This window comes from Centroberyx affinis, unplaced genomic scaffold, assembly GCF_046629955.1.
Source record: "Centroberyx affinis isolate AG114_WGS23_722 - 3 ecotype Tasmania unplaced genomic scaffold, CSIRO-AGI_Caff_v1 ptg000819l_1, whole genome shotgun sequence".
NCBI classification, from domain to species: Eukaryota; Metazoa; Chordata; class Actinopteri; order Beryciformes; family Berycidae; genus Centroberyx; species Centroberyx affinis.
The window spans coordinates 1-122,302 of NW_027279421.1; the positions used below are offsets into that span (position 1 = coordinate 1).

A 122,302-nucleotide genomic window follows, 5' to 3' on the forward strand; every position below is an offset into this window, starting at 1 on the left:
TGTGTGTGTCTATGTGTGTGTGTTGTGTGTGTGTGTGTGTGTGTGAGTATTTCTGTCCCCATTTTCTCTCTCTCAGACATACACTGCAGATCACTGCTGACAGCTCACATTTCTCTACTTCTCCCTGTGAGCCAGTGACAGAGAGGGGAACGACACACCTGGGATCCTTCAGATAATCAGTACTGTCTCTCTCTCTCTCTGTCTCTCTCTCCATCTATCTGTCTCTCTCTCTTTCTATCTCTGTCTCTCCTGGAAACACATCTAAACACATTAAAGGATATGCAAACAAAAAGCTTATCCAAGGTCGTGCAGTAGACTTAATACTGAGACACACACACACACACACACACACACACACACACACACACACACACATACACAGTACCATGGCTCCTGAAGTCCTCTTCAAAGTAGTCTCTGTTGAGTGCAAACTCTGGTTCCTCTGTGTAACTGTAGAGCTCTGTGGACAGACAGAGGAGTGTTAGAGTAGAATAGAATAGAATAGAATAGAATAGAATAGAATAGAATGAGGAGGGAGGATTTTATTTAATTATAATTTTGCAATCAGAAAAACACGAAGAGCAGCTAAACTGTGCCTTTGCACTCTGCCCTACATAGTCAGACAGCAGTAACTACTTTTGTGTTTATTTTAGGGGTCAAAGGTCATGACGACTACTTTAGATTTGACATCAACAAAAATTCTAGCTGTGAATGCAACAAAACAACACACTGTCAACATTTATTTATAAATACATTTATTATAATTTCTTTGTTTCACAGAGTTACTGCTTGGTGTTTCTGAATACAATGCTTTACAGTACAAACTAGCCGATGTGGTTCTTTCAGTTCCTGTTTCATCAGCCTCTAGTAGATCTCATCTGTTTCGGGATTTGTCACATGACCACAGGATTCCTCAGCATCTCCTCCTAGTCTGGGTTTTTGTGTGTGTGTGTGTGTGTGTGTGTGTGTGTGAGCCGATGTGACCGACAGTCTTGGCAAACAAGCCGCTGCTTGCCATCCACCAGTCAATCGTCTTGACTTGAAATCAATGCCGTTATTCAGCGTCCCTCGCTGTGTATCTGCTGGCTCTAAGAAAAGTTGGTGGTGTCGAATGGGGAATTATGTAAAGTACACAAGGAGGAGAACCGGTAACAGATTTTTGTTTCCAGTAATCGTAATTCCAGTCAAACGAAAACATTTCTGTTCCAGCAGCAAATCTACTCGAACTTCACTTGAGCTATCAGTTGTGTTTTGATTAGATGTATTTTCTGAATTGGTAACTAACGCTGGTTTTGAGGTGAAATCTCTCTTTTTTTCTTAAATCAAAATCTTTGGCTTTGTACTTCCTACCACCACAGTTAGAAAAAAATCTAAAGGAAACACTGAACACTGATATAAGACAATAGTCTAGCTGTATTTTGCACATCTGTCTTTCATGCATCTTTTGGCATTCGTCAACCTAGCTGTACTTTACACATCGTCTGCTACCAGCTCTGCCAATGCTGCAACACTGGAGCAGTTCTTCAGCTCTGAATGTATATTTATAGTGTGTTTAAGATTAGTCTACTGTCATACAGTGTTTCCTGTCTGCACTGCATGTGAGGTCCTGTTACACTTTGTCCTGCACCTACAGTACGGGTCAATCCTCTAGGAGAATACAAACCATTCTGATTCTGATAAACCAACAGTAAGTACAGTGAATGCAGCAACTATTGTATGAGAGGATTTTGCTGCAGTCACCAGGGATTGGCGTTTATTTTTATTTTTTTACTGCAAAAGCAAAAGTCTGAAGTAGTTGTGAGTTTAGAGGTTGGTTAGTCTTACCTGAAAGCTCAGCGGTCAGGCTGTCCGTGTCCCCATACTCAAACTCCAGGTTGGGAGACTCCATGGAGCTCTGGGAATAAAACAAAAACACACAACAACACAACACTGAAACCAGAGAAATGAGCGTAGCGTGACAGAAAACACGCACTCGGTTGTTCACAGGCTTCTTGGCTTCCAAAACAACACCCACACATAAACAGATATTCAAACATAGGCTATTCACATTTTGCGAGACCTGCCTTCCGCCACTCTGTGCTCGATTTGCAGTCACAAACACACACACACACACACACACAAACACACACACACTTCAGCTCCACACATCACCCACACATACTTCAGGCTCTTTCACAGTTTTTCCATAGCCTGTTTGTTTGCTCTTGGAGTTTCTGATTGGCTGCTGGATAGCGTATCTCCAAGCAGCCTTGATAAGTCGTTTACATTTTTTACAGGTAGCTTGTGCTCTTATCCAGAGCCGCTCGCCATGACGGCTGCTCAAGGGCACTGAGGCAGGACACACGGCTGTTGATGGACACTACACTGAATGTGCAAAATAGGGACATCTTCCTGATTCCCCTGGGTTCCTGACTGTGTTGCTTCTTTTGCACAATCCACATCTCAGTTGCCTCAAAACTTAAAAATCCTTCTTTAGCTCGTCTGCTTCTCTTTATCTACATCTCCTCCTTTGTGATTGGTCTAGATTTAATAAGGGAAATGAATAAGGGATGATGGCTTTTACCTGGCTTCACCTCTTCAGTGTAATTCATGAAAAGAGTCAGTCTCCTTAATATTTTGTGTATGTGGCTATCCCGTTATTCACAAGGGTTGACTCTCTGACCTTTCGGTAACATCTCTCTAACCACTAGTCCAGGTCAAACAGTAAACTACGGTGCTGCAGACAGAGTGGAAGGAGGGAAGAGGAGGAGGAGGAGGAGGAGGAGGAAGAGGAGGACGAAGGCACAGGAGTCAACACGGCCTCCATTTCAGAGCGGATTAGCGGCTGGATCCAGTCGAGGGTCTCTCACGGCTCGGACATGAGTCTCACCCCATGATTAGCACGTGCGCTCCAGACGGCCCGCACACACACACTGAACACACTCACATCGCTCCGTGCATTCGCACCAACGCACATATCGGCGCTGTCGGGTGGAAACCTCAGATCTCCAAAATGAAAATTTCAGGAACAAAGAAAAAAACAGCCTTGATTTTGGCTTGATGACAATGCATGTTGCATCAAGTGAAACCATGAAAATCAACAGACGCACACACACACACACACACACACACACACACACACACACACACACACACATATTTGGTGCATAACCCCAATGTGAGACAGACAGACACAGACAGAGGCTAGCATTCTTCTTCTCTCCAGTGTGCAGAAGCAGACAGTTTACAGTATGCATGATCACACCATTGCTACCAAGACGACTCTAAACAGCAGGATAAGCCTAGAACTGTAGGACTGGATCATGACATTGAGAGTTTTGCCAGTGAAACCTGAGCACGATCTCTGTCTGGGACAAAGGGAGCCTCGTGGTTAGAGAATTCGGCTGGTGACAGGAAGATTACTGGTTTTAATTCCTGTACCTTTTGGGCAGGGGAAGTGAATTTCCCAGATTTCCCCACAGGGATTATTAAAGTTTCATTTTATGCTAATGAAGAACACTCCCGCCTTTGCTGCAGCGGTACTGAGTGTTTGAAGTGTCTAACGCTGCCACTACTCCCCTTACTGTAAATAAGGATGTGTTCTTAGTCAGCTATCCTGGTTAAATAACTCTGTGTGCTGTCATGTAACTGTCATCTATAAATACCCACTGTAACCAAGTCATCATGTACTGTAATAGTGGAAAACAGGTCCACTGGCAGTTTGTACTCTGGATTGTTTACAGCACCGAGCCAAACTAATTTGATTTTATCTCATCACTTGCACTTGTAAGCCAGGAAATGAGATCCTCTTGGGAGCGCAGATGATTCAACAGATTTACCTACAGGTCTGAGTCCGGATGGAGGGAGCCTGACCAGGTGCTGCCTCCCTCTCTGTCAGAGTCACAAAAACCACAACAAGCTCTGAGAGTCATTCAGAGCCACTAGAATCAATCAAAGAACAGTTTTTTTTTTGTTTTTGGAGGTGTCCAGCTCTCCAGGGATTTCTTTTTGTACACTCCACTTCTGCTCTTCTGCCCCATGGAAAACAGACAGTAGAGGCAGGGTGACCTGGTGGTTAGAGAGGTCTCTTTACGTCACCTAAAGGTCACAGGTGGATCACAGCAGCGGCCAGTGTGTCCATCAACAGCTAAATATTTTCTGTTGAAGTGTCCTTGAATGAGACACTGAGCCCCTACCTGCTTGGCCTTGGATAAATTCCCATTTAGACTACTTGCTGGAGGCCGTTTGTCTACAGTTGTCTGATTTTTGTAATCTTCGGTACCCTTAGACATCTAAGCTACAGCTGTCTAAACTACAAGTAAATGTGACAATGCATATCACTTACTTTTTGGTATAGATCTTACTGGCCAATACTGATCCAGCTGAGAGAAGCCAGAAGGGACGGCGGATAGTTTCTATACCAGTCGTAAAACAACAGGCCTACTTTTTTGATACCCTTCATTTTTGAATGAAAGCACATTTCATTATCCGATAAAGTAAATTGTTTTCCGTCTACCATTTGCACATGCCGTCTGCTCTTCTATTCACAGTTAATCCTCCTGGCTCACTTGATTTACTCAGGACAAATGCCCAAAAACAACTGTAGGAATGCAACATTTTGAAAAATGTCCAATACCTTTTGCCTCTTTTTGATGCCTTAAAATCAATATCAGTCAAAGTCAGTAGGGTAGCTTTTCAACAAGCAGCTCTAACAGCGGCACACAATATATCAGTCGGGCTCTATACTGTGCGCCGCCTGCCTATAAGAACCCACAACCACCTGAGACATATTATGGTCCGGTTGACTTCATGTTGTAGCTGTAGGGCAGCTGCTCCAGCTGCACAGCGCCACAACGCTCATCCCCCGCTGCCTGCCGACCGCACAACCCCTTTCCATTTAGCTCAGCGTTTGATGGTTCAATTTGTTAGAAAACAAGCAGCCTGGTGGAGAGGCCACACTAACCCCAGAGGACGGGGAGGTGGCGTGTCACTGCTGCTGCTGCTGCTGTGAAACTGAGGTGACCGTGCTTTCCAAAACAAACCTGAGAGGTGAGAGAGAGGCAAAGCATCTGATGTCTCTCCTGCTCTAAATCCCTGTAGGCATCGGCAGCACAGCCTTGCCTCTCCGCTCGCTCCATCTCTGTCCCTCTGTCCTCCAGTCTCTCTTCTTTATTTTCTCATCCAAATCTCTCCCTCCGGTCTTCCCTCTTTCCCCCCCTCCAACTGACAATGAAAGCTCGTCTTCCCTTTCCAAACTGGCACAGCCTCGGCTCGCACACTCTGTGCCACATCAGTGTACAAACACTGGGCACAGTGTCAAGGTGGACCACCCCCCACTCCTGCCAGCATATGCCACATAGACAGCAGATGACCACTCTACCCAATACAAATGCATGACACACAGTGAACGCCCACCTCCCAAAAACAGAAAAGCTGGAGTGATTATCTCTCATTTTTTTGTTTACACGCTCACTGACAGACTGGTGCTTTTGTGTGAATTTACATACATGAATGAAAACAGATTTGAGTATATGGTATAGTGACTGGTTTGACTGGTTGGAGGGGAAAGGAGCGTCAACGCATGGCTTTGGCGTTAAGTGCTTTAGTCCATGCCCATCATTCAAAATCCAAACCCCCCGTCCTAGAAACTGCCGGCTGCGGGGGGAATATGCTCTAATTCCCTCAAAACCATTTAATGTGTTCATACAAAACACACTAGTGGAGGATATTATTGACTGGGTCTTGTCCCAGACTGCAGCCTTGACTGTTCACCAGCCTGGATGTATCTGGGTTGAACAACCCAGGAATGAAAATGCATCTTCTTCTTCTTCTTCTCATTATTTCATGAGGGAGTGAATTATTACTTCATGCCACTGGAAGAGCTGTTATCAAACTGAGCCATGTTGACTTCATACTCAAGAGACTAGAACTTATTGGTGGCCCATATTTCAGTAGGCACAGCCCAATAAGCCTTATCAAAACAGTCTATTCATCTCAACATGAAATCAATTGGAAAATTGGATTGTGGGAATTGTGGGACTGTGGGAATGTTTCCCCCAGCCTCTTCAATTAGATCTGTGGCAATATTGCCTCATGAATTAACCGTTTAACAGACATCATAAGTCAAAATATGAACAATCATGGTCAATAGCTCAACCTTGTATTCAAAGAGGCTTCAAGAAGCAAATAATGGATTTATAAAAAAGAACTAAGGTGTGATCTTATAGCAAATTTAAGGATATTCAAATCCAAATATCACAGCAAAACTATAAGTCCCTACAGGAATATTATAAGAATATTTAAGGAATATTATGCTGATACAATAAAAGATCAAGACAATACCATAAGGTCACTATAAAATCTATTGAGTACCACATATATACCACAAGTCCCTATAGGAATATGGTATATTGTGGTTGTTTTTCGTTGTGGTGGTCTGGTCCTGACAGCAGCAGCAGCCACATTTCACCACCTGCATTTTCCACGTTGAGAATCACTGTAGGATTACTGCTGGGGTTATTTATAGGAGCCGGTCGCCAAAATAACACCTCGGTGTCTGCCTGCCTGGCTGCCTGCATGCTTTCCAGCCAAGGCAGGCTCTCTCTCTCACTGCATGGAAAAGGACATTGAGCTGAATTGAAAGCTCCCCAGTAACAGCAACCACACACACACATACACAGAAACACACAGGAACACACACACACACACACACCCCTCCGGGTCGTTCCTATAGGTGCTGTAGTGACCGACTGTACACAAACGCCTCTCGGATTTACCTCCGACTCCTTCTGCTGCTCCTTGAACACATCTTTCCCTTTCGGTCTCTGTCTGTCGCCGTTACCGTTAATGTTATTAATGATAGGTACCTCCATTTCCTCCGCCTGCATCTTTCACGGTCGCTCGGCTCACTTTCCCCTCCGTGGATAGTGCATACCGGTCCGGTGAAGAGCTGAGAGACTGCACCGCACCGACTCCACTGTCCAAGTTGAGGATCTCCTCCTCCTCCTCCTCCTCCTCCCCGGGTCTGTTTGTTACGCTGTCTGTGCGCGTCCCGGGAGGGGCGGGGTTAGAGTGGAAGCTGCAGGGCGCAGTGGTCAGCAAAGATCACATGCAAGTGAAGCGATGTAGTGTTACACAGGGTCAATAAACTAACGTTAAAGGGGCTGATGGTTGGTAATGTTGTAATATATAATTAATACCACAATAAGACCAGTATTATACGCTGGGAAAACCTCCTAACTCCAATTCTGGTGGTTTGGTGGCTTTCATGTTCTCACTTCAGCTGCAGGATTACATGGTTCCTGTATGAGTTGAGGAAATTCTCCGACCTCTTGGCCTTATGAAACCCGTTCAACCCTTTAGTTCCTGAAAAGCTGTTATTTTGGAGATATGAGGTTTCCGCCCAACAGTGAAGTGTTCTCTATTCCAGTGGTTCTCAAAGTGGGGTCCTGGGACCCCCAGGGGTCCTTGAGGGGGTTCCAGGGGGTCCCCAGCAAAAAGGGGAATAATTTATTTTCACTATAATTCCATCCGTAAGTAACACAATGACAGAATGTATGACTATTTTGGTCATGGGTTTCATACACTTTCTGTAATAAAACATCTAAAAGCAAAAATTTTATCAGATGGGGGACCCTGGGACAAAATCTTATCAAATGGGGGTCCGTGGTCTAATTTGTGTCAGTTTAGGGGTCCTTGATGTGAAGAAGTTTGAGAACCACTGCTCTAGTCTGTAAAGCAGTTTGTGGTTATCCCATAATAGAGTATAGGAAGATGCTATACAAATAATGCAGCAAACGTATAAGTATTATGACAGTGATCATACATATAAAAAAATACCATGAAGTGCGTTAAAATCACTATAATTTCACTACTGAGTCCCTGCAGGAATATTATAGTGATTTGTACTCGGGTGTAGACAAGGTCAGTAAATGAATGTTGATGGTAATGGCTGCAAACATGGCAGGAAATCATTCAACAATGAGAGCAGCATTACATTAGTGCTCTTTGTAAAGCACATTGGGGTGAACTTGTTTGATAAAAAGCGTTTTATAAATTATTCCGACCTGGTTTGACACTGAAATTAACTGTCTAAACAGGAAGAAAAAATATTGCTAAGTGCAAGTCTCCATAATTCAGTCAGCTGTGTGAAAACTCGAAGAGTGACTAATGTGAACCAGGCTTTTGGAAAGTGCAGATGATTTGTAAATCAGACTTTACATGTTTCCACTGTGTCCACTGTCTGGCTCAAGGGTGTTGATGACCACAGTTGACTGTTGCAGATATCAAACCTGTGACCTTTCAGTTACAGGCCGGTCTGTCTAACCACCAGCCCACTTTATGGCCACATCACGTCTGGTTAGACTCTCATAAGGGTAATATTGTCCAAACAGCTTGTAGTCTCTCATTCTCAAACACTCATGATGTGCAGAGACTGGTGAACCGGCCACACAAGCCCGTTTGTTCCTGAAGTTGGCAGCTTCTCCCTCTGTATTTTTAGACCAAGGTTATTATAATGAAATCAAACTAACATGAGGTGTTAAAAACATTGTCATAAACTGAAATATAAATAAAAACAAGCCTGGGGAAAAAAAAACTACAATTGAACTAAAATCATTTTGTCTACTTGTGAAATTAATTGTGAAATGTTTTTAGTTTTTGTCTTTTTGTTTATATGCAGGGTAAAAAAAAAAGAGAATAATGAAATATTTTTTAAAATGATTTATTGTTTGTATTACACATTACCCATTGCAAGCATATACAAAATATACCTGTTCATTATACCTTTAAAAATACCATCCCTACCAAAAATACTAAAACTACAACTAAAACTAAATAAAACTAAACTAAAACTACCAACCCCACACTGAAAAATAACTAAAACTACACTGAAATTGGAATAAAAATGAATTAAAATGATAAAAAAAAAAAATAATGAAAAATGCCAAACTATAATAAATTAGAATAGACTAAGCTCTAGTATTTGGATACCTGTCAAAGTGGCTGCTAGGCAAACAGCAACCGCCAAAATTTACCATCTTTGGCTGGCGATTGGTGTTGATTTCCCACTCTGGTGACAAATTAGATAAATATGAGACAAACTGACCCCCTCCACCAAAAAATGTCAGTAGTATAATCTGCTGTCAAGGTGTCAGAACGTCCTGCCTGGCCTTCATCTGTCTGTCTGATGGAGTTTAAAGGTCGGGTGGAGCTGGAGGTTTATCGCTCTCCTCCTCTTTCATCCCCCCTTCAGTGGAGCAACTGAATTATTGATCAGTAGAAGTGGGGGTACAGGAGGGGAGCGGGGGGGGGGGGGGGGGTTGATCTACGCTGGTGTGGTTCTCTCCTCCCTACCAATACACACACACACACACACACATTACTCGGGAAAAGCACTTAAGATGACATGATTGGATTGAACAGTTTAATGAAGGCATGAGCCGAGGTCACATCGCTCTGCTGTGTGAACGTGACCACATGGACAGTCTGTGTGTGTGTGTGTGTGTGTGTGTGATTCCTTCGTGATGAAATTACTCATTGGTGGTTGAATTGATTTGGACTCATTCTGATAATCGAAGCAATAGATCCAGCAAAATGTGATAACCCATAAAGATGAATGAAGCCTATATGATTCATCACTAATAAGAGCTTGACCACTATGAAGCTGCTGTCGCTCCTCAAAAAGCTGCTTTAAGTGTCTTATAGCTTAATTAATGGAGCGAGAGAGGCGGTTTAAAATCCCACTCTGGCTGGGGAAAGTGAATCACTCGGCTGCCCTTGAGCAAGGCATTCAGTCCTCAGTTCCAACAGAGCTGATCAGCGGTCGAAGGCAGAAGACTGCAGCTGGTCTTCTACCTTCAGCTGTGAATGGGTTGAAACAAGGAAGTGCTGAAAAAGCTCAGCGAAACCATTTCCTGGCCAAATAAAGGTTTAAAATCTATTGTATGATGAAGATCAGCTTGTAAAGCATCTGTAACAGCATTCTCTACACGTGCAAAAACATTTTCTCTATAAGCCAGAATGTGAACATCTACATTTTGATATCGCCTTGATATCACCTTGTAGATGGAAAATTTGTTTTTTGGAAAGCTTTTTTTTTTTTTTTTTTTAACTCACACAGTTTGACTCAGCTAAGTACTAGAAATGTAGCCTACGTGAACTTTCTAAAGCCTCAAAATACATTTAAAATTCATGACAAGCTGTCACACACTGCCACTCTTTGGAAATACATTTTGGATTGAGTTTCTTAAGAATAGACACAAAGAGTGACAGAGCATTTGTAAATCTTTCAAATTAGATACCTTGCCTTACTGTAAATGACTTAAGAGCTTTTCACACTATACATGCCTCGACTTAACTGTCCCTTTAACCCTGAGAGAGAAAGAGAGAGAGAGATTTATGCGGCAACAATAAATAAAGCTTGGCTTGTAGCCAGCTGAAGTGTGTGTGTGTGTGGGTGTGTGTGTGTGTGTCAGAGACGTCCCTGTGTGAACACTGTCCTGGCTGCAGGGCATGTGGTGTGTGGGAGGACTGGGATTAGGTCATTATGGCTGTGACAAACCCAGGCAGCTGCACACAAGTGGACTCTTCACTCACACACACACACTCTAACACACATCTCAAAAATCTAAATATCTAATGACATAGTAAGTGAAGAAAAGAAAGTAAAGTGTTCAATGTGTGTTTGGGTTTTTTGTTGAAAGAATGGATGATTTTTTTGGGAAAAGGACATCTGAAATTGACAGGAAAAAGAGTTTCTTTTTTTTTTTTTTTTTAATCTTCAATTTATAACATTTCAAAAAAAGAATACAAAATCTGACATGAAGAATCCAAAAGAAATGCTCAATTCTTGTTTCTGTTTGATGGGCAAAAACAAAATGAGACGCACCAAGACGGTTACAATTTTTTACATCTTTATTCATTCAGATTACAGAATTTTTTAATTATTGCTCATCATCTACCATTATCACTTGCAATATTTAAACATAGGGTCTTTTTTTTTTTTTTTTTTTAGACAACTTAAAACATGTTTGAGAATTTTGCCAGTTCTGCACTGCATGAGGATTTACAACAATAAATACAGGAGTTGATTCTGCTTTTCGTTCCTATACTTTTAGAGGTTGTCATATCTGTATATATATATGTATATACATATACGATGCTGGTGTCGTCCCCCTCCCACCCATGTGTGGGTCAGCTCACGGCTGACAAAAAATGGTTTCTCCCCCTAACGCACAGGCTAGGATCCTGAGGCAGCTGTTAACGAAGCAGCCATATCCTACAAAAAAACAGGAGACTAATGTGCACAAACACACAGAGAGATAGACACACACACACACACACACACACACACACACACACACTCCTTTTATCACCCCCACTTTTCTCTCAGGCAATCATATACCCATTAACACACATTCACACACACAAAAGGAAAAAATATAAGACTTAAGACAATGGGTATAACAACTATATCGACAACAGATCATCATAAACTACTTTAAGAGGTTATTCAACGGCACAAGGAGACAGAAGTGGTATGGATGTGGGTGGCAGACAGAAATGCACTAACAGTGGCTGGGAATAATGTGATTATTGATGCTGTATGGGTGGTGACACAGTATATAGGCCCTTGTAATTACATGGCGGCATATGGGCGTACAGTAGGTCTATGTGCGGCATTCCTATACGCTCTCGAAATCACATACTTTTTCCACACTTTCATTTCTTTTCACTGAATTTGGAGATTTTGGTTGGTGTGTGCTGATGGTATCATTCTGCAGCTTTACAATATATATTACAGGAAGTGTGTACGCATGTGTGTACTTGGACTGAGGATTTTGTTTTTTTTGTTTTTTGTTACCATAGGTCTACAGAGCTTTTTTGTGCAATTTTTTACTTTTAAAAGACCTGGAAAATGATCAAATTACACTACCAGTCAAAAGTTTGGACACACATTTTTCTGTATTTTGTACTATTTTTCAGATTTTAGAATAATAGTAAAAACTATGAAATAACACAAATGGAATTGTGCAGTGACCAAAGAAAGTGTTAAACAAATCAAAACTATCTTATATTTTAGATTCTTTAAAGTAGTCGCCCTTTGCCTTGATGGAAAAGCAAAGGCTTTGGAAAGAAATTCATACATAGGATCAACTTCACGATTTATATTTTTTGTCTAAGAAACTAATTTCAAGCATTTAAGAATAAGCCTTTAGATCAAAATGGCTTTAAGATAATGAAAAACATAGTACATTCAATCAGGTGTGTCCAAACTTTTGACTGGTAGTGTAAGTTTCCAGACTTTGCCAGACTTGTGTGAGGAGCTCTGTATGTGTTCAAAGCCTTTGGGTCCAGTCTGAGTGAACAGAGCTGGCAGTATCTCCCAGCAGGCCAGCGGAGAATCTGATTGGTTCAGGTGCAGAGCCGGTAGCGGCAGGACGCACTGCGCTGTCAGGACGCACTGCGCTGTCAGGTGAAATAACTGTCAAGACTCTGTAATTTCCACCGCCAGGTCAGCCGGAGACGAACCACCGGGGACAAGGACTGCGCCGCTCGTCACACCAGAAGACTTCAAACTCTCTTAGACAGACAGGGAGAAACTTAAAAACTTCGCCGGGAGTTAACTCGGCAAGTTTGGATATCTTTAAAAAAAAAAAAAAAAAAGGTGGAAATTCCCTTTTACAGCAAACATTTGCAGAGATTGTAAATGTGCGTGGTTTTTGGAGGAGTGAAATGTGGTGAAATTTGAGTCCCAGATTACGTACAAATTGCACCTGTATGATTCTGTTGTCAATTCTTCCCTGGCAGTCTTCAACATTTAAGCCGAACCCCTTCTCCAAAGCTGTGGGTACCAAAGAGTTGTGGTTTGTATAGCAAGTACAGTATATTTTAACAGCACCATACTTTTCAAAGAGGACCTGGTTGAAGGAAACTACTTAAGTACCGGACTGGCAGCAACTTACTGTACATTTGGTATCTCTTTCTGTAAATATTCTCTGTCACAGTATTCAAAATGAGGGTTTCAGTACATTTATTACACTTAGTATTATCATAGAACATTTAAATTGCTTATCTTTATAATGACATAAGTTGATTTTCTCCAAAGGTAATGATATTAGATGGCGCAGGAAAAAAAACAAAAGATAGAAAAATCTTAATTTCTATATAAATATCTAAATATATACCCCTTGTAATGATCTGACAACCTGCCATGCTTCTAATACAGTATAGTAATTCTTGATAAAGGAAAGACGAACAAAAAAAGGATAAGGTTAGCTCTCACTGGCTGAAAATACTTTTCATTACTTCAACACTGGCGTTGTGTGAGCAGCTGGAAGCCGAGAAAGAAGTTAAATAGCCAATGAGATGGTTTCACTGTAATTTTGAGTGACAGGTGAGAGGGAGGGGTCTCCGTCCAATCAAAGACGAAGGCTGCCGCCCATTTTACCTGCCACCGTCCAGTCATACTACAAAAGGAACTGATAAACTACCATCTGATTTGAGGGAACAGAGCGCATAAAAAAAGGTTTAAAAACAGACAAAAAACGGTAAATCTCAATGAAACGATCAAATAAAAGACAGATATGATTGGACCCTGAGATCCCGCCTAACCCCTCCCACTAGGTCTAGCCCCGCCCCTCTCAGTATCACAGAAGAAAAAAACAAAAACAATCACGAGTAGAAAAGAAAAGACAAACAAAAAAAGGGACAGGAAAAGTGTCCATGACTAAATCTTCAAAAGGTCATCTTCATTCACACAGATTTTTTTTTTTAAATCAAGTTTTTTTTTGTTTTTTTTTTATATATCTCTTTTTAGCGTCAATAATTTCATCTTTAGTAGTTAAACAATAAAACATGGCAATGGGGGGAGGGAAGGATGGAGGATTTACGTACAACTCGACACACAAAAGAGACGATGGCGATGAAATGATGGAGGGGGGGGCGAGGAAATAATAATAATAAAAAAACAAAAACATCTTCCGGAAGAAGACGTTGCTTAATGGGGCGCTAGCTAGCGGCGAATGGCAGGAGCAGCTCCACAAAGTTAGAGTTAATGTTATTGTTATCGTCGTCTAGCGTGAATAAATAACGACTGCCAAAAGCGCAGGGAAAGCCACGCCCCTCCCTCCCCCTCCCCTCTGTCAGAGCTCCTCCCCCCGCCCCCCCCCGCCCGTATATAAAGCAGGTGTGTTGACTATTCTGTCCTTCCTTCCTCTCCTCCTCTTCCTCCCCCTCTTCTTCTCCGGGTCTGTGTGCGATTTATGGAGTATTGGTATTTCTTCAGTCCAACCTCGACACTGGTTTAATACCTTGAATAAAAAAAAACAAAGGGAGAAGACAAATAAGTCAGGAGGAAAGTTGTTACAAATGCTGATAAGAAGCTGAGGCAGCGACAAGAGACTGAACTCATTGTGACTTTTTGGAATAGAAAGAGCGAAGAAAAAGCGAGAGAAAAAGCAAAGAAGCTCATTGGTTTAGGGTAAGCAAGCCTGCTGCTCATTGGCTGGCTGTATACCACTAAAGTTCTATATGTAATCGACACATCAATGATAAATTCGCACATATAGCATGAAACGTCACAAGTGGACAAGTGGATTTTTTTTTTTTAAATACCCGTAAGAACTACATGTTCAACTAAACATTTTTCTTGTAAACCAGTTAGTTGATATTAACTAACAGCAGTTAACAGGGATTAAGGGAAGGCAAGTACATTTTTGTTTGTGGCTGGAACGTATCAATTTTACTCATCAATTTGGCAGGCAGCCAGCTACTTTTCAGTCTTTTCTAAGCTAAACACTACTTTGGAAGCTATAAAGAAGTTTAATTGGTTGGTAAAAATACTTAAAATAGTATGTATTCAGACCTGGAGCTGCCCAGTAAAACCACATCAGAGCAACTGAGAGTTTAGTGCCATGCTTTAGTGCCTGGGAGCGCTAAGGCGTGGCCTAGTCTCCTGATGTAGATACAGATATACATCTCCCGGCATAGCAATCATAAAGTTAAATATTAGGTATTTAGCTGACGCTCTTATCCAGAGAGACTGACAATGAGTCAGTCACTCTGGATAGTTGGGATTCAGTGTCTTGCTCAAGGACACTTCAAGGCCAAGTCAACTTTTCCGCTACTGGATCATCTCTTTAACCACTTAAAGGCCTTAAGTGGGCTGATGAGGTTAATACCTGTAGTAGTTTGGCTTGAAGGGCCCGTTCTTGTTCAAGCCCAGATACTTGGCCTGCTCATCACTCAGCTCTGTGAGATGGGCGTCAAATGTAGGGAGATGTAGGCTGGCCACATACTCGTCTGGAAGGAAAGAGAGAGGAAGAGTTATTGAGATGGAAAGACAGACAAACACACAGAGAGAGATAGAGAGAGAGAGAGAGAGAGAGAGAGAGAGAGAGCGAGAGAGAGAGAGAGAGAGCATGTTAGGATTCACCAGGCGTCTGTAGTTGATTAGTCATTCAACTGTGAGGAGGAAGGGGAGTAGCACAGGGAGACTGGGATTAGCTGTCTCTCTTCTTCCATCACCCTCTCTTCTTTCCTCTGCACCAACTACCCTCTTTCTATTCTACCTTCCTCTTTCCCTCCATTTACTTTCCTCTCCTCTTGGTTTCTACACCTCCCTTCTTTCCCCCACTCAGTCCTTCCTCAATCCATGTCTCTCCCCTTTCCCTCTCCATCATCTCTCTGTCAGTGGGTGCTGTAAGCAGCAGCAGCCGTCATTGACAGGGTGACCTACATTTGCCTCCCTCTCTCTCTCTCTGTGTATCTCTCTCTCTCCAGCAGATCCAAAGGCAAGAACTGCAATAGGCAACACTGCGGCCAAGCTGCTGGCTGTATACACACACACACACACACAGAAGATGTGAATTCTACTGTAAATTATGTGCTATCTGGGGAGACGGCTCTGCACTGAACAGTTGAGACTGGATGCATTGTCTATAGAAACAGACTTAATCTTGAGACGCTTCTCGCAACACACATGCATGCGCAAATGCACGCGCAGTAAGTCTGCAGGCTGTTTATTTGGGCAAAAACAACCTCTCCGTCTACCCAAATACTTTACTCCATCTTCACTTCTTGTCCATCTCCTTGCTAGCTGATTACCTGCACAGTTACTGTTCATCTCCATCTTTGTTTAGTAAGTGTTGGGAAAAATTAAAGAGCTGCTTCCACAAGAACCTAAAATCTCTCTCTCTGGACTAATATCTTGGAGTGTGTTTATGTTATACTGTCAGCATTTACTACCACTAATTTTGATTCTTTTTCTTGCCTGAAGGTATTTGGCAATACTGTTCTTCTAACATTCATTCCAGTAAGCATATTGAACTAAACTGAAGCATATCTATCCTTGCAGCCAGTCCAACTCCCCCTCTCTCTGCCTCTCTGTATATCCTCCAGTCGAGTGGTGTTGCCAGGGGCTGAGTGTGTTTATTGTGGTTCAGAGGAGTGTTTTGAGGACAGCGCTGGGCAGCTCCTCTTCTAAAGGGGGGGCACGCAGGGGACAGAGGAAGATTAGGAGAGGGACAAACACCACCGGTGCCAGCTGAGGGCCGAAGGAGAGCGAGAGAGATAGATACACAGACGATGGCTAGATAAGACGGAGAGATAGAGAGACACTCAAGTGGTGTGGGGCGGTGTGGAGAGAGGGGGAGATATGAGAGAGGGGGAGGGAGAGAAGACAAGGGCGATCGCCGAGTGCAACATGCAAGAAAGACATGAGGGTCGATCAGTCGTATCATATCTATACGATAGGAGGTAGATGCTACAGTAGACAGTAGTTGGTCAGTTGGTTCAGCTTGGGGAGGAACAGTGTGTGTGTGTGTGTGTGTGTGTGAGTGTGTGGTGGGGGTGGGAGTGTTGTGTGTGGGGGGGTGTCTCTTACCCATCTTCTTGGGCAGCAGGTAAACGTCCTGCTTGTAGCGTCCCTCTGGCGCGTTGTACAGCTCTATCAGAGCCAGGGCCTGGGCGCACACACACACACACATTCACATGTTATTCGCACACGCAACTCCTTCCGATTTCAATTTCTTTATCTCTTGAACAGGAACAATACTGGCGATAAAAGCAGTATACAAAATGTAAAATTCAAAAAACAAACCAACCACGTAAAACAATGTACATGAGCAAAAAATGAATTCATAAATAGACAGAAATGGATCTAGTGGTTTACCTGGGTGGTGGCGGTGATGGAGAGCACAAACGTGGGCACAGTGGAACAGCTGAGGTTCAGCAGACGACCCTGGAGAAGAAAAAAACAACAAAAAACAAGGCTTTACTACAAAAGGAAAAAACACCCACGGGTTCTTAGCTCTTCAGAACACAAAGTGTCAGTATATGCTCAGACCAACACAAAAACTCAGAGGGGAAAAAAAATATATACATAAGGGTGAGAAAAGAGAAATCTCTATTAGGGATGGTGTGTCAAAAAAGCAAGTGGAACCAATTAATCAGAAAAAGTTCTGTTCCTAAGTTCTTGAGAGTGACTATACGGTATACAATAAAATTGAGAAAAAAACAGTCTGCATCAATAGCACATAAGCCCCTTGTTTTTTTTGGTTTTGTTTTTAAATCTCACCTGTACCAATTTAATTTCTCCCCTCATCGTTATGTTACCACTACCTTTAATCACTTCACATCTGTGTCTAAGCACTGTGCATCTCAAACTAAGACTCAGAGGGATTATGGTGAACATTGATTTGTCCCCCCCCTGCTGAACTGTTGTTGCTGTCAATACATTCTGAGATGCTGCATTGCAGTAAGTGGATTTGGGAGAGCCCAAATGTTGCAGAAAATGAGGTAGTTAGTATGTAAAACTGGAACTCTCTGCAGATAGGAGAGGGAACAGCGAAAGGTTGTGTTGCTGTCACATGAAAAAAGCAGAATGCATACTGTTTAGACTTCTTAATCTCCAGCACACACACAGAACATCACACATTCCCCATTATACACTCTCAAACACACACACACACACACACTCTCTCTCTCTCACTGTCGCACACCTGCAGAACCCTGAAATGCCTCTCATACTGAGATAACAGAGAAGAAACATCAGCAAGAAGTCAAAGAAGTAAAAATAGAGAAAATCGAAATGAAGGCTGCACACATCCAAACCCCGCTCCAGGTGCTACACTGACAACAAGCGAGAAAGAATAGGCTCACAGATCTATCCTCGCTAGTGAGAAATACGTAGATTCAAAAGTATGACAATTCAGCTCTGCTTGAAGAACAATTGACACAATTGACAAAGCCTTATTATTAAAATCAGAAGCCTATTGCAGCCAAAACATGTTGGTTTATAATAGTAAAAATCTTTGTCAATTGTTCTCGAAGAGGAGCTGAAGTTTTTCATTCCTTTGGTTCTTTTCATTCATGTACCTTGGAGGACTTGCAAAGTGAGGTTAGGGTATGGAATACTTCTTAGTGAAGAGTACAGAAAGGGGTGGAACAAACAATGAGAGAAAAAGAAATGAAAGTTTCTTCCACCATAAAAAAAGCACTGAAGGGACAAATTTGAACACATTATAGCCCTTTTTTTTTTTTACTTTAAAGGAAAGCAGCTGTCTTAAGACCTTGGCTGCCAAAATTCTGACAGACTGGATCCATTTAATTTTAGAGATACTAAATGATGATCTTTGGATAATGATATTTCTTAAATATATTGTGTATTTGCAATAGAACTCTTTGAATAGAGATATAGAGGCAGAGGAGGATGGTAAAGTCTGTCTACTCATGTGGTTAAAACCAGCGGGAGATGAAACAGCAGCAGAGACACAGGGCCAGACTGACTGGCAGACTGTCTGTCTGCTCCGCTCACACTGCTCTCATTCTGTCACACCTTGCAACACACACACACACACACACACACACACACACACGCCCAGTCTGAAACAGGAATGATGGTGTGTATTGTGTAAACTAACTAACCAAATTCCCCTATGGAACATGTGTGTATGTTTGTGTCTGCATGTTCCATCTCACAACGCTATACTTTTTTCCAAACCATACTTTCTTAACTGGATTTGAACACTTTTGTTGGTGTTCAATAAGACGTATATTAATAGAGACTGGGAGGCATGACTGGACTAGGTCACTACAATATTTGGCTGAAAAGTATTCTTCATAACAACAGTATCACAATGTGTTTAAATGACAGTGAATCTACAACGACATGCATTGTGTTGTCATATCTGTGTAACAACAGTTTCTTCCTCATACTTAATCACACTTTTTGAGCAAAGACCTGGAAATGATCAAATGTATTTTCCATATATTTCAAGACTGTCCAGCTCTATTTAGGAACCCTGTGTGTGTGTGTGTGTGTGTGTGTGTGTGTGGTTTTAGTCCAGACAGTGTGTATGTTTGTGTGTACAATGTGTTACATCTGTTGTCAGGCTGCTGTGGCCTTGACCCTTGCAACTTCTTACCATTGGTTGTTTGCACAGTCCATGATCTAGGATTTTAAAGTTTTTTTTTTTACTATTGCACTCTTTCAAAGTCATCTGGATAAATGTCTGTGCGTCTTTGTGTGTGTGTGTGTGTGTGTGTGTGTGTGTGTGTGTGTGTGTGTGTGTGTGTGTGTGTGTGTGTGTGTACCTCAGCCAGCAGGACTATCCTCTTGCCGTCGGGCCAGATGACATGGTCCACTTGAGAGCGCACTCTCTCCCAGGTCAGCTCAGGGGTCCGCAGGCTCGCCTGTGGGACCACAACATCAGCATCATCAACAACATTATCAACATTTATTTTTTTTTGCTTCCCCAGCTTGTTATTCCTGTTTTGTACCGGTCTCCTGCTTGTTAAGTTCAGATGTCCTTGTTATCCAATTCACTTGTGTCTCTGTCATCTTGATTTTTCTTTCTGTTGATGGAACTGTACAGAAGGTATTCTCCTCTCTTTTTCAGTGTCTTCGTTTGCTAAACTAAATTGAGGACAGGTCACCCATCTTCCACCATTTTACTCTGATTACCCTCTTTAAAAAGAAAAAGTAGAAAAAACCTTTAGCTCTTACTCGTTTATCCCAGAATTCCTAGCATTAATTTTTTGCTTACATTATCATTCTCTGGCCACAAGGATATTATCAGAGCACAAAGGCCCTGACCTTTGCACTCCTTTATTATTGGTTGCTTGTAATTGTGATGACTTAACCTTAGTGCACCATTAGCGCACTCATTGTAAAATCGCTCTGTGTAAGAGAATCAGCTAAATGCCTAAAATGAAAATGTGATTCAGAACCACTGCCTCTCTGTTTGTGTTTACTTCAAAAGAAAGGTGAGTTAAGATTAGAGTAGGAAATCAGCACCCTACCAGCCACGTTGACAGGTAGGGTGCTACTTTCCTATTTTGTCTGAAAGATCTAGCTGGTTGGTAAAACATTTCAATAATTAAAATTGGCAGCAGCGACTGTGGCAAGGGGATAAAAACATGTTTCCTGCTCTGGTTGAATAAAGCTATGCTGCAACTCAAGCCTGATCTTACAACTTTTCTGAGTTGCTTTGACACTCGGGCTTTGAAGACAGGAAACAGGAAGACTGGAAGACTGTCAATCATGATGTCAGGAATGGTCATGGCAACACACGCACACAGGTTATTAATTTGTGTGGTAACTGACCTGACCACATCGATCTCAGTGTTGGAGTGTCCCATGTTGCAGACAATGCAGCCGTTCTTCATGCGGTCCAAGTACTCTCTCACCACCACGTTCTTATTACCTGAGGAGAAACAGAGGAGACGAGATGTCAAGGGTGGGAAGAGAGAGGGAGGGAGGAAAGACAGACAGAGAGAAAGGAAGAAAGAGACAAAGGCAAATGAAGACAGAGAGAGAAAAAGAGACAGCAAAATATAGAAAGACAGAGACAGAAAGAACGCAAGAAAGAAAGCAAGCAAGAAAAGCATATCAATCTAAGACAGTAGTATCAATCATTTAGTATAGTCAATATTTCAAAGAATTCCTGTGTATTGAAGAAGACAGGGAAAGTTTTTGTCCACCTTTGCTGGCTTGCGCTTTATTTGTCAATAGATTCTGGCAGGCAGACGGCAGCCCCAGTGAAGTTCACAAAACCATTTTGATTAGATTAGATTACTTTTTTATTGTCTGTTTGCATAAAAGTGCCATTGTGCATTAGAATACACATTTCAGGAGGTCTGCCAATATTTTACCAATCGTTACTGGCTTGTATACAAATAGATTCCCCAACTCTGTCTGTTTCTGTACAACTAAGAGTCTCCTTACTGGACTTGATTTAATCACTACTCATCTCCAAGCACCACTTAAGCATCTGACAATTCATAGTGCGTTGCAATGCTAAACGGAAATGGCGTTTTGTACAAGTCAGTGCATCTCACCTGCATATGTCTCTCTGAATGTGTACATGTCTCCAATCTCACTTTGTAATTAAGGGTTTCCATCTGATCTCGTGATCAAAACTGGGGGATTTATATAACAAAGCCTTGCAAACAGATCTTTACATACAGCTCGAGTTCGACTTTTTTAAGTGGAATTTTTTTTTAAATTGTTAGAGATTACATCCGTTATGCTTCATGGGATGTGAAAAATTTCATGCTCTATCTCAACACTGCTCGCAGATAAAACTTAACGACTCCACCATCATGTCATTTATTTTTATCTGGGAGCAGTAACATGATTATATTACATTATTACATTACAGTAATGATTATTGCTGTCTGTCTTGTTTTTAAGACACAGCAGAATTCTTTTAAAAAAAAAAAAAAATGTACATTTAACCGCTAAGTTATTTTGCCCTCATTATGCTACAGCAGTGTTATTAATTCATTGGGAGTCCAATAAGGTTTTTTTTTAATTTTGCTGCATGGGCTTTAATGAGCTGTGGGCATTAAACATGACTTCCCTTTATTACAGCTAATGATAGTCTTGCTTCATTTATTTTACAGCACTTTGTAACTTTATTAAGAGAAGTCTTATACAAATAGTATTTATCTCCTTATTATCTTCTTATTAGGTTTCCCGTTCAATTACCATTTGCCACTGCTTCGGGACTGCCTAGCAACATCAGGTAATGAAGCAGGGAGACAACTGAGTCTCGGCTCCAATTAACTGTTCAGGACAAGTCCCAGGCTGCTGAGCTGGAGAACTGGATAAATAACTGCTACAGGCTGACGACAACCACTGGAATATCTGTCTAGTCACCCTGAACGCACATAGTGACAGAATGATAGGTATAGTCTGCTGTCTATTGTGTGTCCTGCACCTTCCCAATGATTGTGAGGCTCTGTTCTATGTATTTGTTAGATTATTAATCGTGGATTATGTCCCTGCACCAAAGTCTCCAAGACAAATTCCTGTACAGCTATTGTAAGGTGATTACTTGAGAGGTGATTATACTGCAGAATCACTTATAAATTTCAGCTTCACCAGCCAGAGAAGTGAGTACGAGTGAGAGAGACCAAGATGTCTGTCGCTTTCTTTCGACGTTTGAATTGAGACAGAGGGAGAAATAAACAGCGAGTCGTCTTCTACCTGTGCAGGTGATGACAATGTCCACTTGTCTGATGACTTCGTTCAGCTTCACCAGCCTGAAGCCGTCCATGCTGACATTGGGACAAGGGTAAAAGAAGAGCATTAGACTGGCCCACAACACCAGCATCAAATCCACAGGCGCTCGACAAGCTGCTTATCTGCATGCGGTCGCTGCGACTGTCTGTCTTACCAGGCCTGCAGGGCACAGATTGGGTCGATCTCTGTGACGTAGACGATGGAGCCCATGGCTTTCAGGGCGGCACAGCAGCCCTTCCCCACCTGACGATATAAACATACATCAGTGACTGTAGATAGCGCATGTAGGTTTAGGAGACTACATGATGTCAGGTTCACATGACGACCATGTCAACATCCTGTGGAGCTCAGTGGGTAGAGAATGGCCGGGTTAGGGGTTCGCTTCCCACTGGAGCAGCCCACACTAAAAATGTATACGGTTATCGCACTATGGCATATACCATAACAATACAAATTCAAATACAAACAGGTGTAGGGTTAGTGTATGGGATGCATGGGATCAAAAGTATGGTACACAATCAATCAATTTTTCTCAAAAGCTGGCGACTGCAGTTAGCCTTTGCTACAGTCATAATGCTTTTCTACGTGCACAAAGCTCTCTAGTGGCCATTCTATGTTAATACAGCAGCGAGCATATAAAATTTTAGGACTACCTACCAAATATTGAATAGCATCACCTTCAGCAAAATCCCTGTCTCAACTGCCTTGACGCCTAATAAACATGCTTCAACCATTCTCCTCACTTTCACCTAAATCTCTCCTTTGTTAAAGTGGATTTACTAGGTGAAATTAATACAGGATCACAGCTTTCACCTGAATTCCCCTGGTCAGTGTATTTCATGGAAAGAGGAGATGGTTTTAATTTTGCACACAGTGAACAGGCAACGTCTATGTGTTGTGAGTGTGTCTGCCTCACCTCTCCGTATCCGCACACCACCACCTGTTTGCCTCCAAACATGACGTCAGTGGTCCTCTTCAGGCTAAGGTGAGAAACGACAAACAGTTTAGAGCAATTCCTGTGGACCGCCCCGTAACAGAAACGCTGCAGGTTCAATCCCCGCAACATGTGCCCATCAGAGTCCTTCAAAAGACCCTGAACCCCTTCCAGCTCACTCCCTGTAACTTACTCTGTCTGGGTACGAATCTATATGCTAAGGTAAAGTTAAACAATTTTAATAATAACAGCTACTTTCTGCTACTCTCATTGCTTGTTAAAACAAGTTAGTTAAACCTGGACCCTGATGCATTAGCACAATTTACAGCGGTACAAGATCCAAACCTAATCTAAATGTTGTACTGAATGATTACTGATTTATCGGACTAATCCAATCTAATTTTTAGACTGAAAATAGTTCTTGTAAAAGGACCTATTCATGGCCCTTGGGACAGAACTGAAATGGACAAAATGTTTGTTGACACAAGGGTAAAACTCGCTGTTATAAAATGATTATCCATCTTGAACCAATTACTTAAAAACAGGAACATTTTAAACATATAATGATCTGTGTTGATCTGTTAAATATAGAGTAATGGTCAACAGGAACATCAGTTTTCCAAAATGGATATATCACATTTTGGGGTTGTGGTGTTTCACATGACAACAGCCACAATTTGAGTTAATGTTAAGTGGAGTGGGAGACTTGGGGTTAGGTAAAAGGTGAATGAGACTTATGATAAGGTCAAGCTAAATAGAAGACTTGGGGTGGAGTGGAGCCGCGTACCCATCCAAGATGGACTCCCTGCAGCAGTAGAGGTTGTCAAACTTCTGCTTGGTCACTGAGTCGTTGACGTTCATGGCTGGAACACACAGCTTCCCTGCCTTGGACAGCTGGTACAACCTACACACACACACACACACACAGAAACACACACAAGGTGAGTCATGCTGTGTGACTGAGAATTAAATAACAGAATGAAACTTAATTTGTCCGGCAAAGTGCTGACTAAGAAGTTTGGAAGCACCAATGTAGTGTAATGTGATATGTAATTGATCCCCATAGAGAAAACGGTCATTTTTTGCAATTTTCAGAAAAGATTAATTTTATGTTAATCCTTTGATGATATACAAATATTCCACATGATTAACACAAAGTCTAATTTAGCAGTATATGATAATGTAGTATGCTAAAGCAGTGCTGTAATTCTGCAATCACAGTCACTATTGACCGACTCCTTGCTAGTAAACATTTCCACCACTAGATGGTGACATTACCATATCAGAGAGAGAGAGAGAGAGAGAGAGAGAGAGAGAGAGAGAGAGAGAGAGAGAGAGAGAGAGAGAGAGAGAGAGAGAGAGAGAGAGAGAGAGAGAGAGAGAGAGAGAGAGAGAGAGCGAGAGAGAGAGAGAGAGAGAGAGAGAGAGAGAAAGAGAGAGAGAGAAAGAGAGAGAGACAGACAGAGAGAGAGACAGACAGAGAGAGAGAGCTTTGACAGTACTTGCACATTCAGTGATCTCCAATAGTGAGAACTTGTTTCATCTATTGGAAGTGTAATATTTCAGACCTTTACCAGAAACAGCTTGAAGAACTACCAGGGAAAGTACGGTAAGTGAGTGTATGTGTGTGTGTGTGTGTGTGTGTGTGCGTGTGTGTGTGTTCCCACCTGTGCACACCGGTAACACTCTCCTCTACGATGCCCTTGATCTTCTTGAACATGTTGGGGTATTTCTTATAGATCCAGTGAGTCAGGTCTCCACCATCATCCAAGATCTGACAGACAGGAAGAGACGGAGACAAATGGAGAGGACAGAGAGACAGAAAGACAGAGAGAGAGAAATAAAGGAGGAGGGGGAAGAGAAAGAGAGAAAGGGTGAGAGAATGACAGAAAAGACAGAAACAGAACCCGTTTAGTACTTGAAATTGAATATCATACTTGTAGATTGGTTCCAGGGTGGGACAACACATTTTCCATTCAGTCAACACAGGAAGTGTTTGTTCTTCAAAATTCAAAAGAAGGAAATCCTTTTCCCACAAAAAAACATTTTCACATCCATTCGATAATGAGAATTAAATGTTGTATTTCTATGTAGCAATCCTTCTTCTCTGACTAACAGTTGTTTTTGGTAAAACATACAAGAACATTTTATTTTTAGTGCTGCTATCTGAAAGCTTAATCTAAATTTCTGAAGGTTGCTATACAATACATACTTCACTGTGGCTGATAAGTTTGCCTACTCCTCTAACCTACTACCCACTCTACCATTTTGGCAGGTAACCAACCCATCATTTAAAAATAGATGTTCCATTTTATTCCCAGAAAATCTATTTGTCTGGTAAAATACTGAAAATGGCTGATGCATCAGTTCCGGTATGTAGCAGCCGCTGCGGCCGTAGGATGACGACAGTTTGTTCCCCGCCCTTCAGTAAGCTTTATTTGGAATGTAGATGTACTACCATGTTGGGCTGCCAGCCCTCCAGGTTGACACAGCGATCGATGCACCACCAGAAGTCATCCTCTGACTCACCCTTCCATGCAAACACACTGAAACCTGGAGAGAGACAGGAAGCATTAGATATATAGAGAGAGAAATAAACAGAGCACGGAGTGATGGTGAGTCAGACAGGAGCAGAGAATGAGCAAAAGAGAGACATTAACATTTGAAGGGGTGAAGAGAAAGGCAGCTGTCACACTGAACTCCACACACACACACACACACATAAAGTGTCTCACCTCCCTCTGCCAAGGCAGCTGCCACTTCGTTCTGAGTGGAGTAGATGTTACAGGCTGCCCATCTGCACTGAGCCCCCAACGCTGACAGAGTCTCCATCAGCACCTGAGAGGAGAGAGGAGAGGAGAGGAGAGGAGAGGAGAGACGAGACGAGATGAGAGGAGAGAATAATGAGGAAAAAAGTACTGAGAAAGTCAAGTTTGATTCCTGCTGTAGATGTTAGAAGTAACACTGTAGTCAGTGGAGTGTGTATGGACAGTGAATCTGTGTGTTGCGTGGTGTGTGGTGTGTGTGTGCGGTCCAACTCACAGCGGTCTGGGCAGTGATGTGGGTGCAGCCCACCACCTTGGCACCAGCGAGGGGCTTCTCCCCCTGGGCTCGCTTCCTCAAAGCCATCAGGGCTGGCATCTCTGCAGAGGGGAAACACACACACACACACACACACAGACAGAGAAAACTGGTTTTAGAAGTGTTTTACAAAAGGATGGCTAGGGGAATTACCATCATTTATTCCTTCAAATACTTAATTACTAATTCATCCATTCACCCAGCTGCAGGAGTTGCTAATGCTAAGGACAAAGTACTCTGTGTGTGTGTGTGTGTGTGTGTGTGTGTGTGTGTGTGTGTGTGTGTGTGTGTATGGCCTGCAGGGTTCAGCTGAGGCTGGGGCGGCTGTCTGTATGTTTTGTGGAGCAATTAGGCAATGGTTCATAATGTGTGTGTGTTTCTGTGTTGGGTTATAATACTGCTGTCACTGTCAGTGGCAGGGGACATATGGCCACGCAGCAGTGTGGAGGAGCAGGCAGGGGGCATGTCAGCGCCACACACACACACACAACTCTTTTATTCACATGGAAACAGTAACTTGCTGAGGATATAATAGAACAATGCCTGGCCGCCTAGCGATATCACACATCAAGAAAACTTGATCGTCGTGATTAGGCACACAGTCCACAGAAGTTTCCAAAGCGTGGTTCTGCAGTCCCAACATGAACAACTGTTCTTATAATGGATGTGTGAGTTAAGATCTTGCAAATCTATTGGCAGCCTAACAGCCCTTTCACCGACTATCTTCGGTTATAATGTATTATATTCTTTGTGTGCATGTTTGTCCACTGAGGGTAATGAGTTCAGTCTAAAACATTCTGCAACACATTCATTTGCAATCTTCAGTCAAAAGGAATTATAAATGAATGATAAAATGTTCTGAATGCAACTGTAGCCAATGTCCTCACTTTGAAGAATTTTCCTAATTTTTCTACCTCGTTAGGAGACAGGTCACCTGCGAATGGAAACACAACAACGATCGCACACAACCCCACACACCTTGCTCGGCAATCTCAATCTCTCTGCGTCCGAAGTCGGCCTGTTTGATGTTTTTGATGCAGAAGTCTCCGTTGCCCTTGGAGTTCTTCTGCTGTTTGTCCCGAGGAGATGTCTCATCGTCAGAGCTGTCCGTGTATGATGCCGCTGCAAACATAAACACAGATACAGGCACTGTCAGTATACGTTAGAGCTTTACACACTCACACACACACACACATATAAAGGCTGTACAATACCGAAAAAACCCCCATCTTCTACAGGATTTCGTTTTCAGGGATTAAAGGTTTGAATGTGCAGGATAGACACAATGAGATGCCAGTATTCGGAGGTTTGGAGAGTTTGAAATGTGATTTTCGTATGCTATGGATTCTGCACAGCACCGAATTTACTTGTTTAGAAACCTGTCTACAAAACTTTTCCCTCCAAGAGAAAAACTGCAGCCTCCTTCCATTTAGAGATTGCAGTACAGAGTAAATTCAGTATATACTGTAAGTATACATAACTGCACCATGTGATAACGCATGCTGCACACAGTCGCACACAGAAAGCAAACATTTCATAGGGACGTATCAGTGCACAATACCTCTGAAAGACGTAAACAATGTTATCGGTAACACATGCACGCACACACACCAAGGATCTACAGCCACAAGACACCGCTCTTCCTACCCAGTCAGATAGAATATTATTGGTGAACTCAATCCTGAAATGAACTTTTTCCATGGCACCAGCACTGTGTTACAGCATTAGCACGCTTTGGCTCTTCACTTGAATACAAAGGGCAGGTATGCAATGCAGATATCCCTTCCAGCACCTTTTCAAACTGAACAGTGACCAGTACCAGATGTGTTTGGATGCCTTACCAGGATCCTTCTAGTGTAACCATACTGAAAAAAACCCAACTGAACATCCTGTACTGTGCCGGTACGGGAAAGGCATGGCTTAGGCTATGTAGTCAAAAACGGTAATAATCCATGATTCTATCTACTGTTAGGAGGGAAAAAAAGCTCCCTTTGAAGTTTCCCCTCCGTAATGAGAGGAAGAAAGAAAGGAGAGAGGGAGGGAGAGAGAGAGGGAGGGAAGGCATGTGAGAAGAGGAGGTCTCGGGGGTCATGAGGGTGGATGTACCGATGCTTGTATTGGATATTGGAACAATGCCAGACAATGATAGTATGCTGGTAGAGGAAAAGCCTCCTAACACTAAAATCCCACGTGTAACGTCAGAAATCAAAGCAAAGACTTAATTTTCTGTCCTTTTCAAAACACAGAAGGATTTTAGATCTCTCTAACAGATAAAAAAGTATTTGGGTATTGGCTGATACCTTAAAGAGGGCACCTACAGATTCTCCATTTTAAACTTCCATACTTTTTCCAGGCTCAAATTTCTTGACTGGATTTGAATATTTTAGTCAGCTTTCAGTATGCCAACAGTGGCTTGGCAATGTGACAACTTGGCCATATCACTCCATAGCTAAAGATAACTCTTCACAGCTATGAATTTAACAATATGTGAAATGACAGTCGGTGTATGAAATGTTGAGTAATGCATAGGGGCTGAACGTCAATATTTTTCATATTTTCCCAGGAAACTGAGCAATTGCCAGGTTTATCACCAGGAGATTAATAAATTACACTGCTGTATTTTTACATAGTTCCACCACCTGCTTAAGAAGAACCCTGCTAAAAAAGTTTAGTACCAAAAGTGGTGTTGGAAAAAGTGTTATCGGTGTGTCCAGTGAGTGTCCTCTGGTCTGTGGGAACCATCAGAGAAATCAGAACCACTTTACTGAGGGGATTACGGGAGAAGACAGGGAATCAGGAGAGATGGAGGAGAAAGGAGGAGGGCAGGAGATGGAGGGCTGAAAGGGGGAGTAGGGCTGCATAAGTTTCTATCTAGTACTGAAACATTTCATTATCAATGCCTGCTGTTGATGATAGTCAAGATGTTAATATGAGATGCGAATAGTGCAGAAAAATAATACTGCTTATCAAATCACTGAGAGAAATAAATGTAGACTAATAACTGTAACCGTCGTGATCACCAAAACTAGCAAAATAATTTTGGATTCAGCATTTTAGCCATAATCAGACAGCTGAAAGCGGGAGAGAAGGGTTCTTGGGAGGGAGAGTGAGTGAGGAGTCTTGAGCCGGTTGAGAGAGTGAGGTGAAAAAGAAGAGGATGAAGCAGAAAAATAGCAAGGGAGAAAAAAGGAGAACACACACAATTTATGTGACGGAGAACTAGAAACTAACTCAACTCTCATCTAAGCAGGACATTTTTCTTGTTCAGACTGGCCTATAACGAGTGAGCAGGTAGGAATTCAGTGTTTTAATTAAGGATGCTTCAACATGATGCCTGCTGTTGTGTGAACTGAACCTGTGACAATTCTGGTTAAGGGACGGACTCTTTAAACTGTGGAATATCTGCTCTTTCCATCCAATGACCTAATGAATGAATGAATGAGGTTAAAGTCATTGTTCCCTTGTTGATTGCACCTATCACATCAAATCCAACTGTAACTGCTGATGTTAATGAAGGGGAACGGGGGCCTTTTAAGTCTTGAAGCAAGTGACACATGACTCAATATCAGCAACGTGTTCAGAATATTTTGCTTAAAGTCTTCTGCAAAAGACCAACGGCTACACATAGAGATGAAGACAACATGGAATAGAAAAGACATTTTTGTGTTGCTCAACTTTAGAGTACATTAATGTTTTAGGAATTAGGTGACGCCCTTTTTCCAAGAAACTTACAATAAGCCAGCAGGTTAGGGTCAGGTGTCTTGCTCAAAGACACTTAGCTAGCAGACTTCTGAAAATGATTCTCCAAATGAAATCCTGCCTCACTCACCCTTGATCCCACAAAATGTTTCCTTTCCTAAGAGAGAGAAACACTAGCTCCTTTGCACAACGGACTGATTGGTGACACGTGCCCAGGAGAACACGAGTTGGCCTACTAAATGTGCCTGTGGAAAGTCACAAGATCAAAATGTTTCATCTTTTTCTCTCAATAAAATGTTTCATTTTCAAGTGAGAGTGTAATAGCGTGACTTCCTTCGCACTCCTGTCCTGAGGGACACCAATGCGACCGTCCACTAAACAGCGACCGAATGTCCATCTGTTCATCTGCCATCCATCTGTCTGTCCATCATGTCCGCTGAGTATCAACCACTAACAGCAATGCTGTCCAAGCAGCAGCAAATACAGATTAATTCATCAAGTTAATGGGGTCACTGGCAGAGCCATGGCTTGTGTCTGACCCTGACACATAGCATGAACTCTAAAGAGCATCCAAAGTTGAAGCAGCTTATAAACATTTCTGAAATCTCTGCTTTTGGAGCGGTGATGATAGGAGAGGAGGGGAGGCAAAAGGATGAGAGGAGGCAAGGACAGAATATGAGAACAGGATTATCCATATCACAGTGGGATCCCTAATCTTGATGCTCTCCTTGCTACCTCAAAAAACTAACGTCGAAGTTTTCCTCTGATCTTTGCTTCATGCGGGGGTGGCAGTAGCCTATAGGTGACCTTGAGCAAGGCACTTCACCCCCAAAACGGCTCCAGTGGAAGTGGAACTCTTTCCTGGATAAATAAAGATTGAAAAATGAGTTTGTAGGCATGGGCACAGGGTGCTATCATGCCAAGTCACCAAAAAACATTGAGGAGGGAACCTGTTCATGTACTGTGTACATGTACCCATGACAGGCTATCACATTTTTCTCTCCTAACCTTCCTGTCTATCACCTCTGCAGTCATGAATGGGACTGGAGCGATGCAGAAAAAAAAAAGAAACCAGTGTGCATGTGTGTGTGTGTGGGATAGGCCTTTCACTCCCTATGCTTTCCAATGTACCACAAACACCTCCCACCTCTCTCACACCGCCTCCAACAGACCACCAGCCTCTAATCCTCTAACACCGAGCCCACAGAGAGAGAGAGAGAGAGAGAGAGAGAGAGAGAGAGAGAGAGAGAGAGAGAGAGAGAGAGAGAGAGAGAGAGAGAGAGAGAGAGAGAGAGAGAGAGAGAGAGAGAGAGAGAGAGAGAGAGAGAGAGAGAGAGAGAGAGAGAGAGAGAGAGACAGTTGAGTGAGTTTGACAGAAAGTGTAATTGAGCAAGAGAGACAAAGAGAGACAGATGAAGGGCAGAGCGAAGCAACTTTTCATCTAATTTTATCTTAATAAAAGCACTCCTTCCAGGTGGAATACTTTCTAGATTTCACAACACAACCAAGAGGAAAAAAATATCATCTTTGGACTCCTAATACCTTTGTAATGGAAGCATGTTGTATCCAGTGGCATGGCTGATAAGTAGAGGGCTAAATGAGTGTGTGTGTGTGTGTGGTGTGTGTGTGTGTGTGTGTGTGTGTGTGTGTGTGTGTGTGTGTGTGTGTGTGTGTGTGTGTGTGTGTGTGTGTACCTGAACTGTAGCTGTCTGTGGAGGACTGGGAGATGGAGCGGGACAGTGAGCGCCGGCCGATCTTGGTGGGACGCTTGTTGAACTCCTGCTTCTGGTCCGCAAACTGGATCTGTTGGGAAAGAGAGGAGGAGAGAGATCAGAACTCAGCATGTACACACACACACACACAGTATTTACCTCCAGTGTATTACAGGCTGAGTGGGCGACCCGAGTTAATTTGTGGTCCTGTGTAGCTGAATGTGTAGAGCGTGGCACACTTTGTATTCCCGCAGTTTCAGAGTGGTCATATCTTGGATAGCCTGGTTTATGCTCGAATAACCAACCGTTAAAAGAGAGCTTGTCCTCTGCCTCTTTAATGACAGTGTTTCTTTTCATGTCAGGCTTACAGAGCGCTTTCAGCAAACAGATTCCTCACAAAGTGCTTTACAGAATACAAAAGAACACAAAAACAGATAAAGAGGGGTAATAAAAACACAAGGTAGAACAAGGACATCACAGTCTCCAAGACAGGAGGCCAGCTTTGAGTTCAGCCTGACTTTAAAAGATAACAAAGACAATGAGGCTATTATCAACCCGCATCAAGGCCATGCAGCTGACACAAGGTACACCAGTTCATCCCAGTTCTTGAGAATGGGGGAGGGTTTCAGATTAGGCCATTCACTGTTGGGCTATCCAGACCACAAACTGACAAACCAAGCAAGCTGCTCTATCACTCTGATTATCTCTCCACTACTGTTTCGGTATCAATAGCCTGCTAGCTGCTAGAGCCTCCCTCATAATTCATGTAGTGCTGATATTAAGTATCTGAGCATTAACGGCTGACTTATTCCTACCATAAAACCAGGCAACAAGGACAAATATCACAGACAAACATGTTAATGGGGGGGTGGGGGGGATGTACCGTGAGCGATGACGCATGATAAAACATCTGTACATGAAAAAATTTTGTTGTGTTTTTTTTTAATCTCCGGCTAAGAGGGAGAGAAATGTGTTGGTTTTTTAGCACTTGCATAACAACCACAAATCAGAGCAAATCACTGTTGAAATACACATTTGGGAAGGAAGAGATTTCACCGATGTGACGGCCTTCTGACGGAGGCGCTCAAAAGCATTCAAGATTTGAAAAAAAGAGAGGAACGAACGTCATTCGCTTTCCTTCTCTATCGTTCCCTTGTGAAAAAAAGACTGTCCTTGAGTGACAAACAAGTTTGTCAAGGCAAATACATACAGCTTTTTATTGAAATAAATACGATTCCAAGCATAAAGAGAGTGAACCTGGATAAAATACTGCATGTTGTGAAACACAGCAGAAACATCCTGTATGCAATGCATATGTGAGTGTGTGTGTGTGTGTGTGTGTGTGTGTGTGTGTGTGTGTGTGTGTGTGTGTGTGTGTGTGTGTGTGTGTGTGTGTGTGTGTGTGTGTGTGTGTGTGTGTGTGTGTATGTATGTGTATGTGTGTGTGATAAGCTGATACCAGGCAGGAAGCTGTACAGGGTACAGGTGAATGAATGCCTTGGCATTCCTGTAGTCTTCCGTCTCTCATTCATTCTCATAGTATGCACACACACACACACCCACAAACACACAATCACACCGAGCCATTGACCAATCAGAGTCTTGACAGGTCTAACAAAAACTCTTTCCTCTTTTCTCTCTCTTGCTCTCTCTCTCAATTCAGTGACTTGCCATCTCTCAAGTAGCACTGCATAGCAACAGTACAGTGAGAAGGCAACTGGAGCGTTGACACATTTCCAAATAGGCTTGGAAAGGCGAAAGTCCAGACTGAACCACAAAGCTCAAACATTACAGCGCCCAAACAAAGAGCAGGACAACAGTGAACCATCACAGAGAGGCAAGCAAGGAAACACTTTCCTGATATCAAAACTGTAAAAACACAAAGCAAACAAATTTATTGTCTTTACTGATATTCACTATTTGCTTATCTTTACTTTCAACACCGGCCACCAGGCAAATGCTGGTGAATTTTGGCTATTAGCTGGTGGGTTTTTCCAGCTGGTATTTAACACCATCCAGTTATTGATATTCTCAGCCTCCACATATTGTGGCTGAGGAATAAAAGATTTCCCCACCTTACATCTTGTCATAACCTTCCTACATCCCTGTGTAAAGCCAGAAATGTCCATTCCCTTCTCCTCCCTTTCGCTTCTGTCCTTCCTCCTTACCTTTTTCACACAGGGCTCACTGCTCTCGCCATTTTTCTTCTTCTTCAGCATGGCCACAGGTGTGTGGGGAGGTGCTATAAAGCAGCAAGTATGGCACGTCTTATTGAAGGCCTAGAAGGGAGTGTGTGTATTGAGGGGATCTAGCGTTTCAAGGTCTGATCATTTTATAGGCTACCTCTTCTCCCTCTGCCTCTTTTTGGCCTCTACTTTACTCCAATCCAGCCCAAACTGGTCCGACCATGCGCCAGCAGACACAATGCAATGAATTGTTTCCCTTCCTTTCATTTTTTCCTCCCTCTCTCCTCCCTCTGTTTTCTTGTTTAATTGTTGATTGTTCCACAGATTGGGCTCCTGGGTCGTTGGTATCACAACCAAAGCTAAGCTTTGCCCCTGCTGACCCAAGATGGCTGTGGCGTGGAGCCCACTTAGTGAGTGCATTAGGGCTGGGTATTGAAAACCTGATTAAAAGGTATCAAAAAGGTATCGAAAAACTTTCTATGTGTTCTTACAATAAGAACACAAATTCTCTTATAGTTAACTTATTTTTTCCAATCATATTCACATGAAATGTGCTTCCACTTAACAAAGAAAGGTATCTAAGAAACCACTGTTTTAGAATCTGTTAAACTTTGAGTATTAGACTAAAAAATGAACATTTAAATGATCCAACCCTCGAGAGGATGGACTGAGTGTGAGTCCTGAATCTAAGTTATGTTTTTCAAAAACTGGGGTAGGACTCAAGGGCAGTCCATAGAATGATGAAAATGGATCCCAAATTATTATGTAAAAAACAAAACAAAAGAACAACTGGTATCCAAAGTGACTTCCTATGTCCCTGCAATGCTGAAGAACATGCAGACAGGCTCACAGAAAGACAGCATAAAAACAGGATCCGTTTTGCTTGATTAACATTAGCCCAAAAGCTCAAGTTTCTTGAAAATGATGCTCCCTGGAGAAGCCGTTTCCAAACCAACGCAAGACAAAATTAATGATAAGCAGTAAGTTATTTAAGGAGGCCAGTTGATGGCATAAATGATTATAGTTTATATTTATAGTTTGGACATTTCACTGACACTCTTATCCAGAGCAACTTACAATGAGTGCAGGTATGGGTTCAGTGTCTTCACCTGCCTGATGGACACAGAGGATTAAACCTGCAGTACTCATGGCAGCTGGACTTGGTAGGGGCTTGACCAAATAAACCAACTTAGATTTACATTTTAGGCATTTAGCTGCATTAAGCCACCTTACCAAAAGAGGCATACAACAAGTGACACGTGTTATCGATGGATGCACGTTGGCGGTTTGCAGTGGGGATCAAACCTGCCACTTAAAGATCATCTGAAATTGATATTAATTTAGCAGCTACGGAGGATTCAGTGTCATGTCCCATAAATGTAAATGCAAAGTCTTTTTTGTCTCATTTTTATGTTGAAGAAAGTCCTGTTTGATAATCGCCTGAATTGAAAAGGAATGGACCCCAACCCTATAATAGGCTACAACAGCCCTGTTTTAGGTACAGTATGGGGCCATTAGTCTTTTCAGATTTGTCGGATGGAGGTTTGATGAAGGGCTTTTAAGAGCTCAGAGTTGGACTGAAGGATTGAGGGTCATTTTGGGAGCTCGGGACGAGGGAATGGAAGGGCTTATATGCCATTTTGGGGACAAGATTACCACAGGTTAGTTCAGGCCTCAGGACAAGGGGTACTGCCAGAGAGAATGACACACTGGACTGACACACACACACACACACACACAATAGCCGCTTTGTTACACACACTGGTATAATTACAATCCCTGTGTGAGTGAGAGCAAGTGAGCTAATAAGAGAGAGAGAGAAAGAGAATGACAGCCAGATAAAGAAGGCCGTTTGAAAGAAAGGTGAAATCCTGTATCCTTCTCACTCTCCAAGCCCATCTCAAACTACCACCCTACTACTACTACTACTAACTACTAATCTATATGCACTCATGACAACATGAGAAAAGCATCTACCAAATAGTACATTAGTATGAAGGTCAGAATATGGTACCGATAATAATGTAATAATGTAATTTTGGTTTCTCAACATGAAGTCAAATTCATTTGCACTTGGTATCCTCTAGGGCAGGGGTATCGAATGCCATGGAGGCCCAGGAGTCTGCAGGTTTTCGTTCCAACCAAAGACTACTCCAGCTGATTTAGACTACGCTAGCTGATATAATGTTGCGTTCCCACCAAACGCGAAGCAAATTTTTTGCGCAGGGCGATTACATACAAAGTCAATGCAAAGACGTGAACAGACGCAATTTCGTGCTGGGCGACGCGCATGACGCGAAATTCGCCTCAGACGCGTATTTGGGCGATTTGAAATTTTTCAACTTGACCGGAAAATTCGCGTGGCGCTGTGTCGCGAAAGCCTATCAGCGTTGAGATTCTCCCAATGTCACTGACATCCTGACGTTGAATCACAAAATGGAGGATAAGCTAATAGTAGCCGTCTGTGGGCTCCATGGATGTATTAAACTACCGGTGGGCTCCTGGAGCTGTACGACACAAGTCTCCTGGCATACAGAGACCGTAACAAAAAGGAGGGGGCTATTGGTTGTACTTTACTATGAACCAAGTTAGCACAAGCATTAGTCCCAGTTAGCACAACCGTTAGCACAGCTGGCTTTCCCGGCAGCTGGCTTTTGCTTCGCATTTGGTCTGTGCCTCCTGCCAGGCTTGAAATAAAATTCTAGGGGAAGCCCTGAACACTACATACATAAAAGAACATACACACAGGTATAGACAGACACACATCTAGAGCTGTGATTATTAGGGAATTCCAAGTCCCTCTTGGTTTAATCAAATAGCCAAATGAGTAATGGTAGGGTCACTGTGGGGCAAAGACAGGAAACACAGGCCGAGCGTGAATTAATATGAGTCTCTTTGCCTTGGAGGCCTGTGTAATTCAGCTAAATTTATGACATGTTGAATATCAAAAGAACACTTCATTGAAGATAAAATCCCCTTTTCATTTTTAACAGGCCAAACAATCTTGATTTTATGCCAGTTCCCTTGGCAAATGAACCGTCAAAAAACAGATGCTCATCTCAGTAAAACTGTTTTTTAACTAGACCACCATGGGCAATTCCACTTACATTTTAGGTAATGAGCTGACGCTCTTATCCACAGCAACTTCCAATGACCCACCAGCCAAATGCTGGTCAGCTGTTACAGCAGCTGGTCTGCTCTACCAGCCACTTTAGCAAGTATCTAACCATTGTTTAGGGGTTCCTTTCATTTCAAAATTCAACTCGGTTGCTAAAATAGTTTAAGTTGCCACCAGCTATTGGGGTGCAAAAAAGTATTAGCTTCCTGTCCTGGACTGTATTGTACATTGGTCTATATTCATGAATGAAGTGAGAGGTATGCTGACTGGTCATATGGTCATACTCTAGCAAGCTAAGAATAAAGCTGATGACTAGACATGAATGAACCAGTTCTCAACTGGAGTGGACAAGCCTAAGTTTCTGAGAGGGTGGGGCGCTCCATATGTTTATCTGAGCAAATCAGGCACAAACATCACACTCTTGACTGCATAGTGGCCTGAGAGAGAGAGAGAGAGAGAGAGAGAGAGAGAGAGAGAGAGAGAGAGAGAGAGAGAGAGAGAGAGAGAGAGAGAGAGAGAGAGAGAGAGAGAGAGAGAGAGAGAGAGAGAGAGAGAGAGAGAGAGAGAGAGAGAGAGAGAGAGAGAGAGAGAGAGAGCGTGAGAGAGAGAGCGAGAGAGCGAGAGAGCGAGAGAATATGAGGCATTGGGTCTTATGTAAGAAAGGCACTGCGGGCTACTACACTCAGCCCCTGCAATAGTACATTAGTCTACTACTAAACCTAGGAACAGGCCTACGTCCATGACTCAACAAGGCTTAAAGACCTCATTTCCCAAACACCGCCATTTTGGAAAAGAATCATTACCTGAAGTTTATCATTCAATATATCGTAACTGTCCTTCAAAAATACTGTAAGTGGTTTTAATTTGTTGCCACCTCTTATTTTGCAGTAGATCTCACTTTATAGCAAACGATGGGTATTTCACTTTGAAATGTGATTTTGCTTAGTCTGGTTTATTTCACTGGACACTAAAACATATAAGCAAATGGACATAAATAATATAGATTAAGATGACAAACACTGAGGCAAATGCTGTGGAAGACAATAAGGGTTAATGAGCCTTGTCGCTGGCCACAACTGTGTGTGTTCAAGAAGTTAGCGAGAAAATACAGGCCAGTTCTACATCAAGGTGTCAAACCAACTATGCCTCCGCCTTCTCTCTGTCTCTCTAACCTTGAGGTGCACTCCTCTACATTATGGATGGTGACTGATTGGGAGGCTAATGACGTGTGAATTATGCATGCTAACTCAACACAGCTCACCCAAGACTGCTACCTTCCACTCATTCTCTGTGTGTGTCCCACCCCTAAATAGGATTACAGGGCAACAGTCAATTCAGCGCTAGGTACGGCACATTAAGTGCTAGATATGTGCTGAGATCGCCATGCTGTTGGGGACATGCACCAGCTCAGTCTTACCATTGAAAATGACAAAAAGAAGTCAGCATTAGAAAGAGAGGTTCTCATCCCTATGCAGCCTGTGTGTGTGTGTGGGGGGGGGTCCTCAGAGGTCCCAGATGTTTAAAACTCGGGTCGGGAAGGGAGCTCAGCTTAATTAGTAAAAACTTGTGCTGAATGCGTTCACACCGTCATGCTACCAATGTTTAAGTGTGCTTGATGTCTGCGTTCAAATTTGTCACAGTCTAACCTCATCAACCTCTGTATAACAGCATTTACATCACATAGTCAAGATGTAAGATGCAAGCTTCCTACTTGAAGATACTGTTCATGTCAGCTGTCAGAGGGTAAATACTACTTTTCAGTCATTTAATTTCAAAAAGGTAATGACCAAAAGGTACATAAGTCATCTTCTGATAATAGGCCTAACTCTTAAAATGCCACAGGACACAGCTAGGTTATATATAACTACTTGCTGTATTTTTTCGTTTGTGGTTGACACTGAAATGTTTGTTTTGGTGTAAAACATAACCTCAAATGTACCACTCACTAAGTTAAAAAAAAAAAGCTGTAAAAAATAATGGTGTTAGACTGCTTGAAATGTGTTTGAATGCATGAACACTTCCAAGTCTTTGTTTGGAGCAAAGTTGTTTCAATGATTATTCCCATATGACGCAAATGGACTGTAACATAAAACAACATCACCATCTTTTGATGTAATGGTTCAAAGGTTCTCAGAAAGCTATAAGTGAAATTGCTAAAGCTGTAGACCGCACTAGGGCCTAGTATTGCTGGATTTTTCAAAAACAGATACAGATAACATATCTAAAGTTATGCTTTTGTCACATTTAATTGTGTAATAGAGTAAAATATTTTCTGTGCATGTCATATGCTTTTCTACAACTGCTCAGATGACTTTTCATAAAAAGGCTTTTAGCCTGGTAAAAAGCAAAGTCCATTCATCAATTAAACCAATGTGCTTATTTGTTATAATAACGTTACCAAGCTGTTTTGAGGTTAGTTGACAGAGAAATATGGAAATGCTTTTTCCATCATAGCTGGATTGGGGTGGGGTAGGGGTGCAGCCCATCCGATATCCCTTTAACCCCAACTGGAAGTGCCAAAGCTGTGCAAAGCACCCATGCTGCAACAGATGTGTATCCGACTTCAGAGGTCACACACACACTGGCCCAAATTTAAGTTCCATCTGCTACATCAACTACATGTTGCTATACAGTGATACCCTAATCGTCATGAATACCAAGAAATCTAAATCCTGGCCCCTGCCAAAACCGGCATGGGATCTGCTGCGTCCCGGGAGGGCATGCTGTGTTCAAGCTCTGGGGTAAGCCGTTTTGTTTTGGGACAGGGCAGAGGCTCAACTGGTGTCAATCTGGTCAAATACAGTCAACAAGCTAGCTGCAACACAGGGCAGGGGCAACATCAGGGCCTGGCTGAGGAAAAAAAAATAGGAAACCCCTCTGGGCAAGAGAGAAAGGGAAAACAAACATGCACAGATGTAGCAGCAAATGTCATGAGATATGATACTGTACGTGCTTGCTGTGTTTTACTCGAGCATGTGGAGTGAGTGGGATGGAGCAAAGTTTCAAGACAGAAAAAAACAGACAGACATGGTAGAGGAGGAAGAACAGGATGAAGAGAAGGAGGAGGATGAGGAGGAGGAAGAATACACTACTAAGTCACATGAGACTCTCCCCAAGCCTTGAGAGGAATCATACAGGCTGATGGGAATGCAGGGAGAGTATATTCAAATGGGTTTGCTTGTCTGTGAAATAAAAGCAATAAAAAACAGGACTGGCAACATTTCATACAGATTACTGAGAGGAGAGGGGGAGTGGTGATGACTTGGCATTACAGCCAGGAGGCCATACTAGTGATATGACAACATATCAGCTTGAATCAGACAGACCAAGCTCTACTCACTAAGCCTGTAGCAAATGGAAAGGACAATACTACCATGGTATCCAAAGTCACAATTTCCCAAAATTGTGTTGGCACCATGATATTAAGTTCTGTTGTAAGATACTAACACACAAGTGTGGTAGAATTTCCTTGGCTACTAAAGTTTTCAACAGGCCCAAAGTTCAGACTCCACAGCTAATCAGTCATGCTGCAGCAAAGTCATGATACGGTCTTTGACAAACCATGTCACTAATATGGTAAAATGACACTCACCACTAGCCAAATGCTAGCAGGTTTTGGCCAAGGCTGGTATGTTTGTCTCCTCTGCCAATAACTTTGGCAGGTAACCAACCATGATTTAGAGATGGCATTCTATTCTACAAATCTAGTTGCCTGTAAAGCAATCAAAGTGGCTGGTGAATTCTAGGATGTACCAGTCACTGCAACTGGTAGACCAAATAAAAAGTTTCCTGCCTTGTATATAATGATAATTTCACTGATGTCCTATTCCCAGAGGGATTATCAGGCTAAACCGAGCTGTGCTATCAAGCTAATCAAGGTAGTTGTTCTGCTGATGTCACAGTCCTCTTTATACTTTGTCCCGATACCGGAATTTGTAAGATAAAACCAGGTAAGCCTACTTAGTCAGAAGCAGGGTGGGAAGCTCACACCAGTCAAATGCTGCAGCTGGTAAGCTTATCTACCCCACCAGCCATTTTGCCAAGTAACCCACCTTCATTGGGACCTCCCAATCTATTATAGGTCATATTCTAAAAACACAGTCGCCTGGTAAAATAGTACATTTTCATTTTGGGGGATGAATCAGCCACTGTGGCCGGTGGACAAAACGTTAGTGTCCTGCCATGTCAGAAAGAATACCTTAGTAAACCAAAACAATCTCTTAATCAACTTGAAGACAATGGATTGATGCAGACTGCTAGATTTTAATAACCAGCTTTAAGCCAGGTTTTGTTGTCTCAAACAACATGTAGATCAGGAGAACATCCCAGTTCATAGTTGGGAATAGTCAGAGGCTTTCTCTAAGACCTCAGATGCTGAAAAATCTTTGGTAGGATGGCCACTTTGATTTGGTTGGTTCAAGACACTGTAGCTTGTATACACTTTTATAGCACTACAGCACAGTGAACGAGCCCAGACAAAAAATGGGTCTTCCTAAGGCAATGATGAAATGAAAGACCCATTTCACTCAAGAGAGACAGGCAAATCAGACAAATTGATGAAAAGACGGTTTTCTTCCCTCTGGGACAGCTATCGAAGATGAACAGATGTTCCCTGGGGAAAACACGGCAGAGATGGAGAGAAATGAGACAAGGAAAGAAACAGATAAAAGGAGACTGAGAAATTGAAAGACTGAGATAGAGAGACACTATAGGGGCAGAAGGACTGAATGAAAGAATGCCAAACTAGAAGCAATAAAGACAATTTTTCATCATTTCAGAGTATGGCTAAATTTCAAAAGTCTTCATGACTCCCTGGATAGGACTTCTTCAATTCCATATCCTTTCTGCTCTCTTCTGATGTCTCTCATCTCATCCTGTCCTCCCCTGCCTTCTGAGCAGGAAATAAAGCAGGACATAAAGGGACAAAAAGGGCAAGATGACAAGAGACAGGACACAAGGAATGAAAGAAGCGCTGCTGAGAATCAGGCAAGAACTAAGCAATCCAACAGTAGATGAATAGGATGCTAATCACTACCTAGGTAGACTTGCCTAGAGGGCAATGTACATTGTTTATTTGAAGCAATATGCGTCTGCGTGCCGTTTTTAATGTATTTTTGAAAACTGGAGCCTATGACTACAGGGCAAACTGGAGTAGAGCAGACAGTACTCACCTTCTGACATTGGTGGGTTTAGACTTTTCATGGGCATCAACAGCGATAGGAAAAAAAAATTTAAACTGATATTATCCTTTAACGTTTATTTAACCCCCCTATGATGTTTGGCAGGTAGCATCATAAGGGGATCCTATTTTGAAAATCTTGTTGAGTGGTTAGGTTTAAGATGCACCAGCCACTGTGGCCAATGACATTAAAGGCAGCAACTACAGCCAAATGCCTAGGTAGATAGATGCAAGCGATAGCCTTGAAAGCAAAACTTTTACAAACAGATTGAGGGTTGACGATGCCCATGGTTATGGATTTAGGATTAGCTAACCAAGAGCTCCCATGTAATGAAAGTCAAACAGAGATGTTCCCAATATGTGTATCATGTGTATCCTATCTGAATAGGATACACAAGATCACAAACTCAACTGGTGTTCAAACCTAGCCTAGGGGCAGTCACAGATTTAAGAATGGCTAACTAAGCATTCCACTGGATCACAACTCAAGTCTGTTTCTATGTTCCAAAATAGCTTATCATCAGTGAAGATATCCTCTGATGTGACCAAGCTTTTAAAGACTGTGTAAACGCTTTTTTCAGCCAGTCACCACCTAGTACACAATTTTGAAAGATGCAAAAGTGAGGTGAGGAGTGACATCGAATAAGGGTGTGTGTGTCTGTGATAATGGATCACCCATCTCTACATGGGGGGCGGTAACAATTTTCCGATCGCAAAGCATTTGATGCTGCCAAAGGCAAAATTCCTGCCTTGACATCACTGAGTTGTGGCCAGAAGTGCAACACAGTTGAAAATTTCAACCCATAGAAAGCAGTGCAACATCGACTTTCTGCCTCTAGAAGCGGATGCAAAACTTAATTTGAAAAATGTTGAAATTAAGTGCAGGATTATTGCTATTCACTAGAAGCCATATAATCATCTTTAAACCTCAAAAAAGTGTGTGATTTAGTGCTGATTTACTCTTAAATAATTTATTCAGTCTGAAGATCTTTTTGTTCCCTTAAAACAAGTTAAGAATTCTGCCAATCAGGTGAGATAATTCCACTGGTTTCCAATGCAGTTTCACTTGTTTCAGGAATTTTCTAGTGTCATGATTTTGAAACCAGGCAGAAAGACAGATCACTCCACTAGTATAAAAAAAAAAAATGATGATAGGCGTACCTGATTCAAGAACATTATTGAAACAAGTTGATTTGCTTTGAGTGAAATTATCTCACACCATTGACAGATTTTGCTTAAGAAAAATTACATTTGGAGGTCCTGTTCTATTCTAAAAAAACTAGCCCACCACCATGAATCCTCGTCCCCACCTGCGTGTCTGCGAAGTGCTTAGATTCCCTCCTCCTCTCCCTGGTCCTCTTGAGACCCACCAGGCCATACACTCTCCTCATGCCGTTTCCTTTTCAGTCCAATTCAATCAACTCCCCCCAATTCAGCATTCACAGGTTCAGTCCCACTTCCAAATGTCCAAACACACGTTTAAATCAGAAACACTCGAAATTCAGTCTGCTTTTACAGACCGCCCCCAAAATATTAACTACAGACGCAGCAGCAACCGCAATGCGAAGGAGGTGGATTTGGTTGCAGCTATGATTGTGTTTGTGTGTGTAACATGAATCTCCAATGGCACAGAGGTGGCACGCAGTCTTTTGTATTAAAATGACCTTAGATCTAACTGAAACTGAGGGTGGAGTGGGAAATAAAAACAAACACACCCAAACAACTAGATGGGAAATCAACAACAGCCACCACCTGCAAGCCGAATGCTGGTAAAATCTCAGTTGTGGCCGATGAGTTTCTCAGTTCCACCAGACACTTTGGCAGGTAAAACAACAGTCCCTTTCAATTCTACAAAGCAATTTGACTACTAAACTAATCAAAGTGGCTTTTGAATTTTGGATCTCCAGATTATTCTGAATAAATTGGTTGTTTAATCAAGATCTTTCCAAGTTTCTGCCAGATAGGCTAAATGAAATACTGTAAACTCATACATTGTCTAAGAATATGGAAAATTTGCAGGGTTGTTGTTCCACTTTACATAGCAAAATCTGCTAAACATTTTGCGCAAAAAACCCACAACAGTATACAGCACTTCCTGCTTCAATAAATCTCTCCATGTTTATTGTCAAACATAAACAGTGAAGGATTCTTCCACATGATCATTTAAACGGTCAATGACTACACCAATAGCTTGACCTTTCAGATAATGAATGCACCAGAGCTGAACTTTGGTGTGTGTGTTTGTGTGTCAGTGTGTGTGTTAGGGAAAAAAATAACAGAGCACTCCTCAGTGAAGTCATTGATGGATGAGCCAACAGGAACACTCACTCCAACACAAACACATTTGTAACCGGGAGAGTGTAGGCCCTATGTCACATGCGTTTTCTTGGTTTACGTTTACTTAACCAGGGAAGGTTGACTGAGCATGCCTGTTTTTTTCCCCAGCAACACTCTGCTTCACACCCACACGGTTACACAAATTAACACCTGGGAACTGACCCATACAACTACAGTCTTCTGATGTTGACCCATGAGCAGCTCCACTAAAACTGTTGGGGAGCAGAGTGCCTTGCTCGAGAGCACCTCCCTCGACAGTAACCATCTTACTCTTCTACATACACACACACCACCACACACACACACACACCACCACACGTACACACCATTTGTAAACAGAGTAGTGATGGGCAGGTTCCAAAGGGCAGCAGTAGAAAGTCAATGAGAGGACAGGGAATTGGCTGCCTAACAGAATAAATTGAAGAGCTAGGCTCGACAGGGACGCAGGCTCCGGACAAAATATAACTACGGGGCAGGGGATTGGTGGAAATGTTTCAGTGTCTATGCTGGTTCTGATAACTTCACATTTGATGCAGGATATTTCAAATGATACCTCTCAGGTATCAGGTATATCATGTTTTTTGTTGAATAAAAGTAGATTTCACTGTGCAAAAGGGTAAATTACTTTCAGTCTAAAATTTATGTTGCATGCAAACCACACAATTAATCAATTCGCTCAGTACAAACGCCCATATACAAGAAGAACAGTAAGTTCTCATTAGAAACAATTGGAAGTTGTCAAAATTAAGAATGGTATACTGTTTGAAACCCAAATCAGTGGTGACTTTGCTTTTCATCTCTCTCATCTACTCGATGTCATTTGCAATCCATCCCGTACTTCTTTCTGTATTTTATCGTTGTGTTTTACATGGTTAATCAAAACTTAAAATCACCTCCCTAAAAACCCCATTGTATCTAAGCCCATGCTAAATGGAGCAGCAAATCAGCCAACCATCTAACCATCGATTGCAAAACTCCAAGGATGACACTCTTCCTCTCAGTGATGAGGCACGCTCACAGTCACTTAGCACTCCCATTTCGGTTATCTAGTTCAGTGTCTTTGCTGGTCATCTTGATTTCCTTTTACTTATTTTTACCTCTTTCTTTATTTTTTGTAAGCAATACCCTTGGAATTTATTATCTCACCTGAAAAAATATGTATTTTTTCTTTCCGCTCTTCTTTGTTTTGTTTTCCACCACTTAGCAGCGCAAATACACTAAACTGCCTGATTAAACATTGTGTCTGCTAAGTGTGTGTGTGTGTGTGCTAAGTGTGTGTGTGTGTGTGAGAGAGTGTGAGTGTGAGTGTGTGAGTGCGTACACCAGGAAGGAATTATATCAGCCAGTGAGTATGAGTGATATTTTAATCTTGTATGCAAATCATGGAGACTCCATCAGGACACTGTGCTCTGTTTTATGACGCCACAGCCTGTGTGTGTGCATGCGTGTGTACTCAGCTGTAGGGTACAAGCTGGTCTAGTCTGCCAAAGACACATATGGAGATAACAGTACAAACATACTTTATCATCCATATAGCCTTGCTGTCTTCAGTCTACCCTACAGGGTTCCTACATATTTTTCATTAGAAAATTCTCTACTTTCAAGACCCTGATTTCTTCACTGGATCTGAAGAATTTGGTCAATAATCAAGATGATGTATTCTGAATGATAATGGTTTGGCAATATGCCTGTCAACTAGGCCAGATCAATCTATAGTTGAGGATTGTGCTTTACAACAAATCGTATAAAAATGTGACATGACAGCAGGTCTACAACAATACAAAATGTGTAGTCATTTCCATGTATGAGTATTTAAATCCCCCCTCCCCCCATACTTTTACATGCCCCCCGTTATTCAAGACTGGAAAAATGTATTTTCTATACGTTTCCAGCGCAGTGCACAGACCCTGATACTAACCAAACACACTGGGTCGTGGGACGAGGCAGAGGCCATTGCAGCAACACAACCCCGGGCCTCTTCAGCTGCCAGCTGGGACCGAGGTCCTCTCTCCAGCCCCACACATGGAAACGTGTCATCAACAGGGAGCTTAAGCCTCATGAGAAGCTCTTTTCAACACTCCTAGTCAATTTTTGTGTGATAACCTTGCACCGCAATAAGATAAACACCATCCTTGCTTGCAGAAGTTTATTTTTTATGCTGATGAGGCATATAATCTCAAAGAGAAATCCCTAGTCATGCTGTTCAACTATCCATCTGTGTAGCTTATGGCAATCAGAAAAGAAAAAAATACAGGAAATAGGCCACCATGGCAGATGTATTCACAGGCCAATTTCACTATTTTACCAGAGCCAACTATGACATTTATATTAGAACACAACCTCCAGATGATGGTTGGTTACTTGACAAAAGCAGCTTGTAAATTAGACAAATTTGCCAGCTGTATCCAAAATTTACCAGCATGTAACTGGTGGCTGGGGTTCATTTCCCATCCTGCTGCCTATATTACTAAGATAAATGAATATTCTACAGGACTAGAGCCTATGGACCGTGCCTATATGGCTCATTCACAGATTGCCATGTTTACTGAGTGGAGAAACCCTGAGGGAGAGACAGAGAGGCACATAGGGGTGAGAGAATCACCCAGAGAAAGTTGTTGTTGACACGCTCACTTACTCCCCGGCGCAGCAGGAATGAGGGAAGAAAGTCTCATGTGAACTGAGGACAATAAAGGAACAGGAACAAGTCCCATCTCTCATTAAATCGTTTTTAAACACTCCCACAAAAACGTCTCATTTCTCATCGCCTCAGCCTGTGACCATCATGGGCTACCAGTTTAATCCAACACCTTCATCCATAATGTATACCCTGACTTGACAAAATGCTAGCCAAACATTCATCCGTTAACCCCTAGACAGTTATCTACTGTTTCTACCCCTCCTCAAAGAGCTGCCACAGACCGGTGTGGGCCAGGCCATTCATAACCTCTTCACCCCCACAACGCTGAACCAAAGAACCATTGTCCACAGGGAGGAAACTGGGTGTGAGAAACTATTTGTTTGTGTTTGTGCCAGAGATACTGAGACGCATGTACAGTGAAATGAAGCCTACTCTAAATTACGTCTGACTGTGTGTGTATGTGTGTGTGTGTGTGTGCGTGTCCCTGAATGAGGCAACTCTGCTTACAGACGTGGGTTCTGATGCATTCCTCTTTATGAGTAAGGCTTTTTCTATTGAACCCGGTTTGAACAAGCAGGAAGCTGGGACATTCAACATGACACACACACTGCTTTTCCACTTCAGAGCATTGTGCTGTAGCTACCACACTTAAATCACTACAGGTGACGCAAGTTGTGATTGCTGATATTCACAGCACAATAAATCATAAGCCCCTTTCACACATGAAACCCGTCAAAGTGCCAGATTGAGTGTGGTGGTAATGGTAGCAGTTTGTGTTGTTCCCACAAGTCATGCTGTTCCACCTTTGTAACGTAACGCTGCCATTCACACAGCACTGGCCATACTGTTACATTCTGCTGTTGTCATCTCCCGGAAATTACGTTTAACCGCCGGAGTCTCTGCAGTTTAATCTTTGATCTCTCTGATTTCACCATCTGTCCAATTCCATATTTTCCTTAAAAAAAGTAAAGCTCTAGCCTGTTTGTATTCCCCTCCTAACGGTGTGCTTGTTCGGTCTGTGTATTTTTTCACATTGTCACGCACCGTCACATTGATGGAACAGGCTGCGTGTATGAAAGGGGCTATAGTAAAAGATACACTTTTGTAGAGCTAATTTAGCACAGAACTAAATTATGACTGTCCATTTTTAAAGTCGTTAACATTTTACATCAATGAGGGAGTACAGGACCTGGGGAAGCACACTATACTACAGATTTATGACATGAATTACCGGGTAGAACATATCTGGCTATCTGACTATTTGTGTTTGTCTGTATCTTTTTATGAAGACCAATTTAGCCAGCTAGTTGAGACCTGACCTAACACTTCATGTCGTCGGCCTAAAGATATCCGTCTACAGCTCTCCGCCAGCCTGTCGGTCTGTCTCTCTGCCTGTCTATCTAAATCTATGAAGAGAGATAAGCTGGAGGCAAACTAGGCTAGGCCAGCAGAGACCTGACCCAAGGGCCTCGCAAAGAGACCCAGAGAGAGAAATAAGGAACTAAAGCAGGAAGTGTTCTCCATCGGGGCCGTCGGCTGGCTCGTTGTTTACCCCCCTCACTGCTGCTCCCCTCTGGGGGAACCCATCTACTGTCTCTGGCAACGCACCTGAGCTCCAGCCAGGGAACACACACATCACACACCACCTGGGTGTGTGTGCCAAGCCGGGGTATTGAAAAGCAACATCTATCTGTATCATTCTGTTTTTGGTATGAAAATTCATTTTAATTTAACAGACACTAATGTTTCTAGTTACGGTTGCTTATGACCACAGAGCAGACAGTAGAAGAGACCGACTGATATATAGCCTAGATGTTCCTAAAAGAGACGTTTTTTGATTTTAAAGCAACAAATGGTATCGAAGAGCTTCAAAAGTTTCAAGTCTTTTTCTCATTTATAGACATTTTTACTGAGGACATCAGTTCAGCATGGTCCAACTCTATTTAGAACAGCAGAAGGCGTGTATAAATGATAACGAGAAAACAATTTATTCTATTGCTTAATGAAATTAGTTTTCAATTTCAATTTACCGCATGGTGTTAATGTGTTGGAAAAGAGACGAGACCCCTCTCTGTATGCTGAATCAGACGGCAAAACCAAACGGCACACAGCCTGAAATCTCAGTCAGCTGCGTTGGACCAAAAACAAAGACAACATGACAGTGACCCATCTGAATGTCATATCCTGTTGACTGCAAACATGAGTGGATACTACAGCATTTACAGTGTTGTGTCAACACCTGCCTGAGTTACTCCCTCCGTTCTGGGAAGATAGCACCAGCCGGGAAATCTCAAATTACCAGACAGACACAAAGTCTATATCAGTAAGGAGGGGGATGATTGCGTTGGCACCGAGCAACCCGGTTAGACTCGTGATACGCTTTCTATCCAGACAGACGTTATACAATATAGCAGTGGGGGTGGAAGGCTGGCCTGATGGTTAGAGAGACTGTCCTGTAACCAGCAAGTCGCAGGTTAGATCCCCCTAGAGCAAGGCAGTGAACCCCTATCTGCTCACGTCCATCCTGCCTGTCCCCATTCTCCGGCCCTTCTGGTGAAATACGTGCATGTTTGTGTCTCAGAGGGAGATGCAAAGGAAAAAAAAATCCTACTGAAATGAATAACAATGCGATACTTTAAGCCCAATAGGGAAATTCTGTTTTCAGTTGCTTCTCTCCAGGGAACGGTCAGAGCACAGGGTCATCTACAGAGCAGCATCCCTCGAGCTGCGAGGGATTCATTGTTTTGTTCAAGGACACTTCAGTAGTTTCAAATTAGGTCCTGCGGTCGAAGGACAGTCTCTCTAACCACTAGGTCACCCTGCCTGCTGCTGCATATATAATATGGCAATTAAAGTAGGCTAATCCTGGTACCTGAGCTGGGCTGGTTATCTCACACAGATATCACTAAGTTTCTGGTATTAATGCAGTAAATGCAATAAATCGTATTAATATAAGCTGTTCTGTACAAGGTGGTCGCCAAGACAAACAAACAATTTCTAGTCCTGAGAGGGAATAGATTGGGAAATGCTGCACTACAGGATTCTCAATCATTTTATCAGCCTTGTAAGTGATTTTGAAGATCCCAGTGAAATCCTAAAACAGCAAAGAAAAATCCGTCTTGGGACCAAAAGAGATGAAGCTTTGAAACCATGTAGCTGTGTGTACTCCTAGGTGAAAGATTTTCAAACTGCCACAGTGCCTGGTGCATCCATTATTATACCAGTCAACAAGATTTTCAGAAAGGAAAATTACCACCACATGATGGCTAGTTACCTGCCAAAGTGGCTGGTACAGTACACAAACCTGCTAGCCACAGCCAAAATTTACCAACATGTCGTCAGCGGCTGGCCTCAATTCCCCACCTATTTATCAAAGTGCGTGACTGGGTATCAGGCCAAGTTTTTTATGCAATGATAAACAGCAGCATAATGGCTGATGATGACTAACAAAGCTATATAAATGGAGGGGACACAGGCAGAGAAGATCAGACGGGTTGAGTGCAAGGATGAGCACTCTCAAATCAAAGGGCCGATGGGCTTTTAATAGCTCTATGTGTGTATGGTGTATGTCTGAAAAAGTGAGTGATGGCGGTGATGAAAAGATTCAGTACAGAGAGAGGGGAGAGGCACACGTCCTGTTAACGGCTTAACAAATGTCTGGAAATATCCTCAAAGCTAAATCCTAAAAGTGCGTCTGCCAGTCTGTCCCCAATCTGGGAATAAGTGAGGGAAGAATTACAGGCCTGCAAATCTACAAAATCCACTGAGGGAGAAGTGAAAAGAATGAGAGGGATACCTGTCTGCCGAGAAAGGTAGAAACAAAATCATTGTGAACGCAAAATACAATATTTGGAAAAATCAATTAGCACCTGAAGTTTATCTATGAAAATCTCTAAAATAAGGAGGGGTAAGTCTGTTAAAGAAGTATTGTTTAGTCAAGCTAGGACTTAAGTTACCTACTAGGTTTCAAAAAGAAGTACAATTACTTTTAATTTTGTGCTGTCAGTCATTTTATATGAGCACAGCATGTGGTTTTTCTAAATGGTTGATGTGTCATTTTGGAATGGAGCTCCTCACATTCACATATACGTACATGCAAGCACTCAAACACACACACACACACACACACGTTCTCTGCACTGTGTAGCTTAAAAGGAGTCCTCAGGGGTGAGGTGGGGTTTCTTGACCAATTAGGCAACCACAACAAAATGTCTCAATAAGCCCCAATAGGTATTAGCACCGTTTCATTCCATAATCACAAGGTTGGTACAAAGAATACATTTGCCGCACGGAGCTGTCACGATGTGCATGTCGTCATGACAACTAATTTTACCTGTACAACCGGCCTTGGCTCTTAAAGTGGCGGATGTCCTTTTGTGTACCAAACATTCAGGCCTACATGAGAGGCTAGTGGTGAAAGCAGCGGAAGTCTGTTCTTTCAGATCGCCCACGCACACCACTTGGTCGAGGACATGCACTCATTCATGCTTTCTTCTGCTTCCATTTCATTCTCTTGCCTTGCTACTTTCCTTTCCTCCCTCCTTCTCTCCTTCCTCCCTTCCTACTGCCACGACTCTCCTCCTTATGCAACTTAATGTAGAGTGGAGAGGAGGGAAGGAGAGCAGGAGAGAGAGACCACATTTTATTGTTCTGTTTTTTTAAATGCGCATATTCTTCAATAAAAAACACATGAAACAGCTGTGGACATGTTTTTAATGCTTTCATGTGCTATTCCTGGATTACCATTGTGCTTGTGTAGAAGAAAAACCAAAATAAACCTCAGCAGACAGAGAGGTGCCTCCTTTTTCATTGAGCTGCTCCACCTCCATTTTTTCCTTTCTTTCTCTCTCCGTCTCTTTCTACCCGCTCCCCTCTCTCTCTCTCTTTCGCTAGCTCCCTCCCTCCCTAAGTGATGCTGGATCAAACATTATCCCAGATAGCCTGGGATACGGTGCCCTCCGATTCACCTCACAGAGATACCAACCGATGAAAAAGTAAAGGCTGTGCTGTAAAACCCTTAAGAAAAAACAGTTTTCTGTTTTTTGTGATACTCCTTTGAAATCCATCTTCTCGCTCGTCTCCCTCCACATTGAGGTCAAAACACAGGGTCAAATACAGAGCATTTACATTAGGCTACATTTGTATATTCAAGATATTTAGCTGACGTTACAATGGCTGAGCAGGTAGGGGTGTTGCTCAGGGGCACTTTGACAGAATACCCCGCTGTTGATGGACACACTGGCTGTTGTGGGGATCGAACTTATTACGGGTATGGGACGGTCTGTCCGACCCCTAGGCCATGCTGCCACTGGATTACAGTTGGCTCCAATGTGACACAAGAGCAACAATGTTTTGATTTCTTGTTTGTGTAACCGTTGGGCTGGTTTCAGGGCTTAACCGTACGCAAGATGTTCTATGACCAGTGTTTTCCACAAGGATATTGAGTAGCCAGCCAAAGAAGCAGTGTCATGCTCGTCTGGTGAATGGTTTTGTTTTTCTTTTTTTTGGACAAAAATGCTCTATTTTGGCATCTTTACATACACTCTGAGACCTTGATTCTGTTAAAAATGCATGTCTTAACTTCTTCAATAACACATTGCAAAACTGCATGGCTTACTTTCTAGTTTTGGTACTTTTTGATTTTAGTTCTGATACTTTACTACGATCACTAAAATGTAGACTATAAATGTAGCCTATGCATTCTATTTTCAGTTATTGCTATGTCTTGTATTATTTCAAATCAGGACTATTTTTTAGAAGACAAACATTTCCTGAGATTATTCAACTCATATACAGTTTCAATGCAATATATGAGTTAACATCATGTTATGTAAGACCTCAACAAAAGGCGGACTCTCCGTGCATTAGGCAGACAGTGCACCTCAACTGTGATGCTAATTTCAAGCCAGTCGTGAGCTATCGATTAATTTATCATCCTTGCCAACTGTCAGCACAGTGTGTCGAGTCCAGTCTGGCAAGCAGGGACAATGTGTATACACGTCATGTCTGATTGTTGGGCAATTTTGCACGTCACTGGCAATTTGAGGGTCAAGTGTCAAGTTACTGCAAGTTACTACAAACACATGCGAGCTATGTGGAGCATAGAATCATGTGTTGTGTTTTTGTTTTCACATTGAGAGGCAGGGTCAGATTGGATAAGATGCAACAGCAGCAACAGGAGCTCCTTTCTCCTGCGCTGGCACAGCATTGAAATGGTGTGAAGTGAAACAGTGTTAAGACAGGTCTTTCCAATGCGTGACTACAAGGCTCATAACATCAACACTGTAATCGGATTCAGGAGAATATCCTGCATCAAAAACTAAATTTACCATTTAAAATGTAGCCATCTGGAAAGGAGTCGGTAATCGGCTATCTGGCTGGCAGCCAGTGCTTGGGGAAAACACTGTATGACCAATGGCAAATCCTGAAGTCCAGGCACAAGACAGACACTGAACACTGCTGGACAGACACACAGAGAGGCGAACAGCTCTGGCAGGGAGGCCTGGCCGTTAGAGAAACTGCTCTGTGCCTAAAATGTAAAATGCAGTTGTTAAGCTCCGGCACCACAGCAGTGAGCATGTACAGATAATAGGGATGGGACGATATGCTTATCTCACAATACGATTCAATACGCCATATGGGGTTCACGATTCGACACAACCATGATATGAAAAGCTCAATGACAACAACGTATGACATTTATTTCTGAGCCACAAGTCTTTCTAGCATTGGCTTGCTAGAATGTAAACAATTTAAAAATGTGAGCTTGTGAAATTGTGATGGGCAAGTTGTCTCATCTGTGTTTACTACAGTAGAATAAAATGTAGCTAATACTCTGATTCATTTCAAATTTCAACACAAAAGAAACAAAAACACATACACAAAAGATACACACATGCATGTACAGATCGTTGATGGATGGCTCTCGATGTTGCCTGTAGCCTCTGTGTATATTTTACTGCATGACCAAATCTATGAGTGTAGGTGGGAGAAAAATGGGAGCCTGCTGTTATGACCTTGACAGGCTGTTTCCATAGTAAAGTCAATGCAGCGCCATGTCCCACCACTTGCTTAGATGAATGTATAAGGCTGAGGCAAACCATAGGACAAAGTGTTTTTATTCAATAAAGCAGAAATGAGAGACAAGAGGGTACAGCAGGTCTATGTCTGTCTGAACAGAGAGAGAGAGAAAGAGCATTAGAGTGTGAGAACAAGAAATGCTGCTGCAGAGAATCCTAAAAAGGAAGGAAGGTGGCAGCTCCAATGGCGGCTCAGCTACCCACCTCTCATCCAATAGTAGAGGGTTTCCGAGGGCTTTGACCAATAGACCAAAGAGGAAGGAGGAAGCGGCTTGCGTGAGGTGCTGTGTGTGTGTGTCAGAGTGCAGCACGCTGCCCTGAGGGTGGCTGTGATGTAAGAATCCTCCTGCTGATTTATATACACAGACAAGTGCTCGGACTGTAAATAATGACACACACACACACACAGTCATGAGTCATGCGCGCTCACGCACAGCCATTAGCATGCATATACTTGACAGCTACTGAGCCCACACCAGCAGCCTAACACGTGCTCACACACATATAGACACACATATATAATAACCCCAGAGGCTTGATGCCAACACAGCGCTCCACTATAGTGCAGCCTTGCCACCAGTAGCACCAGAAGCAGTCAACCAGCGCTCTTTCACCCTCAACCCTACATCCTGCCTCAGCCTAGACAATGTCAAAGAACTTACAGATGCACATGCAAAAAAGCAGGGCAAAAAGCACAAGTAGCTGCTGCTTCACACACTGGCTATAAAACCTACGACCTTTCAGCAATAGAGCTGAACAATTAATCCAAATTTTTTTTTTTTTTTAAATTGCAATATCAATTTATGCAATTTCCAAATCGCAGAGGCTGCAGTTAATTGCTCAAGAGAGAGTAGCGTCCAAACAGGATTTCAGGGAATCTTTGGTCCATGAATCGAAACCTTTCATCATACTCAAACTCAGTAAATCCTGCACACTGACATCAAAATCACTTTTCTTGAAATTTATGACAAGAAAAACTTGTGACCGTATGAATCACAGTTTAAACTGCAATTGCAATATTCTGTCAAATGATCGCAATTTAGATTTTTAGTCAATATCTTGCTGCCCTATTCGGCACCTGGGCCACCATGCAGCCCAGAATGCTGCTACAAAACCATGGGATGTATGTAGGGCTATCTACAGTCAGCGCCGACCGCAGTCCATGGGCTTTTGGTACGGCCTGACTGTCACTGTAAAACCCAGGGACAGCGATCCTGGAGGAGAACAGGCAATGAATGACGGGGCTTAGTGAAGGATTAAACCCTATACCTGCTTCTTAACAGAGAGGGAGAAGAGTACAGCCAACACACACTCAGGGCTTTCTTTAACTTTTTTTTCCCCGTGATTTACTTTTCTCTCCTTTACATGCCTCTCCTCTCTAATCTCCTGCTGGAATGGAGGGAGAGAGCCAAGACTGCAGACTTCTCATGTCCTTCAAGGACAAGCTAAAGCTTTCATCGGACTTCTGATTTTCTTGTAAGTGCAAACACCTTTTAATAACTGAAATGTTCAATTGTACACTCTCAGTGAAACACACAATTGGCAAATCAGACTATTTAAATATTTTATTAGACATTTTACACATTTTTCCAACCCAATGTGGTCATCTAGGTGGTTTTCCCAAATTACAACTGAGAATCCCACTAGCTTATTATCCTCAACTAGCCTACCTATTACTGAGCAGTGAACAGTGTTTATCTCAATCCCACACACACACACATACACACACACACACACACACACACACTCTACAGTTGTGCAGCAGGGTCCTCTTTCCTGTATAAACCAAACAAGGGCACAGTTGGGAGCCCCGAGGCTCGGGGAGAGAATTCAATCATTCTGATCAAATGACCTTCATTCAGACTGACAGCATACCAATCACCATCACTATTGATCAGATCATAGAAATCTATTGCTTTCTATAGGCTACTGTCCTCAAACTTGGAAGAAAACATCAACATGAACTATGACACAGACCCTATAAAGGCCACACACACACTCTCATAACCCATGGTATTTGATCCAGTGATAGAAGGACAATACTGTGGCTTGTGTGTAGTTTCAACATAGTCGGCAGCAGTATCTATGCATCCATTCATTCACCCATCTGTCTATCCATCCATTCATCCATCTGCATCACAACCCGGATGCTTTTCTACCACTCAAGCTCTGAAGAGTCGATAAATCCTTACACACTGAATCAAAAAAAAAAGCGGACTGTTAACTGTCATTGACTGTCAGTCATTAAGCTGAATGAAACCCTGAATCCCTCCATAAGACGACAAGACAAAACAATATTAGGACCTAAGATTATTTAACACCAACAAAAGAGTCAGAAACAGAGAGGTCCATTTTAGGATTGTGGAACTGTGTGTTTGTGTTTTTCCCCAGCATTGCCAAAAATAGCCTTTTCTCTCCCTGGGGAAGGTATAATTATGCAAAAGGCACATAGACGGGGGTGGTGCTAGTCCTTTTTTAGATGAAACCATTATGTGTTCAATGATCTATGTTTAATTAGGAGTGTGAAACGATTCTCCATTAGATCCATTAGGAGAGGAGAGAAAAAGATGTCTCTGTCACATCAGTGTATGCGTTGTTGGCCTGGATGCAGCTTTTTTAAATCCCCTTGACAAAAGCTCTAGATCACTGTGTACGCTGATGAACAAAAACTAGTAATGTCTGGGATTTCACAGTTAAAAACTAGCAAGCTACAACTGGAAGATACAGAGTATTAGCACCCAGACAGATGCTGCCAATAGAAGTCAAGGCTGAGAAGGGGAACATTTAGTCAGTGGTGTTGGACAAAGCTTCTTAAACTCATGGTAGTTGCACACCACACATAAGGCAAACAGCTTGCTTCTATTCACTGTCTATATAAAGCGAGTGAGTGAATGCGCACGGCATGATGGGATAGGTGGCAATGCAAACCGGGCTCGTGATGCAATAAGTTGAAAAAGTATTATGCAAATGAACATGATGGTCGCAGCACAAGAACAGATCACATTCGGGCAGAAATCCAGTTCTCAAATTCTCCCGGTCATTAAATTTCTATTTTCCTAGTTCCATTTTATCTTTGAATGGGTGCCAAAATAGAGAATTATTACAGCTGTGTCATGATTTCTTGAATTATATGACCCATCTCTGTCAGCTTATAGGCTAAGCAAACAGAATATTGCATGGAAGAAATTACTGGTCGTCCTGGTGAAAAACGTTACCTGAAGTAGCTTAAATATTTCAGCTGCTAAGTTTAGCTGTGGTAGGCTAAACAAGTAATGTTAGCTTGCTAGCCTAGTTACCCCATCACATCCAAATAGCTGTAGCCACATAGCAGCTACCTCTCTAGAGTAAAACATGATTTCAAAGATTGTTTTCCACAGATGATTATATCATATAAGTACTGATAAAAAACAGAATATGGTTACTTAAATAAATAATGTTAAACAAATGGAAATTTGCTTGAAAGCTTGACCCCAGAACACATCAAATGAAACGCTCACAAACGCAAACAACTAGAGCTGCAACGATTAATCGATTAGTAGTTGTCAACTATCAAATTCATCGCTACCTATTTTGATAATCGATTAATCGGTTTGAGCAATTTTTTAAGAAAAATAAGTCAAAATTCTCTGATTCCAGCTTCTTAAATGTTAATATTTTCTGGTTTCTTTATTCCTCTGTGACAGTAAACTGAATATCATTGGGTTGTGGACAAAACAAGACATTTGAGGACGTCTTCTTGGGCTTTGGAACACTGATCGACATTTTTCTCCATTTTATAGACCAAACAACTAATCAATTAATCGAGAAAATAATCGACAGATTAATCGACAATGAAAATAATCGTTACTTGCAGCCCTACAAACAACGAGTTTTGACAGAGCGAAGCAACACAAAGCGAAGTGGTCATGCTTGGCTTGTATGTAACATGATGGTAGGGCACTGCTGTTGGGATACTGCATTCCCTGTGTTGGTTCTCAGCTCCAGAAAAGCTTGATGAAGACAGAGGCTCCGGCCCCCTCCCCCTGCACTGGGAGAATGGTCTCTTCCAAGGCCGCTGGATTACCTGTTACAGCCGGTGTCTTTGTCTGCCAGGGGTTGCTGGATAGGGCTAACTAATAGGAAGCAGGGCAGACAGATGGATGTGGGTGGGGGACATGAGAGGGGCCTTTTGTGAGGCAGCACTTTTTGAACACAATGTCGGTCCTTTGTTCGCATGCGATGCCACAGAGTATGAGCTGCATTCCTCGTCATGCGGCAAAGCGAGTCCAGTGTTAATGACTGGTACTGTCTACTGATCCTGATGTACACTCACTCAGCACTGTGGGCTAGTGGATAGACACACCACACACACACACCCCCACACACACACACACACACACAGCAGCTGGGGTGGTGCTCACTCACTTGTTCAACACTAGCTAAACCAAGTGGTTTAAAATTTCACACTATGCTGGTTTCACGAGAACACACAGGTTCCGGGAAAAATGATCGCTCTCCGGTTCCCTGCATTCTGCTCATTTCACCGTTCTAAGAACCTGAGGCGTCCAAAAAGCCTATTGATGGAATGACGATGTGTAACCTAATGAGCCGTGCTTGCTCAGTGATAGCAAGCTGCGATGACAAAGCAGGAAAGGAGTCTCAAGTACAGTGTGTGTGGAGTCACAGATGCAGATATACGTGGGTGGGATACTCAGGAGCAGGGAAGCATATATACACTAAAACCCAATACCAAGAGGGACATGCCAGAAACCAGGGCAAAGCAACTTGATTTTCTGCCTCAGGAGGGATGTTAGAGATCTCTAAAGGGGGAAAAAATGGATCAGGCCTATATCTAAACCCTTTTTGCCCACTGACTCTACTAAACGATATAGACTTGGACCATTAGTTTAAAGTATATGGAGCTGATTGGTACTCTGTAGTGGCCAATACTTTACATTTTATACTCAGAAGCCATACTGGCAGTAGAAAAGTAGTATCGAAGCAGAAGTCGAGTCGCAAAAGCTGACATAAATCACACTCAGGAGCTGACAGGTCTAGAACTGTGGTTTTTAACATTTTTAATACCACAGAGCAGTTACACAACCCTGCAAATTTCAAGGTAACCTTAATTAACTATTGTTTGGAAATGTCACGAAAGGCCTAATATGATCATTACAAGAGCTGCTGGCCAAAGACCAAATTGCACTGACATTTAGGAAATTGCATTAACATTTGAACATGGGCTAATTCCAGCTGAATTTATTGAAGTTAATATAATAGTTTTGCTTGATATTGACTTAACTTACCCGAGCTCATTCAATGGCACTCCAACCTACATGTTTGGTGTGTGTGTGTGTTCATGTGTGCTCACACGCATTGATAGCACAAAGATATAGCTCTCCCTAATGCCATGCCAAGTTAAAACTTCCAAGTTTCGCTCGAGCCGCTTCTTAATCACTCGAAAAACTCTTCTGCAGGTGAGAATGATTTGATAACATCTAGATATCAGCCGGTCCTTGCATTTGAAGCTACCTTGGTCCAGAGTCTAACTGCAGAATAGCTGCTAGAACAACCCATCTGGGCACAGATAAGGACATCATTATCTGGCAGTCAGCGGGTGGGAGAAACTAACTGGTGCAAAGTGCTGTGATTTACACTGCAAGAAGACAGAGGGAGAGTGCTAGCACCTCAACGGAACACAATGAGACTGTGACAAAGCTAGAAAGGGATTTAAAAAAAAAAAAAAAAGGAAGTGGTGTGTTGGGGGTTGTGACTCACACACGAGCACAAGCACATGGTCAGTTGGTTTGCTTGTTTGGGTCAATTTCAGGCAGCCTGCCGATCCACTGTAACAAGAACACTGAGTATTGTAGAGAAGGGTGAGATGAGGTGAACAGAGCCAGAAGAGACAGAGAGAGAGGAGATGGAGCAAAGCTAAAAGTGGAACGACAGAATAAATTGAGGAAGAGGAGGGAGTGAGAGCACAACAGAAAGATAAGATAGATGGGGGGGTGGGGGGGTTATTCAGAAGCCATTAAAAACACAGTGATAACCCTTGTCTAGAACGCGAGTGCACTGAGGGCAAAGCTTGCCAAATATACACTCTCATCCATGAGTGTAACAGGCAGCTAAGAAATGCCAAATTACACAACAGCACCACTGTGTTCCTATGAGAAGTTATTTTGGGACACATTTCTTGTTCTTCTGCCTGGTGTGGTTACATAGTAGCACATTTTTTCCTCTTCAAATAAAAACAAGTCCAGATTAACAGCTCTCCATTCCTTTCCCATCATGTTTACATGCGTTTCCTCAACATTCTTACATCAGTGTTGCCCACCCACTGCTTGAAAATTTCCCCCAGTGCTACAAAAATGTAAAGACAAATACTCAACTTGCCTTGTTGCTCACCGTGCAATTATTCTATATATTATGATATCCAAATAAGTGTGGCAGTGCCCCTCAAGTGCAGGACTTCAGGAGTTCAAGCCAACCTAGTGGCAAACATCTGCCCTGCTGAAGTGTCCTTGAGCAAGACACTTAATCCCTACCAGCTTCCTGGGGGCTGTTCTGTAGCCGATCTTGACCTCTGACTAGGGCTGCACGATATTGGAAAAAACTGACATTGCAATATTTTTTTTTCTGCGATATATATTGCAATATGAAAAAATACAGGAATTTTCACCAAATTACTTGAATAGCTCTATCAAACCTTGCCCCTTTAAGAAGGTGGCCTTGTGGGTAACCTGTGCGGGTGACGTAGTAGGAAGTGAGTGTGTTTTTAGCCGCAGCCAGATGAGTTGCAGGATGCTAAGTAAAGTTACCATAGTTAGCCGGAAAAGAGCTTAGAACGTCACCGAGAGGCCGTGCATTATGTTCGCTGCTGTACCGAAATTAAGTGCCAGCTCTCCACTGCAGAGTTGGTCCGGACTAAAGCTTGTTACCAGCTACGAGCCAGGCTAAGCTAAAATAGGCTAGCACAACACCAGCGAGAGCTGGAAAGGTAACATACACTACTCTTATAACAAACCCTTAAATCGGAGTAAATTATGTTATATCAGACAGACTTCTCTTGTAGATTAGTCATGGAAAATGAGAACCGTTCGAGTTTTCCTTTTGTATCAAGCAGCAAAAAAAGTTGTAGCATGATGTGTGTGACTTAATTTGCCTTACTTGACATCACACGTCCTGCATGTGACTATTGCGCATGTGCATATCGCGATGACGATGCTGAAATGATATATCGTGCAGCCCTACCTCTGACCTTTCTGTGGAGGGGGAAAGCGAAAAGAAAATTTCCCTACAGCGATCAATAAGTTATCATATTACTAACAGGTATTAAAACTGAAACTAGGAACTGCTGAGAACTGCTCAAATGGCCAGAAATGAATCCTACTCCCCCGAAACCGAAAACAGAAAAAACTGATGTGCACTACCTACCTAGCCCAGATGACCCCATGAGACTAGTATGAATCCCCAGGTAGATCAACAGTGCTGCTATAGGAGAACAGGTGGAGAAAGTGGCCTACTAAGCATAAGATAGTAAAAAGTGAGATTGGTAAGTTTTCCTGGAATTGGAAAAACTCTAAAATGATGGGACACAAAAAGTTCCAAATCTTACAACAGCATTCCCACCAATTTGAAGCTCATCACGACTGAAATCTGTCAGGGGGGGGGGGGGGGGGGGGTTGAACCTCAGCTTTATGGGTGAAGGATAGTCTCCCTACTCATTACGCCCGTCCTACTGCCTGTAAATCTGTATATATGCACTCATACAAATATGTAGAAACTCCATCCACCCCAGTTTCTCCATACTGCACTAACCAAGCATGCAGTGTTAATATCTAGTGTATCACATCACATGCATGCGAAACTGGGGCTCTTCTTGAAGCCTCAGCCAAGCGTGACAGCTTCACGGTTGGGTTTCCTCAGCTGGCCTGCTCTGGTCTGGCCAGGCGCTCCTCCGCTTGTTTATCAAGGCTAACCTACAACCTCCCTCTCTCCGTCTCTTTTGTCCTCTTCACTTTCCCTGAGGCTTGGTCTCTCACTCATCCTCTCTGTTCCCTGGTGGCCCTGCCAGTGACCTCTGACAATGTTCAAACCCACTTGCCGTGTTCCCTGATGACTCAATAACCAATGTGAAACTCTTGTCAGCACACTGAACAGTGTGCAACAGTCTGGTTTCTACCACAGGGTCAGCACGGACTTAAAGGCACACGCATGTCACTCAATTTCCTCCTAAAAAGATTCTTGCCTCTTAGTCTATTGAGCTGTGGCAAAAGTGGCAAACAATGTAATTAAAATGTTTTATTTGAGAATATATTTAAAGTAAAACAGCATTATATTTGAGGAGCAATTGTTTTATCGGGTCTTGTCAATGCAATTTTCTACTTGCTGCCTACCTTCTCCTCAACTATTTGCTAGTCCAATTGAGCATACGTCAACTAGCTCAAATGTGTGGAACAATTTTTACATTTATTTTTTAGGTCTGTAGTAATGACTTAAAAAAAATTTTTTCAACCCTTTAGATTCCTCCAACAAACCTACAATTTTTGGAGATTTGAGAGGATTGGCAGAAATCCTAGTGTCGGTTTGTCCTTCAGCAAAGTGGAGATATGGCGTGGCAGCTGCAAAGCTTTCGCCAAAATCCTCTGTGATCTCCAAAAGTTAGGGTCTAAAGGTTAAGGGACTGGATTAGGACAACCTTAACTGAGCTGTGTGGGACATTTTCCCCTCTGAGCACAACATCCACCAAAAAAACAGGAGAAAGGTTGAGGGACGATTGGAGTTGGATCCTATCCCCACTTTCTCTCTCGCTCCCTCTCATGGCATTCCTCGTGAGCCACAAACTTCACACCATGGTGCCACATTCCCCCTGTCAGCGCACATAGCCAGGGATGTGTGCATGTGCGAGTGTGTGTGTGCTTGCCTTGGAAGGCACTTTCATCTGTCTCATGCGGTGAAACGGCTAAGGGTTGTGGGCTGAGTGATGTCTTCATAAAAACACACAGGGAAACAAAACAGGCAGAGATCCTTGACTTGATCTTTAGGGCCAAGGTCACACTACACTGATCTGGCTAAGTTTATGAAGAAAGCAAGCGCAGATCTAACTTGACGGGGGGGGGGGGGGTGGCTTAAGCACTCGAGTCAAAGTCAAATTCACGCAAATTGAAATCGTGACACGACAGAAAAGACAGGTATGAAGGAAATCCACAGTGACCTGGGTTAAGGTCTGATTGCAAATATCAACAGGTTTCTTCCCCCCCATTGATCACTTCAGACAGTGCTCAGGTGCCATTGACTCTATTGAATGATACTCTGATTAATCCTGGGAAGAATCCAGAGGAGAGTACTTCACTTGCTATCATGGAGCAATTTGTAACATAAGTCAAACTAAGGGTTACTATCCATGTTGCCAAGGGAGAAATAGGAGACAAGAATGGGACATCAAACAAATATTAAAGTTTCTATCTTTGCGAGTAGCGAGGAAAAAATAGAATGTGGAGACAGGCCCTTCTAGGCCTGCTGATGGATGGATGGGGGAGGAAGGGAGGGGAGGAGAGGAATGGATGGATGATGGATGGACAGTAAGAGGAGGGGATGGAGAGATGGGCGAAGGCTGTTGAGACACTGGTGTCATTAAGGCTTGCTCGATTTTGACTCCGATGAGAGGAGACAGGATCCCCTGGGGAACTGTATGCGATTACCACTGTGTGTATATACACACACACACACACACACAGACCAGCTCAATCTCCGAGGTGACTCATGAATGAAAGGATGCAGAGGAAGGCAAGTGCCACGCTCCTCCTTCGTAGCCAAGGAAAGTCAAGGGCAGAGGAATGCTCATTGACCGCGAATGAAGATGACAGCGGTGACAAGCCACAGAGCAGAGAGGTGAGCGGCAGAGCGACCTTTCCACCCCAGACAAACATGTCACAGAAATGAGACATTGGGAAACCAATCACATTCGGGCAAAAAGCTGGAGATTGTTGGTCTTCCTGGAGTGTAACATTAATGGAGGAAGCCCAAAGTACTTCAGCTGCTAACTTTCACTCCATTAAGCTCAATAAGTAGACTAATGTTCACTTGCTAGACTAACTACCCCATCATGTTCAAATCGCTGAAGTCACTTAGCTAGCTAGCCGGTTAGAGTAAAGCACAATTTCCATACATATACTTATGGATTATATTTGGGCAAAAAGAAATGAAAGAAGTGATAAAACGATACAAAATATGTCTCCATAAACAAAAAACAGAGTTTGCTTGGATGCTTGACCCTAGAATACACCCAATGAAACAGCCACAAGTGATGACTTTTGACAAAGTGAAGCAACGCAAATCAGAAGTGGTCACGCTTTGTGTGTGTACTGTTAGAAGGAGTGGAGAAACTGCTTTAGCCTTGGCGTACTATCCTCATGACAAAAGGCAGTTTAAGAACACTAATTTTTGTAGCTGAAAGGCTAAATTTAGCCTTTAAACTCCAAATGTCTTTTTGAGTACAGAACCTCTTCTTCCACACACAGCTATGCCCAAGACAGGCAGCCACTGTAAGCCTGTTAACCAGCAAGCACTACCAGGAACACCAGCTTAGTGAGTGACATAACATTACATCAGGGAGGGGTGATCTCATTAACACCCCATTCTGTGGAGTTTTACCAAATGTCACTATTTATGTTTTCCTAAAACCTGTTAGCAGGTTTAATCATTGCCAAATGTCAATGGAGAACAATTGTTTAAGTAAGCAACATGATGGGTTGGGAGAAGAGTGTCGTAACGGCTCAGCGTGCCCCAGAGCTAAATTATCCACTTGAAAGAAGCCGTCGTCAGCACAGCCAACAAGGCAGGTGGCCACTCAGTGCCCCAGTCTGACACTAAAATGAGTTTCACTACACAGCCTGAGCACTCAGCCACAAACAGTGGCTACGCTCCGGCCTAACTAGGCCTGCAGGGCCCTTTGCTAATCCCCCTCTCTGCTCAGCTGGAGGAATCACCCTGGACTTCCCAGAGGCTGGAGGTATCCGTGCCAAGCCCCAGGGGTTACATCGAAACTCATCACCCAGTCAAAAAGCTTACATCTGGGTCCACCTACAGTGGAGAGCTGGCCTTTTAATCTCCTCATGTGGTGACATGATAAAGGCATGGATTAAAAGATAGCCAGTCAGCCAGCCAGCCAGCCATCAGTGCTTCCTGCCTGCCTGTCTGCATAGTCACATCATCAGCTCTGCTGCTTCACTTGCCCTTTACTGCATTGGGCAAGCAGAATTCAGCAGATGCAGAAGGCCAGGCCATGGACTTATATACATAATGCAACGTGCCATAAGACCCACAGTGCATTGTGTTCTATAAATAGGCTGGAGGCAAGCTTCTGTCCCAGTGGATATACGCTAAACTGGTTGATCAGGCAAATGCAGAGACAACACAGAGTATTCAAATTAGTATAATGGATGGATTTCTGGTCCAATGTACAGCTAAGGTTTTATTGTGTGATATTATCCATTACTCAGACTTACCGGTTTCTCTGCAATATACGAAAAAGAAACATTGACCCTAAAAATGCAGAGATGACCCCTATTTGATTACAATGATCCCTATGTAGTGCAGTTTCCCGTTACTTTAAAATGATCCCTTGTAAATCAAATCAAAATGGACTTCACAAGCTTTGGTTAACATAGATTACATTGAATATATCATTGTCATCATTAATAAAATGCACTAATGAAAGCATATCCAATACATCATTGTCATCATTAATAAAATGCACTGATGAAAGCATGAAAGCATCATATAATGATCATTGTCCCGATTAGAAATAAACAAGAGTGAGGAAAACGGGTCCCATTCAAATAGAACATTTGCATTCTATTCTGGTACACAGGGAGCCAGCTCAGATCGTGGATAGCCTAACAAAAGTGACACCTACTCTTAGAAGGTGATTAATAGTACAAAAGGAAAACTTTGACACTACTGAAAAGGGACAGTCTGTAACTTAAATTTGTAGTTGATAAAACATTTACACGTTTACAGACTACTTCCTCTATATTTTAGAAGATATTGATCTATTTTATGCCAAAATTTATATACAGCATGTACCGTGGTCCTGCATGCGAAATTGGTCTCCTCAATGATCCAGATGTGGCTGTTGCCATCGGGCAGGTTTGGGTCTGCTGTGCTCCTGTGATGCGGTTCGTCCTGTGCAGCCAGTGGTCCTGACTGCTGGCTGACTTCCATACGCCTGCTAGCTGTGACCATCAGAGGCACGGACAGCCATCTGCTCTGTGCTGCAGCTGGGTCGCAGTCCATCCTCACACTGTCCTATCCAGTTCTGCCCCTATGGGCCTACTGCCGGGGTTCCCCTCAGGGGCCGTCTAACAGGATAGGATCATTGTCTGTGGGTGTGGATGATGAGGGCATCCCACCGGGCTGGTTCTGTCACTATTTTCCCTTTCTTTAAGGGTGACAATTGGCTAATTGGTTTTAAAAGTCATCTATATTCAGGGTTGGGTGATCAGACTTGTGTCCAACACTTTCTGTGGGCTAAACCCACTGGTTTTCCATCCCAATGCTTCATAGTGAAAACACACCAAACCAGTATTTTGCATTGATACTGCAGGCGGGGTGAAAGAGGCCAACACACACCAACACACAGTTAAAGCCATTTCAAATGTATTAGGCTAGTTAAGAAAATGTGCCTTGGGGAAGTCAATGAATCACGATACGGTGAATCACACCAGACACGTATCTAAAATTAATTCATGAATCTCACTACCATTGACAAACTACACTATGGTAATCACAGGCTATAAATCACTCAACTGTTTACAATAACTATGATTCAAAGCATAGCGCCAACAGCCTTATCAAAAGTAGTTCTTTCCTTGAACCTTGTCCTTATTATCCGCCTCTGTCCTGATCAGGACTTTCAGAGATGCCGCAAAGATAAGATGCAGTTAGGGCACAGCCAAGCAGTTTTGGGGCTTCGCTTGCCAAGGACTGGCCAGGCTAAATAAGTGTGAAGCCTCTGAGGTAAGCCATAAGGATAGAAACTCCCTTTACTTAAGTACCTATCCTGGTCAGAGGACAGGCTAAATCAGGCTTGGGAAAACTAGGTGACAACAATGTCACAAGGTCAAAGATTACTGACTACTGTTATGTCTGAGGTTAGATCACACCTTGGGTCATACCTGTATCAGTCAGACTAGGTTTATCACACTTTCACATTTTTGTGGAGTGTATTTTAAGCACAGTAAACTAAAAATAATCTAAATACTACATTGAGGTCAAGTGACGAGCAAAGGTCATTTGACCTGCCTAGCCCATGCAGTAAAGTGTAGCAGTCTGACACATATATACAAACACCAGCCACTCTAATGCTTCCCTTTACGATATTGTTTGCCAAGTCAAAAGTGAGATTAACTACTGAAAACAATTGCAGACAACTTTTGGCACTGTGCTGCAGTAGGGTGTAACATGTCTTAAGACTACAAATGATTAAACTGTCCATTTTCTCTGTTGATGACAGCTCTGCTACTCTGGTCAAAGTAACCCCAACATTCACAATGCTCTTATAAAACGCATTGAAATCAACGATTTCACTCTAATTGAGGTTAACAGTTAAGTTATCTCAGGTAGTAAGCTTTCCACATTTTAGTACAAGAGACTGCCCACGTTGTGCTTAATTTGACATCATTTCATGTTTTAGTGTAGAATTAAAACTGTATATTTAGAAGTCAGAGATAATCATAAAGCAAAAAATCACAAACACACAATGAAAACAGTTATACTTTCAGAGAAGCGTCAATTCAAGCCTTTTGCCTTAAAAGACCCAATCCTCACCTAACTTATATCAGTTTGATACTTCTTACTATGATGACCACAATGCGTTCGTGTCCTGAAGATTCATGTCAGCCTAAAAAAAGGTTGGCAAACTGAGTTTTAGATGTGTTTACCCTCCATTACATCCCTTATACTTATAGCATTAGTTACACCGAGAACCGTTATTAACGGCGTTTAACTTACACAGCTGAATCAGCTTTAGGACCAGCTAGCCTGTTAGCATCGTCACACAATGCCAGCTTTCCCAACGAGCTTCCATTGCGGTGTGTGGTGGTAGTAGTGGTGATCCAGGACATGTGAAAAAACACTAGTTAAATACCAGAAAATAGTTGTCCCCCTCACCTTTTTCATCCGCGGTGCTTCGGCAACGGTACCGTCACGGTTGACAAAAGCCTCCCCGCCGTTTTGCTGCGGGTCCGGCCGCTTCATAGCCGACGCCTGCGGCATCTTCATGGGGTTCGGGGTGAGCAAGCCCGGGCTCGGCTCCCCGGCTTTCACGGAGGGCTCCGCTGTAGGGGACGCAGCGGCAGAGGAACCGGCCTCATGCGGGTCGTTTTTGGCGAGATGCTTGCCCTCCGCGGTCGGTGTCACCGGGGATTCAGCCGGCAAGTCTTTGCCGGGGACGTCTTTGAGTTCGACCTCGGCCATTTTCGCTGCCACAACCTGGACTGACATCGCTGCAGTTTCACAAAGTCCTTTTTCCAACACAGATAACGAGTCAAGCGGATGTGAGTGGTGGACCGACGATGAGCAGTGCATTGTGGTCTTTGTAGTTCTAATAGTATCTCAACGTTTCCCTTCAAACTCCACCTCGAATTTACAATAATAGACACACCACTGACTTCTCACATACGATAATTAAAATGGGGAAAGATAATAAAACAATGAATATACATTTTCTTTATTGTTAATAAATAATATAATACACAATGTGACTGCATCTCCCAGCACGAGAGGGTGCATCTCAAAGTGCATTGTGGGAAATGTTGTTTGTAGTAAAGGAGGCCGACACTAAACTACAAAACATAAACACGATTTATGCCAGATGATCATCTGCTCACAGGGTGATGACTTTCAATATTTCTGGAAGGGACCTTATAATTGAAAACACTGTCACTTCATAAACTATTTCCTTTATTCACAATTAAGAAACAAAAGGGTACATTGAATTGGAATATTATACAATATGAAGGCCAATACGCCTGCTCCATCAGTAATTTTCAAGCAAAACAATTTCTCTTCATCGGATGTAACACTAGGAATTTGTTCTTATACTTCATCAAAAAATTTAAATTAGCTACCCAGTCTAACAAGGAGTTATTCACTGTAGTGCTACGTGGTTGCACAAGATTTTTGTATTAAATTACGTTGTCTCTTTTTCCATGCATATACGGTGGATATGCAGTCTGTCATATGAGAAAATGGGTCCAAGAGTAAGGTCAAACATCACTGGAAATGAGCTACATCGCCATCAAGCGGATGCTTTCAGTAGTCAAAAATGGACAGCACCAAGGTGAAGTACATAAGGAATAAGCTTCTCAATTCTCGTTATTTTCATGTCTCATTTTTATTTTCATGACTCAGCTGAAATTCATAAAATGGCATTACCGAAAACAAGCAAAACTTAACCAATAGGGTTTGGAATAGGCCGACACAAGGAGTCATGATAAACTGTGGCATTTTGTTTTATACAGCTTCTTTGTAAAAAATAAATGATATTCAGAGGTACTCTGATTTTGGCAATTCAACTCACTTGTCCTCCATCGGCATATTAAAAGAATAAACACACTGTGCATAGTGATGCATATTGTGCCTTAGTACTATGGAATAATGTAGCAACCAGAGTATGCTTTGTTTTATTTTCTGTGCGCAAAATTACCTGCAGTTAAGCCCTTAAAACCAAAAACCATGGCACTGCAGCATTTTGTACAAGTCCCGATTCTATTTCAGCAGAAGATTTCAAGTACAACATGTTACAATTATCCCTATGGCTGCAGACATTCATTCTACTACAGATAAAAAAGAAGGAAAAAAAAACTAGCTGCAATAGGTTATTCAAGCCCAAAGCAGAAAACTCAAGTACACACATATTTACATTCAAGCCAAAGGGTCTGAGCCCTTTGCCATCCACCAGATAAATCTGAGGTATATTATTTACAGCTGTCATGCTGGTACATTCTCAAAATACCAAATAATCAGAAAAATGAACAGCTCTGTACAGCTGTCTTGTATCATAAGCACATTGTGGTGTGACAAAAATGCGTTCTTAAAATGTCAATGACAATTGACAAATTGTCAAACAAGTAAAATTGAGAGAATGTCCAAAAATATGTTGTGCTATTTCAGACTGCTTGGGGAAGAATGAAGAAATCTGTTACTTTGAAATTGGACTTTCAAAGTGAAGTGCTTCTTTTCCAATGTGTGTCTCAGGCCAGAGAGAGAAAGAGACAGAGAGAGAGAGAGAGAGAGAGAAAGAGACAGAGAGAGAAGTCCTTGAGTTGAGGTGGTACTCAGGCACCTGACGACACACAGGCAATTTGAAAAAATCCACTCGCATCTTCTTGTGACATTCTTCATCGAAGAGTTTGTGAATTAGAACGGCATCAGTCCCCGAATATCCACAGGATGTTCACACCAGACAGGCCAAGATTTACTCTCCTGGAGAAAGCAGGAAAAACAGATTCATTATTCTGTAAAAGGTAAACAAGGTCAAACAGTGAAATTGTATGCAATCAAAATGCAATAAGCACTTTGGTATATGACCTTTTTGCAGAAAATAAATTAATATTTCATGCTATTTTGAAATGCCATTTACTCATGATGTCAAATGAGGATTATTACAAGCTGGCCAGCCATTTAAAGGATTTTGCCGACTGCAGTGCAGTAAAAGCGGAGTTAGGCTGACAATCAAAGTACTCACCCCAGCATCCCCGACTCCTTGGCCTTGATGACATAGAGGAACATGAGAACCGTGTGGAACAGGTTGTTCCTGCCCTGTAACAGCAATCAAAATGGACTCATGTCTTTGCAATGAAAGTCTAACTCGAGACTTTGAACCGTTTATGAATGGCATGCCCGCTCCGACACCCCAGATTTGCTAGCTTTTCTGTGCATATTTGTTATATATTTGGGCATTACTGGTAAGCAGAAGGCTCCTAGTTACATAGCTTGCCGGTGCAGTTGATGCTGGAAAGTAACACATTCAGATCAGAACACTAAATGGGATCCTGGCCTAAGAGCAAACAACCACCTTAATGGCCAAAACAGCTATTTGAACCCCTCATGAAGCCCTAACACAAAGAAAACATATCAATCTCATTACGAGCCATTATGCATGTTTGAGTTTGAATTCTCCTTTAAGTGAAGATGAAGAAAAAAGTCTTAGGTTGGCTGCCAAAGATTTTTATATGCAATGGGGAAAAAACACAATTTCTGGCATCTTTATCGTGTATCTCAGCTTGGATGGATCAGCTTTTATCGACATCACAGTTGAGGAATAAAGACATAGTAGGAATGAAGTGCAAAATAAGAGAATTGGCAGAAAGGGCGATCGTTGGGTTTGATCTTCAGCCAACAGGGAAGCATGTGGTTCCAGAGTCTCCAATCTTAACCACAAGACCCTGTCAGAGCACAAGCTATTGACCAGCATACAAGAAGCTGAACAAGACTGAGAGTTGCAATTGAACTCCCTGCGGGCCCACTTTCACCCACCTGACCAAAAGTGGTGAACAGAGTGACCGACCGCCTGACATTGCGATCCATAGAAAAAATAGAAGGAAAAAAAATTGAGGACAGCAAGAATGCTAGACAGTTATTTCTAAAATGTGTCGTCTGTGTGTTGTGTTGGAACAGCTGTACTCATATGATATTGATGTGCTGATGTAGAATATCATGTCTCAGATGTCGGGAGTGTGCAATGCGATGTTCCCCCCGGTACTTTTATGTCCTCTGTATTTATTGGTCTGCATTTTGTGTGCAATTGGCTAGCTTAATCCTTGAGGGAATCGATAAAGTTGATTTTATCTTATTTTTGAGTTAGTGCATAACCTCAGGCAGACCTATAAACAGTAGGAATGAGAGGAGCATGAAATGAGTTAATTGTGACAAGGGGCTCTCGTGAGATTTGATGTTTAGTCAGTAAGGGCAGAACAAGAGCACAAGCTGTTGAAAAGTTTCGAAGAGCCTGAAGAATGTAAAAATTATTTTCAGAAAATGGATAAAAATGAGAAAATGAGTTAGTCTGTCACCTTGGGCAGACTGTAGATGTGTCCCTGGTAGATGAGCTGGTAGTGAGGAGGGTTGGTGCTGCTCTGGTGGATGCAGAACAGGTTCTCGTTGGTCACATCTATGTTGGACACACAAAAAAGACACAAGAGCTGAGACATTGTGGAGAAGCGAAGTGTGAAGCAGAGAGAAGGAGGGAGGGAGAGTGAGAGAGAGAGAGAGAGCGAGAGAGGGAGTAGGTGTGTGTTCCTCAAACGGGAAGCACACAGAGGAAATGACGTGCCTTTGTGTGTGTGTGTGTGTGTGTGTGTGTGTACTCACCAGGTTTGTCTGGGGTGTGGCTGAAGTGCTGTGAGGTGAAAGTCTTCCCGTCGGGGTACTTGGGGTGCGGGGGCAGTCTGGAGTCCAGGTATGTGCATAACACATGCATGAGGATCTGGTGGGACGGACAAACGTTTTAAATCACTTGCACACATTGAATTAACTGTAGAGCCCAAACATATTAGGCATATAATCCAGAGGTTCCTCCACACCAAGGAGAGCCACAGCAGACAGATAGGCACAATATACACAGTGGCTGGTATATCTCATATCTCAATTCAACAGCCACTTTCACCACTTCCCTCACAACTAGATTTTTAGAATAGAGTAGGATCTTTAAATGCTGACAAAATTAACTATATTTGGCTGGTGTTGATTTCCCAGCCTGGTCAAGGGAACCAAGTCAGTGAACCCAGACCCACACTCCTACTCCAAGATGTTTGAAGCACATAGCCTGCAGTCCACAGACCCGAAGAAGGCGGGGATCAATTTCAGATACAGTCAAGCTGTGAATGGACACATTAGCATGTGTTTGGAAAGTTCTGAAACTAACTAAACCCAACCTGAAGAGCCTGCTTTCTCGCCAATATCTTTATTCGGATCAGTTTTAAATCAGGCTTTAGGGATACGAGAAATAAGAGCCCCTTTGAAAACCAGAATGTAACACTGATGCATTTCAAATACTTCCATATCATTTACATTTAAATGATCTCATAATTGCATAAAAAGGAAGCAGAAACAGAGAAAAGAAAGTCCTGTCACTTATCATTAAATCAACCGTAAACACCCTCACAAAATCCCTCCTTTCTCATTGTCTCAAGCCTACTTTTCAAACTGCACACAATCACAGTTGAATCCTACATCTTCCACTATTCATATGGCAGAGAGAGAGAGACAAAGAGAGAGATAGAGAGAGTCAGGGTTGGGGTCAACTCATTTGCAAGTCATTCAATTCAAAATATCAACAGAAACAGCAATTCACATGGCGGTGGCAGAGGCTTCATTCTTAGTCATTTATTAACACATTGGATGACATTTCCCAAGGCAAAAGAGTTCATGTTTTTGAATTTTTAAGAAAATACACTTTGTGAATTGACTGAACTGAAAATGAATAGCCTAGACCATGACATGTTTGTGTGTGATTGTGTGTGTGTGTGTGTGTGTGTGTGTGTGTGTCTTTAGGTGAAGGGAAGCCCATACTTCTTGAGTCCTATTATGGAATAATGATTAGTATGGTGATTGGCTGAGCTACTAGGTCACTGTGTGTATGTATATACAGCGCATATACATGTATGTGTGTGTGTGTATGTGTGTAGACTCACAGCACAGTCAGTGGGGAGGTCTGTGTCCCACTTCCTGCTCTTCACATCCCCACCACCGTTCCAGCGGAAGGAGCTCATGCAGCCGCTGTGGGCCAGCTCTGACAGGGGGGAATACACACAACACATAGTCCCACACACACATATAGGGAATTCGATTTTTTTTCATTCACTCTCACTCATACAACCACAAATAGTTTTACATTCACGTACATATAAGCAGGTGTTTTTCCACCTATCCTTGTTCAGGCACATACCATAACATATATACAGAAACACACAGAGTACAGCCATGGATTAGAACCTACCCTTTATCCGGTCCACTAGATACTCCTGGTTGGGTGTGATGTCCAGGTACTGGACTATAGTGTTCATGGTGGGGATTGATGAGGCTTTCACTACCGCTGCCTGCTTCAGGCTGCTTATACTGGCCTCTGGTGGGGCAGAGAGGGAAAGTTAGTGGGGCTGCACAGAAAAACATTGAAATATTGTCTACTGCAATTTCAGAACCACAAGAGGCTACAATATTTTCTTAAATGTAAATGTGTCTCAGTTTCATGTTGGAAAAAAATCTTTAATTTTATTCAAAATTACAAAATCCAAACAACTAGTTCTGCTGCTGTATCATGAGATTTTTCACTTTTAAACTTGAATTAAAACATTTACTGGTCATTCAGACGTCGTCAAACTGACTGCTGTTTTTCTTAATTTCTGAAAACCTGACCTCTTTGAACATGCAACATCCCCCCCCCCCCCCCAATAACTGCAGCAAGCATTCGCTTCTTGGGTCCTGCGTGACTTTCAATACACCCAACGTCTATAAGTGGTCAGCATGTGTGTACCTCCTATCTGGAGCTCGGGGCAGCCCATCCTCCTGAGCTGGCTGTTGACCGAGTCCATCTCCTTCACCAGGGGGACCAAGATGGTGTCATTGATCCACTGCAGACACACAGAAAGACACACAGCATAATTCAAAGCTTAGTAATTTGTCTTTTTGTCTTAGTAATTAGTCTGGCAGAAACCTCCTGAAAAACTCAAAATTTAGACCGTATTTTCTGAGGGACATGAATGGGTTGTTTTTTTTCCTGTGCTTAATAATAAGTTGACTTTTTGATTTTTTTCTCTGGCAGTAGCATAACATCATGACATGAACACAGGAGCTAAATGTTGATTTAGTTGATAAAGTATATAGCCCAGTGGATAATTTTAACTGCTCACATTTCTAAGCTTGGCCGTCCAGCTGTCGATGCGGTCGACCACCGGCCGACTGGGTGTGATTCTGGCCCAAACCTACACAACAGAAAAAACACCAAACAGGCATTTCAACAGGTTGTTTCAAGTCAAGAAAACACAATCCCCAGTTGTAACCCAAATTTTCAAAATCAATTATAATGGCGTATAAACTACATGCTATTCCCTTCATTAAATGATTTTCATTGCTTGTTAAAACAGAAACGTAATAACTTGAATCTAAAGTCTTGTCTACCATTAGGGGAGGTTTCTACACAAACCCTTCCATTTCCTCCCTTACACGTTACTTTTACTATTATACTATCACTCTAACAGACTTGTTCTATGGAGCCAACTGAGGACTTCAGTACTTACTAGCCTTAACAATTCTATGCCATCAATCACTTTTTAAGAGTAGGTTTTGCATTTTTTCAAATAGTGAAAAACACTTTTTGGAACGAAACTCCTAATCTATTGCTTTAAGTGTTTCCCTGACCTCCTCGGCGGCCTGTTTGGAGCCCAGGTCAGTCTCGTCCTTGTGGGCAGAGGGAGCCTGAGAGCGGCAGGCCGGCTGGTACAGGAACTTCCTCAGGCTCTGGGCGTAATCCCCCACAGAGCGGTTGTAGTTCCAAAATGTGGGGCTGTGGGCCGGAGATGCAGACTCCGGACTCCCTAAAGAGGGACAGAATAAAGTATAAAGGCTTTTAGTCCATAATGCTTTATATCCAGTTGTAGAAAAAGTAATGCATACTTGAAAATTCAACACTAAATTGTTCAAAAATATAGATAATTCCATTTTCAAAAATGTTAGTACTGGCAAAAGCTTCTAAATAGTGGACTTAAATGTTTTTCCTGGAGGAGTTTTACTTTTTGCCATGATCATTCTACATTACTCCATCTTTTTTTTCATATTTCAAACATACTCTAAAATTGGGCAATTTCAATTAACAGCATCCTCAGTGGCATTAATACAGGTACTTATGGTTGGGAAATTAACACCAGCCACCAGCCAAATGCTGTTAAATTGTTGTAAGCTGTGACTGTTTTTCTATTCTCTGGCCACTTTGGCAGCCAATATAGTTTGATGGTCCTGGTCTATTCTAAAAATGTAGTTGGCTGATAAAATAGTGAAAGTGGCTGGTTATCTGAGATATACCAGCCACTGTGGGCAAATCAAGTTAGTTTCCTGCCTTTCTTATACTGGTATTGTTGTTACTATTATTACTACTACGACGACATATTGCACCTAGTTGGCTGCGGTGGCTCTTCTCCTCCTCTGTGTGGAGGAACCTCTCCAGGGTTTTCAGGTCCTCCATGTAGTCCTCCTTGCCTCCGGGGGAGTTGAACACGGAGGGGGAGGTGCGATATCGAGCCCTCAGGCTGGAGCCTTCCACCGGCCCGATGCTGCTGGGGTAGGGAGAGGAGCCGGGGGACGGACTGTAGTTCAACACCTGAGATCAGGAAGAACATAGCGCTGGATCAGGAGGACAACAGAAAATTACAGCAAACGCCATCTCTTGTACCATTAAACTATGGTGAGTGTCTACAAGCCCTCAACACCTCCAGAAGGCTCAACAGTAAATTTTGGTGTCTCAGAATAACCTTTAGAACCTCCTTGGAATAACCCCCCTAAACTCATCTACACTACATTTACATTACACTGACACTGCAACATGATTTAAAATTAAAGGAAGTAACAGGGTCCAAAAACAACTGAAATCCTGACAGAAAAAAACTCAAAAGATGCTATACCACATGTAATTTAATCAAATTTAATATTTAACATAGAGAGAGCATTCCTTTTGAGGAAACAAATCCATTACAATGAGCTGACACAACAAGTACAACACCCAAAAAATGAGAAAGGCATTGACTAACACCCACTGCTTCATCTCCAAGCTAACCACACACGCGCAGTACACAAACTGTCACTAAAAGATATCAGTGCTGTGATGAACGTACCTTTCCAAAGGCCAGTGAGGGGGAGAAGGGCCCCCCAGCACTGTTCGGGGTGGAGGGGCTGCTCAGCGGGGGGCTGTACCCGGGCACACAGCTGGGGGAGAACTTGGGGCTGGTGGTGGCCGGCCGAGACGGGCTGAAACTCAGCACGTTCTGGCCCTGCAGCGGAGACGACTGGGCCGGAGCCGGAGTCTCCTTCTTCTCTGGCTTCTGGGGCGGAGAGGCCTGGATACCTGCAAGGTGATGGACAACAACCAGTGTACAGAATGAGTCCCATACTCACACCTAAGAACAGATTCATTTACATGGAATTATCCCCTGCAAAAGTTTGCTTTTTATTACTTGGTTTATTGACTACATGAGCACAAAAATGGTAAAACAAAAGTTGAGAGGAAAACACAAATTGTGCAGGTAAGATAAAAAAAAAAAAAACAAATGGGCTTGCAAAAGCATCTCACCTCAAAAGAAATAAACAACCCCAAAAAAATTAGTCAAATCAAATTCAATGATTAGAACATCTGTTTTAGACAACAGTACGAAAACCAGGTACATGACTCGTTTAGTGCCAGCTATGGTAGAGGAAGTCTCACCTGAGTTTCTCAGACCCAGGAGGCGATGCTGATCGGGGGTTACAGCGATGGTGGAGGGAGCCATTGTGTATTTGAAATACTTCCAGAAGTCAAAAAGAGCATTGAGGCTAAAGAGCGAGGCCAGCGCCAGCTCTGTAGGAGAGGACAGTGACAAAGGAAGAAAAGAACAATATGTTCAAAACACATAAAGGCCTACTATTACCAGCACTGCTCAGTTCAAACCACCTAGCATAAAGGGTCTTTAATAACAAAGTGCTCAGGTAAGCCACTGTCTATATAAATTGAAGCTGCATATTTGAGAGTTCTCACCTATGTACCAGATGGGCCAGTAGGTGATGTTGTAGTATCGGCTCAGCAATTTCCCAGACCTAATAGAAAACCAAAAAAGCATAGAAACATAAGTGATGACACTATGATGACAAGTGGTGAAAGGGAAGAGATAGGCTAGGGGATACAGAGACAGTAAGTCAGTGGTACTTTACAAAAGATTACTTGCTGTTGCTCCAGTGCACATCGCTGAGTTTGGCAACTAACTGAACACCTAATGTCAACTTACATTTCAGTGTAAATCATGCCAGCTAGCGACACGTTGAGGACAGCCCAGGCCAGGACCACCTGCCGGGCCTGCTCCTCCCTCCTCATCCTCAAAGCCCTGTCAATCATGCTGGGCATGCCCTCCTTCGATGGGGTCAACATGACCGCATCAGACTGTTCTGCCTATCAGAGCAGAGAAGAAACACAGAGCGAGACAAGCCAACGTTAGCATTTCGTGTGCTACATTCAAGACCATGTAGCTCATTAGCCTTCCTTCAAATTGCTACAAACACCTAGCATGCTTTTTACAGGGCAAATCAATTAGCTATCAGTTCCGAGTGAATTGCATGAAAGTTCAATGAATGTAACTACATCACTTCTGTAACTGTCAGACTGACTAAATGCTAACACTTTCTAGCTAACGGTTAGCTAACGTTAGCTAACACATAAGCAATGCAGAATGTGCTGCGAACGTATGGGTTTAATTTAGATTTCCTTTCATGTTCTACAGCCAGTCCGCACAGATATGTCTTTCTAACAAAGGTACAAGCAGAGTACACATGAAACTTGTGGAATATATTGGTCATTCATACCACGTTTAACCAGATGAAAATAGCGGCGCTGCATAATTTGTATTTCAACCTGGAAGTGACTTTTCACACGAGTATGTTCTTCCGGTGGTGATTGCGAGTTCAGTAAAATTAACCTTGTAGTGGTAAATGCAAAGGTACACGTAAAAAAAAGTGGGTAAACTATGACCTTCAGCCCGTGATTATTATAAGGGGAAAAAAACAAACTCACTAATATATTCAGAAACCTTAAAACCCTTAAAAGACCCCATCTTCATGTAATTTACATCAGTTTGATACTACTTACTGTGACGAATACTCTGATTTTCATATAATAAAGATTTAGTACAGATTAAAAAAGGTCAGTAAACTATTGTGCAAATAAAAAGCTGGGTAAACTGAGTTGAGGTGGGTTTACACTCCACTACATTCCATTTTTTAGGGTCTATGGTATAAAATGTATCACCCAACAACATAAAACAGTTGGAAATGTTCATTTATTAAAACATTATGCACCAAATATGACTTAACTATGACATATTTTAACATTCAAGTTGCAGACAGTCACACAGTGAGGAATTCCACATTAATGCCCAAATTCCTGTTCTCAAGAGGCTCATATCCATTCACACAAACACCTTAAATTAAAAAAAAACCAAAAACATAGAAAATATTATCATGATTTATATAAATAAAGTTCATACCATTTAGCAATGATGTGTAATCAAATAATTCCTTATTTGATGTAGACCAGAATGCAATAACGCGGCATCTGGACTGGATTAAATTATGTTGTTAATTTGCAACTACACAAATGAATACCAGGCGTTCACTCTATTTTATTGAGTGAGTCAAGGAAAACCAGAAGAAGGAATTACGATGAAAGATAGCTTATATTGACCTCAACAACCAATATGATACGGGCCTGAGTTTAAAAAAAAAAAAAAAAAAAAAACACATCTTAGCAACAAGCTGATATTTATCAATTGGCTTATAATGCGACAGATATTTTAGCAGCACTGATATGCTTTGGAGAATCTAAGCATGTATTGATTAGAAAAATCTGATTAAATGTCAAATGTTCAGATTCAAATTTGACAAAGTAACTGGAATTTGGCTGAAAAAAAACATAAGAGGTAAACAACCATATTGTACAAAAGTAAATAAATAAACAAAACAAGTCAAGAGGCACAGTGTCGTCAATGTGGGGGTGACAGGGATTTTTCAGAGCTATATCCCGCGACATCTAAACCACAGTCCTCGTTACTGGCTGAGTCAACAAGTCTGTCCACCCCTCCTCCTCCTCCTCCCCTGCCGTCATCCTCCTCTTCCTCTTCCTCCTCCTCGTCTTCCTCCCCGTCCTGCTCTTTCCGGGACACTCTTTCCGTCTTGGGCCCTTTGCATATCTTGAGGTGGCGGGTGAGGTGGTACTTGGTGAGGAACGCCTTGTGGCATTTCTCGCAGACAAAGTCTCGCCGGCCCTCGTGAGAGTTCATATGCTTCTTTAGGTGGTTGGTCTTAAGGAAGTGTTTGTCGCACTTGGGGCACTGAATCCGACGCTCGCTGTGGCGGTGGTGGAAGAACCGGGGGATGATGAAGGAATGGACGCAAGAGGAATATGAAGAGCAAGAGAGAGGAGAAAAGATGAGAAAGAGGAAACACCAGCTATTAGAGACGATGCAGATTTAAATTTCCACATTACGACAATCAAACCTAAAACATAAAAACACCATTTTACTTGCACCGCTCTATCAAGTGTAAAATAAATGAGTCGCGTACTGTGTGTGAGAGAACATGTGCTGTTTCAGGTCATGTTTCCTGATGAAGGCCCGGTCACACAGGTCACACTTGAGCTTCTCGGCGCCGGTGTGGATGACCATGTGCGACGCCACGTGGGATTTCTGGGTGAACGACTTCTCGCAAACCGTGCACCGGTAGTTCTTCTGACCTGTTGAGAGGGAAAAGGAGCGTGTGAATCAGTCATGTAGCAGGAATGGATGGATGTCTACGTGCGGAATATTGCAAGATACACAGCTACACTGCAATAGATGTGGACATAGCATTTTCTTCTTTCAGCAGTTGAAAATGTTTTAAAAAGCTTGGGATGAGATCTTTATGCGTAGGGTTTGCCCAGTTTCAAGGATTTTCCAGCATGCAACTTGATTGGTTGGTCATGGATTCTGCACAACACTAAAATATTTTGTCTAGGCAGCTGTCTGTAACATCTTTCCCTCTGACAAAAAATGCAATAATCCACAACATTTTCTTATAAATAAATATCCATTTTGCTACTCTCTATCACCGACCTATATAACAAAATAGTGATTCAAATTAAACCCAGTTCATGAAAGCTTTTAACATTTGCTGCTCCAAACACCCAGTGATAGCCACCGTGGCTGAACAGACAAAGAAAAGAGCACCACCTACAGAAACTCAAACTTCATCAACAGAAAATCCAAGGAAAAAGACATCACACACACACACACACACACACACACACACTGGACACACTGTTTGACTGACAGGTGATCTCTGGGAAGTGCAGTGCAGAAACACCACAGCAATGAGCTCTTTGCCCCCAAGACGTCACCAAAATCAAAACCACAGATCTCGCAGATGACCACTTTAGTCGTGCATGTACTCACCTGTGTGAATCTTGAGGTGCATCCTGAGGTTGCTGGGATCGCTGAAGGCCTTGCTGCAGTATTCACACTTGTGAGGCTTCATCCCCACGTGGCCCATGAAGTGCACGTTCAGCTTAGTGGATGTGATGAACGCTCGGGAACACATGCTGCACTTGAACTTCTTCTCCCGCGCGTGGCCCTGACCGCCCGAGTTTGCTCTGGAGGTAGTGTTATTAGAGTTTGTGTTACTGCTGCCGTTACTGCTGTTGTTGTTGTTGCTGTTGTCATTGTTTGTATGGGCTGTGCTGTGAGCGTGGCAGGGCCAAGGGGAAGAGGAGGAGCTAGAGGTCCCATTGGTCAGTTTCTCTTCCTGGTGAGCGTGTTGCTGTTGCTGGGGTTGTTGCTCTTGCTGCTGCTGTTGTTGCTGTGATTGCTGCTGAGTGTGGTCCTGCTGTGAGGGGCTGTGGCTGTGTGGAGGTTGGTTATGGCTGTGGTTGCTGTTATGGCTGCTAAGATGAGACTTGAGCTCAGCAAAGGAGGAGCACTCTTTACCACACTGGCAGATCTGGCCCTCAGGCACCTGAGGAACACCTGTGGAGGAAAGAAAGGTAGAATGGTCAACATCGATTCACTTGTAACTAATGCCTTTCTTCTGCTGAGAACTTATTGATTATAATCATATTTATGCATAGCAAGAGCATGTGGTGTCACAACGCAATACCATGAGCAAGAAGAATTCATCAAATTCAGGGGAAAACATTGCTTTTATGAAAATTGGTGCCACCTAGTGAAATTTTGCCCAAACTAACATTCTTGCTATTGGTCTACTGTCATACAGTAGGTGTTGTCTACACTACATGCGAGGTCCTGTAACGTTTTGTCCTGCAGCTAGTGTGTCAGTCTTGTATTGTGTGATTTTCTTGTAATGTGTCAACACTTATTAACCCAGTCAAACTCCTTGTGCACCCAAATAAAAGTGATGCCGGATCACCAAAGCCCATACTCTTTTTAACAAGATTGAAGCCTAAGGTACAGACATAAGCTAATCATTAGCTGTAGCTGCAGAAAATTCCCCAAACATTTATCAAAGTGAAAAATCAAACAACACTAACCAGGATGCTACAAAGCACTCAGAAATGTTTATAGAGATGGATGGAGCTCACTGCTGAATCAATAAGGCATCTATATCACCTGAAATATGCATTTTAAATCATGAGGTGCAAGTCAAAGTCATGCAGAGTCTCATCTCACCCATCAGCCTGCTGTAGTCTCTGCTGTAATAGAAGAGCAGCTCCTGGTCTGGGTGGATCTCTGTGGTAGTGCAGAAGAACAGTTTACCGTTGGCAGGGTAGGCCACCAGGTTCTGCTCCTCACGGGTCCTACACACACCCACACACACACAAATTCAGAGATAACAATAGTAACATATACATACATGGATGGTGAAAGTAACATATTAGCTGCGTTGCATGAATATGGTAAAAATTATGTGTTGTTAGATATTGTGATTGATGATTTGGGGAACAAAATTATTTTACTACACTTTTTGTATCTTATATCAACATTTTGTTTTTAATTACATATGTAGATCGCTCTAAAACAAATTAAATCTTTCAATATTGACAAAATGCCAATATTCTACAATTGCACATTCAAAGCTAGAATTGTGCTAGAAAATTATACACAATTGTGCATCCATAATGTCAGCTATACATATTTTACACTCAACATGATTCAAAATGTACACCTCAGAACTCAACTTTTTATAAAAGCACATCTGAGATCATGTAGGATAATCCCATCATGCATGGCTGTGTGACTTACCTTGCCTTGCGGACAAACATCATCCAGTTGCATTCATTCTCGTCTGTTGTCACGATGCAGAACTCCAGCACATTGTTGTGGTACATCTGAGACAGAGAGAGGACGGCTCGTCATCTTTATTATTTTGGTCTACTTATTGTGGTCTTTTCACTGGCTACGAAAACCACGATTCTATGAAAGTCATTGCACTGACCTTCCATATTTGAGGTGTGTCTTTTTCCGGCCAATCAGAGAGATCCACATTGCTACAATGCTGCCCAACCATTGGTCCGAAGCAGGTCCTCGGAGGAATGACGTCCCGTGCACAAACTCCTAAGAAATGCCACAAGCACAAGTCACCATACCAGCTACATCACTAATCTATTGGATGGCCAACTAACCTTTTCTCTGACTACCTAAGTATGAAATGTACTATGTTTTTCATCGTTTCCCTTACATAAGGCATTTGAATGAGTTCTAATAGTGCTTTTTCCTTGTTCAGGCCCTATCCATATATATTTGTTCCTAATATCTGTTGTATGCAAAACCCACCACATTAGTGCCCAACTGATATTTTAGTGTACAGATATTATCAACCGACATTTCACCGCCTTTCACATTTAAAAGGGTATCTTCCCATGTTCCACCAACATTGCACTGCATCAAGCATTGCCTGTTACTCTACTAGCCATGGAAAACCCTGTTCAAGCCTATTTTTGTCCTTGTGGATCTTAAGCTCTCGTCACCAAGCTCAAGTTGGTTTCCTCTCTTACCAAGTGGTTCGTCAGCCACGGAGACGCGGAGGCAGAGCGGACGCGGCAGAGAGAGGCGAGCCCGGCTCTGGATGGGCGCGTCTGGGATGAAGGTGACTGGGCCATGCTCTGGACAGTCTGAGGTATATGAGCGCTCACACAGTGTACACCCTGGTAGACAAACCACAACAGCACAAAAGTTACAGGCGAGAGTTGTTTGAGTCACTTATTTTCCATAAATGACTAAATGGCCAGTAACAACGTCTAACAGTACACTACAGCGTGGGTTAGCTTGTTGTATGCCATCATTGAAGCAACACATTCAATCCAAAGACATTTTTGCCCAAGAAATGCCATGGTTTGTACATGAGTATAAGTTGATATTTAGTGTAAATTCCAAGACTAATATTTACCACAGACTATTGTTCAAATGTTACATTTTTTGTTGAATAAGCTGGTTTGAATGTCACAGGTCTTGTTTTGGCTTGTGATAGCTATCACTTGGGACTGTAAAAAAGAAATGTGATATTTGTGTTATCATTCTTTCAAAGATCTCAAGATCTAGCAGGAGCCAAGCTTGACATTATATACCTAATTGGTTTAAAGAAAGTTTATTAACAAAATTTCCAAAAGTATTTTCCATTGGATTTCTATGATTTTCCATACCTGTTCTAGGTCTGAAAGCACTGGAAATTTTCAAATTCATTGATGTTTCCAGGTTTTTTTCAGAGCTGTAGGAACCATGCAAAACAACTACCAGAGCTAAAATGAGGTTCTCCACACTCACAGATGGTGTAGGCAGTGACCATGTTCTCCTTGTTGGAGGTAGAGTCCTCTAGCTGCAGGGTGGAGTTGACCAGCACCAGGTTGTTTTCCGGCCCCAGGGACACTTCCGCTGTGATGGGCGACACATTCACTGCTTCCAGCCCCATCCCAGAGTGTCCATGGAGGGACACCGGCTCCAGTTGGCCCTGGGCGGACATGGAGCCAGTGAGCACCACACTGACGACCCCGGAGTTCAGCTCCCCAGTCGAGTGGAGCTGCTCCCCCAGGCCCCCAGCTCCTCCTCCCCCGGCGTTGCCCACCCGGCCCCCCATGTGCTCTGGCTCCATCACCACCGGCAGCTCCAGGACGGGGGGCCCATGGAGGGGCATCACCCCACCGGACGAGTCCACCCCGGTCAGGCCCTCGTGCGGCTGGGGCTGCCTTCCTCCTCCGAGCTGCTGCTGGGTGTCGGACACCGTCACCACTCCGACCCCGTCCATGGTGGCCAGCTCCTCCCCCATCCTGTCGGGGGACATGGGGCTGCTGACGCGGGACTCCATGGCCAGGCCTGTGGAGTCCAGCTCATGTGCGCCGGCCTGGTGGAGGTCGCCCTGGCCGCTCACCTGTCTGGAGTCCAGGGGCACCAGGCCCTGCTCCAGTGGGCCCCCGGGGCCACTGTAGGGGTCCAGACCTGAGGGGTTGTTGCTGGCCACAGACAGGGTCCCATCCATGTTGAGGCTGCTAGGGTGGATGTACTGAGGTGGGGGACGGTCTGCCAGATAGGACAGGATACCTACAGCAGGAAAGAGAGAACTGGATTTAGTAATTTGTTACATGTGCAATATAGCTGTTGTTGGTCTGAATTCCCCTATACAATCAATCAGATTGTACAGGGGAATTGTAAACATGCTATGTGCAACATTTCAACATCAATAAAACACTTACACATTAATTTTGAGACATTATTATAATTACCATAAACAATCATGACCACTGCCAAGAAGATTGGCAGCCTCTACCAGCCACCACACTGCATTTCACATTGTGTACCACCAGGTCAGATTTCGCAGGAAATCTGCTGGATTGTTTTATAGCACAAAACAGGAAGGAGGGGGACAAGTAACAACATCCTTGTGATAGAAAATAATTGAGTTTATGGGAAATAATTTAAGTTAATAAGTTAATTTTAGTAACTCTAGCATTAGGCTATCAATAATCTTGACCATGGTCTCATTTGTTTACAGTAATTATACCATGGAATAAAAAATATAGAAAATACCATGGAACATCTTCTGATATTGAGTTGCAGCCTCTTGTCTTGTCTTAGCTTAAAAAAAGCCTTCTCTCACTCGTCTGCTTCTCTTTATCTACATCTCCTCCTTTGTGATTGGCATAGATTTAATAAGGGAAATCAATAAGGGATAATGGCTTTAACCTGGATTCACCTCACCAGTGTACTTCATGAAGAGTAAGTGTCCCTAATATTTTGTACATTCAGTGTACATGCTGAAATGTAAGATTTCCCTTTATATGTGCTGTGTAGCATGCATAGTAATCAAACTAATTTAGTCAATTTCAGCTGAAAAGGCGTGATAACCAGTAGGTTCCCCACCTGGCAGTATGTGTCGGAAGTAGCTGCTCTCCAGATGGGGGTACGGAGGAGGCGGCAGGGAGTAGTTCCTCTCAGGCAGGCCGCACATCACTCCTCTGTCCCCCAGCGGACCCATGGGCAGCATGAGTGACAGGGCCGAAGGGAGGGAGCCCAGGGAAGGACCCAGGCTGGGGATGGCCACCGGCATGCCTGCACAATAATACAGAACCATGAATAGCTGTCAATTCAGCACCTAGAGAAGTGCTTGAGCATTTATCTATCTGAGATAATACTCAAAATTAGAACAAAGGGATTGACTGCGGAGAATGAAGTGACCAATTATCCATTTGGTATACCAATATCACAAGCTGCAGACCAGTACAGATCCTTATAAGATTCTTAAAATGCAGAATGTGATTTACCAATGACAAAGACAGCCCTGTGTTTTCTTACCTGGAGTGGGAATGGGGTTGTGGGTGGGGGAGGTAGGCAGGCCCAGGTGGCTGGCACTCACAGACGGCACACTGAGCTGGTCCATGCCCACAGGACTCAGGTTCATGTCATTCATCCTGGAGAGATAACATCGTAAAGTTAAATAGGGATGAGCAATCATAGAGTGAGCCCATGAGCATGCTAGTATATAACTGACGACATATAAGAAACACAGAGGCGATACATGTATGCAGTGTCAGCTACCTGAATTCAGCAGTTGATGTCCATCATCAGTGTTCCGTTAAAGGGTGCATTTGAATTTCTCACCCTGCCAAGGAAAAGACGACACACATGAAAACAGCTTTAGCCACCAGAATGACTATCACAACTGACATTTCACTAGCTAACGTTAAACCTATACAATAGTTAAGTGAACGGTGGATTCCAAGTGAATTCACCAATACCAACCAGCTATTGAGTTGTTTACTAACTAGTTAGCTAAACATCATCCAGTTTTGCCACACTGCTAACGTTAGCCTCGCTAGCTATCTCCATAACTCAACAAAACAGAGAAATCACAGGCAATGCAGCTAGGTTTGAGTGTAAATACACCCAGTCACGGGCGAATCTGATGCTTCATAGCAAATCTACCCATTATGTGAAAGGAAAAATGCCATAAAAACAGCAACATACCAAAACAATACCCCCCTGAACGGGGGCCATGGCTGCACACTGCCCTGCGCATGCGTCGTAGCAAGTAAGGCTGGTGGAGTATCTGGCTGATCTGGGTCAGTTTTTCTGATGATTATACCCCTAATAAATAAGTTTAATTGGCTATTTGGTTTGCTGATCTTCTGTCATATAGGCCAAAATAAGGCCATGCTTATTTCACAATGGCTAATCTTGCAATAATATTTTGTCATGTTTTGTGTATCAGCCAAATACTCATCCTGCACTCCACTGAAGACAGGTTTCTTAAAAGGAGCAAACAGGCAGAAAGCAGGGACTATATTATTTTGAACTTGTGAACTGTGTGATTTTTATTTGTAAGTTAATTATTTATATGTTAATTTCCTTTGCTTTGTGACTCAATTGTATTTGATATAGGTGTCATCTCACAGGCCCTTTGGGTTTTTTTTTTTCCAATCACCTGTGCATACAGGACAATCTTGTTTGATTATGTCTATTGACATTTTATATTTTACTTTCTTGCACAAATTAAACTAAACTAGACTTGACTAGACTAGAGTAAACTAAAAGCTAAACTCTTGGCTGCATTCGTCCAAAGTTTCCTCACAAAACCGCCGATGATAATATTCTGACATACAGGTTCTTCATCAGAACAACCAGCATCCATTTGAGCTGGGACTTTGTTTCTGACCCTCTGCTAAGACCGACTTCTCAGACTGACCATGTACACAGGATCTGCTGTAACTTTCCCTTGTGCTGTTGTCATATCAAATGGGCTCCTCTCTCAGCTTGAGACAGCTTGATGGATGTTTTGATATAAAGCTTTCTATGATTGCATGCAATTTTAGCATGGCTGGCTCAGAGGTAATTAAACCTGTAACCCTGGCAGTGTTAGTGTCACACTCTGTCCGATGAGCTGTACGCTGTAGGGTCAAAGCCATCATATACAGTTGATGGTACTTGTTTTTGGAAAATGCCACTATCACATAATAGTATTAGGCTATAAGTTGCCAAAGATGTACACGTTTTGAATGCAATGTTCTGATGATGACATGCTTCTTTTGCACTTTTATCATTAATTGTTACTCTAACTATAGTGATCTGACCAATATCTCACAATGGTCACACCTATAGTTGGAATAGACCTTGGACTTTCACTGTTTTTAATGTGCCTACAGACTGTGTGCCTTAAGCTCTTTAAGCTTCATAAACACGTTCTGATTATATTTGTTCAGTGACAGAATGGGGGGGTCACTTTACTTTGAGTACAATCAATTCAGCAAGTAAATCTTCTTTACATTAAAAACTGGAAAACTTTTACCATGAAAATGTTATTTTACCACTGTATATAAGGACGTTTTGAGAATGAAGGTTCTTTTATTATGTGAAATGCAGCACCACTTTATATTTTCAATTGACCCCAACCTTATTCAGTGGTTTAGTTAATGAGGTGAGTATCTCTCTCTCTCTCTCTCTAGCAGGAATGATCGGTTCAGGTTGAGTTTCTGTATTATAAGCTGGTGCAAAATGTAGCTCAGTTTGTCTGTGTGGGGGATCAGTGGGGTGCTGTGTGTGGTGGATGAGGAGGGAAGCCTCAAACTTAATTTTTAAACACATGGATGTAGTTTCCCTACATCCATGTGTTCTAGTGCTTTTATTCTCTCTGTCTATTTATAATAATGGTTAATGTAGTTGTTGATTTTATCATGACCATAGGGTTTTTGTTGTCAATGTCAGAGTTGTGAAAATAAAGGTACTTTATAAATTCAAATTCTCTCTCTCTCTGAAATGATTGCACAACATTTTGACTGTATGTTTTATGGATAAATAATACAGTAATTTAATCTCGTCTGACCTTACAAAAATCCTACATCAATACCACTGCTGTATTATTGCCTCCCTTAGTGATTCAACCAAAGGTACTATAACCAACATGTATGCAAAAAACAGTATTATATAGCCTACTACAGCCTATATGATGTATATCGGTCTTGTCTTTTGTGTTTTCTACATTTCCCATTAAATTGTGTTTTATAAAAATATAGCCTCTTGTTTCTGATTGAAAATCTTTATCACTCAAAAGAAATCTCTTCATACCCGATGAAATCCAGTAGAAAGCCGTAAAAGCTGGATCATCTTGTATCCCACTGGGTTGTTTTTTTAAATCTCAGATCTAATGGTTTCAGACAGTAGAACAAGAAGCTTTTTCCATCCATATGAATTGATAATTTAGTAGCTCTACCATCCACAGGCTTGGTCCTGCTGTGTGACTGGGTGCTTGCTACAACATCTAAATGCATTGTGTACTGTTACATCATTGCTGACAATCTGTCGCCACCATCATTCTCACCATATCGTCTGTATTTCTGTTAATATACACAAGGAAGTTAAACATACTGATGTAGTTCACTATATGTGTGATTTTCTAATGGCACAACATCCTCTGATAAATACTGCAGATTTTCACATTTGATGCTGAACAGAATCCAAGTCTTCATCAATTAGTAACAAACATTTAAAAAACAAAAACAAATTGACACGGTGTCGTTTTGCAAAGCTTTTGCAAATGCCAATTTACTTGAAATTACACATTTAAATGCTGGGTTAATGGCACCATCTGGTGGATGTATTTGTAATCACACAGCCCAAGCAAACTGCAGACCAGGTTTAGACTATTAATGGACTTTGTGCACTGCAATAAAAATTCAAGATTCTGGATTCATGCTGTACTATTCACAAATTCGGACAGGATTGTTCAGCCAGTTGTGCCAGTTGGATTTTACTTAATTCATGACCCAGAGACTTTAAAATTCATATTCAGCAACTTTATTGAAAGCTGACCGGTTCAGAATAGCCTTTGAACCAATATCACAAAATTGTTTGGAATAGTTATTGGCAATTTGAGAGCTTGTGAAGGAAAGTCCCCAAATCTGCTACATCTCAACATTGAACACCAATTTCATGCTGTGACAATATTCAGTTTATAGAGCATTATGTATAGCCAAAGTGAAGATTATCAATGCTTAGTTTAAGTAAAAACAACACAGTGCATCATATAAAAGGTCAATCAACAGTACCTTGTGATCCCACAAGTTAGCTGTAATATTATTTAAACCCAGTCATTGCACAATTTATCTTTAAAAAAAATAGGCTACATTGAGAGCACAAGCCTAAAAAGTAAGGAGAGAAAATACTGTCCCAGGCACTGTTAATATTGTGATAAACATTTTACATGATTTATCCCTTTGCCGATGTACACTCATTAAACCTTAAGCTGAGATGAACCCTATAAAAATAAATAGTTTCTCTGCAGTGTACGTCGTGTCTCAGTCCGTGTGGTATGTTCCTCTGTTCCTGCTGACACCATGGACCCACTCGGCTCACTCTGGGGGCTTCTTCTTGGCCTCCACGTCTTTCTTGAAAGCCTCTATTTTCTTGGAGATGTTGGGAACCTTGATACGGAAAGGTACAACAGTCAGACTAATCAGCTAGGTCGTTGGGGTAAAAGAAAGATTACAGCAGCACCTGTCCAAAAACCCAAACTTTAACCAGGGGAAGGGAGGAGAAATGAGGCAATGATTACATGCGGATTGATCAGAGGTGGAGACTTGAGTCACAATTTAATTGCTTGAGACTTGATGCATGAAGAGAATACTTGAGATCTGACTTGACTTGGGTTCTGGTGACTTGGGACTTGACTTGTACTTTAATGACTTGAAAAGGTTTCTAAAGTCAGGACAGTCTGGACATTCACCTCTTGACTATATCCTTGGACTCAGTCTGACACAGCAGTTATTTATCACACACAGGACCTAATGCACAACACCACTGACCCACTTTTAACAATTTTATATTCATCTTCATAGTTTTATAATTTTATATTAATTTATATTGCCTTGTATCTTTCCTGTACTATTTTTATTACATTATTACCTATCCTGTACCTTGTCCTGCCAATTGCTGCTGTGATACACTAATTTCTCCTAGGGGATCAATAAAGTGCATTCTTATCTCACAAAAGATCTGTATGTGTAAATGACAATTAAAGTTATGAGATTTGTTCCACCAGACAACTGAATTTAAATTCTGTTTTCTGAATTTGTTTGAAATCAAAGTCATGATGCACTTACCGAGTTTTTGCAAAATTGAAACAATATTACATTGAAAAGTCCTAGATATTTTGTTTTCTTTAAGATGTTAAATTGACTGGATTGTTCTGACTTGACTTAATGTTCTACATTTAGACTTGAGATTTGCCATTGATGGACATGGACTTGACTTGAAACTTGTGTCTCAAAGCAAAGTTGACACACCTCTGGGATTGATTAATGAACGTTAACCAATAAAGCAGAGACTCTTCCAATTGAAAATCCCTTATACTTACATCATAGTTTTGGGCGAGGTACATCCCCACAACATTCCCCAAGGTGAAGCCAGCCTGAAAGACAAACACTAAGTGTGATTTAAGGTGGAACACAACATCTGTAACTCAACTCAAAGTATCATCTACTAACGTTAAGTTTCATGTTTACGCCTGGTTGAGTGACAGGAGTTAGCTTTGACTGTTAGCTTTGTGGTGGTGACAGCTCTCAGCTTTGTTAACTAGCGAGAGAACTTGACTTCAGTTTCACTATCAAAACCATAATGATGTGATATAACTACGATAGTAAGGTTAACAGCAATTTTAACGCCAAATGAGCTTTTAAGCGACTACTGACAGTACCGAGAAGCTCAACCAGGTTTCACTTACGTTGTCATCTAATTTAAGTTAACGTTAGCTAAGCTACGCTAGCTACGCTGGCATCCCAGACAGAGCAGAGCATCCCCGCCTCGACTGAAAAACGTCGCTGACATGTACGATAACATTAGATAAACTCACCAGGAATTGCAGCATGGTGGAACAGTAAAGTCTGCTCTAAGTTTGGCAACAGCAAACTAACTTTCTGACTAACAAGCTGGCAGTTATTTGAGATTCAGTGGGGGAAATCAACCCACCACCTAAGCTACTTGGCTAACGAGCTAGCAATGTCATCAACAATAAATGTACGCATGCGCATCAGCAAGACGGTGGCCGAGAAGTCATAAGAAGGTTTGATGTGAAACAGGAAGTAGAAAGGCATGTCGTCGTAGTGTGGATGTAGTTGTTCCCCCCGTTCGGAGCTATAGCGGTAGTCCATTGGAGAACTACAAGTCCCACTGCTGCAGAATAGCTATTCATTCTCCCACCCAGTGGGTGTTGTTGCAATGGTGGTGTCGGTGGGACATTGAATGACTTTGGCTCCATCACCAGAATAGCTACTTCATTAATTTCATTCACCGAAAGGGTGTCGCTTCACCTCGAACATGGAGGCTCTTATCCCCGTTATAAACAAGCTCCAAGATGTTTTTAATACAGTGGGAGCGGATATTATACAGCTGCCGCAGATAGCAGTGGTGGGGACCCAGGTAAAACCCTCTGATTCTGCTCATTTTGTGATAAGGAGCTGTCAAGACATGCTAGGTAGCTGTTAGCTAGCTGTGTACATGCACGAAGATAAGACAACTAGCGTGCAAATAAATTAATTTAGCACATTATATAGTCACACAACCATCAGCTGAGCTATATATATAAAGCTGATGAGAAAAATGCCTTGCCAGCGCTATGCCATCATGATATACTGCCTCTGCTGTGCTCCAAATCCAGTGTGTAGCTATTTAACTGGACAGCTAGTTGTCATTTTATACAACTGCAAACCTCCTTTGCAAGGCTAGCCCTGGCAATGGCAGAGGAATCTATTTGCATGATCTTCAATCAGTCCTATTTTTAGACCCTCATCAACACACCAGCCTATTAAAACCAGGTCAGTGCTTGAGGAAAAGACAGGTGCAGCTAGCTGTGCTGGATCCAGTGTGTTTAATCAGTTTTGCTTTATAAGACAGTAGTTGTACTGCTTGTGTTTATTCCTCAGCTGCCTCATATCTATTAACCCACCACTGGCTTTCTGCATTTTGTGTCTCCAGAGCAGCGGGAAGAGCTCAGTGCTGGAGAGCCTGGTTGGCAGGGACCTGCTGCCCCGTGGGACTGGCATCGTAACCAGACGACCTCTCATACTGCAGCTGGTCCACGTCGACCCTGGGGATGTCAGGAAGAGCGACGACAGCGGTAGGTATCTTAGTATGAGGAAGGATACAGTACTCTTTCAGACTAAGGACTCCATCAATAAGTCAATTGTAGTGTTTGGATTTTGCTGCTATCCGTTGTATGTTGTCCACAAGCAAGTTATTATTACATACAGTGGCCTGCACAGAGCTAACAAGCAGACTTCTCAGGCTGTAACACATACACACGGAGAAAACACGCCAACACTTTTGCTATCCACTAAACTAACGCCAAAAAAATCTGTGTTGTCAACATACAAGCATTTTGAAGTTGTGTTCTGTCTCTGCCCTTGGGGACTGTGAGACTGTTGTTACTGCAGAAGCAGTTACATAACAGTAACTGTCACTGTCTCCTCAATTGCAGATGCCAGAGAGTGAATAAGCACTGTGCTTCGTAAACGTGCATTGTACAGGTGTCTTCACGTTTTCATAGCCTCAATTAGCTTTCTAGTTCTGCTCCTTTCTCAAAGCTACACCCATCATTCCAGTTTCCTTATTCACCAGGCTAGTAACCCTCCTCTGGCATTGATCCTCCCTTTAGGCCTCAAGTTAGCCGTTCCCATTTAGCTAATAGTTACTTTCTATTATTTATTTATATATTTCTATATTTTGCATTCTTTGAGAATGCTAAGCTGAAATTGTGACCCATGCATATTGTTTTACTGCGTTCCACAGGCAGAGAAGGTGAAGAGTGGGGCAAGTTTCTACACACCAAAAACAAGGTGTGAATTTGTAGCATACAAAATGATTTTACATTTAATAAATACTCATGATGCTTTGCTTGTTGATGATTTAGTGATGATTTTGTTGATGTTGATAATTTTGATTTTGATTTTTGCAGATCTACACAGATTTTGATGAAATCAGGCAAGAAATTGAAAATGAAACAGAGAGAATATCGGGGAATAATAAGGTGAGACATCAGGAGGGAGGTGTCAGCCTGTATCTTTTCTAAACCAGATGTACTGGATTTACTTTGCCAGGTGTGGCTGACAACTGCACTGTTGTGATTTCTCTAAGGTTTTTGGACTTGAGGCCTTTAAAATTTTTGAGAATAAATAACCTTGAAAGTACTTGATTTTTTTTGTTTAAATATTGCACCCAAATTCATCAATACGCCTCTGGACCTCTCTCCGTCCAAGGACTAACACTTCATATCCTGAGGAAAACCCTGTGATGGAGATTTGTGTTGATATAGCAGCAGTTTTAAAATGAATGATTTCATCAGGATTTATTTACTTGACAAGAGCAAGTAAAAATGTGGCTTTTAGGATGTCTAGTTTTGACCAATGTCATGTCTTACCCCAAAACATGCCAATTTTGAGTCTTGAATTTCATCAAACAAGACCTTGAAATCACTGAAAAGTCTTTTCAGTCGCACAAATCCGTCGCACAAATCTTTCAGTTTGATGAAGTGAGTGTGGGAACCCTGGATAAACTCAGTGTGGCTTTGGTTCTCGCCCAGTGCTGTGCTAATTTAAATTGTTAGTGCGGAACAAATTTACACACATTACATATTATTAAAATACATTTTTTCCGGTAGCTAATTTTGTCTGCTTGCTGTCTGGTTGGTATGATCAAACTGGGATTAATGGAACATTTTCAAGCCATCACTAGTATGTTAAAATACATATTTGTATATTAATAACATTTGATGTGGCTTATTGTTTTGCACTTTGCATCATCTCCTTGCAACATCTCCTTCCAAATGATCACTTCAGTGCTTTCAACTAGTACACACCTCTCATCTCATTAGTGTTTATTTGTGTCATTGTCCCTCTGCAGGGGATCAGTGATGAACCCATCCACCTGAAGATCTTCTCTCCTCATGTCGTCAACCTCACACTGGTGGATCTGCCAGGAATCACCAAGGTAACATACTGCTTTCCAAGGCAAGACTTTGATCATCACATACTCCTGTACTAATTTCTCATATATAACAGTCTTTTTTTTAAAAGAAAGATTAAAAAATCCTTTAAAAAGCACATCAAACATCTATTTTAGTTGCCCTCAGGCCACAGTGGCAGTGGCTGCTTTCACTGTTTTACCAGCCAATTTAATTTTTGTAATAGGACCCCAGATGATGTCTGGTTTCCTGCCAAAGTGGTTGATAGAGAAATGGTTACTGGTGTTAATTTCTCACTCTGGTCAACTCCTTCTTTGTCTATTTGATATTTGTGGAATTAAGGTAATTAGCTCTGTCTAATGCAGTTCTAATGAATTCCAACCAACTACAGCATCTTATTTCACTGATTTCCTCCCTGTCTGGTTGAAGGTGTGCTACAAAGAGAAATCCCCTCTAATGTATCAAACAGAAAGATATTGTGTTATTTTTTGTTGCCATTGTTCCCATTAGGTGCCTGTGGGTGATCAGCCTAAGGATATCGAAGTTCAGATCAGAGATCTAATCCTGAAGCACATCTCCAACCCCAACTGCATCATCCTGGCGGTCACTGCTGCTAACACAGACATGGCCACCTCAGAGGCCCTCAAGGTGGCCCGCGAGGTCGACCCCGACGGTAGAAGCTTACTTTTGTTTGCTTCTTGCAAAAAAAAGAAAGATAGAAATAGATGCAAGAGGAGCTGAGAAATCCGAGAAGCCTCTGTGTCTTTGGCTGTCCATGTGCCGCACACATGATCATGTACCATTTTGATGATCGGATTTGTGCAACTATTTTGCAATTAGTCTTGACAGTATGAACACATACTTATATCTCCTTATATATTGAGAAGACCAGAGACATATACACACATCCAGTCTTTAGGATAGTATAAGGATAGTTTAAACCTGGTGGTTTGGTTTGGTATTGGTTGTCTTTTCACCATTTATAGTGCCAAAAAACAAACATTCATTCTGCCTTTGTCACAATAAATGTTAAGAAGACGACTAATAGTGGTTAGTGTTGCTAATCCTCTCCTTCTCAAACATTGACCCATGTGTGGATGTGCTTCACCAGGCCGGAGGACACTGGCTGTGGTGACCAAGCTGGACCTGATGGATGCTGGCACTGACGCTATGGACGTTCTAATGGGCAGAGTCATTCCTGTCAAACTGGGCCTCATCGGAGTAGTCAACAGGTCTGCATCACAGTGTTTCTTCTGTACACTGCACTATTAAATACTTGCCTCAGTTACTCCTTAAATAGAGATGAGTCTAGACGGAATTTGTAATACTGGTGTATTGTATTATTGAATGTGAACTTTCAGGAGTCAGTTGGACATCAACAATAAAAAGTCTGTGGCTGATGCCATTCGTGATGAACATGGTTTCCTGCAGAAGAAATATCCGTCTCTTGCTAATAGAAATGGAACCAAATACTTGGCCAGGACCCTTAACAGGTAAATATGATTTCAGATATTATTTTGACTGTTGATGTGTAAATCTGACAAAGCCTGGAGGTGAAACATGTAGTTTGCTTCAATGTTTTATTGTTGCTCTAAAGCAAAGATTAAATTAATGGGATAAGTCTAGAGCCTCTCAGTAGTGTGCAGAATGCTTTCATCATTGTATGGTTAATTAATCCTGCTCTAAGTAGTACCTGAGAAAAACACTGCTGCAGGATATCCACAGCCTTTGATTTGAAACAAAAGGAGAGTAAGAAATTAGAATTGCTGGTACAATGAATGCACAAAGAATCTGACTTGGTGAAATGTGCTGACACATTGACACGGCTATAAAGACTTACCAGGACACAAGGACGTACAGGATAAAAGTGTTGCAAGACGGGCCAGTGTAAAAATATGGACTTAGGTTTGCATAGAGATGCTGCCATCTTTGATATATAAATATTCATTTGAGCATACAAATCAGTGTCAATACGTAGAATGTCAGAAGCTACACTGGTATTCATATGATAATGAAAAACAGCTGTTGAAGAAGTTGCTATTGTCTTTCACTTTTAAACAAGCTGCATTTCATGTCAAATTAGCATTAGCTAATCAGTGAAGTACAGCTCAGAATATAATTTTACATATTTGTGGAAAAACTGACCTCTCTGCCCCTTGTTGTCATAATGTCAGGTTACTGATGCATCACATCAGAGACTGTCTCCCTGAGCTGAAGACACGGATCAACGTCCTGGCAGCTCAGTACCAGTCCCTGCTCAGCAGCTACGGCGAACCCGTAGAAGACCAGAGTGCCACCTTGCTCCAGCTCATCACCAAGTTCGCCGCAGAGTACTGCAACACCATAGAGGGCACCGCCAAATACATCGAGACGGCAGAGCTGTGAGTTACAGTTCCTCTGCTCGGCCACATGGTGGTGCTGTTGATCCAGTGGAATGAAAATGAGCAAAACAACTGCATTGGTTTCATCATTTAATATGATACAACTTGTAAGTTAAAGCACGCACAGCTCCTGTGAAGGAAAACCTGACAGAAAAGCGTGCTGTGCGGTGTTCACATCACAGCTAATCCCCCCACTGTTTTTCAGGTGCGGCGGAGCCAGAATTTGTTACATCTTCCATGAGACATTTGGCAGAACGCTGGAGTCTGTGGATCCTCTGGGAGGACTGAACACCATAGATATACTAACAGCCATCAGGAACGCTACTGTGAGTGCTGTTACATCAGCTAATAAATGTGACATCATTAGTGTCACTCAGGTTTCTTGTCTTGTTGCAAGATTAGAGAATGTTGGAGAGCGAGCTGTTGCAAAATTAGGTGAACATATGAGTCTTTCAGTCAGAACTAGTCTAGTCTGTCACATACCTTTACCTCACATCCTCCCCTCCCCATCCTACCCCCCGTCCCGCATCGTGTCAGCAACATCGCGGTCCCTTATTTGCCACTCAATGTGAGTTGCTCTGGATGAGGGGCTAAATGCCTAAACTGTGGCTCCCTCCCCTCCCTGCATCAGGGCCCGCGTCCGTCCCTGTTTGTGCCTGAGGTTTCCTTCGAGCTGCTGGTGAAGAAGCAGGTGAAGCGCCTGGAGGAGCCCAGTCTGCGCTGCGTGGAGCTGGTCCACGAGGAGATGCAGAGGATTATCCAGCACTGCAGCAACTACAGCACACAGGTGCTCTGCTCACCTCTGCCGTCTCCTACTTAAGCACAAAATATTCTATGTATAATGTGTTTGCTAGTCATTTTCTCACATCCTATGCCACCTGTCTCTGTCTTTCTCTCACACCCGGAGATTTATATTCATGTTGTTTTGCTGCAGGAGCTGCAGAGGTTCCCTAAGCTACACGAAGCCATCGTGGAAGTGGTCACCTCCCTCTTGAGGAAGAGGCTGCCAATCACCAACGAGATGGTACTGTCACTTTAATCTCCTCTCTTTTCCTGTGTTTTTACCTTCTGAAGTTTTATCATCTTTTACGTTCCAGTCTTGCAAAGAGCAGCTGAGGCAGAACATTGGATGGGTGACTGAAGCTGTCATATTTTCTCATCATAGGTGCATAACCTGGTGGCCATAGAGCTGGCCTACATCAACACCAAGCATCCAGACTTTGCTGACGCCTGCGGGGTCATGAACAACAATATAGAGGTCTGTACTCGCAGCAAAACACCCCAAAGTACATGTTGTTTTGCAAGAATACATGCATTGTTTTAAGGCCTGGGAAACAAAATGCAATATTTGTCAATACTGTACTGATTTTTGGTATCATTATCCATTTTTAAGGCATGAAAAAGTATTGAAAGGATGTTGAAAAGCACCAGACTGTTGGATTCTTACATTGAGAGCTCAAATTTTTATTTTAGGTTATTGGTATTTTTATTTAGGAAATCAATTAAGTGTGGTCTGATTTTATTTAAAAAAAAAAAAAAGCAGGTGGTATTTCTAAATGTTACACAGAAAGCAATTTGCACTATTACATGATGAAAGGTGCATACATTTAGATAAAGAAAGGTATCAAAAAGTATTGTTTTAGAACCAGTATCAGAATGGGTGATGGATTTGAAAAATGTCCTTTGACACCCAGGCCAACTTGTTTCATTTAATGATTTTCTGTGAATTATTTTCCATTATATTTTCCCAGGTATGTTGTAGTTTGAATCCTTTCATTAAAATAATTTAATGAAGTCAATATGTGTTGTTGTCTTTATAGGAGCAGCGGAGGAACAGGATGAGAGAGCTGCCCACTGCAGTGCCCAGAGACAAGGTAAAAGCAACAGCCACATTATAAAAAATAACCCTAGTCCCTGTCCTCGTATTTGGTAGCAGTCTGCAGTGTCCACAGATCTCCACAGTATAATGGGTCTTCGGCACTGTTAATCGCTCATAGTACTACAGGATGAGGATCTGTGAACCCAAATGCTTCGGATAGTTTCCATGGAGGAATTTTACCCCAGATCTCCTCTCTCCCTCTCAAATGTCTCCTTTCTTCCACTCAAATGGCTTTCGACTGCCAACCTCCTTTCCTGTATCCTTCCACACTTCTTCTCAGTCCTTCCCTTTTTTTCTCTCCATTCCTGCTCTCCTATTCCTGCTAGTCTGCTGGCAAAGGTCCGGCTGGCCCAACTGTGGTTTCTGGCGAGCCCCCTGCATCTGGAGCAGACATGGACGGTGCCAAGGTGGGCACGTACGCTGCTGGCTGGCTGGCTGGCTGGCTGACTGGCTGGCTGGCTGGCTGGCTGGCTGGTGTTGGGGCATGGAGTGCTGGATGGATGGATGGATGGATGGATGGGCATGGGGTGCTGGCATGCTCTTTGATCATGGTCTGCTGATGCTGTGCTCTCGTTTTGCTCTCCCTCAGCCTGTGTTGACTTGCACTAACAGCTATTGTGTTCTCTGCAGAGTCTGTTTCCCCAAAGCTGGTCCACCTGTCTCACAGATAATGCCTTCCCTCAGCTCAATTTCCTCTTCCAGCCCTTTAACGCTTAGGCTGCCCCATCCTATGTACTCGTCTAGATTATAGGAATTATTGGATAGTGGAAATTCTACCAAAGTGCTCCATCTATCCAAGCCTCTCTGGGCTATACAAGTGCATTGGTTGGGAGAAGTAATGGTTATTCTTGATTTGCTGCCTCTCCTGTCATGATTTCTCTTTGTCTGGTGCATTAATAGTTGAGCTCACTTCCATTCTCTGAGAGGAATTGAGGTGTCCATCTGATGTGGCCCCTTGATTTCATCAGCCAAAACAAAGACATTTGATTGAGTCTTAGCTGTACTATTGTCTTTGGCTCTATCATTCTCCATATTGAATGTTTAGCCTGTGTTTCTCTCTAACCTCTTCTTGTATACATGCCTGGTTGATTTCTAGTTGACTTCTTCTGATCCCCTCAAACTAACTATTGTAAATGTGCTAACTATCCTTTCCCTGTGAGTCATACTGATTTACGAACAGTGCAAACCTTTCTAACCATGCCAGCTAGTAGCCCTGGGTGGTGTGGTGGGGGTTCATCTCTCTGTGTCTCTCTGTGGTTACTGTATGGTCTCTCTGTGTCTCTCTGTGGTTACTGTATGGTTATGTTTTGTGCTTCCTCAGGCTCCAGCAGCAGGGCCCCAGGGGGAGCAGGATGGCATGGGGAACTGGAGGGGGATGCTGAAGAAGGGAGAGGATGCCCCAGGCTCGGGACCCGGAAGCCCCCTTAAAGGAGCCGTCAACCTACTGGATGTGGTAACTAAATGTCACACCCCATTTCTTAATCTGGTGGTGATCATTTTTTCAGTGATTAAAAAACATGCTCTCTCTCTCTCCCCCCCCCCCCCCCCCCCCCCTCCAAGCCTGTGCCCGTCGCCAGGAAGCTATCGTCACGCGAGCAGCGGGACTGTGAGGTCATCGAGCGTCTCATCAAGTCCTACTTCCTCATCGTCCGCAAGAACATCCAGGACAGGTAGCTCCTTTTAAACATTCACCCTTTCCTCTTGAAAGCCTCTTGAAACAAAACTCACAACCTATAAAAAACCACACAAAACAAACATCCTTTACAGTCATCAACTGAGAAAAGACCTTGGCTGAAATCCTAGAATCTTTTTATTGTCTGCATGTGCTACTTGCTTTTCAATCATCAGTCACTTGAGCTCTCCCTTTTTTTTTCAATCTCTTTCAGTCAGTGTTGCTGTGATCTGACTTGATTTGATAAACTTTATTCATCACGCCAAAGGGGAAATTCTTTTTTTGGCCTGTTGTGGTGCAGGGTTAACCAGGTTATGTAGGAGTTAAATAGTTAGCTCAAGGATACTTTTACAGGTCATCAAACCCACGCCCCTCCGTTTGGGGGACAAGCTAATCACTAGGCCATCCAGACACCTTGTTTTAGACCATCTGTTCACTCCATTCCCCTCCCTCTGTCCTCTGCAGTGTGCCGAAGGCCGTGATGCACTTCCTGGTCAACCACGTGAAGGACAGCCTCCAGAGCGAGCTGGTTGGCCAGCTGTATAAGTCCGGCCTCCTCAACGATCTGCTGACCGAATCAGAGGACATGGCCCAGCGACGCAAGGAGTCCGCAGACATGCTGCAGGTAAAGGACCCGCACTTGTCTGTTTCGGCCTGATGATTTGTAGTTCTTCAGTTAGACAGCTCAATGTGGTTTTATATCTTGTCCACAGGCGTTGCAGAAAGCCAGCCAGGTGATTGCTGAGATCAGAGAAACACATCTGTGGTGAAAACTCAACAAGGAGAACTCAGCCTGATCTGTTGATCTGTTATCTCGTCATCATATGCCTAAAGGACTCGCTCCATCTGTGTATCTCGCTCCAACATGCACTCATCATGTCTGAACTTGAATAAGTCTTGGATTTGCCAAAATGAAAATGCACTGTTATGGTTCCTGCTCGAGTTTAGATATCATATTGTTCCACAGCCACCTGAGGGAAATTGAAGTTGTGTGTCTATTTAAATACTACAGCAAATACGCTTGGTGTTGTCTATATGAAAGTGCACTGCCGCAGTTAGCTAATATTTAAGGTTAGGCTTTAGAAATCGTAGCTGCCACGCACAGCTCCTAGAGGAATTTTGATCGAGTGCAGCTAAAGGCAAAGTACTTTTCATCTTTAACGGGCTGTGGATAACCAATATGAAAATGGACTTTTGTGTGAAGTGGAAATGAGAGTTTTGACGCCGTTTTGGCAGCTCCACAAAGCATTCTGAAAATGTTTCAGCTCTGGGTTATATAAAATCGAAAATAATATTCATCCCTTTATCTGTAACCTTTTCATTTACGCATAGCTGTCATGTGTAAGAAACCATGAACCTCAAAAGGCCAGTCATAGTGTAAAACTACAGCAGGGTTTGGTTCACAGAATTAAAATACATAGGTTGCTCCTGGCTTGCAGCAGCCTTAACAAAGCCAATGTTAAGTCCTCTAACCTGTGTACATATCTGTCACTTGACTTTGATGCACTGTTGTCACCACACTGTACTGTATAGAAAACCCACTGTTTTACCATCAGAACCTTTATTTATTGATGTTATTTAAATGTGTGGTTAATGTCATTAGTACCATTGCAGCTTGCTGCAGTTTGTCATTTCATTATGTTTACATATTGAAGCTTATGTGTGAAATTTACGATGCACTGTGGTTCTCTGTGTATGGTTCCCAAAAGAATGAATAAATAGAGGTATTTTATTGCCAATTCATTGATTTGGATTAATATTTTTAATCCATTATACTGCAACCAGCAATTGGTGGAAAGTAAGAGGAAATATCTGCTAAACTGCACACAAACATCACACAATCATGAACTGAAAACACAGTAGCCTAAAAGCAAGAATCTCTTTATTGTTTTCGTGTACAGCTAGCTGCTGCAGCACTGCTCCGCTGTTTGAATGTGCATTAATTCCATCAACACCAACACCGCTGCTCATCTTCAGACGTCTTCTTGTTGAATACCTGCTGAAGTCCCTCTCTATCTCACCCTGCCCTTGGCCTTGCCTCTGCCTTTGGTACTGTGGAGTCACACAAGAACATTTAACATTCGTGTGTGTCAGAGAAACAATTTCTGCTTACTCAAGATTGACAGGATACAATTACTCCTGACCAAGTCCTTTCATTTGGCTGCTCAGCCTGTTTTTAACTATCATAGTATGTATATTACATACAGTACATGCATATGTCTGTGTGTGATATCATGATCAAGCAAAAGGGCTGATTTCCCTTTAAGTGCAACATTTTGTCGATGCATATGGTCTGTAGTGCTCTTTGTAGACGGTGTTCATTAACAATGACAGTAGACAAGGAAGAGAGAAATGTGCAAGGATAGAAGGAAGGAGAAAAGGAAAAACATCAAAGGAGCATGCTGTTATATGAGGGAAAACCACACAAGACAGAGCTGGCAGATGGTAAATGGTTGGCAAATGGTGATCGTGTCCTATCAGCAGCAGTCTTACCTTTGAATCTCTGCCTCTGTTCTCTTTCTGCATCTCTGCCCATAAGATCTGATACACCTACAGTTTAATGTACCACACGTTTGGCTAGAAAGGTAGAGCGTTAACACTTACCAGCTGATTCAACCCAGACATCTTGCTTTCTGCCTTAAACTTTGACTGAACTTTTACTTACGTAGGTCACAGAATTAACTTTTCAAGAGGCTGTTGAGGGAAACCTGTGACTTTTTGCTTATTGGATGGTCACTCTAACCACTTCACCGCACTGCTTCCCTATTTCACCAAGTTCAAAGTTCAAATATGGCTGTTGATCAGGACCACAATCTTCCCAGACTACTAGGATCTACAAGGATGAATGAATGGAGGGATGAAGATGTAAAGAGGGATGCGGAGTAACAGATAAATGGGCTACATAAATTCAAAGAGAGTAAAAAAGATGGAGGAGAAGATTAAACAGGGTAAGGAGGCCAGTGCAGGCTGGTCAAATTGTGATCAAATACCAAACTGCATGCCCTAAATGGCTGCATTTACACAGAAACTTAGAAAAAATAGATTTTCAACCCTCTGTAGCACTGAAATAATTTTTTCCATGGCTGTCTAACACAGGTAAAAATGTTTTGTTCCCCCTTTTACAGCCATACGAATATGAGATCTGTGCCACACAGAGTTAGAAATCATATTTTTTGTGCCTGTGTGAATGCATGTTTATTTAAAATCCAGACCACTCACTCAGGAAAGGCTGGGTCACATGCTTTTTTTTATCAAGTAGGATGATGTGACTTTAAAAGGCCTTGGGGTACAAGAGATACTGTAACACACCTTGGAAATATTGGATGGGATTAAGCAATTAAGTCCAACGGTATTATTTATCAGTAGAGTGGTTGGGTGACTAAAGATAGCAGCTGAATATGGACTGGGGCAGTGAAGGCTGCTCAAGTATGATCAAATACCCAATTCTGATTGAAAGATTAGACTTGGCGCTTTCAAGGTTTGGCAGGTGTGTTTGGCATATTTTCTGAGAGAGGTGAATTATGATGTGACTCCAGATTCCCCCAGGCTCTTTAAATGAGGGAGAAAGCGACCAGAAGTCATTTTTCCCCCCAAAACATCTTCACACCAGATCACCGGCTTTCAATGGAGTAAAGATACTCTCAGCACTGACAAGAAACCCCAACTAGGCTGCTTACCTCTGGTGGTCTTGAACGCGAGCCAGGAGCTGATTGATCTGTGGGGGACACATAACATGGAGGACTGGCTAAGCACAGGAACAACAGACACAACAGACAGAGACGGACACCAGCGGAGCCAAAGAGCGGACCTCAGGGTCCTAAGAAGAGCTCAGCAGGGCAGGACAGAAGATGGTTAAAGATACATTCACCTGTGGTCCAAGGAATTCCACCTGCAGATACAAGGCTGCCAGAGTCCGCCTGACTGAACTAAATCCTAAAGGGAATGCCACAGAATCTCAGAACTGAAATGTTTTTCCTTTATGTTGCATCATGAGCATTCACCACTGTCCCCTATAGCCAGAAATGAGAGACGAGAGACTGACGAGACCTGAGGATCAACCGGAAAAGTTGAAAAACATGACAGTGGCAGTACTTGAACTGATGTCCTGGAGACATAGGGACATTTTCTGGTTCAGATCTCAAAGATAGTATGAATCCACAATTTCTTGGACTCATTGTCAGGGTGACCAAGCACCCCCCGTTTTCCTGGGACAGTTTGCGGATTTGGTCCCCGGCTGGCACTGTCCCTGGATTTCCCTCTCTCCAGATGGCGTACATTTATTACTTTATTACTCCCATAAATTACTTAAGGATTGTATCATTCCTGTCAGATTTCAGAATGCGTCTGTCACTCTTGCTCCAAAAAATCTGGTCACCTTATTGTACCTGGAAAACCTCCGGACATCACAGCTTAGAGTCTCCACTTGGCTACAGCAATAACATGCATGACTCTTATAAAGTAGGTAGCTGCCCTTGAATCATTGGTTTAATGCTACCACAGACCAGCTTCTGAAGGCTTGGTCATCAGGACACACCACCAGTTTCACCTTGTGGTTGAGAATCAGTCTCTCATTGGTCGCCAGGCTTTGTCCCCACTGCGTGTGCCTGCAGACTCGGTTTCTGACACGACAACGGACGGACAGCAAAACTACACAACACCCAAAGAGGCTGACGGCCCTCTTTAACGATTACTCACAACTTCTGCTGCTCAGTGATTCGGATCTGGAGAACATTCATCTGGAAGTCAAGCCACAGTCATTTTAGGCAGGCACTCTCAGGACAGCCTCGCAGTGACAAGTCTAATGCAATTAACATTTCAGCTTGAATATTCTGTGGCTTTCTCGAGGCCACAGGCTGTACAACATTAATGTGCACTGTGGTTCATCAGTCACAATCATTTCAGCTCATAATCTAAATCAATATAAATACGTAAAAGCAGCTTAACTTGGTGAATATAGCTGTACCAAACTCTGATGTACAGCACACATAATAACATGTAAAACAGGTATTTTAAATGAAAATGACCATCTGAAGCACCATCCAACTACATTAACAGACAAAATGAGTTCATAAAACCATATATTACAAATACTTGACACTGAAAATACTGATGATTACATCCTAAAAGTGCCCCTATTTTGTAGACCTGAAAAATAGTTCAGAACTTCATTATACCAGATTGACGTAAGAGTAGGTATATTTTTCCACAGGTGCACATACCAGTTTGGAGAAAAAAATTTCAATTAGTTTTGTCATTTCATGCAACAATGTGCACATGAACACCCTGAGTAGAAGTACTTACATCATATTTCTGTCTTTTCAGTTTCTCACTCAGGTCAAACTTCTCGGCCTCCAGCCCCATCAGCCACTGCCACAGCTCGCTGGCCTTCTCCCTGTTGAGCAAAAAACCACGAGGAACTCAGAATCAGGAAACTAAAAGGCCATGTAGAAACTGTACAACTTTCCAATACAAGTGATGGAATGTAGATGGGGTTTTTGCACCAACAAATGAACTGCATCAGACTGGAAAAGCGGGCATTAGACTGTCTGCAGAGCTGTGAGTAATGACTATTCCTGTTAAAGACATTGTGACAAGTGTTGATAGCCGCCCATACTTTAGCTTGTCCTCGCTGAGATGGTCGACGTTAAGAGGCTTCCTCCTCTCCGCCAGGATCTTCTTCTTCTTCTCTCTCTCTGTCTGCTTCTTAGCTCCCTTCTTTCCATCTTGCTGCATAGGAAAATCAAGCCAGGAGGTGAAAAAATGGCTACAATTATGTAGAGTTGTTCCAATACTGATACCAGTATCGGAAATGCCTCCGATACAGCCTAAAATGCTGGATCGAGTACTTTAAAGTAGTTTCACCCGGATAAAACAGCTGTTTTCCCAGAAATCTATACTTATATACTAAATTTATACTGTTACTGTACTATTTAACATTTTTAAATGTCTTTTATTTTACTAAATTGTGGCTGCACTTCAACAGTTTTTTAGAGGAATTGTTATTTATTCTTAGATTTATTTATTTATGTTCTTTTTCAGTTATGACTGACTGTCAAACTAGATAATAAAGTTCTATGGCATTCATTCTCTGTATGTATTTGTTCATGTTTAACCTGAGCCAGGCCATACAACAATGATAGCAATCATATCACATCCATACAGAGTGTAGTAGTATACAGCTGTTAAAAAATAATAATAATCCATATATATATATTTTTAACGTACTGGTATCGGATCGGTACTCGGTATCGGCCGATACGCAAGTTCAGGTATCGGAATCGGTATCGGGAAGGAAAAAATGGTATCGGAACATCTCTACAATTATGGCTACATTTACATTACAGACCAAGTGACAAAATGTGATCCTCTAATCCTATTTTCAAACATTTTAATCTCGGCAAATGACATTAGTATCATTAGTACTTTGTTCTATCCATTTATCTTTTAAAGGTGCTACAACTTAATGCCGGTGGTATGGTTAGTGCTAGCATTTTGCAAAATTAAGACCACATTTCCCATAAAACCATTGTTTCCTGACACAAAGAGGATGGTGCTACTTTTCCCCCTTCCCCCTCCCCACATGCGTTTGTCTTCTGCTTTGCTTTACTAAAGAGGATAAACATGTTGGAGGTGATTTTTCCATCGGCCTTTCACTTTTTCCACCATCTGCCATTGCAATAGCACTCCTCTGTGTTGGAAAAACGCCGGCCCTCTTCCTGTTTTGTGCCGTAAATCAGTTTTGTGCCATACAGAGGCTGGTAGAGGCAGCCAACTGTCTTGGTGACAACCTTGTATGTTTACGGTAAGTACACAAATGTGTCAAAATTAATGTGGTAATGATTTATTGATGTTAAAATGTTACATGTAGAGCTATTAACACTAAACTACATGTCAGTGAACAGTGATATCAAATTTGTAAATCAGTGAGAATTCATCACATAGTCTTAAGTGTGACTGTGTGTGTGTGTGTGTGTGTGTGTGTGTGTGTCTGACCACTGACCCTCTGCTGGACGCCACCAAACTGCTGAGTCCTGTTTGTAAGAGCCTTCTTCTTCTTGGCATCGTCATCTTGCTTCTTGCGCGCCTCCTCCATCTCCTTCCTCTCCTTTTCTTCCTGTGGTTCAGAAAACATAACACTTCACCTCCAACATGTGTGTGGAAGAAACTAATTCTGCTCACAGTCAAAGGAGAAAAAGTGTTCTACTACCAGCTGCTGCTGTTGTCAAACAAATACCAAGATTTGCAAAAAAATCTTTTTCCAGGAATAAAATAATTATTATCTCATTGGATTATCTCATGTGTTGTTGGAATTAGATACTGTGGTTTTAACAGGTTTCAAGCCCCTGAGGGTCTTGAAGTCACTTATCATATTTCAACACATGAATGCGCATATACATTTTAAAGTAAGAAAGTAAGAAAAACACATTTTAGAGTTATGTGATTTTTATCCAACATCAGTGATATGTTGAGAATATTTTCATGTTTCTAGTCTTTATGGTGAAATCCTTTTCTGATTCTGATTCTGTGAAATAATTTACAACCTCTAAGCTTCTTCCAATGATTAATCAAGCAACATATCCTGAGATGGGAAAATAAAATCATTCTGTGTGTTTACACCTACAACAAGGGGTCGCTATCAGGCAGCACCTTTATTTTTAGGGATCGCATCAAGGTTGGGAAAACTACTAAACCGACTGTGGATTAGAAGAAACTCACAGCAACACGAGCCTGCCTCTCCTTCTCCTGCTCAGTACGGACCCTCTGCTGCTCAGCCCTCTCAGCACGACGATTCTCCTGCACACACACACACACACACACACACTGTAATTGTTGGCTGGGTGGTACATTGCTCCAGTGATCTGGAGTGATTTCCCGGAAGACTTACGATCCTGTTGACGAGAGCGATGAGCTCTTCCTCGTCTTTCTTCCTCTGGATGAAGTGGGCCTCGATCAGAGACTGCAGCTCAGACAGATCCTTCTCCTGACGCTTCCTGTGGATGTCCTGGAGTCACACACACACACACACACACACACACACGTTTCTATATTACTGTACTTGTGAGGACCTTTATTGACGACATTCATTCCCTAACCCCAACCTTAACCCTTATAATATCCTAACTAATCCTAACTCTAACATTAACCCCAAACCTAAATCCTAAACCTAAACTAATCTTAACCTCAACCCTTACCCTAAAAACATCATTTGTAATGCTAATATTAACCCGAAACTGAGTCCTAATCTTAAACTAACAGCGTAAACAAATGAGAATAGGCAAAACATCCTCACTTTGAAGGATTTTGGTCCATTTGGTCCTCGTAAGTATAGAAACACAAGAACACAAACATTTATGCATGCACACACACACTCCCAGACATACACATACACACAACCCACCACCACCACCACCACCACCACCACCACCACACACACACACACGCAGACACACACGTCCACAGACAAATTTATATATGTGTAACTGTGAAATGTATAACTCAGTCATAATCATAACATTATTTCACTATTGTGTATGAGTCTCTGTGATGCCTAAAACTTTAGTCACTCACATCAAAGTCGACCTTTTCTCCCTCAGGTATCTTTGGCACAGCAATATTTGGAGCAAACATCCTAGAGAGCATTTAAATTCCCAGTTTAGAATAACAACTGTCTCTAAATGTGATTTTGTCTTCTGGTTTATTGATGTAAGCTGATTAAAAATTCAAATGATAAAAGACTTACTTTGGTTTGGGTTTAGAGTCATCTGTAATTATGAAAAGAATGGGTAATCACAGTTAATTCAGTATAATTCACACCTTTTTATCTTTCTTTTTATCGTTCTTTATCTTGTATCTATTTATAAGCTATGATAAAAAAAAAACTTTCAAAATGATATGCAAAGACAATAAATGCAAATGATCATGAAAATGCTGTTATGAAAAAAATAAACAAAAAAACAATTGAATATTGGAATGGTTGTCAAATGTCTCAACAACTCAACACCAAATTTTTGAGGATTAATGATCAGTATTTTGGAAATACTGACTAAAAGGAAGGAAAACAGATAACATTTTAGAATGAAACCCGTCATATTTAAGACTGAAATATATCATGTCATTGAAACATGGAACAATAGTAGACAATTTATATACTGTATAAACACATACAAACACACTGACAAATGTACTGTGTAAGTGTGTAATTACTGAAACAACTGTAGATGATTCATATAACCAAATAAACTTGTATCCTATATGTGTTGACTCAATGTTCTGACATTATTGGGGGGAAAAAAAAGAAAAACAGCAGACATTTACAACCACGACAAGAATTAAGTGCCAACAGACGACAACAGACGACAGTTATACAAGACTACCACACACTGTCTCTTCTTTATGCATGATATGCAACACAGATGTCATAAAATGGATGTGTAACAGCATGCTGAAACTCAATATACTCATAAGCGGGTTTCTTCACAGTGTCCCATCTATTGGCGAAGTACCACATATCCACATACTCTATATGCATGTGTTATACTTCATTCTACAGTCTATGTTTTTACCAGTAAATTGGCTGGTAAATGTTGTTTCGGGACTAAGTCTTGGGGTGGTTTGGATTAGAAATGACAAACACAAACAGTAGTACTCCAATGGACAGTTGAAAAAAACATGCATTCATGTTACACTTATGTAAATGTGACAAAATTAAACTGTAAGGCCTTGTCAGCAGGAGTATTCACTGATCCAAACCCCAAAAAGTTACCTTCATCTGCAGGTTGAGGCTCTATTGCAAAGGACATAAGAAATGTTAATGGATCAACAGGCTGAATCATGGCATGGCAAAGGTTTACTCATTTGCATTTGTATTGCTGTAGTGTCTTATGTAGCAAACCCCACTCCAAGCAGCATGAAACAAGCGCTAAGCATTATTTGCAAATACTATTTTACTCAGATCTGATCTACTTCAGGTTTTTTGATATGAAAAAAAGTGTGTTGCCTATCAGAAGTGGAAATATAGAAATTATAAACTGAAAACACAGTTTCTACATGCATGCTGTCTTGGGTTATGGTGCAGCAAATGTAGTTCACAACAGCAGGGATTTCAAGCCATGAAAGCTGAATTACCTTCTGACAGTGGCAGGAGTTCTTCTATGAAAGTATGATATTGATTAGCCAAATATTAAGGCATGAAGCAGACATAAAGCAGGAACTCAGCAAGATATCAACACCACATATGGATTTGTCAGTAAAGGCAAAGAAGAGCATTACCTTCGACAACAGCTGGAGCTTCTGTTGTGAAGCCGAAGAGATCAGAACTTATTGATTATTACGGTTTTCCCAAAAAACATCTTAGCACTAAGATCATCTCAATGGCTGTTAAACATTTTGGGCTAGACACAACCCAGGATAATATAGTATTATTTAAACACCATGCATGGCAAAATATAAAGGGAAATGTTTGAGCAGAAAGATGTTACATTACCTTCTTCTGCAGGCTCTTTTGTAAGCATAATGTGAGCAGGCAGTTGATCAATGACAGTGATCATGATCAATGCATGAAATGGAAAACAGCTTATCAGTCATTTCTGCTCATGGGACTTATTAGTTACAGTATGTTAATGTCAAAATTAATGTCACCTAAACAAAGAGCATGATTTTTGCTGAAATGTGTTGTGAATCAAGAACACAGAATCTAAATATTATGTGTCATGTAATGTGTCAAAACAAAATTATGCTACTTCTGTTTATTTTTTATCACATATGAAAACAATACATATCTATTGGCATATGAACGGCTAGTACTTAAGATATAGGCTGAAGGCTCCTATTATATCTAACAGTAGAAAAATGTGTTTACCTTCTACTGCAGGAGGAGGTTCTAAGGTAAAACGATGAAGATATGATTAGTTGGGTGAATATACTGTCATATTGTCATGAGAAAATGCAGTGCAGCAATATGTTTACAATTGGCTAGGGTCATAATATAGTGTTGTATTGCATTTTATATGATAACTTCTCTTATATCATAAAATAAGGAAAACAACAGTTGTGCCCAATGTGTTGCAACATACTCAGGCTGTACAGCGGTACTTCATCATCATACTCTGACAAACTGTACAGGGATTTTATATGTACAGGGAGGTAAAAAGGAGGCTTTACATAGTTAGGCAATTAAGCCTATTACTCCCTCTTTGGTAAACATTTACTGATAAAACAGAAAATTAGGAAAATGAAGAAAATGCTATGTACTCATTTTGAGAAAAAAAAGAAAAGTTTGCTGCTCAATAATTAGATAAACACAGATGTTTACAACCTCTGAAGTGTCACTATTTTGTAAGTAAATAGACCGAGACAGCTAATAACTATATTATATTCAGTGCTGAGTTTTTACGTCATTTTGTCTGAGTAGATGTCACAATTCTCAGATGGAGGATATCTCATTTTGGAATGAAACTCTTCAAATATTAACTCAAGCTGCAGCAGGAGGCGATGTAGCAAAGCCAAACACAGCAGTGATTGGTGAATACTGAAAATAAGAAAAGCTAATATTGATATAGGTAGATGTAGAACGCTAAAATCAATGAGAGATGATGAAAGACAATACATTTTTTACCTTGGTCTGCAGGCGGGGGCTCTGTTATGAAAGCATAAGATTTTTTTAGTGAGTCAGTGTTATTAATATAAAAAGGGTTGATCCAAAGCTCATGTAAAACTAGTTTAGTGCAACAATAATATGTATCTAATGTTTATAATAACACAAGCAATACTGTGAGCAATCCAATGTAATATTTCTCAAAAAGGAATGCTATTTTGCTCGTGATATTGCCTATAATCATATAAGCCATATCTTTTTATTCTATATAAATATTACTGCATTATATGACGAAGCAGATTAAATTATAACAAGAGAAGCATTACCTTCTACTTCAGGTGCGGCCCCTTCTACATGACAAGAACATGAGAAGGATTAATGAAGCCAAATCAAAAACATGACAAAAGCAGATATGGTGCAATAACCAGTAGCCATTACATACTGTTATGCCATAAGTGTATAGATTAAAAAATTATAATAAAAGCACTGTTATTCAAAGACAAAAAGGTAGCCATGCAAAAACTTTACCTTCTTCTTCTGGTGTCTCCATGACTGAGTAAACAAAAGATGGATTAGTGGATCAATGAAGCCCCGGGCGAACAGCTTGAGGCTGGTATTTGGTCAAACACTGTGAGCTCTGTGATTTAGTCACTAGGGATGCAATGAAACCAAAGCTGGTGTCTGACATTAGGTCTGAACCAAGCTAAATTAAGGGATAAAATGGAGAAATTCTGCAGTATTACAATCTGAGCCTGTGAGCTACAGTACATGTAACATGTCTGATGTCACAGCAAATCAATTTGTTTGCGGTTTTTTAAGAGAGATTATTTCTCTCTCTGACGCAGAAAAGTTTAATCATTAATTCACATTTCATTATCTCAATCAGTTTTTATTCAAAAGGTTTATATAGACTTTTTGTAAATATGTATGTTTGACCAAATGATAGCAGAAAAATATTGAACTGTTCATGGTAACTTAATTCATGCGTATCATAAGACAACATGCAACATACAGTCTTCAAGTCAGAATCATTTGAGTCAAATTTGATCAGACTGAATCAAATCTTGACTTGCATTCCACGCAACTTTCCATGCAACCCTTGTCAGAACATTGATATGTATGGAGTGCATGGATTACTAAACATGAGCAAGGTGAGATGATGAAACTTTGGGCTGTGGTGATGAAAATGGAAGGGAATGCAACGCAATAAGTACATGTTGCTGTTGTCAAATGAACAGATTATTCGCATTGGCATAAAATTTACAATTTACAGTTTGCCCTTTAAGATTGAAGGGCCTAAGAGTCACGAAAACACTTACCACATAATGTCAACATTCATTTCAATTAAGAAAGAGCAAAACAAAAATGTTTTTCCACGACAACAGATATGCTAAAATATAGCACACATAAACCACACTTTTCTCTTTTAAAACGTGAGACGGGTATACATGAAATGAAGGATCAGTGATGACAAATGAAGAGTTAACTTTTGAAAAGAAAACAAACTGAACTTGCTGTGACTTTTTTCACTGACAGCAGACATTGTAGCAGCACTAGACACTCAGGGAAACTAGACACACATATGAAGCCATGCAGAAGCCTTTACCTTCCTCTTCCTGCGTTTCTACCTCTGAGTAGACATAATCAGGTCAGCTAAGTCTAGCAGTGGAAGCTTAAAAGTGACATTTTGTTTCCCAAAAACAGTGAATGGTGCGCTCTCAAAGTCTTACTCTACCTTCCTCCCTGAAAAGAAAAGAACAAAAGGAAAGATATGAGCTTTGTGAGCATTCAATCTAAATCAGCTCAATTCAGTTTGCTAGATTCATTTGTCGATTTATTTGAAGAAATCTATGAAATGCCTCTAAGATGTAGTGACGGTACTTACTGCATCTCCTCGACAACTTCTTCATCAGCCATCTTGGATTACAATTACCTGGGTATCAAAGAGGGAAAAAAAAGTCTGTGCATCAAACACAAATCAACACTTAGATTCACCCATCAGATGACAATGACATCCATTTTTAATGAATTTCCCTGTTTTGAGACAACAAAGGACTTCTACTTTTGATGCAGCTCTTGGTGCAGCTATTGAACTCTCTCTCTCTCTCTCTCTCTCTCTCTCTCTCTCTCTCTCTCTCTCTCTCTCTCTCTCTCTCTCTCTGTTAAGGCTCATTATATTAGGGCTGTTCTATCAGTATTTATGCATTTTGTTATTTTTGCACTGTGCTCCTCCTTGTTGAGTTTTGATGTGATTTGTATCTTTGTTTGTCTTTCACTTTTCACTTTCACTTATGGAGTGAGATCATTTTTTTTTTAAAGCCCCTGAGATTTCTTTGTCTCCGCCAGACAGTGTGTATTTCTTTTCTTTTTCCCTTTCTTTTGAGTGTTTTTATCATTTGTGCAAACAAACTAAACTTAAACCTAAAAAAAAAGAAACCTTGGCTTCATATTCTGAGGCTGGAGCAATTGCAGAATTTGAAATGATTCCACCACGGGCACAGCTAGCTTTAAACAGCTCCAGGCCTAATCCTCAGCCATTTCCTCTTGGCACTGATCAGGGCTACGGGCAGCCGACTGGAGTCTGAACAACACTAAAACTATTAAGTCTGCACAAATTCTTCAGGGACGGGCTGACGTATCTAATGCTATGCATATGATATTGGCTTGGATTAGTACACACATAAACAGTTTTCCAGGTGCTCAAAGGGCTTTACAATGGTACGCTACAAAAATGGCCATAACAAGTGATTTAACCTCATAGTCTCAAGATCCAGTTCCAATTGATTCCAATGGAGTGTCCATATACAAGGCAGAATAGGGTGTATTACTCCAGTAAATGACACTTGATTCAAGAAAATATTCAAAACAAGTTGACATTGGAAATAAGCATTGGAAATAAGTGAAATTACAGTATTTTTCCTGGTTGACGTTTTATTCACATTGATTTTTTAAGAAAAAAAAATAAGACTTTAAAGGAAGACTCTTGCTAGATTAAACAACTTGTTAAGAAGGATATTCTTGCAGTGTAGTATTAATAAATGTTACAACAAAACGTACAGAGTAATATTATATGGATATGTAAAATAGATGTTCCAGCAAATCTGTGTTGTGCATAATAACATCAGTTCTGACAATTTATCTGCAACATTTGTCAAAAAACCCCCAAAAACAAAACATTCCACAGGCTCAGTCCTTAAATGACTGCTCCATATGAGAAAAACCCCATTATGTGTGTTTAGGGTCAACGTCAAGGTTACAGACACAGATTCAAGAAGGCTCTGGTGTCATAAGGTCCTATATATATCAGTTACATGTCAGAATATGATTGTGCACAACAGTCGCTTGGACCGCAGCTTTTCCACGGGCTCATAAATCACCAGATCGTAAAAAACAGTGTCAGAATAGGCTGAACTTCGGGGGAGAGCGAGGGTCTATTTTTAAGAATAATAAAGCACGGTTTTGAACAGGTGTGGAGCTGCTCCTCCAGACAATGGATTTGGCTCACCTCACCGTGCTCATAGTAAATCAATGAGCATGCCGGGACCTACATACAGACAGGCTATTTTTGCCCTCCCAGTTTGGTCAGCTGCTGGTTGTGCCACATACTTAGAAACAACGCCTCTCGTGAGCTCATTGTGTTTCATTATCATCCGCCTCGTCACATTGTGATCCATGTTTTCCTCATGTTGTAATGATAGGATCTTATTTGATATAAAGGCATTGTGAGTGTGTCCTGCTGGGATAAAAAATCATTAGCTCTCCATCCCCAATTCCCTCAATTCAGTCCGCTCTCTCTCCTTCTGTCTGGCTTTGGTCCTATTCTGTCAAAATTCAAAGTAAAATTCAAATGCCCAGCTGCACATTCAATCTTTTGCATGCCATACTTATACCTATTTGCTCGCTGTCCAAAGTCATGCTTCTATTAAAATTAGAGTTCTATTACATATCTATTAATATTCATACATTTTGGTGGTTGGAAGCTCCTTATGGCTGTTACTGGTGTCATCAAATCGACCAGCTGACGTCAAATGTTTCATGAGGAGCCCATTAGTTCAATTCAGTTTGAAGAGAGAGAAATGTGAAGAGGTAGGGAAAGAGAAAGTGAGTGTAAGACAGTCAGAAGTGAGAGTGAGAGACAGATATATATATGAGAGAAAGAGATGTAGCTATGTGGTGAGAGAGAGAGAGAGAGAGAGAGAGAGAGAGAGAGAGAGAGGCACCATCTGGTTGAAGAGTCCATCTCAAAGAAAAGCATTAACTGAAAATCCAGAAAGAATTCACAGTGCATGAGGGCTTGTCGGCTGTGGTATTAAACGTGTATTTGCTTTAATGCGTGTGGTCAGTCTCCGTCTGGCTGAAACTGTGGAATAACACACAGTGTGACGGTGGCAGGAATGCTGCGGGTGCTGGTTTCAGCATTAGGCAGCATTAAGGAAAAGCCCAAAGCATGCTACCAACACCCGAGAGTCAGGAGCGAGCTTAGCACCTCCTTCACCAGCATATGGATTGCTCAAATCAGAATAAATCACAGAAAAGGCATCATAAAACCTTCACTGGCCTACTGAGTCAATGTCTGAGGCAATTTAATTCAGCAGTCATGACTTTGTATGAATAATATTGCTACCACCAAGCAGTTCAGGCAGGTTATTAGATCACGCTGATGGGTTTAATGTATTCAATTCAGTGCAGCTCTCTTCAATTTTCCCCTAATTTATCAAGGTTAGGGTCAGCTCCATTAAAGCACTGCAATGGATGAAATTAAACTTCAAATCAGATTCAAAGGCAACGTCACTGTGAGATGTTATTGAGGTCTTTGCTGTCATGCACCATGAGGTCACCGTGTGATCTGCTCTTACCTCCTGTGCTCCTGAGGAAGAGATGTGATGTTGCCTAAATCTTTCAGATCCAGATACAGACAAGTTTAATCACACCCCCCAAACACAAAGCAGACATAATACACCCCTGTCTGTCATGTGACCACATATCTCTTCTGTGACTGGTTAGGCCTGTCACTTCTATTGTTAGAGACAAAGATGAGTTACACCTTGAGGGGGATGTTGCCTTCAAGTGCTCCTCGGAAGCTCCCACTTCCGAGTTCGGAAGTCGGAAATTCAACACTGAGGTGCTTTTAGTTGGAAATAACAAAATGGAGCCTGTTACAAAGCAGTTGTTTTATTTTAGACAACACATGGCACCGAGATGCTTTGTGCTGCAGTTGGAGGATGTTTTTAAATTTATTTCTTAAAACATTACTTTTGCCTTTAATTGACACGGCTTCCATGCTCTCTGCCACCCTAAACATCACATCTCGGCAACTCGGGTATCAGAAAATCTTCACTTTCCAAGTTGTATTATCAGTTGGTTGGGTCATTCTTGCATTCACATCATTATTACAATATTTCTGACACCACTTGAAGGCAGCAGAGGACTTGACAATGACTGGGACCTCCTCTTGTTTGAGTTTTGTCTAGAAGCAAATATATTCATGTACTAATGTAAGTTTTGTGGCATGTCCTGTACTAAGGTGGTTATATTCTGTAGTCATCAGCGTCGAGGAAGGAAACTTGACAATGTGGAATACCTCAATGTCTTTATTGCTGTTGTTGAGTCAATGGTACAATGTTTTAAAACATTCATCCAGTTGGAAACTACCCACTACTATGACATTGCAAGTGTTTAGAGAGACTACAGATAGTGTGCTTTGCATAGGCTTAGCTCTACACAAAAGACAAGTGTCTGGTTAAACATGGAAATAAGAGGATTAAAAAAAAACATAAAACGGACAAAAAGCTGTTAAAAAAACACAATACGGCATTATGAAACCACAGTATAAAAAAAAAGAACATAAATGTCACATTAAATCACGCTTAAAAATATTTTGGTCAAGCTCCCCTGCTCTTTTCAGGAGCGGTGGAATGTGATTGTCAGAGTTTTGAGCAGTAACACGGATCAATTTAATGCCCCGGCAAACCTTTCATATCCTTATCAAAGCTTGTGCCGTGCGGAAATGAAGAAGTGGAATGTGCTACTTATGACCTTGTCAGTGAAAAATAACATAAAAAGCATTACTCTTAATATCATACTGAGTTGATATGAGGCTTTTATCATGTACTGTACCTCAGCTGTCAGTTCCATAGTAAATATTTTGATTGCAATCATAAGGCCAGAAGAATTACATAGTGGTAAATATCCTTGCATTGTACTATCTATCTTACTATATGCTTGGGCAACCTGATTTTACTTGTGGATGCCCTCGAAGGCAAACCCAACGCCGAGCATCTTACTCAAAGGAGAGCGCACAGAAAGGCAATAGTGGACTTAAAGGCAGAGGGAAAGAAGTATGGCTGGGTTGCCGATTTCCTACATGATAAATCCTATAGCTTTGAAGCAGCGAAGGCACCTTGTTCTATACCTGCTTGAACTCTTAAGAGGAATGTCCGAAGATTTTAAAGTGATCACGACTCAAACAACAGGTACAAAAGCTACAAAAAAACAGCTGAGAAACAGAAAAGGAACGAAACACATTAAAACATAAATTAAATGACATAAAGGATAATAAAAGTCATAATGGCCTTCTGAATATTCAACACTCCTATCACCACCGAAATGAATCCTGTAACTGCCTGTTGGTGAATAGTCATTTCTGAATACAAAAAAAGCGAAATACCTTTTTTTTTTATGAGTATAAAGATGTTATATAAGATACAGTATGATATTCAAAACATCACATGTGCTAACATATATTACTCAGACCATTGTTGCACTATTGGTAAGACATAATAAAAGTGAAATCAGCTAAATTCTAGAAGTGCTTATATTTCTATCCTGAACTGGTGAACGTTGAATAAAATAGCAATGTGTGAAGCTTTTGCTTTAAATATAAATAAAAAAAGAGATGGAAAATGAACTGTATGAGGGAGAGAACTGATGTCATCCATCTCTTTGGAATATGGACATCTGAAACCTGTCTGTTTAATTCATCTACTCTGTCTCTATCAAAACCGCCGGCATGGAGTAAAAGAGATAAATCTAAATTTAATTTATTTTTTTGTTTCTGGAAGGATCCTATAAAACAAAACACAATCCATATTAATCATAAACGTCCAAATTTCACAGCATTTTGTTTCTTTTAGAAAGCAAAAATCGATGTGCAAAGGCACTGTACACGGCAACCGTACAAAAATGTGATGCTGTTTTCGGTACAGTGCTTGGACAGCGTCTCTCCTGTCCCTCCGTTTTCTTGGGGTCCCTCTTGGGAGTGTGGTCATTATTTGGTACGTAAGACAAAGTCAAGGGAAGAGTCTTGGATTGTCGTGGTCCCGGCTGCGGTGGCCCCTTCAACACTTTAGTGTCCCATACCTGAACGAAGACACACAACGAGTCTGTCAGCGGGTACTACACATGTAAAGATAGGTGTGGGTCAACGACTCTGACCTCACGACACAAAGGGTTAAACACACACATCAAAACAACGTCAGATTATTGTTAAGTATGTAGTATACTGACAGGTGTTTGATTTAGTAGAGTCACAGGAGAGTCACAGGAGTCCTTCAAAGTTTGCACGCTTGCAGTGGGTTAAAAATGAACTGAGAACACATTTGCTGCAGTCTGAAATATAGTACAATTGTGCATAATAACAACACTTTATATTCTAGTGCAATTCGAGTTCAATTTTGTACCCCTTGATGAGCAGTCTCAAGTGCACTTACAGAGAGTAAGTGTTCCAAAATGCTACGGAGCCATAAAAAAACAACATTATTACCTGAAGTTTATCATTCAAAATCCCACACAGTCTGCAAAAAAAGTGTCAAGTTACCAACTCTATTTTTTCACCATTTCCAAAATGGTGGATATCATGCTGGAATCTCTCTATTAAAGCCCAGCATGTGGCGAGTATACGGCTGTTAAACTTGTAAGCGGCCCAATGTGGTGTCAAATGCCGGTAACGTCCTGCAGCCAACAACAACCAGCTAGGGATATATATATATATATATGTGTGTGTGTGTGTGCAGAGTCTGGTGTGTGTGTGAGTGTGTGCGTGTGTATGTGCGCTAGGTTCGTCTCAAAATCTGTACAAAGCCTCTGTCATCCTCTGAGTCAGCTTGTGATGGCGTGCTAATCTCCAACATCCCAGCTATTAATGTGACAAACCGGCCTGGCAGCACCACAGCCTCTAAAGCTTCAAGAGGCAGAATTACGGTGTGAGTGGCAGCGGTGGATGGCTGTGTTTAAGAGTGTGTGTGTGTGTGTGTGTGTGTGCACATGTGTGGGAAAGGTGAAAGGTTTGAGTGGTGGCAGGGTTTATAGAGGTGAAATTGGGGTGTGCATGTGTGTGTGTGTGTCTCCGCTGCGTTGAACAAGCGACATATTACACAGTCATGTACGGAATCCCTCAAGGCCAAAACACTCCTCTGCCTGCTGGGGGAACAAAAGGAGGAGGAGGAGGAGGAGGAGGAGGTGGCACTCAGACCCCATTTGAAAATAGCAAGCAATGCTAAAGTGGCATCCAAAAAGCCAAACTGCAAACTGAACATAAAAAAACAAAAGGTGATTTACAGCCGTCAGTGTTCTCCAGGGACAAAGCGTGGGGTCGGGTGGTTATGAGACGGTCAGTTATGGGTTTTGGGACACATGGTGTTGTGTAAATCAAAGAACCAGTGAAAGGATGGTCCAGTTGTCAGAGAGACTGCCACATATCCAGAAGGTCACAGGTTAAATTTCTGAAACTATCAGTATTTCATCAACAACTGTGTGTCCTGCCAAAGTGTTGTTGGCCAAGACACTGCAGCCTCACCTGGTCACTCTTGGTAAGAGTGTCAGCTAAACGCCTAAAAATATCCAATGAGACACAGCTCACTGTGCTTTTTTCAGACTCTGTGGCTTGCCTTTACCTCCGTGACTCTGCCTGGATATTGTTAGCAAGTAGACCGCCCACACGCTTATAAAAACACATCGTCTCTGCCGGGTGAAAACCTTGCAACTCCAGTTTCGGCTATTTTCATGTTTTAACTCCAGTTGAAGGATTTACATGCTGCTCTATGGGTTGAGGAAATTCGACAGCTGCCCTTGGGTTTCTGAAATCTTTTCAAAACCAATTACATAAAC

General features: G+C 42.0%; 6 protein-coding genes across 14 annotated transcripts; 1 reads left to right on the plus strand and 5 right to left on the minus strand.

Annotated features, from left to right (window-relative positions):
* Window positions 1–14,154: 14,154 nt before the first annotated feature.
* On the minus strand, window positions 14,155–68,979 carry LOC139645071 (putative adenosylhomocysteinase 3). 4 transcript variants are annotated; one of them, XM_071520671.1, is made up of 17 exons: window positions 68,628–68,979; window positions 31,919–32,027; window positions 27,504–27,647; window positions 26,487–26,587; window positions 26,180–26,282; window positions 25,903–25,997; window positions 25,112–25,218; window positions 24,232–24,348; window positions 23,427–23,490; window positions 22,665–22,753; window positions 22,475–22,545; window positions 20,593–20,687; window positions 19,576–19,674; window positions 17,153–17,221; window positions 16,865–16,943; window positions 15,162–15,282; window positions 14,155–14,291 (listed from the first exon to the last, which is right to left on the minus strand). In XM_071520671.1, exons 1-17 carry the CDS (start codon window positions 68,958–68,960, stop codon window positions 14,285–14,287), a joined length of 1,803 nt encoding a protein of 600 aa, XP_071376772.1. In that variant the 5' UTR covers window positions 68,961–68,979; the 3' UTR covers window positions 14,155–14,284. The 4 variants fall into 4 exon arrangements, with proteins under 4 accessions (XP_071376772.1, XP_071376773.1, XP_071376775.1 ...); XM_071520672.1 differs by lacking the exon at window positions 14,155–14,291 and adding an exon at window positions 55,743–55,748 and having other exon boundaries at window positions 15,155–15,282; XM_071520674.1 differs by lacking the exon at window positions 14,155–14,291 and adding an exon at window positions 64,539–64,541 and having other exon boundaries at window positions 15,155–15,282.
* A 470-nt stretch (window positions 68,980–69,449) lies between these two features.
* On the minus strand, window positions 69,450–79,094 carry tmem209 (transmembrane protein 209). Its single transcript, XM_071520677.1, has 15 exons — window positions 79,056–79,094; window positions 78,485–78,645; window positions 78,238–78,296; window positions 77,929–78,060; window positions 77,342–77,571; window positions 76,626–76,830; window positions 75,876–76,051; window positions 75,368–75,439; window positions 74,992–75,088; window positions 74,458–74,583; window positions 74,153–74,250; window positions 72,831–72,945; window positions 72,533–72,630; window positions 71,206–71,279; window positions 69,450–70,943 (listed from the first exon to the last, which is right to left on the minus strand). Exons 2-15 carry the CDS (start codon window positions 78,622–78,624, stop codon window positions 70,889–70,891), a joined length of 1,677 nt encoding a protein of 558 aa, XP_071376778.1. The 5' UTR covers window positions 78,625–78,645; window positions 79,056–79,094; the 3' UTR covers window positions 69,450–70,888.
* A 415-nt stretch (window positions 79,095–79,509) lies between these two features.
* Window positions 79,510–87,717, minus strand: prdm4 (PR domain containing 4). Its single transcript, XM_071520678.1, has 12 exons — window positions 87,692–87,717; window positions 87,263–87,326; window positions 87,020–87,135; window positions 86,588–86,776; window positions 84,998–85,768; window positions 84,232–84,381; window positions 83,673–83,791; window positions 83,480–83,565; window positions 82,907–83,034; window positions 81,677–82,246; window positions 80,811–80,979; window positions 79,510–80,594 (listed from the first exon to the last, which is right to left on the minus strand). The coding sequence occupies exons 3-12, from the start codon at window positions 87,132–87,134 to the stop codon at window positions 80,231–80,233; spliced, it is 2,661 nt and encodes an 886-aa protein (XP_071376779.1). The 5' UTR covers window position 87,135; window positions 87,263–87,326; window positions 87,692–87,717; the 3' UTR covers window positions 79,510–80,230.
* Window positions 87,718–90,498: 2,781 nt separating this feature from the next.
* Window positions 90,499–92,725, minus strand: stmp1 (short transmembrane mitochondrial protein 1). The gene is made up of 3 exons (XM_071520679.1): window positions 92,568–92,725; window positions 92,073–92,126; window positions 90,499–91,140 (listed from the first exon to the last, which is right to left on the minus strand). Exons 1-3 carry the CDS (start codon window positions 92,580–92,582, stop codon window positions 91,069–91,071), a joined length of 141 nt encoding a protein of 46 aa, XP_071376780.1. The 5' UTR covers window positions 92,583–92,725; the 3' UTR covers window positions 90,499–91,068.
* A 291-nt stretch (window positions 92,726–93,016) lies between these two features.
* LOC139645070 (dynamin-1-like protein) lies at window positions 93,017–103,304 on the plus strand. 5 transcript variants are annotated; one of them, XM_071520665.1, is made up of 19 exons: window positions 93,017–93,133; window positions 93,689–93,830; window positions 94,502–94,548; window positions 94,668–94,739; window positions 95,612–95,698; window positions 96,183–96,345; window positions 96,784–96,904; window positions 97,034–97,165; window positions 97,847–98,053; window positions 98,259–98,379; window positions 98,685–98,840; window positions 98,988–99,077; window positions 99,219–99,311; window positions 99,874–99,927; window positions 100,259–100,343; window positions 101,261–101,385; window positions 101,493–101,602; window positions 102,070–102,229; window positions 102,318–103,304. In XM_071520665.1, the coding sequence occupies exons 1-19, from the start codon at window positions 93,032–93,034 to the stop codon at window positions 102,372–102,374; spliced, it is 2,124 nt and encodes a 707-aa protein (XP_071376766.1). In that variant the 5' UTR covers window positions 93,017–93,031; the 3' UTR covers window positions 102,375–103,304. The 5 variants fall into 5 exon arrangements, with proteins under 5 accessions (XP_071376766.1, XP_071376767.1, XP_071376770.1 ...); XM_071520666.1 differs by having other exon boundaries at window positions 94,508–94,548; window positions 100,259–100,339; window positions 101,254–101,385; XM_071520669.1 differs by lacking the exon at window positions 100,259–100,343 and having other exon boundaries at window positions 93,689–93,842; window positions 99,874–99,939; window positions 101,254–101,385.
* A 312-nt stretch (window positions 103,305–103,616) lies between these two features.
* LOC139645072 (troponin T, cardiac muscle isoforms-like) lies at window positions 103,617–115,114 on the minus strand. 2 transcript variants are annotated; one of them, XM_071520676.1, is made up of 11 exons: window positions 115,083–115,114; window positions 114,933–114,940; window positions 110,345–110,366; window positions 110,173–110,233; window positions 109,490–109,606; window positions 109,321–109,398; window positions 108,605–108,718; window positions 107,219–107,331; window positions 106,906–106,996; window positions 105,282–105,319; window positions 103,617–103,656 (listed from the first exon to the last, which is right to left on the minus strand). In XM_071520676.1, the coding sequence occupies exons 1-11, from the start codon at window positions 115,112–115,114 to the stop codon at window positions 103,617–103,619; spliced, it is 714 nt and encodes a 237-aa protein (XP_071376777.1). The 2 variants fall into 2 exon arrangements, with proteins under 2 accessions (XP_071376777.1, XP_071376776.1); XM_071520675.1 differs by lacking the exon at window positions 105,282–105,319 and adding an exon at window positions 106,300–106,340.
* Between the last annotated feature and the right edge of the window lie 7,188 nt (window positions 115,115–122,302).

Bases quoted from the DNA above. Each gene is read 5' to 3' on its own strand.
- LOC139645070 (XM_071520665.1), top strand. From the start codon at position 93,032: ATGGAGGCTCTTATCCCCGTTATAAACAAGCTCCAAGATGTTTTTAAT. The intron at 93,831-94,501 runs GTAGGTATCTTA...TGCGTTCCACAG, and splicing joins CAGGAAGAGCGACGACAGCG to GCAGAGAAGGTGAAGAGTGG. The intron at 94,549-94,667 runs GTGTGAATTTGT...TGATTTTTGCAG, and splicing joins TTCTACACACCAAAAACAAG to ATCTACACAGATTTTGATGA.
- LOC139645072 (XM_071520675.1), bottom strand. From the start codon at position 115,114: ATGGCTGATGAAGAAGTTGTCGAGGAGATGCA. The intron at 109,399-109,489 runs GTAAGTCTTCCG...GTGTGTGTGCAG, and splicing joins TCGCTCTCGTCAACAGGATC to GAGAATCGTCGTGCTGAGAG. The intron at 108,719-109,320 runs GTGAGTTTCTTC...TCTGAACCACAG, and splicing joins AGAGGCAGGCTCGTGTTGCT to GAAGAAAAGGAGAGGAAGGA.
- stmp1 (XM_071520679.1), bottom strand. The intron at 91,141-92,072 runs GTAAGTATAAGG...TTCCGTATCAAG, and splicing joins ACCTCGCCCAAAACTATGAT to GTTCCCAACATCTCCAAGAA.
- prdm4 (XM_071520678.1), bottom strand. From the start codon at position 87,134: ATGAATGACATGAACCTGAGTCCTGTGGGCATGGACCAGCTCAGTGTG. The intron at 86,777-87,019 runs GTAAGAAAACAC...ATTATTGTGCAG, and splicing joins CAACCCCATTCCCACTCCAG to GCATGCCGGTGGCCATCCCC. The intron at 80,595-80,810 runs GTACGCGACTCA...CCACCGCCACAG, and splicing joins CACATGTTCTCTCACACACA to CGAGCGTCGGATTCAGTGCC.
- tmem209 (XM_071520677.1), bottom strand. From the start codon at position 78,624: ATGTTGACCCCATCGAAGGAGGGCATGCCCAGCATGATTGACAGGGCT. The intron at 78,061-78,237 runs GTGAGAACTCTC...CCTCTCCTACAG, and splicing joins CTGGCCCATCTGGTACATAG to AGCTGGCGCTGGCCTCGCTC. The intron at 72,631-72,830 runs GTGAGTACACAC...TGTCCAACATAG, and splicing joins CCACACCCCAGACAAACCTG to ATGTGACCAACGAGAACCTG.
- LOC139645071 (XM_071520672.1), bottom strand. From the start codon at position 68,960: ATGTCAGTCCAGGTTGTGGCAGCGAAAATGGCCGAGGTCGAACTCAAA. The intron at 24,349-25,111 runs GTGGGAACACAC...GTGTGTGTGTAG, and splicing joins AGTGTTACCGGTGTGCACAG to GTTGTACCAGCTGTCCAAGG. The intron at 16,944-17,152 runs GTAAACCACTAG...GTGTGCGCCCAG, and splicing joins CCATCACCGCCACCACCCAG to GCCCTGGCTCTGATAGAGCT.